At 36.7% G+C, this 105,632-nt stretch overlaps 9 protein-coding genes and 2 gene segments (V, D, J or C); all 11 read right to left on the minus strand.

Moving 5' to 3' along the window:
• Positions 1-1,184: 1,184 nt before the first annotated feature.
• Positions 1,185-13,004, minus strand: LOC147332690 (immunoglobulin lambda-1 light chain-like). Its single transcript, XM_086290810.1, has 6 exons — positions 12,965-13,004; positions 12,548-12,870; positions 5,317-5,383; positions 4,896-5,220; positions 2,399-2,433; positions 1,185-1,666 (listed from the first exon to the last, which is right to left on the minus strand). The coding sequence occupies exons 1-6, from the start codon at positions 13,002-13,004 to the stop codon at positions 1,344-1,346; spliced, it is 1,113 nt and encodes a 370-aa protein (XP_086146936.1). The 3' UTR covers positions 1,185-1,343.
• A 4,391-nt stretch (positions 13,005-17,395) lies between these two features.
• On the minus strand, positions 17,396-17,853 carry LOC147332691 (immunoglobulin lambda variable 3-21-like). The segment is given in 2 exon segments: positions 17,396-17,730; positions 17,814-17,853. Coding segments are annotated over 2 exon segments (375 nt in total).
• A 1,651-nt stretch (positions 17,854-19,504) lies between these two features.
• Positions 19,505-22,586, minus strand: LOC147332692 (immunoglobulin lambda-1 light chain-like). The gene is made up of 4 exons (XM_086290811.1): positions 22,547-22,586; positions 22,129-22,462; positions 21,010-21,131; positions 19,505-19,833 (listed from the first exon to the last, which is right to left on the minus strand). The coding sequence occupies exons 1-4, from the start codon at positions 22,584-22,586 to the stop codon at positions 19,511-19,513; spliced, it is 819 nt and encodes a 272-aa protein (XP_086146937.1). The 3' UTR covers positions 19,505-19,510.
• Positions 22,587-25,272: 2,686 nt separating this feature from the next.
• Positions 25,273-31,406, minus strand: LOC147332693 (immunoglobulin lambda-1 light chain-like). 5 transcript variants are annotated; one of them, XM_086290672.1, is made up of 5 exons: positions 31,361-31,400; positions 30,970-31,277; positions 28,466-28,476; positions 26,387-26,421; positions 25,273-25,699 (listed from the first exon to the last, which is right to left on the minus strand). In XM_086290672.1, exons 1-5 carry the CDS (start codon positions 31,398-31,400, stop codon positions 25,377-25,379), a joined length of 717 nt encoding a protein of 238 aa, XP_086146798.1. In that variant the 3' UTR covers positions 25,273-25,376. The 5 variants fall into 5 exon arrangements, with proteins under 5 accessions (XP_086146798.1, XP_086146799.1, XP_086146796.1 ...); XM_086290673.1 differs by lacking the exon at positions 28,466-28,476 and having other exon boundaries at positions 26,387-26,425; positions 30,969-31,277; positions 31,361-31,406; XM_086290670.1 differs by lacking the exon at positions 28,466-28,476 and having other exon boundaries at positions 26,387-26,427; positions 30,965-31,277.
• A 1,276-nt stretch (positions 31,407-32,682) lies between these two features.
• On the minus strand, positions 32,683-37,447 carry LOC147332694 (immunoglobulin lambda-1 light chain-like). 4 transcript variants are annotated; one of them, XM_086290678.1, is made up of 4 exons: positions 37,408-37,447; positions 37,007-37,315; positions 33,774-33,818; positions 32,683-33,073 (listed from the first exon to the last, which is right to left on the minus strand). In XM_086290678.1, exons 1-4 carry the CDS (start codon positions 37,445-37,447, stop codon positions 32,751-32,753), a joined length of 717 nt encoding a protein of 238 aa, XP_086146804.1. In that variant the 3' UTR covers positions 32,683-32,750. The 4 variants fall into 4 exon arrangements, with proteins under 4 accessions (XP_086146804.1, XP_086146802.1, XP_086146801.1 ...); XM_086290676.1 differs by having other exon boundaries at positions 33,774-33,808; positions 36,991-37,315; XM_086290675.1 differs by having other exon boundaries at positions 33,774-33,808; positions 36,979-37,315.
• Positions 37,448-43,403: 5,956 nt separating this feature from the next.
• Positions 43,404-53,452, minus strand: LOC147332695 (immunoglobulin lambda-1 light chain-like). Of its 5 annotated transcripts, XM_086290683.1 has the most exons (5): positions 51,326-51,342; positions 47,579-47,625; positions 47,167-47,482; positions 44,652-44,692; positions 43,404-43,916 (listed from the first exon to the last, which is right to left on the minus strand). In XM_086290683.1, exons 2-5 carry the CDS (start codon positions 47,616-47,618, stop codon positions 43,594-43,596), a joined length of 720 nt encoding a protein of 239 aa, XP_086146809.1. In that variant the 5' UTR covers positions 47,619-47,625; positions 51,326-51,342; the 3' UTR covers positions 43,404-43,593. The 5 variants fall into 5 exon arrangements, with proteins under 5 accessions (XP_086146809.1, XP_086146805.1, XP_086146808.1 ...); XM_086290679.1 differs by lacking the exons at positions 47,167-47,482; positions 47,579-47,625 and adding an exon at positions 53,413-53,452 and having other exon boundaries at positions 44,652-44,685; positions 51,149-51,474; XM_086290682.1 differs by lacking the exon at positions 51,326-51,342 and having other exon boundaries at positions 44,652-44,686; positions 47,579-47,618.
• Positions 53,453-61,762: 8,310 nt separating this feature from the next.
• Positions 61,763-64,846, minus strand: LOC147332696 (immunoglobulin lambda-1 light chain-like). Its single transcript, XM_086290812.1, has 4 exons — positions 64,807-64,846; positions 64,389-64,722; positions 63,270-63,391; positions 61,763-62,091 (listed from the first exon to the last, which is right to left on the minus strand). Exons 1-4 carry the CDS (start codon positions 64,844-64,846, stop codon positions 61,769-61,771), a joined length of 819 nt encoding a protein of 272 aa, XP_086146938.1. The 3' UTR covers positions 61,763-61,768.
• Positions 64,847-67,434: 2,588 nt separating this feature from the next.
• Positions 67,435-76,121, minus strand: LOC147332697 (immunoglobulin lambda-1 light chain-like). 4 transcript variants are annotated; one of them, XM_086290687.1, is made up of 4 exons: positions 76,082-76,121; positions 74,409-74,726; positions 68,619-68,657; positions 67,435-67,930 (listed from the first exon to the last, which is right to left on the minus strand). In XM_086290687.1, the coding sequence occupies exons 1-4, from the start codon at positions 76,119-76,121 to the stop codon at positions 67,608-67,610; spliced, it is 720 nt and encodes a 239-aa protein (XP_086146813.1). In that variant the 3' UTR covers positions 67,435-67,607. The 4 variants fall into 4 exon arrangements, with proteins under 4 accessions (XP_086146813.1, XP_086146814.1, XP_086146811.1 ...); XM_086290688.1 differs by having other exon boundaries at positions 68,619-68,650; positions 74,402-74,726; XM_086290685.1 differs by having other exon boundaries at positions 68,619-68,653; positions 74,396-74,726.
• A 1,643-nt stretch (positions 76,122-77,764) lies between these two features.
• Positions 77,765-83,305, minus strand: LOC147332698 (immunoglobulin lambda-1 light chain-like). 5 transcript variants are annotated; one of them, XM_086290693.1, is made up of 4 exons: positions 83,266-83,305; positions 82,863-83,171; positions 78,916-78,960; positions 77,765-78,226 (listed from the first exon to the last, which is right to left on the minus strand). In XM_086290693.1, exons 1-4 carry the CDS (start codon positions 83,303-83,305, stop codon positions 77,904-77,906), a joined length of 717 nt encoding a protein of 238 aa, XP_086146819.1. In that variant the 3' UTR covers positions 77,765-77,903. The 5 variants fall into 5 exon arrangements, with proteins under 5 accessions (XP_086146819.1, XP_086146817.1, XP_086146816.1 ...); XM_086290691.1 differs by having other exon boundaries at positions 78,916-78,950; positions 82,847-83,171; XM_086290690.1 differs by having other exon boundaries at positions 78,916-78,950; positions 82,835-83,171.
• Positions 83,306-87,482: 4,177 nt separating this feature from the next.
• Positions 87,483-87,954, minus strand: LOC147332699 (immunoglobulin kappa variable 3-15-like). The segment is given in 2 exon segments: positions 87,483-87,820; positions 87,915-87,954. Coding segments are annotated over 2 exon segments (378 nt in total).
• A 3,089-nt stretch (positions 87,955-91,043) lies between these two features.
• Positions 91,044-100,095, minus strand: LOC147332700 (immunoglobulin lambda-1 light chain-like). 6 transcript variants are annotated; one of them, XM_086290700.1, is made up of 5 exons: positions 94,601-94,640; positions 94,185-94,504; positions 92,442-92,446; positions 92,235-92,272; positions 91,044-91,505 (listed from the first exon to the last, which is right to left on the minus strand). In XM_086290700.1, the coding sequence occupies exons 1-5, from the start codon at positions 94,638-94,640 to the stop codon at positions 91,183-91,185; spliced, it is 726 nt and encodes a 241-aa protein (XP_086146826.1). In that variant the 3' UTR covers positions 91,044-91,182. The 6 variants fall into 6 exon arrangements, with proteins under 6 accessions (XP_086146826.1, XP_086146822.1, XP_086146823.1 ...); XM_086290696.1 differs by lacking the exons at positions 92,442-92,446; positions 94,185-94,504; positions 94,601-94,640 and adding exons at positions 99,638-99,959; positions 100,056-100,095; XM_086290697.1 differs by lacking the exons at positions 92,442-92,446; positions 94,185-94,504; positions 94,601-94,640 and adding exons at positions 99,634-99,959; positions 100,056-100,095 and having other exon boundaries at positions 92,235-92,268.
• Between the last annotated feature and the right edge of the window lie 5,537 nt (positions 100,096-105,632).

The following is a 105,632-nucleotide window of genomic DNA, read 5'->3' on the forward strand; positions in this document are numbered from 1 at the left end:
GGGAAGAAAGAATACCAAACGATGGGAGGGGGGGATCACTGTCCCTAAATAACATGAGTGAAATATGCATTGGGTAGCTTTTGTCTGCTGCTTCTTTCCTGTCTGTCTTTTGGATGTGTTTCTGTTTGTGCTTTAAGGCTCTACACCCCGGGGTTGCTTTGCTTTTGTTTGTGTTGATTGATATGTGTTATTTTTGCTGTAAATGCACTGTTCTGCTGTTCATATGACAATGTTTAATAAACTCTGTTTTAAGTCTGTTCTGCTCTTTTCCAGAGAATCAGCATGAGTGATTTGATTTTAATTGTATTCAAAAGCTTCAAAATTTGTGACCTGACAAAACCTTTTTCTCCAGTTTAGGTTAGGGAGACAGGTAAGAGGCCAGTATTTTCTTTTGGGTTTCTCGTTATAGGTAGGTCAGTTCTGTTTCATTTCTAGAGTGTTTTGCTTGTTGTTTTGACCATGCCCATCTTGATGCTTGCTACCTTTTGAAATTAACAAAATATCTGGTTGTTGTGAAAGCGCAACCCTGTGGCAGCATTGGTCTTTCCTTGGGAGATTAGAGCGGGGGCATTATCTTTCCTTTTTTATGTGTTTTGGGGTGTAACACATTTCATTTCATAACTGGACTCTATTTAGTGTTCCATGGCAGTAAATAAAGTTATGTTTAGGCAAAAATCAAACAGGATTCAGCTAACTGTCTCTGAATGATCGAATGGTAATAATTAAAACATTTCCAGTAAACAGCATTTTCATTTTATTTTACAGAGAGCTGATACTTCATTTACATGAGGTTATAAGACCTGCAGGTGCATCATGGACATGAAAAAACAGAAGAGCAGACAGGTTATGCTTCACTAACTGAGTGTGAAGATTCATTTGCAACATTTTAAACCAGTGACACTTGCCCTCTCTGTTACTCAGGAAGAATTATTAAATGATGCTCTCTAGTGTTCAAATATTACATAGCGTGTATGTCAGAAAATACTTATGTTTTAACTATGGGAAGAAGATATTTTAAAAAGTGGTGTGCTTATGAGTGTTTTTTTCCTCTCTGTGCCCCTCTCCAAAATTTAACAGTTCATTTTAATAACCTTAAACTTATGTTATTTATAATACAGTGATACGTTTTCCCATTTACTCACAAGAAAACACATTTTTTAATTCAATGCTTTTATTAATTTAATGCAAAACACAAATTCCTGAAAATACTTGTCAAAAACCAGCAAATGAATACATGACTTAAACCTTTTGCATTATTCTGATTTCTAACATGTAAAGACTGTAATGAGCAAACAGCACAAGCAGTAAAGAAGCAGATTTTAAATGCACATTCTGGTCCTCGACTATTCAGTGGGACATTCTGACTTCTTGATGGTTTTCTCTGAAGTCTGTGAGCCCAAAGACACTTTACATGTATAAACCTTATCCATGTTCCAGTCTGATGTCTGGATGGTCAGAGAGCTGCTGATTTGGTAAGTCTGGTCTGGTCTCTGAACAGCAGTGCTGGTAGAGATCCCACTGCTCACTGGACTCCCAGCAGCCAACCAGCTCACATCTGCAAAAGGCAAAGACTGACTGGACAGACAGACCAGAGAAGCTGTGTCGGACTGGAGCTCAGCACTGGACGGAGGGAAGACTGTCAGGACAGGAGGAGAGAGGCTGGAGCCTGAAAATACATGAAGAACATTCAGGAAATTGAAAAATCAAAGGAAATGAAATGAAATAATGAAAACAGAAGAAATCGAGACATCAATAAGAGTCAATATGGAATAAACATAATATTTGTTATGAAATTAGAAGAAAACAATACTAATGTGATTTGGAAAAATATACAGACATAACAACCCAACATATCAATTGATTTTCTTTTTAAGTTTTCCTAAAATAAAATATGAGTAGTTACTCTTTAACTTTTCATGTAAGATGTCGTGAATTTAATTCTGGAGGTTTCTGCATAACATGTCAGTTACTGTGAGAAATTTTCTTTCATTAAAAAAAAAACTGTACAGCCCGTTTCTAATCACTTAAAATTAATTTTTAACTTTAGTAACACTGTTAACTACTACTGAAGAAAAAGAAAACAATCTTATATATGTTTTTGAAATGCCAACCCCAATATTAAATAAAAACACTATGAGAATAATAAGAACAGAACATATCCTATTTCACATAATGTTTAGTGAACAACATTTATATAAAAATATACAAATTTGGTTTGACACCTTTTCAATTTTTTTAATATAAAGAATTCATGTCTCCTGCACATACAACAACCTCAAACTATTTCATGTTGTATAAAATCATAAAAATGATGCTGAACAAGAAACATATTGAACTAAGTAGTCAGCAGATTTGTGCAAAATCTCTCTTGTTTTATGATCATTTAAAAAGCACTTACTTGTCACAATCAGCTTGGTGCCTTGTCCGAATACCACAGTGATTCAGTTTGTATACATGGCTGTACAAAAACCTCCTGACTGTCACTGATGAGGGGAGAGGAACTGAAACATCCTGTAGAGACCAACTTTCACTGTCAACATCTCATTCACTTCATCTGTTTGTATTTTATAACTGCATTTCTCTGTGTGTAGTCATGTTTATTCCTTCTTGTCACTTGTTTTGTGTAAGACTTAATTAAGTACTCATTACTGATCTGAATTAAACAGAGATTCACTGTCTCTCAATGAGATTTTGTTTAGTCTGGTTCACTATGACGGAGCATTTTTGGGAGAGTCTTCCCATGTCTGACAGGAACTCACTGCAGAGTCTCCTGTCTCTGCATGATTGATAAAAGACTGCAAATCAGTGTTTGGTCAGGATTTAGATATTAATGTGTCTGAGGAGAATCCTGCTGAAAATGCAGCTGACCTGTGAGAATGATGAAATCTCAGAAATGAGGCGAAGAACCAGGAACCTGTTTGTACCAGCCGACATAAAAGCTTTCAGCTTTTTTTAATGTTGTATTTGAGCAGGTTAAAGGTTTTTTAAAAAAGGATTTTAATAAATGAGCAATCCAATGTTTAATAAAACATTATCTGGAGGTTGTATGTTACTCTGCATTTTCTTGATTGGACTATACTCAAGTGAATGAGTCTAAGAAAGCATATGTACTGCCAAGAGGTTTGTAACACATTGTGATAAGTACAGTGTCTTCTATTTCTGCGAACTTGATAGTTAAATGATAATTAACGTTTGATGAGGACGTAGAGTTGAATCTTTCTGAGGAGAATCTTGTTTCAAAGCTTTTGAGCTGTCAGAATGGAGAAATCTTAGAAACATACAGATGATCTTCTCTAGGAACTTGTTTATACAGCTAATAGAATTCCTATCATCTCTCTCAATGTTGCAGTTGAGAACAGCTTGTTGAAAACTTTGTACTTAAGTGTTAGGTTTTGTATTGTTGATTGTCATTTATGCTTAGAAATATTTAACCATATATGCTTAGAAGTATATAATCATTTGTAGATTGAAAGAATGTCTCATCCTAGGAGGTCTGTAACAACTCTGTGTAGCATGAAGAGGGGGGTGCGTTCACTCCTCTACAGAGTGTTCTGGCATAGATCACACACCTCCTAGGAGAGGTCGTATCTTCTCTTGTTGATATATGGCATAGCAAACACACGTATATCTGTTTAAGTATAAGAGCCTTTTGTTCAGATGGACCCGCTAGACTCCTGGCACCAGCTTTGGGGAGTCTTCACAGGGTCACATCTTGACCTCACACAAGCCACACACACACACACACACACACACACACACACACACACACACACACACACAAAGGCAAGGTACTCTTTGTGTGTATGTAGACGTCATATGTTAATGAACCTATGCATATTCATGTAACCTCAATAAAAGAGCAGTGTTACGGGAGAACGGACGAGAGCAACTGGGGTCAAGCGAAGGAACGGCGTTTGTCCGGTTCTCTCCCGTGCACGAGAAACATGAAGAACTTTGCCTACTTCATGTCTTGCTTGCTGTGTAATTATATTGCCTTCAACGTTCCAGCGAATAGGTTCAAGCTACAAACCTATCATTAAGTACAGTAAGTAAGTATTTGTACTTGGTTACTTCCCACCTCTGGGGACAGAAACCTGTTCCAACGCCAAGTGAGCTGCCAGAATGACAAACTGAGGAACCCCTCCAGGAACCTGTTTAGACCATCTAACATAATTGAACCATATTGCAACTGAGAACAACTTCTTGACCTGGAGAAACCTTGTGGACAGCAGGTATCTGGATAAACACTTCCGCTGCATTAACATGTGCCAACAAACACAGAAAGAACATGAGTGAAATGTCTTTCTCCAAAACGATGGGCTATGAAACAGATGAGAAGAACGTCTTACACTTTAGAGAAGTGATGAGAGAGCAGACAGACCCCAGCATGTTGTCAGTGTGAGGTGTAAACATCCTTTAATATTCAGCTGCAACTTTATCAGTATCTGTTTAGGTTGATTAATGTCATTTACTGCAGCTAGAATGTGACAGTTATCAGAGTTTTAGGAAACCGTTTGTCAAATTGCTGTTATTTAAAAACACACACACATAATAGGTTTAATTGTGTTAGATGCACATAATTTAAAATGCACATAATTGTGTACATATATATGGCAATTTGTGTTGTTGGTGGTCATTATACTCCTCGATATTTTATACTTTCAGTGATGAATGTAAAAATATATCAAAACAAGTAATTCAGTATTTATTAGCAGACTGTCTGAAGTGGATGAGTTTTCATTGATGAACATTAAAATCAAAAATAACAATAAACACACTATTTGAAGGTGGTGGGTTTACACTGAGTTTGCTGAATGGGTCTTTTGTCAGCATGTGAAAAATAGAGCATCAAAAAGCAGAAGTATCAGTGAGGAGGTTTTTGTCACAGTGTAAATCACTGTGATACAGCATTGCTGTCCCATGTCTTACAGTAATAGACTGCAGAGTCTCCCTCCTCCACATTTTTGATGATCAAACGATAATCTTTTGTTGACTGATGAGAGGATGTGAATTTTGGAGCAGAGAACCCAGAGCCATAGCCTGGAGAACTAGAGCTATGATGAAAATACAGCACAAACTGAGGAACTCCTCCTGGAATCTGTTTATACCAAAAGACAGTGTTATCAATAGTCCCCAGGTTACAGTCCATGGTGGCTGTCTCTCCTTTCCTCACTGATAAAACAGGAGGTTTCTGTGTCAGCACCGTCACACCACTCACACCTGCAAACAACATGAAGACATGGAGTCAAGAGAAACACAAGCACATATGAATCCAACAAATAACTACTAATCTAAAGTATAAATGAGGTTCCATACATGTTAGAGCAGTGATGAGAGCACAGAGAGTCACCAGCATGTTGTCACTGTGTGTTGTGCACTGCTTCTGTAGGAGGAGAGGAGGTGTGAGCCATTAAATATGTGACAGAAACTCAGAGAGACTGACAGGAGGAGGAGCTAAATCTGCGTAGTTTGCGATGTTTGGGTAATTTATGTTCAGTGGAGGGTAATTCTGTTTTTGTATTAATAAATATTGGTGATTGTGATGTCTCCCTCCTCTCCCTTAAAATTGTGCTACTGCATTTTATTATGAAAAATTGTTTGCTATATCTCCTGGGTGAGGTGTTCCAGGCATGTCTGACTGGGAGGATTCCCCGGGGCAGACCCCGCATATGCATATCTCTCGGCTGGCCTCAGAACAGCTTGATGTTCCCCCAGAGAAGCTGGAGGAGGTCTGGGATCCTCTGCTTAGGCTGCTGCCCCCGCGACCCAGCCTCGGAAAAGTGGAAGAAGATGTATGTATGGAAGGATGGTTGCTATGTCCTTCAGGTTTGTTACTGATGCTTTTACCATTACCAGTTTTTATGTTTGGACAAAAAAAAAAAAAAAGATCAGAATCCCGCTTACCCTTACAGTTACCTGTTATAATTACATAATCAACAACCTTGAAATGTATGAACTTCTCTGGAAATTCACATGAAACTGGAGTGTTTAGGATTAGGAGAACATTTGATAAAATGTTACGCCATTTATGAATATTGAACAACTGAATAAAGAGTTAAAAAAATAATAATTTTAGTACTAGAACTGTGTGGGCTCCTTTTTTGTTTCAAAGTTGAGCCACATGAGTTTTGTGGTATTTCTCACAAATGAAATCACTGTGATACAGCCGTTTTGATATAGTTCCCCTGATTCACAAAAACAAATAGCAGTGTCGCTCATCTACATCTTGAGAGTTAAACACAACAATTAGAGGACTGACTAATTTGCGTTTACCAAAACAGTTTGGTTTTAGACACTCAAATTCATTTTTGTATTATTTTATTTTGTTCTACAATTAATGGTTGGAAATGTTAACTCTTCAGAATTCATAAAAGCTGTAGTGTCACTCAGTTGTGTTTTGTTTGTTTTTTGTCACAGTATTCATGATTGTGTTATGTTCTACACAATAGAGTCTATGTTTCAGTGCAGTACAATGCTTACCCTCCTCCTTTTAACTCTAAATCCATGTCTAAGGATGATGTAGAATTTAGTCAGTCTGAGGAGAATCCTGTTACAAAGTAAAGTGAATTGTCCTCATTTAAAAACTCTCCATCAGCTCCATCAGAGACTTGAATCATTACAGGCAGTTCCTTGAATGGTTTTAGTTTAAATGCAAATGTCCTTATCGTCACACATCACACATTTTCTTCTTTTCTTACATTTAATGATGCTGAATCTATGTTTATAACTATTTAAGAGTTGAGTCTGGTGTCTAAATTTATATTACTTATACGTACATGCATACAATGTAGGACTGCTTTTTGTATATGATTTTGCATATGAGTAGTTATTGACTGACAGCTGGGATAGGCTCCAGCGCCCCCCGCAACCCTGAAAAGGATAAGCGGAAGCGGATGGATGGATGAATATGGATTTTCCCCAGTTTGCTTTGTTCATGATTTCAATGATAAATATTAAAAAAAATGAACAAACAAATAACACACTATTTGAAGGTTTGTTTGTTAGAGGTGTCTTTTACCAGGTTGTGAAAGAGTCTTAAAAAGCAGAAGTATCAGTGTGGAGGTTTTGTCACAGTGTGAATCCCTGTGATACTCCACTGTTAGCAGAGCTGTCCCATGTCTTACAGTAATAGACTGTGAGTCTCCTGTCTCTGCCTGATTAATTATGAACTAGGAATCAATGTTTGATGAGGATTTAGAGTTGAATCCGTCAGAGGAGAATCCTGTTCCAAATTCAAGTGAGCTGCCAGAATAGTCAAAACTTTCTGAGGAACCCCTCCAGGAACTTGTTTATACCAGTTAACATAATTCCCATCATATCTCTCTACGTTGCAGCTGAGAACAGCTTGTTGACCTGAAGAAACTGTGTGGACAGCAGGTGTTTGGGTCAATACAATCACTGCATCAACATCTGCCAAGAAACCGAGAAAAATATGAATGAAATATTTACCTAAAAATATACAGATTTTAAAATCAATAAGAACATCTTACACGTCAGAGCAGAGATGAGAGCACAGAGGGTCCCCAGCACTATGATAGTAGGTGGAGAAACTGATCCTGAAAGATGAGAGGGGATGTAGTGAGAAGAGAAGAGATACTGAAGCTTATAAAGACAGAGAAGCAGAACTGAAAGAGGAGGAGATTCAGAAAAACAGCTTGTTTATGAAAGACTAAATTACTGATATTAATAATTCATAATTTCATACAGTGAACATTGTCATTATATGAGCATTATTGTTTCAAACTCAATGATATCATATAATTTTCTTTGAATTTGCTCTACAAAAACTAATATAATGACTTAATCAGTGTATATGTCACAGTACTGGGTCTGCGACTCAGTATTTGTCTTTCAGGTTTTAGATTTATAATCTATATATAATATAATATATAATATATAATAAGATTATAATATATAATCTATAATGGAGTTATTTCGATCTCAACTGTATTTACACTTAGTGTAGTAAATCACACCTTCAGTGTTACTAGTTCATGGTCATATTTTAAAGACCTGACTTACATAAATAATGTTATTGAAAAAAGGTAAAAGAATGAAATCTCTAGTGTTCTTGTCTTCAATTTTCTAGATTTACTTTCTGGCTTATAAACGTCTAACATGAAGGTTCATTATATGGTACTAAATCTGTCTAAACTATTTTAAACACCCAGATAGAGATGGATATCTTTCTTAGCAGCACCTTTGTTCTTGGCACACTTCAGCTTCTAGTTGTTTCTTGTTAATGAGAGAAATGAGGGAAAACCAACTAGAAAGGTTAAAAAAAATGTTATTTCATTTTCAAAAGCAAAAAGATCAACATTTATATATGTAACCATGTCAAAATCAGAACATGTACACATTAAATATAAATGTGTGTACAATTAAGACAAACATCATAAACACATCTCTAAATAAAATGAGAATTTGCTTCTCCATTTAAAAATGTGTTTTTGATGAATCCAGTGTATATTTCTATTGATTCGTTCTTTCTGACAGATAGAATCTGGTTACTGCCACATTTACTGCAGCTGGAATATAACAATTAAACAATTATAACCATGAAAGAGCTGAGAGAAGTCTATAAGTTTTTTTTATTATTTAAAAATAACTTGCAAAAACATAAAATACCGTATGTTGGATAGTTTGGTTTATGTGTTTTTACATATTATAATTTGGGCCAATATTAGTGAATGAGATGTATTTTTCGGTACTTTTCTTTTTATACTTTTAATAATCAAGGTTAAAATGAATAAAAAAACACCAACAACATTCCAGTGTTTAAAAACACAGTCTAAAGATAGTGGGTTACACTTAGTTCACTGGATATATATATTATCTGCATATGAAAGCGTTTCTAAAAGCAGAAGTAATACTGAGGAGGTTTATGTCACAGCCTGAATCACTGTGATACGTACGCAGAAGCAGAGTCATCATATGTCTGACAGTAATACACTGCAGAGTCTCCTGTCTCTGCTCGCTTGATAATGAACTGGTAATCAATGTTTGATGAGGATTTAGAGTTGAATCTGTCTGAGGAGAATCCTGTTCCAAAGCTGAGTGAGCTGCTAGAATGAAGAAATCTTAGAACATATTGAGGAGCCTCTCCAGGAACTTGTTTATACCATCTAACAGAATTCCTATCATATCTCTCTATGTTACAGTTGAGAACAACTTCTTGACCTGGAGGAACTGTGTGGACAGCAGGTGTTTGGGTCAACACGATCACTGCATCAACATCTGCCAGGAAACACACACAAAAACATGAATGAATAGAATAGAATAGAATAGAATTCAACTTTATTGTCATTGCACATGCACAGGTACAGGGCAACGAAATGCAGAAGTGCTTTAGTGATATAGACATATTACAATATATATTAGCAATAATATAGATAAGTAAGTATTAGAGATGGACCGATCCGATATTACGTATCGGTATCGGTCCGATACTGACCTAAATTACTGGATCGGATATCGGAGAAAAATAAAAAATGTAATCCGATCCATTAAATATCACGAAAGCACCTCACAAAACTTGCAACACGCCGTAACTCGCCTCAGAACGTTAGCACGTCGGAGCAGTGTGCATCACGTGATAGAGCGGCTGTGGCATGCGGGACCTGTCGGTGGTCTGGATAGCATGTGGAGCTTCACTAGCAACCCGGCATTTCATCTCCGACAAAGTTATCCCCGAGAGAAGTAAAGCAAGTGTGTAAGTCCATCTCTGAATGTTTGTAAAGCATTCCTGCGTTAAGCTTAACAAGCGACTGCCTCTTCTTGCTGCTACTTCAATCATGAAACTGCTTAATGATCAGCTGATCGGCTTTTCTGTCGTGAGTCCATCTCTCTTGTTTGTTTTTGGCCCACTTTGCACCAGAAAGAGGAAACCAGCGGCTGAACAACAGCAGCACGTTTAAGCTTGATAAGCTGTTGTTAGAATTTATTTAATATTACTTTCTACACCAGGATCTTTTTCTACGTAGCTGACGCTGGTAACTCTGCAGGGGCGGATCTAGCAAAGTTTAGCCGGGGGGGGGGGGGGGCGATAGGGCATTAACAGGGAAAAGGGGAGCACAAAGACATACTTTTCTTTCTTATTCTCATTTAAAATGTCTAGCTTTAAATAAATAATTATCTGACACCCAAAGTTTTATTTTGATGTAAAATGAATAGAAGTCCATTACTGTATATAGTAACTATTAAGTCTAATATATATATCCTAGTAAGCTATAGTACTTTTTCCTTTGGGAAGGTACCATCTGTGCAGTCTGCAATTTTGTTGAAGAAAGATGTTGAATCTATTTAATATTTTAATATATTGAAAAATAATTGATTTCTGTGCATTTTTTTTCACACTGCATCAAATTAAGCTTGATTACGTCGATTAAGCATCATGAGGTGGCGCGTGAGGGGTTGTTCCCTATTTTTTATTTATTTATTTTTGTTGTTGCTGGGAGTTGGAACCCTATTGGTTAGGTTGCTTAATATACTCTTTAAGATACCAGAATAGGGAGGATGGTGTAGGTTTAAGTTTATTAGATTGATCAGTATTGCTGAACTATGAAATATTTTTTTTTTTGCATACAGGTATAACAGAATAGCTTTAGTGTAGTTGTTGTTTTAAACTTGAGTATGAACTTATACGAAATGCAGCAAGATATTTAAAAAAACAGTTTTGTTGATTAAAAAACACTATATCGGATTCATATCGGTATCGGCAGATATCCAAATTTATGATATAGGTATCGGTATCGGACATAAAAAAGTGGTATCGTGCCATCTCTAGTAAGTATATTACAGAAATGGGTCTATTATGGTATGTTATAATGTACACGGTATGAAGTATGTTGTGAAGGTGAGGGTGTGGATAATTTCTACAGAGGCTATATAAAGTGCTAGTGGTTGTGAGTGGTGGTTCAGTCCATGTTATTATTGTGTGTTTGAGGGTACAGTTGTCCATTGTGGGTGTGTGTATGTTCAGTCCATGTGTTAACGTGGGTCAGATGTCAGGAGGCAGAGTTCAGGAGTCTGACAGCTGTGGGGAAGAAGCTGTTCCGGTACCTGGTGGTCTTAGTAAAGAAATTTACTAAATTCACTTCTGACAACTTGAAAAGTTTACCTCCAAAAATATACACCCTAAAACAGAAGATCTTACATGTTAGAGCAGTGATGAGAGTGCACAGGATCCACAGCATGCTGTCAGTGTGAGGTGTAAATGATCTTTACTGTTCAGCTGAGATGTGAGTGGGATTGTAGTGAGAAGTGAAGCGATACTGACACTTAAAGACACAGAGGAGAGGCAAACCAAAGGAGGAGGTGTCAGGGCTCTGTGTGCGGAGAGGAGGATCCAAACGCAGGACTCAGACACTAACTTGAAACTCAAAAACCTCAGCTTTATTGCTGGTACGAAAACAAAACATGAAGTGAACATGGAATATGGAGAATCGAAACACACAGGCATAATCTGATGGTACGACGCGACACTGACACAGAGAAACACAGGGCTTAAATACACAGACGGCAGTAATCAAGGGATGAGAGACAGGAGGGGAACACACCTGGGAGAAATCACAGCTGACGAGACAGGGGAAACGTAAACTGAGCACACTCACATATGACACAGACCTTCACAATAAAACAGGAAACTCAGACACAGACATTGAACTAAACAGACAGATTCACAAACAGACGGGGTGACACCATAGACAGACAGATACAGACGCAGGCTCAGAGGCAGACCGAATATAACACGTAGAACTCAAACAATAATAATAATCATGATAATAAATTGGAAAATGATAATAATAAACTTAAAGCGCTGGGTCACCGACCCAGGACCATGACAGGAGGAGATTCAACACAATGATTTTCATTCATAGAATAAAAAATCATTTATAATGCAAATAACATCAATTAAATGTTTCTGGCTCATGTTCAACTGACACACTTATGGCTGTCATGACATATTGCTCACGAAAATATTGTTGTAAAGGGAATAAATATTATATAACTGATTATTGACAGTTTTAGGTGTTAACACCAATCTCTTTCTAGCTGAAATGTGAGCAGGACTTATGTGAAAAGAATAAACAGTAACGTTTATAAGAACATGAGGTAGAACAAGTCTCAACAAATTCAGAACAGTTGTAGTTTAAATGCAAATGCCCTTATCCTCACACATCACACGTTTTCTTCTCGTCTTATATTTATTTCTGCCTGATGTATAGTTATCACTATTTAAGAGCTGAGACTGGTGTTTACTAAATTTCTATTACTTATAGATAACTTTTAGTTATATACAGTATTAGTCCACTTCTGACATGTTTTGGCTGAATAATATCTCTATATTCCTCTGCTTGCTTTATTCATATTTTCAATGATGAATATTAAAATTAATTTAAAAAACAAAACAAATAACACAGTATTTGAAGGTGGTGGGATTTCAGTGTGTTTCTTGGATGTGTCTTTTTTTCAGCATGTGAAAGAGCATCAAAAAGCAGAAGTATCTGTGAGGAGGTTTTTGTCACAGTGTGAATCACTGTGATACCCCACTGTTAGCAGAGCCGTCCCATGTCTGACAGTAATAGACTGCAGAGTCTCCCTCCTCCACATTCTTGATGATCAAACGATAATCTGTTGTTGACTGATGAGTGGATGTGAATTTAGGAGCAGAGAACCCAGAGCCATATTCTGGAGAACCCCAGCTATGATGCATCCTCAGCACGTACTGAGGACTTCCTCCTGGAATCTGTTTATACCAGGCAGCAGCATAGTTAGTAACAGTCCCCAGGTTACAGTCCATGGTGGCTGTCTCTCCTTTCCTCACTGATAAAAAAGGTTTCTGTGTCAGCACCGTCACACCACTCACACCTGCAAACAACCAGAACACATGGAGTTAAGACAAACACACTGACATTTAACTCTAACATGAAGTCTTTTCTTCAGTATATTCAAGACACTTTACATGTTAGAGTAGTGATGAGAGCACAGAGAGTCACCAGCATGTTGTCAGTGTGGGCTAAGAACTGAGTGGAGAGATGATGGTGGAAGAGCTATTTAATACAACTAACAGGAGGAGGAGCATTTGATTTTTTTACTTTCTCTTGTCTGTGCTATTAATATTATTATTATTGGTGTTGGTAATGTCTTGTGCATTTACCCTGTGGCAACATCATCATCTTCCATTCTTTTTAATAAATTTTTTTGTTTGTTTTGTATTTTGGAATGGTGACTTTCTCCATATCCTAAATGTGGCAGGATTTTGGTTTGTTATATTTTATACTTTAACTTGTATTTTGTTTAAAAAATTACAATTAGATTTACATTTTCTGAAGCAACATGAAGTTTAGAATTTCAACTTCAACTCTGTATTTTATTCTCTGACACGCCTGGCTTTGCACAAATCATCTAATTAAGTAACTAAATGTCTGTAAATGAGAATGGCCTGTTTATAAATGTGATGTATAAAAACAGTTTATCATGATTTTTGAAACCAGTTTCCAGCTTGAAATTCCCACATTGTGATAAACCATTAAGATGCAGCAGTTAAAAGAAACTGTAGGATAAAATTAATATAATTATGTCAAAACTTTCAAAAATAACAAATAAAAAGCAGAAAACTTTCAATCCCTAATGGTGGCACATTTTCCTGCTCTTTGTTTTCCTAGTGTTGGTTTCTTTGTTCCTGGCCACTCTTTGTTTTGTATTTTGTTTGAGTGCAGCATTTTCAGTCTCCTGTGCCCTGCATTTGGGTCCAATACCTGCCTGCCACACAGCGGTTACATTACAGTATGAGAGCTGGAGGAGATGCTCTTCTTAGATTAGCTGAAACTTTATCCCTCAGATGGGTTCCTCCAGGAAATTCAATTCTTGTAAGTTACCTTGTCACGAACAATCAGTTTGATCAAAATTAAAACTTGCTAAATAAAAACTAATAGATACATTTAAAAAGAGAGAACATTTCTGATTGATCATATTTAAATTTGATTATTTTTAATTATATTCCAAAGAGCCTTTAACAAGTGCAAAATTTCAGCTTCAGCACTGTGTAGGCGCGCTCTCTGTATTTCAGAATTTTGGAGACACATTTTTTGTCTGACTTTTTTCTGTGAAAACATTTGGTGACATGCTACCACAGCCAGAAGCTCTCCATGTTTGATTTTTTTTTTTTTTTGAAAAAATAAAAAAATAAAAATAAGTACAGACTTTATTTAGACTTTCTTGACAATACATAAAGTTTTGTTTGACCAAAATAAAACAGTTTCTGAATGACCAAATGACAGCAACTGAAACATTTTCAGTAAGCAGTTCATATTGTACGATCAGTTTATTTGACAGAGAACTGATAACGTGAGGTTATGAATGAGACACTAAGACCTGCAGGTGCATGCTGGGCAGGAAGAGAGGGAGAAGTTTAAAGGTGATGAGTAATTTTCTTTCTTTTTTAAAAAAAATGTTAGGCCAGTTTCTTATTACTTTTAAAGTTTTAAAGTTTACTTTTAACTTTAGTAACACTGTTAACCAGTGGTCCCCAACCTTTTTTGCGCCACGGACCGGTTTATGCCCGACAATATTTTCACGGACCGGCCTTTAAGGTGTCGTGGATAAATACAACAAAATAAAACTAGTACCAGTACCGAAAAAAAGAAGATTTATTCATAACACACGTGAAAAGACCCAGGAAAACCGAGTAAACTATAAAAACGATAACAAAATAACGCTGAAAACCGATAAAAACCCTGAAAACCATACATTTCACACCCAAGCCTCAACTCTTGCGGCCCGGTACCAAACAACTTACGGACCAGTACCGGTCCGAGGCCCGGGGGTTGGGGACCGCTGCTGTTAACTACTATTGAAGAAATATAAAACAGGCCTACCTATCTTATTTTAATTTATGCCAACCTCAACACAAATTAAAATATTATGAAAACAATAAGAGTGATCAACAACATATTTCACATCATTTTAGTGAACAACATTTATATAAAAATATACACATTTGGTTTAACACCTTTTCGCACAATTTTAATATAACGGATTCATGTCTCCTGTACATACGACAACTTGAAACTATTTTAGATTGTGCAGATTTTCAGGTCATCAGGTCAGATGATTACCTGGGCCATTGTAGAAACTTTATCTTCCTTCTCTGAAACCAGTTGTGAGTTTCCTTGGCTGCATTTAGTATAATTGTCTTGCTGAAATGTCCACGCTCTTCATCTTCAATGTCCTGACAGATGGCAGCATATTTTTTTATCAAGATTGTCTCTGTGCATTTTCCACTCATCCTTCCTTCAGTTATATGACATATGCCAGAGCTGTATGCTGAAAAACAGCACCACACCACCTCCAATCTTCACTGTGTTGGAGGTGATTTGCAGTGGCTTTTGGCTTCCAAGCATGGTGTCTATTGTGCCATCCGAAGTATTACATTTTATGAAAATTTGTATCTCATCTGACAAGACTGTATATCTCCCAGTATGGTGATCTCTCAGGCATGTCTAAATGTTGTTCAGCAAACTTTAAATGCACTTCAACATGATTTTTCTTCAGCAGTGAATTTTTGCATACAGGCTATAGTTTGAAAAATTGAGTGCATTACTGATTGTTTTCTTTTCTTTCTGTAGCTCTCTACAGATGGTCCTTGGATTCTTTTCACTCTGTCTGAACTCTTTCAGGGACCACCTGGTTGTCACCGGTTATGGCGAAATGATTGTCTTTCCACTTCCAGATTATGACCCCAACTGTGCCAATGCTGTCAGTATGTTTCGCAACAATAAGGTTGCAAGCATTGTGAGAGAGCTCAGTGGTTTTACCATCATGAGATGTTTCTTGTTTCACAGCTTGGTAAATTAGACACCTTTTTCTAGACCGTCAGTTGGGAATGCACAAAGTGGCAGGATTACGTTCAAATTACTCATAGATATGACTTTCCATGCATTTTTTGCACCTCATTTTCTTCATATGTTCAAAACTTTCCCCCTGTTTCATTTCTCCTTGTTACACATAATTAACAGAGGGTATAAATACAAGTGACCCCCCCCCCCCTGCCACAAAATAAATAAATAAATAATAGCAATAAATAAAATTAAATCAATAAATAAAAATGAATATAAAATAACAACAACAAAACATATAACCATATGAAAACATGAATCATCAGAAAATCTTTTTCAGTTAAAAGTACTTGTTACAGTCAGCTTGGTACCGAATACCACAGTGACTCAGTTTGTATACATGGCTTTACAAAACGGCACCAATAAGGCATGAGGAATTGCAACATCCTCTTCAGGCCAAATTTCACTGCCAACATCTCATTTCCTTAATTGATATTTCAAAACACTGCTTACGTGTTTCAAACAATTTCTGTCTCTTTAGACATTTAGTTTCTCCTCTGTGTCATTAGTTGCTTTCCTGAAGATTTTATGGTTTTGCCTGATTAATACTAGGAATACATAAGCACTGCAGTGTATCTCATTCAGATTTTTGTCAGTCTGAATCACTGTGATACAACTTCACTAGAATAGGAGTAGTACAAAGAGTCGACAGTTCTGTACCGTCAGTAATGAAATAGTATTAGCTGTTCTAGGATTTAAAGCTCTGAATCTGTCTGAGCAAAATCCAGTGGCAAAGATGGTAAGATTACTGAATGGTAAGTTAATAAACTAAGTAACTGCTGCAGGAATTTTTATGTTAAAATATATGTTTTTTTCCTTTATTCTGAGTGCTTTCAAAGTGTACTGTGAAAAATACACTGAACAAAAATATAAACGCAACACTTTTGTTTTTGCTCCCATTCCCCATGGGATGGACGTAGAGACCTAAAATTCATCCCAGATACACAATATAACCATCCCTCCCAAACAGTGGTCACAAATCAGTCCAAATGTGTGGTAGTGGGCACATCTGCTATATTGAGATAATCCATCCCACCTCACAGGTGTGCCACATCAGGATGCTGATCTGACATCATGAGTAGTGCACAGGTGTACCTCAGACTGCCCACAACAAAAGGCCACCCTGGAATGTGCAGTTTATATTTTTGTTCAGTGTAGTAGGCACAAACTGAAATCCTGGATTTCATGGCAGTGATGTTCATGATATGATATTTAGAAGTTTGTTGATGTCGTCAGTATGAGTATTTGCATGCATGTAGCTCTATGAAAAGTAAATATACCCTAAGGTGAAAGAGTAAATAGGATTTACTGAGTACTATTACTTTTACTGCAGATGGAATGCAACAGTTATCGCTATAAAGCTTACTGAAATTATCGTCTATTCAAAACTTGATTAAGGACGAAAACGTGCGTGTAAAAGAGTTGTGAGTGTACAGTATGTGAAAGAGTCCCCAAAAGCAGAAGTATCAGTGAGAACGTTTTTGTCACAGTGTAAATCACTGTGATACGAACTCATCAACAGAGCTGTCCCATGTCTGACAGTGATAGACTGCAGAGTCTCCCTCCTCCACATTGTTGATGATCAAACGATAATCTGTTGTTGACTGATGAGTGGATGTAAATTTTGGAGCAGAGAACCCAGAGCCATAGCTTGGAGAACTCCAGGTATGATACATCCTCAGCACATACTGAGGAACTTCTCCTGGAATCTGTTTATACCAGCGCGCCTCACTATTAGTAACAGTCCCCAGGTTACAGTCCATGGTGGCTGTCTCTCCTTTGCTCACTGATAACACAGGTTTCTCTGTCAGCACCGTCACACCACTCACACCTGCAAATGATAAGAAGAGAAACCCACTGAAATATCAATCCAACAAATAACAACTAATCTGAAGTATAAATGAGGATCTATACATGTCAGAGCAGTGATGAGAGCACAGAGAGTCACCAGCATGTTGTCACCGTGTGCTGAGAATGGACTTGTAACTTGGAAAGAAATTTCACTGCCTCTGTGGGATGATTAGAGGAGGTGTGAACCATTAAATATGTCACTGAAACTGAGAGACTGACAGAAGGAGGAGCTTTGGGTAAAACTGCATACTTTGTGATATTGTCTTGAGTGGAGGCTAACTTATTTTTTTATTTTGAATTTGGGTGTTACTGATGTCTCCCTTCCCCTAAATATTACATTAAACTGTAGGTTTAATTGTAATATTTATCATAATTGTAAAGTGTCTGTCTATCTATCTATCAGTAACAGCAGAAATTAAACTGAATAATTACAAAAACGGGAGTTTATCCAGTACACACTGCAAACTTATACACAGTCAGCAAGTGGACCTAAGGCTGCTTAGTAAAGAGGTCTTTGACACAAAGTAAAGCGCTGTGGTACAGGTCTTTTAATATTCTTCCCCTTGTTCTTAAAAAAAAAGCAAGTAAGCCATTTTTTATTTGAGAAAAATCTGAAAAATCTGTTGGAGGGTTTTGACTGTGAAAGATATTATTGCAACCTGATGAACACCTCCTGGAAATATGAGTGACCACTAATACTAACAGTATCTCTAGTCAGACTTTAGAATTGGTGATTAATTTTTGTTTAATTCTGTCTTATTATTAAATGTAATTTAGAGCATGTTAAATGCATGTTAAAATAATAATATGATATATTGGGTCATGATTGAAAAAAAGATGGTGTGCACAGCTGAAGCTCTTCTACTCCGTTTTATATTTAACGAGAAAAAATAAAAATATTACTTGATGACTACGGCTGTGAAAACTGACTAGTTAAAACAGAAAGCTGACAGTTCTTCATTTACATATATCTATAAATAATAGATGAACTCATGCAGGTGCATCCTGGGAAAGAAGAGAAGAGAGAGAAAGGTGATGGTTCACTGACTGAGGATGCAAATTAATGCAGGGTAGAAACAACACGTCATCTTAGTGTCACTGTGACCTTTTGTATGTTTATCTAAACTTAGGAAGCGCTGCTCACTGGTGTGCAGCGATTGTACATTACGCTGTGACAAACAACACATACTTAAGCCTTTTCTGGCAAAAATAAGATGAAAACAACAAAAGCAAGAAAGAAAGAAGTATGAGTACAGTTTAAATGAACAACACTTTAATTAAGGTTTTTTATGTAAAATAAAAATAAAAATTCATGTATGAATATTTTAAACTGCATTTTATTAAAATAAGGAAAAAGACAGCAAAACATGAATTCCTAAAACTATGCAGTAATGACAAGAAAATATACTCATGGTGTAAATCTTATGCCTTATTCAGATTTCCAACATGAATATATTTTAGCAAACAGCAGTAGACAAGCCAATTTCAAATGCACATTCTGATCCTCGACTATTCAGTGAGACATCTTACTGAACAGTGACGCAATTTCTTATTTACTGAAAAGAAAACACTTTTTTAAACCAATGCTTTTATTAATTTAATGCAAGACATGATTCCTGAAAATACTTGTTAATGACCAGCAAATGAATACATGATTTAAACCTTTTGCTTTATTCAGATTTCTAACATGTAAAGACTGTAATGAGCAAACAGCACAAGCAGTAAAGAAGCAGATTTTAAAAGCACACTCTGGTCCTTGACTATTCAGTGGGACATTCTGACTTCTTGATGGTTTTCTCTGAAGTCTGTGAGCCCAAAGACACTTTACATGTATAAATCTTATCCATGTTCCAGTCTGATGTCTGGATGGTCAGAGAGCTGCTGATTTGGTAAGTCTGGTCTGGTCTCTGAACAGCAGTGCTGGTAGAGATCCCACTGCTCACTGGACTCCCAGCAGCCAACCAGCTCACATCTGCAAAAGACACAGACTGACTGGACAGACAGACCAGAGAAGCTGTGTCGGACTGGAGCTCAGCACTGGACGGAGGGAAGACTGTCAGGACAGGAAGAGAGAGGCTGGAGCCTGAAAATACATGAAAGATGTTCAGGAAAAATCAAAGGAAATGAAATGAAATAATGAAAACAAAAAAAATCAAGACATCAATAAGAGTCAATATGGAATAAACATAATATTTGTTATGAAATTAGAAGAAAACAATACTACTATACTGTTATTTGCAAAAATATACAGACATAACCCAACATAGCAATTTAATTTCTTTATAAGTTTTCCCAAAATAAAATATGATTAGCTACTCTTTAACTTTTCATGTAAGATGTCATGAATTTAATTCTGGTTTCTGCATAACATGTGAGCATTTTTCTTTCTTTAAAAAAAATGGTACGGCCAGGTTCTAATCACTTAAAATTAATTTTTAACTTCAGTAACACTGTTAACTGCTATTGAAGAAAGAGAAAACAGGCCTATGTTTTTGAAATGCCAACCCAAATATAAATTTGGGTTGGCATTCTTTCTGCCTTATAAATGTGTTTCTAATTACACACTGATGAATACTGAATCTGTGTGTAACAACGACCACCACTGAGAGTAATAGTCCTCAGGTCATATATATTTGTGTGTGTGTGTGTTTGTGTATTTGTGAACCAAAAATTGGTATTTATGTCAAAGTCTTATTCATTTCAAATAAGTTGAATGTTTATTGTGCTTTTGTTATTCAATTTGTTGGCATTCGTTTGTTGTAAAATAATTCTAAATTAGTATTGTATTCTTTGTTGTTCTTTTTATTCATTAGTCATCAATAACAAAGCATGTGATGTTAGGGGAACATACTATTGCTATCTGTTTGCTTTTGCAAATAAAAGTCTTATTTTTTATAATTTCTATTTGCACATAGCCTTTGGACCAGCTAATAGAGCAGGAAAATACAAGAAATGTATTTTTGACATGACTGTGAAGTGTAAACAGTCACTTTCAAGAACATTTACAGATCATCATTTGGTAGTTTATGGGCACTTGTACTAATTATTTAAGTGAAAATACATAAAATTCATTAAAGTTTCATGGTGCTCCTTTTGCTGCTCTTCACCTTTTCTGCCAGGTCGTCGTCTGGTTTCCTGTGTCCTCTTGGCTTCTACACCCACGTGCTACTCACCTGTTGCTCGTCACTGCTAATCGATCCAGGCAGTACTGAAGGCCTTGTTGGAGCGCCGTTCCTCCTAAGTTCCTCGTTGTACTTACCTCCTTTAGTGTAGGCCCGGCTCTCTCTAGTGTACTTCCCTGTGTTCCCTGGTATTTCTTCTAACATCTGTCTTCGTCTCCCTGTATAGATCTTCCTGGATCCTTGCTTGTTTCCCTTGGACCTGACATGGATAAGCATGAGTGAGAGTGAGTCACAGTGTGGAATTGTGTTTCCTGTTATGGACTGAAACAAAGAGTAGCGTGAGTGAGTTTTCCCCGACCTTCTCTTCAAATCCCTGGAACCTTCTTTGCATTATTCCCGTATATATGTAAATAACTCACCTGGTGTTGTAAATAAAACCCCTTTTGACTGCACAGCTCTGAGTCCTGCTTAACTAAATGTGACATTCAAGTATTCTTGACAGAATTCCAGGAAGAAGAAAAGACACTGAGTAGATACTGTTTATTTCCTTCCCATGAGTATTATGTCAGTCAGTTTGAGCTTCATCATTTGATCTAGCTCAAACTGACTAGCTCAAATATATACAATAATAATACAATAACTACAACAAATGACACCATCAGAATTACCAAAGTCATGTTTAATCACCATGTCTGACAAAAATAATGTTCTTGAAAAGTGGTTGTAAAAGTATCAAACATTTACTAGTGTTCTTTACCTCACCTTTCTAAATTTTCTTTCCGCCTTATAAATATGTTTGTGATCAATACAAACTAAATGTAAATGAAGATGTCCTAGATGTTCTAAACTATCTTCAGTATAGCTTTGTATTTTTGTTTAACTGCATGTTAACAACACTTTGTTTTAAACAATAAGTTAAACTGCAGTTGGAATGTAACAGTTAGACATGTGAGTAGAGTCTATAAAATTTATTAAAAACAGCAACATATAATACTGTATGTTGGATAGTTTGGTTTAAATGATCATTTGGGCTGATGTGAGTAAATAAGATGTACATATTTCAGTGCTTTGTTCTTTATGCTCATAATAACAAAGATTAAAAAGCATTAAAAACTGAAAAATTGAGTGTTTATCAACATGTTATGTGAAGGTGGTGAGTTTGACTGAGTTTTCTTGAGGGGTCTTTTTTCTGCATGTAAAAGTTTCTTAAAAAGCAGAAGTACTAATGAGGAGGTTTTTATCACAGCCTGAATCACTGTGATACGGGTGCAGAAGCAGAGTCATCATATGTCTGACAGTAATACACTGCAGAGTCTCCTGTCTCTGCTCGCTTGATAATGAACTGGTAATCAATGTTTGATGAGGATTTAGAGTTGAACCTGTCTGAGGAGAATTCTGTTCCAAAGCTGGGTGAGCTAACTAAATAATGAAATCTTAGAACATACTGAGGAACCGTTCCAGGAACTTGTTTATACCAGCTAACAGAATTCCCATCATATCTCTCTATGTTACAGTTGAGAACAACTTCTAGACCTGGAGAAACTGTGTGGACAGCAGGTGTTTGGGTCAACACGATCACTGCATCAACATCTGCCAGGAAACACAGAAAAAAACTGAAGATAAATTTTAGCTCTAAATATGGAATAAAAAATAGGAATGAGAAGAAGATCTTACATGTTAGAGCAGTGATGAGAGTGCAGAGGGTCCACAGCATGTTGTCAGTGTGAGGTGTAAATGATCTTTACTGTTCAGCTGAGATGTGAGTGAGATTGTGAGAAGAGATACTGGAGCTTATAAAGACAGAGGAAACCAAAGGAGGAGGTGGTTCAACAAAACTACTTTCATTCATAGATCAAATGATTTATGAGCAGTTTGTCATTGTTGTTCACATTGTTTCACAATGTTTTGGATTCATATTCATCATTCATGCTCATGTCTGTCGTAAAATAATGTTCTCGAACAGTTAATGTAAAAGAAACAAATATTTATAACTGATGTCCTTATGCCCACACGTTCCATTTTCTTTCTACCCAAGTGTGTTTATGATCGATTTTCAACTAAAATTTAAGTGCATTTTCAGTTTATATATAAAAATGTTTTCTTGACAGTTGACAGTTCTTCATTTACATGTATCTATTTTACACAACCTCATTGTGTAACAAACACTATCCTTTTAGTCTGATTATTGCCACATGTACTGCAGCTGGAATGTAACAGTTTTAACACTATAGACTAGTATACATCAAATTTATGTAATTAAAGCAAATCACATACAGCAGCATACACATTTGTGTGTTTGTTAGCATTTTGTGTATAATCATTTGTGTTATTGCAGATGAATGTGCACATATTGAAATTCCTCGCTTATTTATATGTTCAGTGATAAATGTTAAAATGAGTCACAAAAAAGTAATTCAGTGTTTATTTCAGTTTTTTTCTCGCATTGGGTCAAATCTCATCAAAGCTCTTTAAACGAGCTCTTTTGTCAGTCACAACTCTAGAGTGATTACTTTCCTGAATACTTTCCTGGATTAATGTTTTCAATCAAATTACTTCAAACTGAATATTTTGATAACTTGGTTTTCAGGGATGGTGAAAGCTTTGTATTAATAATAATAAACTTTATTTATAAAGCACACTTAAAAACCAAGGGTATGCCAAGGTGCTTAACAAGTAGCATAGAGAATAGAAGGAAGATAATAGAAATAGGACCAAAGCAAGTACTAGGTATGCAAACAGGTAGCTGTCACTGATACATAGGAAAGCAACAGGTACAGAGCAAACAAGAAGTTAAATGAGCATAAAAGTGCATAATATAAAATCATAAAAGAAATATTAACTAGAGGGAAAGGCAAGATTGAATAAGTGGGTTTTTAGTCGTGATTTGAACAGTGCAATGGAATCAGATGCGTGGAGGTCGAGAGGAAGGGTATTCCACAGTACCGGGGCAGCCAGAGCAAACGCACGGTCACCCAGGGACTTCAGCCGAGATCTGGGTTGGGTCAGAAGTAGTTGAGTGGCGGATCTAAGTGTTCTAGCAGGAGTATGTGATTTGAGAAGTTCACTAAGATAACGTTTGTGACCTCCAGGTTGGATTATTGTAATTCCTTGTACTACGGTCTTCCCTCTTCTCTTCTTCTTAGACTACAAACAGACCAAAATGAAGCAGCCCGCCTCTTGACTGGTACCAGGAAATTTTTCCCTATTACTCCTGTTCTAGCTAGCTTGCATTGGCTGCCCATAAAGTACCGTATTGAATTTAAAATATTACTCCTTACATTCACCTTAAAAGCAATGTGAGTCACAGCAGCAGGAGGCAATGTGGTCACATGAATGACACCCACTCACAAAATCTTTGGACATGAAAGTCCAAATATTTTGGGACGATACATGTTTAACTCTAAGAAAGGAAATAGGTGGCAAAATCCCTGTAGATCCCATGATGCTGTATCTTGGAGTAATTAAAGAGGATGTTGTGGTAAAAAAAAATAAGCTCATTGTTGGTTACAAAACAAATAGCTCAAAGAATGTGTATATAAAGGATATCTTTATGAGAGGATGGGTTTCTTGCAAAGGTCTAAAGGAGACGCCTTTTCACAAAAGTGGAAGGAATGGATTGCATTCATGTGTCATGGTCCTGGGTCTTCTGCACAGTGTTTTGTGTTTTTCATTCAACTTCTGTTCTTGTTAGATATTACCGACTGGTTATATGTAATGGTTTTAATGTTCAATGGAAAACAATAAATGACAGCAGAAAGATGCAGAAAGGTTTAGTTTCATAACTGGACTTCATTAATGTTCTTTAACAGTAAGTTAGGTTTAGGCAAACATCGTACCGTGCTCAGCTGTCTCTGAATGATCAAATGATATGAACTGAAACATTTCCATTAAAAACAGCAGGTCCATTTTATTTTACAGGGAGCCTATTTGCCATTTACTTGAGTTACTAAGACCTACAGGTGCATCCTGGAAATGAAGAAACAGAAGCACAGAGAGGTGATGCTTCACTAACCGAGAGTGAAGATACATTTGCAAATCTACAACCAACATTTTAAACCAGTGACACTTACCTTCTCTCTTACTCTTATGAAGAAATATTAAATGATGCTCTCTAGTGGTCAAATATTACTTAGTCTGTATGTCAGAATATACTTGTGTTTTAACTATGGGAGCAAGAAAATTGAAAATTTTGTGCTTATGAGTGTTGTTTTCCTCAGTGTGCCCCTCTCTAAAATGTAACAGTTCATTTCAATCACCTTAAATTTATGTTAGTGCAAAACAGTGGCACAATCCCATTTATTCACAAGAAAACACATTTTTAAATCAATGCTTTTATTAATTTAATGCAAAACATGAATTCCTGAAAATACTTGTTGAAAACCAGCTAATGAATACATGACTTAAACCTTTTGCATTATTCTGATTTCTAACACGTAAAGACTGTAATGAGCAAACAGCACAAGCAGTAAAGAAGCAGATTTTAAAAGCACATTCTGGTCATCGACTACTCAGTGGGACATTCTGACTTCTTGATGGTTTTCTCTGAAGTCTGTGAGCCCAAAGACACTTTACATGTATAAACCTTATCCATGTTCCAGTCTGATGTCTGGATGGTCAGAGAGCTGCTGATTTGGTAAGTCTGGTCTGATCTCTGAACAGCAGTGCTGGTAGAGATCCCACTGCTCACTGGACTCCCACCAGCCAACCAGCTCACATCTGCAAAAGGCACAGACTGACTGGACAGACAGACCACAGAAGCTGTGTCGGACTGGAGCTCAGCACTGGACGGAGGGAAGACTGTCAGGACAGGAGGAGGGAGGCTGGAGCCTGAAAATACATGAAGGACAAACAAAAAAAGAGAAATGAAAGGAAAGAAGGAAATTGGACATGAGGTCATAAAACCAGAAGAAATCAAGAAGACTCAATATGGAATAAATATAACAATTGTTATGAAGTTAGAAGAAAACAAAACTAATGTATAAAATATGAACTAAAATATATGGATCCAACATATCATTTGAATTTCTTTTTGTATTTTTACAGTATAAAATATGATTAGTCACTGTTTAATTTTCCATGTAAGATGTCTTTGATTTAATTCTACACATTTCTGCATAACATGTCAGCTAATGTGGGTAATTTTCTTTCATATCAAAGAAAAGTTCTAATCACTTCAAAGTAATTTTGAACTTTAGTAACAGTGTTAACTACTATTGAAGAAAGAGAAAATGGGCCTATGTATGTTTTTGAAATACCAACCTAAACATAAATTAAAAGCAATAAGAACAGGAAAACAACATATTTCACACCATTTTCATAGAACTGGTTTGACACCATTTCACATTTTTTAAACACGTAATTCATGTCTCCTGTATATGAGACAACCTGAAACTATTTCAGATTGTACAAAATCATAAAAAAATGATGCTGAACAAGAAACATATTGAACTAAGTAGTCATCAGCAGATTTTCGCAAAATCTCTCTTGTTTTATGATCAGTTTAAAAGCACTTACTTGTCACAATCAGCTTGGTGCCTTGTCCGAATACCACAGTGATTCAGTTTGTATACATGGCTGTACAAAAACCTCCTGACTGTCACTGATGAGGGGAGAGGAACTGAAACATCCTGTAGAGACCAACTTGTACTGTCAACATCTCATTCACTTCATCTGTTTGTATTTTATAACCGTCTTTCTCTGTGTAGTCATGTTTATTCCTTCATGTCACTTGTTTTGTGCAAGATTTAATAAAGTCGTCATTATTGGCCAGCATTAATCAGAGCTGTACTGTCTCTCAATAAGATTTTGGCCAGAGTCTGCTTCTCTATGAACCAGCTTTCTTGGGAGAGTCTTCCCATGTCTGACAGGAACTCACTGCAGAGTCTCCTGTCTCTGCATGATTGATAAAAGCCTGAAAATCAGTGTTTGGTCAGGATTTAGGTATTAATCTGTCTGAGGAGAATCCTGCTGAAAATGCAGTTGACCTGTGAGAATGATGAAATCTCAGAAATGAGGCGAAGAACCAGGAACCTGTTTGTACCAGCCGACATAAAAGCTTTCAGCTTTTTTAATGTTGTATTTGAGCAGGTTAATCCAATGTTTAATAAGACATTACCTGGAGATTGTATGTTACTCTGCATTTTCTTGATTGGACTATACTGTGAATAAGTCTAAGAAAGCATATGTACTGCCAAGAGGTTTGTAACACATTGTGATAAGTACAGTGTCTTCTATTTCTGCGAACTTGATAGTTAAATGATAATTAATGTTTGATGAGGACGTAGAGTTGAATCTTTCTGAGGAGAATCTTGTTTCAAAGCTTGTGAGCTGTCAGAATGGAGAAATCTTAGAACATACAGATGATCTTCTCTAGGAACTTGTTTATACAGCTAATAGAATTCCTATCATCTCTCTCAATGTTGCATTTGAGAACATCTTGTTGAAAACTTTGTACTTAAGTACAGTAAGTATTTGTACTTGGTTACTTCCCACCTCTGGGGACAGAGAACCTGTTCTAAAGCCAAGTGAGCTGCCAGAATGAAAACTGAGGAACCCCTCCAGGAAGTTGTTTAGACCATCTAACATAATTGAACCATATTGCAGCTGAGAACGACTTCTTGACCTGGAGAAACCTTGTGGACAGCAGGTATCTGGATAAACACTTCCGCTGCATTAACATTATTTTCATGAACACTGATGTTGGTAATGTCTTGTTTTTTTCTTCTTTTTTCCCCTTTGTTCATTTATTTATTGTTTGTTCGTTTGATTGTTGTTTTGAATTTTATAATGGTTACTTTCTCCACATCTAAAATGAGACAGGATTATAGTTGGTTATATTTTACTTAAACTTGTGTTTTATTCAAAAAATACGCCAAGATCTAAAATTTGCTAAATTTGAATTCATCACCGTCTAGAGAACACTGTTAGATATTTTTAATGATGCTGAGGTTCTTGTATATTTACCTCACTAAACTGACTACTTTCACACTGACTTGATCAGACTGCTTTTGCAGCTTTTCTCCCAGCACAGCTCTCTCCTCCAGTCCGAGTCACCTCCTGATAGAGGGAGAGCCTCATTAGCTGATCAGCCCCAGCTGCAGTTAAGTAGCAGAGGGGGTTGTTAATCAGCACAGGAGCACAGAGGCTGCAGCCAGAAAATACACAGTGTTCAGGAGCTATAAATGCCATAAAAGTCTGAAAGCCTAGAAAATGACAGTAATGATATTAGCATTATTTGTAGAAACATTAAGTTTTCAGCTTAAAAGTTCCAAACTATGAAAAACCATTAAGAACATCCAGTGAAAGGGAAGCACAGAAAATATATGGTGTTCCAAAAAAATTAAAGAAACACTTTTTAAGAGTATCGCATCAAGTATGTTAAATTTCTGGTCTGATCAGTCAAGTAGCAGAGGTTTGTTAGATTGTTAATCAATTTCAGCTGCTTTAGTCTTAATGCAATCAACAACAGGTGCACAACACGGGCAATGATGAAAGAACAATCAAAACAAATGATTTTACACGTGGGAGTCACTGGCATTTTCCCCTTTTACTTTTTCTGAGTGTTTCTTCACTAGTTTTGTATTTGGTTATGGTCAGTGTCTTAGCTGGTAGAATGAAGAAAAACATGGACTCCAGCTCCTCCAGTACGGTGGAGGAGTGTGTGTCTCTGGTCCAGTGGATTCTGAGTTCCTACTGGTGCACGACCAGTGTTGGTCAAGTTACTTGAAAAAAGTAATCAATAACTAATTACTGATTACTTATTTTCAAAAGTAATTAATTACTTAGTTACTTAGTTACTTTTTAAAAACACGATTTACAACCTGAATAGGTGATAAAGCGATAGATCTTTCAGCCCAATTCTACTTTTTCTACATAATCCATCATACAAAATGTAATCAAATGGAAAAGTCTCTTTTTTTAACTTGTTTTATTAGTTTTAATCTTTTAACTTTATGCATCAAGCAAAAATTAAATTATATGCAACATTCTCTGACTGGAAGAAATTTGTTTAACATTTAAACCTATTTTCTGCACATTCCAGCACATAAAATAAAATATTTTTTTTTCGTGTTTACACTCACTCTTTCAAATAGATGCAAGTAAAACACAGCAGAAAATAAATAAAGTCAAAGACTAGCGGTCTATTTTCACCTGTAAAGCAGGAGTGCGGTAGGCGGAGGTTTACCCTGGTGCAGGTGTGCCGCAGCGGTCAGTTGAGGAATCCGCGAGTTTCTCTGTGAGTTTCCCATTACGTCGTAGTGCACTCGGTGCTTGCTTGGAAGTTTAGGGGTTTTTTTCGCTGTAAAAAGAAGTTTTCTTCCCACGCACAACTGACGCTAATGTTTTTGTCACTTTTTATGGAATCAAACTTAAAATAACGTCAGTACTTCCACGCTTTAAACGCTGCACGCTCATACCCTCTCCCGCACTGATATATTATCCACTGTTGATCTGCACACAGCTGTTGTCATGAACGTCGCACTTGCTTACGTCACTGTCATGAGACATTCTCGCAAAAAAATCACGGTTTTAGTAACGCAGTAACGTAGCGTTCCTACGGGAAAGTAACGGTAATCTAATTACCGTTTTTGCAATAGTAATCCCTTACTTTACTCGTTACTTGAAAAAAGTAATCGCGTTACAACTAACGCGTTACTGCCCATCTCTGATCAAGACTAATGTGATATATTAGATAATTTCTATATTGGTTACAATTAAGATTATTTTTACTTTTCCAGTTCACGAGGACTGTTTTCTTGGCAATGCATAGGGCAGCCATATGGGCTATATTCTTTTCTGTAGTGACATAATCTAAGATGCCCAACAAGCACACTAAAGGGGAAGTTGAAATGTAACATTTCAGACACTTTGATAAGTATTCACGTATCTCGCGCCAAAACTTCTGAACTGGTGAACAGAACCAAAGAGCATGGATGTAATTGTCCGGTGTATTGGCTTGACAGTGTGAGCAGTTGTTGGAGAACATAAAGCCCATCTTGAACATCTGATGACCTGTATAGTGCACTGTATGTAATATTTTGTAGTATTGAAGTAATTGAAGACTGGGATTTCTAATTAAATAAAGGGTTTTTATGCATACCTGAGACCAGGTCTGGACTGGGACACCGGCCCACCAGTTATTATAAGGAAAAGCCATAAAGCCTTTGAATGAATACAAATGCTGTTGTGACAGTGATGTACACTATCTTGTTGGTATATATGTATTAATCCAATAAACTTAAACCTACACCATCCTCCATATTCTGGTATTTTAAACAGTACTTAGGGGAAATATCAAACAATCTAATCAATATTTACATATACCTAACTAGCAGTGTTGCCAACTCCCAGCAAGAAAATAGGGAACAACCCCCCACTCTGCCTCATGATGCTTAATTGACTTAATTGACTGTAATTTATTGCCAGGGTAAAAAAAAAATGCACAGAAACCAATTATTTTTCTACAGTAATTAAATACATTCAACATCTTTCTTCAACCGAATTGTAGACTGCACACATGGTACCTTCCCAAAGGAAAAAGTACCATCTGTATTAATAATAATAATAATAATAATAATTTAACTTAATTTAATTTAATTTAATAATTTAACCCATTCACTCAGTGAAGCAGTATATTCCTCTTTCATAACAACAAATTAGATACATTGATTATCTAAAAAAAAGAAAAAACAATAGGCATACACAAACACAGTTTGTCTATCTATAAATGTTTACATTCTCTTTCTACCTCACTAACATGCTTCTTCTCTCTGCAACTAGAGGCTACAGCTTGGAATCTGATTCAGAAATAACATGTTGACAATGTTTTGATCAAACGTATTTTACACCACAATGGTACTGAAAGCTGAAGATGTGAGACTTTATGAGTGAATAATGTGTGTATATTTTGGTGCTTTTTTTTTAAATTTAAAATGAAAGTGCAAATGAAAAAAAATTACAATGAATAAATTCAATAAAGCAATGTTTAAGAACTAATTGTGTGCCTTTGGTGCACTGAGTTTGTGCACAAAAAGCAGAAGTAAGGAGTGAGGAGGTTTTTGTCACAGTGTAAATCACTGTGATACGTACTCATTAACAGAGTTGTCCCATGTCTGACAGTAATAGACTGCAGAGTCTCCCTCCTCCACATTGCTGATGATCAAACGATAATCTGATGATGACTGATGAGTGGATGTGAATTTTGGAGAGGAGAACCCAGAGCCAAAGGTTGGAGAACTATAGTCATAACGAAACCACAGCACAAACTGAGGAACTCCTCCTGGAATCTGTTTATACCACCGAGCAGCATTAGTACCAGTCCCCAGGTTACAGTCCATGGTGGCTGTCTCTCCTTTCCTCACTGATAAAACAGGTTTCTGTGTGAGCACCGTCACACCACTCACACCTGCAAACAACAAGAAGATATGAAGTCACGAGAAACATATTGACATCAGTATACATGTGTGCAATATAAATCAAAGTGTTTACATGTTAGAGCAGAGATGAGAGCACAGAGAGTCACCAGCATCATGTCAGTGTGAAGTACGAACTGATTTGGAGAAAAGCTGCTGGAGAAGCCATTTAATAGAACTATCAGGAGGAGGAGCTGTGTCTCCTCCTCTCCTTTTTTTTTCTTTTGTCTTAATTTGTTTCTTTATTAGCAACATAATGTATATATTTTGATTGAAGCGTATAATCAGAATAATGAGAAAATAATACCAAGGCCTCCAGAAGAACAAAGGGATTAATACTTACATTAAAACAAAATGGGGGAAAAGAACTAGGCATACAAATAGCAAAGGAGGATTGGTCATGTGGGTGACACACAAGCTCAACAAATTGAAGAGAACTTACTTGGGGAAAATTGAATTTGTGTGTTTCTTAGACCTTAAAAGCAAGGAATGTGGGTGACAACAGCAGGAAATGAAATGAATGCCACCCACTCACAAAATCTTTGGGTAGGCAACAAAATTCAAATATACTGGGACAGTGCATGTCTAACACTAAGAAAAAAACTAGGCTGTGAAATCCCTGTAGATGCCATTGTGCTGTATCTTGGAGTAATTAAAGTATTGCTCATTGTAGGTTGCAAAAAAAATAGCACAATTGGTATATAAAGGGAAATCTTTATGAGAAGATAACTTTCTTGCAAATGTTTGAAGGAGACGCCTTTTCATAAAAGTGGAAGAAATAGATTGCCTTCATGTGTCATGGTCTAACAGTATTCAGCTGTCTCTGAATGATCAAATGATATGAACTGAAACATTTCCATTAAAAACAGCAGTTCCATTTTATTTTACAGAGAGCTGATATGTCATTTACTTGAGGTTATAAATGAGTTACTAAGACCTGCAGGTGCATCCTGAAGAAACAGAAGAGCAGAGAGGTGATGCTTCACTAACCGAGTGTGAAGATTCATTTGCAAGTTTACAACCAACATTTTAAACCAGTGACACTTGCCCTCTCTCATACTCAGGAAGTATTGTTAAATGATGCTCTCTAGTGTTCAAATATTACATAGCGTGTATTTCAGAATATACTAATGTTTTTATTATGAGAAGAAGACATTTAAAAAGTGGTGTGCTTATGAGTGCTGTTTTCCTCCGTGTGCCCCTCTCTAAAAGTTAAGAGTTCATTTTAATCGTTTTAAATTTATGTTACTAACAAAACAGTGACACAATTTATTATTTATTTTAACCAATGCTTTTATTAATTTATGGCAAAACATGAATTCCTGAAAATACTTGTTAACAATCTGCAGATGAATACATGACTTAAACCTTTTGCTTTATTCTGATTTCTAACATGTAAAGACTGTAATGAGCAAACAGCACAAGCAGTAAAGAAGCAGATTTTAAAAGCACATTCTGGTCCTCGACTATTCAGTGGGACATTCTGACTTCTTGATGGTTTTCTCTGAAGTCTGTGAGCCCAAAGACACTTTACATGTGTAAACCTTATCCATGTTCCAGTCTGACGTCTGGATGGTCAGAGAGCTGCTGATTTGGTAAGTCTGGTCTGGTCTCTGAACAGCAGTGCTGGTAGAGATCCCACTGCTCACTGGACTCCCAGCAGCCAACCAGCTCACATCTGCAAAAGACACAGACTGACTGGACAGACAGACCAGAGAAGCTGTGTTGGACTGGAGCTCAGCACTGGACGGAGAGAAGACTGTCAGGACAGGAGGAGGGAGGCTGGAGCCTGAAAATACATGAAAGATGTTTAGAAAACAAAAAAAGATAAATAAAAGAAAGAAGGAAATTGGACATGAAGTCATAAAACCAGAAGAAATCAAGAAGAGTCAATATAGAATAAACATAACGTTTGTGATGAAGTTAGAAGAAAACAAAACTAATGTACAATACCAAAATATATGGATCCAACATATTGTTTGAATTTCTTTTTATATTTTTACCAAATAAAATATGATTAGTTACTTTTTAACTTTCCATGTAAGATGTCTTTGATTAAATTCTACAGGTTTCTGCATAACATGTCAGCTAATGTGGGTAATTTTCTTTCACGTCAAAGAAAAGTGTACGGCCAGGCTCTAGTCACTTCAAAGTAATTTTGAACTTCAGTAACACTGTTAACTACTATTGAAGAAAGAGAAAATGGGCCTATGTATGTTTTTGAAATACCAACCTAAACATAAATTAAAAGCAATAAGAACAGAAAAACAACATATTTCACATCATTGTCAGAGAACTGGTTTGACCCCATTTCACATTTTTTAAACATAAGTAATTCATGTCTCCTGTATATGAGACAACCTGAAACTATTTCAGATTGTACAAAATCATAAAAAATGATGCTAAACAAGAAAAATATTGAATTAAGTAGTCATCAGCAGATTTTTGCAAAATCTCTCTTGTTTTATGATCAGTTAAAAAGCACTTACTTGTCACAATCAGCTTGGTGCCTTGTCCGAATACCACAGTGATTCAGTTTGTATACATGGCTGTACAAAAACCTCCTGACTGTCACTGATGAGGGGAGAGGAACTGAAACATCCTGTAGAGACCAACTTTCACTGTCAACATCTCATTCACTTCATCTGTTTGTATTTTATAACTGTGTCTCTCTGTGTGTAGTCGTGTTTTTTCCTTCTTGTCACTTGTTTTGTGTAAGACTTAATTAAGTACTCATTACTGATCTGAATTAAACAGAGATTCACTGTCTCTTAATGAGATTTTGTTTAGTCTGGTTCACTATGACGGAGCATTTTTGGGAGAGTCTTCCCATGTCTGACAGGAACTCACTGCAGAGTCTCCTGTCTCTGCATGATTGATAAAAGACTGCAAATCAGTGTTTGATCAGGATTTAGATATTAGTCTGTCTGAGGAGAATCCTGCTGAAAATGCAGCTGACCTGTGAGAATGATGAAATCTCAGAAATGAGGAGAAGAACCAGGAACCTGTTTGTACCAGCCGACATAAAAGCTTTCAGCTTTTTTAATGTTGTATTTGAGCAGGTTAAAGGTTAGAAAAGAATAAAAAAAAAATAAGCAATCCAATGTTTAATAAGACATTATCTGAACATTGTATGTTACACTGAATTTTCTTGATTAGACTATACTCAAGTGAATGAGTCTAAGAAAGCATATGTACTGCCAAGAGGTTTGTAACACATTGTGATAAGTACAGTGTCTTCTATTTCTGCGAACTTGATAGTTAAATGATAATTAATGTTTGATGAGGACGTAGAGTTGAATCTTTCTGAGGAGAATCTTGTTTCAAAGCTTTTGAGCTGTCAGAATGGAGAAATCTTAGAACATACAGATGATCTTCTCTAGGAACTTGTTTATACAGCTAATAGAATTCCTATCATCTCTCTCAATGTTGCATTTGAGAACATCTTGTTGAAAACTTTGTACTTAAGTACAGTAAGTAAGTATTTGTACTTGGTTACTTCCCACCTCTGGGGACAGAGAACCTGTTCCAACGCCAAGTGAGCTGCCAGAATGAAAACTGAGGAACCCCTCCAGGAACTTGTTTAGACCATCTAACATAATTGAACCATATTGCAGCTGAGAACAACTTCCTGACCTGGAGAAACCTTGTGGACAGCAGGTATCTGGATAAACACTTCCGCTGCATTAACATGTGCCAACAAACACAGAAAGAACATGTGTGAAATGTCTTTCTCCAAAACGATGGGCTATGAAACAGATGAGAAGAACGTCTTACACTTTAGAGAAGTGATGAGAGAGCAGACAATCCCCAGCATGTTGTCAGTGTGAGGTGTAAACATCCTTTAATATTCAGCTGAGATGTGAAAACGATTGTAGTGAGAAGAGAAGCAACAGATAAAATTCAATTTAGCTGCATTTTCACTTCATATGAAACATTTTTAAACCTATTATGCAACTTTATCAGTATCCATTTGGGTTGATTAATGTCATTTACTGCAGCTAGAATGTGACAGTTATCAGAGTTTTAGGAAACCGTTTGTCAAATTGCTGTTATTTAAAAACACACACATAATAGTTTTAATTGTGTTAGATGCACATAATTTAAAATGCACATAATTGTGTACATATATATGGCAATTTGTGTTGTTGGTGGTCATTATACTCCTCGATATTTTATACTTTCAGTGATGAATGTAAAAATATATCAAAACAAGTAATTCAGTATTTATTAGCAGACTGTCTGAAGTGGATGAGTTTTCAATGATGAACATTAAAATAAATCAAAAATAACAATAAACACACTATTTGAAGGTGGTGGGTTTACACTGAGTTTGCTGAATGGGTCTTTTGTCTGCATGTGAAAAATAGAGCATCAAAAAGCAGAAGTATCAGTGGGGAGGTTTTTGTCACAGCCTGAATCACTGTGATACGTACGCAGAAGCAGAGTCATCATATGTCTGACAGTAATACACTGCAGAGTCTCCTGTCTCTGCTCGCTTGATAATGAACTGGTAATCAATGTTTGATGAGGATTTAGAGTTGAATCTGTCTGAGGAGAATCCTGTTCCAAATTCAAGTGAGCTGCCAGAATAATGAAATCTTAGAACATACTGAGGAGCCTCTCCAGGAACATGTTTATACCATCTAACATAATTCCTATCATATCTCTCTATGTTGCAGTTGAGAACAACTTCTTGACCTGGAGAAACTGTGTGGACAGCAGGTGTTTGGGTCAACACGATCACTGCATCAACATCTGCCAGGAAACACAGAAAAATCTGTAGGTAAATTTTAGCTCTAAATATGGAATAAAAAATAGGAATGAGAAGAAGATCTTACATGCTAGAGCAGTGATGAGAGTGCACAGGATCCACAGCATGTTGTCAGTGTGAGGTGTAAATGATCTTTACTGTTCAGCTGAGATGTGAGTGAGATTGCAGTGAGAAGTGAAGCGATACTGACACTTAAAGACACAGAGGAGAGGCAAACCAAAGGAGGAGGAGATTCAACACAATGATTTTCATTCATAGAATAAAAAATCATTTATAATGCAAATAACATCAATTAAATGTTTCTGGCTCATGTTCAACCGACACACTTATGGCTGTCATGACATATTGCTCACGAAAATATTGTTGTAAAGGGAATAAATATTATATAACTGATTATTGACAGTTTTAGGTGTTAACACCAATCTCTTTCTAGCTGAAATGTGAGCAGGACTTATGTGAAAAGAATAAACAGTAACGTTTATAAGAACATGAGGTAGAACAAGTCTCAACAAATTCAGAACAGTTGTAGTTTAAATGCAAATGCCCTTATCCTCACACATCACACGTTTTCTTCTCGTCTTATATTTATTTCTGCCTGATGTATAGTTATCACTATTTAAGAGCTGAGACTGGTGTTTACTAAATTTCTATTACTTATAGATAACTTTTAGTTATATACAGTATTAGTCCTCTTCTGACATGTTTTGGCTGAATAATATGTCTATATTCCTCTGCTTGCTTTATTCATATTTTCAATGATGAATATTAAAATTAATTTAAAAAACAAAACAAAACAAATAACACAGTATTTGGAGGTGGTGGGATTTCAGTGTGTTTCTCGGATGGGTCTTTTTTTCAGCATGTGAAAGAGCATCAAAAAGCAGAAGTATCTGTGAGGAGGTTTTTGTCACAGTGTGAATCACTGTGATACCCCACTGGTAGCAGAGTCATCCCATGTCTTACAGTAATAGACTGCAGAGTCTCCCTCCTCCACATTGTTGATGATCAAACGATAATCTGTTGTTGACTGATGAGTGGATGTGAATTTTGGAGCAGAGAACCCAGAGCCATAGGTTGGAGAACTATAGCTATGATGAAAATACAGCACAAACTGAGGAACTCCTCCTGGAATCTGTTTATACCAATAAGCAGGATAGTTATCAACAGTCCCCAGGTTACAGTCCATGGTGGCTGTCTCTCCTTTCCTCACTGATAAAACAGGAGGTTTCTGTGTCAGCACCGTCACACCACTCACACCTGCAAACAACAAAAAGACATGGAGTCAAGAGAAACACACTGACATTTAACTGTAACATGAAGTCTATTCTTCAATATATTTTAGACTTTACATGTTAGAGCAGTGATGAGAGCACAGAGAGTCACCAGCATGTTGTCTGAGTGGGCTGAGAACTGAGTGGAGAGGCGATGGTGGAGGAACTATTTAATACAACTAACAGGAGGAGGAGCTTTGGAGTTTTCTTTTTTCCGCTTGCCTGTGTTATTAATATTAATAACAATAATAAATATGTCTTGTATATATAGTTTTTTTTATTATTATTTTGGAATGGTTAATAGCCATTCTTTTTCCATGGTTGGTTATATTTTATACTTTTAACTTGTATTGTATTTAAAAACTATAATTAGATTAGCATATTCTGAAGCAACATAAAGTTTACAATTTCAGCTTTAGCTCTGTAGAAAATCATTTTCACAGTAAGTTATTCTCTCACATGTCAAACTTTGCACAACAGTGGGATCATCTAATTAAACAACTAAATATCTGTAAGTAAGATGGGCCTGTTTAAAATGTGATGTATAAAAACAGTTTTTTAAAAACAGAAGCAGTTTGCTGCTTGAAATTCCCACCCTGTGATAAACTATTAAGATTCAGCAGCAAAATAAAAATTATATAATTATCTCAAAATTTGTCACAGCAGTTGCATCATGATAGCTGACGGAGATGCTATCTCCTTCATTGTTACGAACAAACAGTTTAATCAAAATTAAAACTTGCTAAATAAAAAGTAATAAATAAAAAAAATTCTGATTGGTTATATTTAAATTTGGCTATTTTAAATTATATTTCAAAGTGTCATGTTTAGGCTGTGTGCAGGCTGGTTCGCCGGTTCGATCCCTGGGCTCTCTGTCCTGGTCGCTGTGTCCTTGGGCAAGACACTTTACCCTACCGCCTACTGGTGTTGGCCAGAGGGGCCGATGGCGCAATATGGCAGCCTCGCTTCTGTCAGTCTGCCCCAGGGCAGCTGTGGCTACAACCGTAGCTTGCCTCCACCAGTAGGTGAATGCGAGAGTGAATGAATAGTGGCATTGTAAAGCGCTTTGGGTGCCTTGAAGAGCACTATATAAATCCAATCCATTAATATTATTATTACAAAAACTGAAGGCTAGCTAAACTGGGCTGGCCAGCGGGCAGGTGGACGGACAGCATGGGAGAATGGAGATTGCGACACAGACCAAAGAAAACACAGGGCTTAATACAGAGATGGAGCCATCAGGGAATGGGAGACAGGAGGGAAACACAGCTGGGACAAATCAGGGCTAACAAGACAAGGGAAGCAAAACCAGATACATTAACATGCGACATGGACTTTCAAAGTAAGACAGGAAACATAACACAGACAAGTGGACTTGACAAGGGGATACAGCTGACAGGGGAGACAGAGCAACTATGAAACACAGAGACATAAACCATGAGGCAGAGAACTCCAACAAAGAAACCAAAAGACTAGAAATGATAAACAAAATAAAAATCAAAGCTCAATAGTAATGCAAAACTCAAAACTCCTGGTCGATGACCCAGGTACCCTAACACAAAGTTCCTCAACAAGTGATATTAAGTGCAAAATTTCAGCTTCAGCTCTCTGTATTTCAACATTTCTCATGAGGTTATGAATGAGACCTGAGAACTAAGACCTGCAGGTGCATGCTGGGCAGGAAGAGAACAAAAGCTTGGAACAAGTGAAAAGATCTGCCAATGGAACGAGTGTAAATTCTCTAGTTTCAAGATGCGCTGTCTAAAAAGGTGTTCCTATTCCTTACAGAAATATTTAAACCTCATTTCTCATTTGTGGGATAATAAAGGTTTATTCTATTCTATCTCAAAACTAAACAAAAAACTAAACATTTTAATGAATTGGTCTTCAGGCTGGGGAAATGATCATTTATCACAGAGATGAGGTGACTGACAGTCTATTCATGTTTTGACAAATATAAAATAGTTACATTGTCTTTTGCACGGTTGAGTGTGAGTTATGAAAAATGCCCTAACTGTTTTGAGCAAAGCATGTAGACTGGTCAGAATGACCTTTCTGCTGTGAGAATTGCACCAAATTGATTGAGAGAAATTGAATTTTGATTTATCTGATAATGTGTGAATGTGTTTCATTGTTTTCCTTTTGATACTTTTAACTTAAGAAGGAAAAACTAGCAATCCAGTATTTAAAAACACATTATCTGAAGGTGGTGCGTTTTTATTTACGTGCGCTCAGAATAGTGGCACAAAAATAACACCATACGTTTTCTTTAGAATTTTCTTGATGAATCTATAATCTGTAAGGGAAAGCAGAAGCAGAAGTAATAATGAGGAGGTTTTTGTCACAGCCTGAATCACTGTGATACGGGTGCAGAAGCAGAGTCATCCCACGTCTGACAGTAATACACTGCAGAGTCTCCTGTCTCTGTTCGCTTGATAATGAACTGGTAATCAATATTTGATGAGGATTTAGAGTTGAATCTGTCTGAGGAGAATCCTGTTCCAAAGCTGAGTGAGCTGCTAGAATGACGAAATCTTAGAACATACTAAGGAACCCCTCCAGGAACTTGCTTATACCAGTTAATATAATTCCTGTCATATCTCTCTATGTTGCAGTTGAGAACAACTTCTTGACCTGGAGAAACTGTGTGGACAGCAGGTGTCTGGATCAAAACTATCACTGCATCACCATCTGCCAGGAAACACAGAAATAAATGAGTGAAAGATTTACCTCAAAATATACAAACTGTTATATAAATGAGAAGAAAATCTTACACGTTAGAGCAGTGATGAGAGCACAGAGGGTTCCCAACATGATGATATTAGGTGGTGAAACTGTCCAGCTGAAAGATGAGAGGTGCTGTAGTGAGAAGAGAAGAGATACTGAAGCTTATAAAGACACAGAGGAGCAGAAGTAAAAGAGGAGGAGATTCAGCAAAACAGCTTTTATTTATAGAAACTAAATTAAGTGATATAAATTACTGATAATTTCATACAGTGAACATAACTCTGAGTTTGATGCAGTCTTGTTTTATTTTGACTGAATTTTAGTTAAGCACGAGTTAGTGAAATTACTGAACTGTAATGCCAAATGAATTTGTGTAGTCTCATTTTTTTTCAATTTTGTCTTACTGTGGCTTGAAATCATATTCACAATTAGCATGTTTTTGATCAAATTCTAAGAAGCTTGGAAAGAAGATGACCTGGATGACTGAGAACCTTCACAGTTTTTGATCAGACATATGCTACAGTACAATAATAATAAAAGCTGATGATGTGAGGCTTTGTGTGTGAATAATGTGTGTGTATTCTGGGGCTTTCTTTATTTAAAGTGAAAATTTAAATGAAAATAAAAATACAATCAATAAAAATAACAGAACAATGTTTAAAAACTAATTGTGTGAGTCTGGACCAAAAAAAGCACAAGTTGCTAGCTTTGAGTTGCTACTAGATATTAGATATTATATTATTAGATATTAGTCATATTTCAATCACTCTGTCTTTATAGGGTGGTGAAAAATTTACATTCATTCATCCCAGAATTGAAGTGACTGACTTACTATTCATGTTTTGGCGAATGTGAAAAGGTTGTTGTTGTTTTTTTTAATTGTTGGGGTGTCCTGTGCACAGGTCTGTGTCATAAAAATGCCCTAACTGCTTGTCAGAACTGCATAATAAGTGTTATGATGATTCTGCTTTGAGAAATTTGCAAAAATTGACAGAGAAAAACTACAAAATATTATCTGCATAATGTGTTGCAGATAATGTAAACCCACCACTTTATCTTGGTGGGTTTATACTGAGTTTGCTTGATCTCTCTGTTATCAGGATGTGGAAGAGTGTCAAAAAGAAGATGAAGAGAAATAAAAAAGGAAGAAAGAATACCAAACGATGGGAGGGGGGATCACTGTCCCTAAATATTGGATGTGTTTGTGTTTGTGCTTTAAGGCTCTACACCCCGGGGTTGCTTTGCTTTTGTTTGTGTTGATTGATATGTGTTATTTTTGCTGTAAATGCACTGTTCTGCTGTTCATATGACAATGTTTAATAAACTCTGTTCTAAGTCTGTTCTGCTCTTTTCCAGAGAATCAGTATGAGTGATTTGATTTTAATTGGATTCAAAAGCTAGATGTCCACAGCGTTGGTGGGATAAGGTTATCATATTGGCTTCAAAATTTGTGACCTGACAAAACCTTTTTCTCCTGTTTAGGTTAGGGAGACAGGTAAGAGGCCAGTATTTTCTTTTGGGTTTCTCGTTATAGGTAGGTCAGTTCTGTTTCATTTCTAGAGTGTTTTGTTTGTTGTTTTGACCATGCCCATCTTGATGCTCGCTACTAGTGATGTGTCGGTCGCGAACGAAATGGCTCTTAGAGCCGGATCTTTGACGTGAACGACGCGAGCCGGCTCCTTATCGCGAGCCGTGGGTTTGTTTTTCTTTCTCTCACCCTCTCTCTCGCAATTTTTTTCCACTTCACTCCACACGCGAGCCTTGTGCTTTGCACTGGGCAGAGGGGGGAGGGGCGGTAGTTACACTCAGTAGCACAGGAACAGAGCAGGAGGGAGAGAGAGAAAGAGAGGCAGGGACAACAACGTCACATTAGAAAGGTATAGTAATCATCCACAAGTATTTTCAGTTGCAGATGATAAAGGATTCAGAAAGTTTATTCATGCAGGTCCATATGACAGAGAATATGCATCTTCTTTTTGTTTTCATATTTTAATTTATATTTAATTGTGTTGTGGTTTGCAGTGTTTTGTGTTGTTTCCCTTTAAATTTGTTTAAAAGGAAAAAGCTGAAAATTTAAATAGTTAAAAGTTGAAATGTGAATAGTTGATTTTTGTATTATATGATTTATTTATTACATTTTATGTGGAGTGAATAAATAAAAGTATATTTACGGTGGCCCCTACAGACAAAGCACATACAAACTTCAAAACACGTACAAAAGACAGTGTTGAGCTTTTGTTACCAAAGTACCAACGACCAGATTTGGTGTGTGGTAGTAACAGGTAAATTAACTTTTTTTTAAAAAATTATTTGAATATATATGAGTGTTTGTGTATAAATACACAAACCATACACATATGCTTTCAATTGTGTAATTTAAGTGATCTAGGTAGTTCTGTTTTGGAAGTTCAGTTAACGCTAGAAATGTTTTTTGGAGTTTGTACGTGTTTTGTCTCTAGGGGCCACAGCATATATAAATATATATAAATAAAACCACTTTTTTTACATTAGTAATTCCGTTTGTGCATAATTTTATATTGTTGTTAATATTAAATTAATTAAAGCAACAAAACAACCTGAAGAGCCGGTTTGGAGCCGAAAGAGCCGGCTCTTTTTAGTGAGCCGAGCCGAAAGAGCCGGTTCTCTAAAAAGAGCCGGAAATCCCATCACTACTTGCTACCTTTTGAAATTAACAAAATATCTGGTTGTTGTGAAAGCGCAACCCTGTGGCAGCATTGGTCTTTCCTTGGGAGATTAGAGCGGGGGCATTATCTTTCCTTTTTTATGTGTTTTGGGGTGTAACATTTCATTTCATAACTGGACTCTATTTAGTGTTCCATGGCAGTAAATAAAGTTATGTTTAGGCAAAAATCAAACAGGATTCAGCAAACTGTCTCTGAATGATCAAATGGTAATAACTAAAAAATTTTCAGTAAACAGCATTTTCATTTTATTTTACAGAGAGCTGATACTTCATTTACATGAGGTTATAACACCTGCAGGTGCATCATGGACATGAAAAAACAGAAGAGCAGAGGTTATGCTTCACTAACTGAGTGTGAAGATTCATTTGCAACATTTTAAACCAGTGACACTTGCTCTCTCTGTTACTGAGGAAGAATTATTAAATGATGCTCTCTAGTGTTCAAATATTACATAGCGTGTATGTCAGAAAATACTTATGTTTTAACTATGGGAAGAAGATATTTTAAAAAGTGGTGTGCTTATGAGTGTTTTTTTCCTCTCTGTGCCCCTCTCCAAAATTTAACAGTTCATTTTAATAACCTTAAACTTATGTTGTTTATAATACAGTGACACATTTTCCCATTTACTCACAAGAAAACACATTTTTTAAATCAATGCTTTTATTAATTTATTGCAAAACACGAATTCCTGAAAATACTTGTCAAAAACCAGCAAAAGAATACATGACTTAAACCTTTTGCTTTATTCTGATTTCTAACATGTAACAACTGTAATGAACAAACAGCACAAGCAGTAAAGAAGCAGATTTTAAATGCACATTCTGGTCCTCGACTATTCAGTGGGACATTCTGACTTCTTGATGGTTTTCTCTGAAGTCTGTGAGCCCAAAGACACTTTACATGTATAAACCTTATCCATGTTCCAGTCTGACGTCTGGATGGTCAGAGAGCTGCTGATTTGGTAAGTCTGGTCTGGTCTCTGAACAGCAGTGCTGGTAGAGATCCCACTGCTCACTGGACTCCCACCAGCCAACCAGCTCACATCTGCAAAAGACACAGACTGACTGGACAGACAGACCAGAGAAGCTGTGTCGGACTGGAGCTCAGCACTGGATGGAGGGAAGACTGTCAGGACAGGAGGAGAGAGGCTGGAGCCTGAAAATACATGAAGAACATTCAGGAAATTGAAAAATCAAAGGAAATGAAATGAAATAATGAAAACAGAAGAAATCGAGACATCAATAAGAGTCAATATGGAATAAACATAATATTTGTTATGAAATTAGAAGAAAACAATACTAATGTGATTTGGAAAAATATACAGACATAACAACCCAACATATCAATTGATTTTCTTTTTAAGTTTTCCTAAAATAAAATATGACTAGTTACTCTTTAACTTTTCATGTAAGATGTCGTGAATTTAATTCTGGAGGTTTCTGCATAACATGTCAGTTACTGTGAGAAATTTTCTTTCATTTAAAAAAAAACTGTACAGCCAGGTTCTAATCACTTAAAAGTAATTTTTAACTTTAGTAACACTGTTAACTACTACTGAAGAAAAAGAAAACAATCTTATATATGTTTTTGAAATGCCAACCCCAATATTAAATAAAAACACTATGAGAATAATAAGAACAGATGATATCCTATTTCACATAATGTTTAGTGAACAACATTTATATAAAAATATACAAATTTGTTTTGACACCTTTTCAATTTTTTTAATATAAAGGATTCATGTCTCCTGCACATACAACAACCTCAAACTATTTCATGTTGTATAAAATCATAAAAATGATGCTGAACAAGAAACATATTGAACTAAGTAGTCATCAGCAGAGTTTTGCAAAATCTCTGTTGTTTTATAATCAGTTTAAAAGTACTTACTTGTCACAATCAGCTTGGTGCCTTGTCCGAATACCACAGTGATTCAGTTTGTATACATGGCTGTACAAAAACCTCCTGACTGTCACTGATGAGGGGAGAGGAACTGAAACATCCTGTAGAGACTAACTTTCACTGTCAACATCTCATTCACTTCATCTGTTTGTATTTTATAACTGCATTTCTCTGTGTGTAGTCATGTTTATTCCTTCTTGTCACTTGTTTTGTGTAAGACTTAATTAAGTACTCATTACTGATCTGAATTAAACAGAGATTCACTGTCTCTCAATGAGATTTTGTTTAGTCTGGTTCACTATGACGGAGCATTTTTGGGAGAGTCTTCCCATGTCTGACAGGAACTCACTGCAGAGTCTCCTGTCTCTGCATGATTGATAAAAGACTGCAAATCAGTGTTTGGTCAGGATTTAGATATTAATGTGTCTGAGGAGAATCCTGCTGAAAATGCAGTTGACCTGTGAGAATGATGAAATCTCAGAAATGAGGAGAAGAACCAGGAACCTGTTTGTACCAGCCGACATAAAAGCTTTCAGCTTTTTTTAATGTTGTATTTGAGCAGGTTAACGGTTTTTAAAAAAAGGATTTTAATAAATGAGCAATCCAATGTTTAATAAAACATTATCTGGAGGTTGTATGTTACTCTGCATTTTCTTGATTGGACTATACTCAAGTGAATGAGTCTAAGAAAGCATATGTACTGCCAAGAGGTTTGTAACACATTGTGATAAGTACAGTGTCTTCTATTTCTGCGAACTTGATAGTTAAATGATAATTAACGTTTGATGAGGACGTAGAGTTGAATCTTTCTGAGGAGAATCTTGTTTCAAAGCTTTTGAGCTGTCAGAATGGAGAAATCTTAGAACATACAGATGATCTTCTCTAGGAACTTGTTTATACAGCTAATAGAATTCGTATCATCTCTCTCAATGTTGCAGTTGAGAACAGCTTGTTGAAAACTTTGTACTTAAGTGTTAGGTTTTGTATTGTTGATTGTCATTTATGCTTAGAAATATTTAACCATATATGCTTAGAAGTATATAATCATTTGTAGATTGAAAGAATGTCTCATCCTAGGAGGTCTGTAACAACTCTGTGTAGCATGAAGAGGGGGGTGCGTTCACTCCTCTACAGAGTGTTCTGGCATAGATCACACACCTCCTAGGAGAGGTCGTATCTTCTCTTGTTGATATATGGCATAGCAAACACACGTATATCTGTTTAAGTATAAGAGCCTTTTGTTCAGATGGACCCGCTAGACTCCTGGCACCAGCTTTGGGGAGTCTTCACAGGGTCACATCTTGACCTCACACAAGCCACACACACACACACACACACACACACACACACACACACACACACACACACACAAAGGCAAGGTACTCTTTGTGTGTATGTAGACGTCATATGTTAATGAACCTATGCATATTCATGTAACCTCAATAAAAGAGCAGTGTTACGGGAGAACGGACGAGAGCAACTGGGGTCAAGCGAAGGAACGGCGTTTGTCCGGTTCTCTCCCGTGCACGAGAAACATGAAGAACTTTGCCTACTTCGTGTCTTGCTTGCTGTGTAATTATATTGTCTTCAACGTTCCAGCGAATAGGTTCAAGCTACAAACCTATCATTAAGTACAGTAAGTAAGTATTTGTACTTGGTTACTTCCCACCTCTGGGGACAGAAACCTGTTCCAACGCCAAGTGAGCTGCCAGAATGACAAACTGAGGAACCCCTCCAGGAACCTGTTTAGACCATCTAACATAATTGAACCATATTGCAACTGAGAACAACTTCTTGACCTGGAGAAACCTTGTGGACAGCAGGTATCTGGATAAACACTTCCGCTGCATTAACATGTGCCAACAAACACAGAAAGAACATGAGTGAAATGTCTTTCTCCAAAACGATGGGCTATGAAACAGATGAGAAGAACGTCTTACACTTTAGAGAAGTGATGAGAGAGCAGACAGACCCCAGCATGTTGTCAGTGTGAGGTGTAAATATCCTTTAATATTCAGCTGCAACTTTATCAGTATCTGTTTAGGTTGATTAATGTGATTTACTGCAGCTAGAATGTGACAGTTATCAGAGTTTTAGACAACCGTTTGTCAAATTGCTGTTATTTAAAAACACACACACATAATAGGTTTAATTGTGTTAGATGCACATAATTTAAAATGCACATAATTGTGTACATATATATGGCAATTTGTGTTGTTGGTGGTCATTATACTCCTCGATATTTTATACTTTCAGTGATGAATGTAAAAATATATCAAAACAAGTAATTCAGTATTTATTAGCAGACTGTCTGAAGTTGTTGAGTTTTCATTGATGAACATTAAAATCAAAAATAACAATAAACACACTATTTGAAGGTGGTGGGTTTACACTGAGTTTGCTGAATGGGTCTTTTGTCAGCATGTGAAAAAAGAGCATCAAAAAGCAGAAGTATCAGTGAGGAGGTTTTTGTCACAGTTTAAATCACTGTGATACGTACTCTCTCACAGAGCTGTCCCATGTCTTACAGTAATAGACTGCAGAGTCTCCCTCCTCCACATTTTTGATGATCAAACGATAATCTTTTGTTGACTGATGAGTGGATGTGAATTTTGGAGCAGAGAACCCAGAGCCATAGCCTGGAGAACTAGAGCTATGATGAAAATACAGCACAAACTGAGGAACTCCTCCTGGAATCTGTTTATACCAATAGACAGTGTTAGTACCAGTCCCCAGGTTACAGTCCATGGTGGCTGTCTCTCCTTTCCTCACTGATAAAACAGGAGGTTTCTGTGTCAGCACCGTCACACCACTCACACCTGCAAACATCAAGAAGACATGGAGTCAAGAGAAACACAAGCACATATGAATCCAACAAATAACTACTAATCTGAAGTGTAAATGAGGTTCCATACATGTTAGAGCAGTGATGAGAGCACAGAGAGTCACCAGCATGTTGTCACTGTGTGTTGTGCACTGCTTCTGTAGGAGGAGAGGAGGTGTGAACCATTAAATATGTGACAGAAACTCAGAGAGACTGACAGGAGGAGGAGCTAAATCTGCGTAGTTTGCGATGTTTGGGTAATTTATGTTCAGTGGAGGGTAATTCTGTTTTTGTATTAATAAATATTGGTGATTGTGATGTCTCCCTCCTCTCCCTTAAAATTGTGCTACTGCATTTTATTATGAAAAATTGTTTGCTATGTCTCCTGGGTGAGGTGTTCCAGGCATGTCTGACTGGGAAGATTCCCCGGGGCAGACCCCGCATATGCATATCTCTCGGCTGGCCTCAGAACAGCTTGATGTTCCCCCAGAGAAGCTGGAGGAGGTCTGGGGTCCTCTGCTTAGGCTGCTGCCCCTGCGACCCAGCCTCGGAAAAGTGGAAGAAGATGTATGTATGGAAGGATGGTTGCTATGTCCTTCAGGTTTATTACTGATGCTTTTACCATTACCAGTTTTTATGTTTGGACAAGAAAAAAAAAAGATCAGAATCCCGCTAACCCTTACAGTTACCTGTTATAATTACATAATCAACAACCTTGAAATGTATGAACTTCTCTGGAAATTCACATGAAACTGGAGTGTTTAGGATTAGAAGAACATTTGATAAAATGTTACGCCATTTATGAATATTGAACAACTGAATAAAGAGTTAAAAAAAATAATAATTTTAGTACTAGAACTGTGTGGGCTCCTTTTTTGTTTCAAAGTTGAGCCACATGAGTTTTGTGGTATTTCTCACAAATGAAATCACTGTGATACAGGCGTTTTGATATAGTTCCCCTGATTCACAAAAACAAATACCAGTGTCGCTCATCTACATCTTGAGAGTTAAACACAACAATTAGAGGACTGACTAATTTGCGTTTACCAAAACATTTTGGTTTTAGACACTCAAATTCATTTTTGTATTCATTTGTTTTGTTCTACAATTAATGGTTGGAAATGTTAACTCTTCAGAATTCATAAAAGCTGTAGTGTCACTCAGTTGTGTTTTGTTTGTTTTTTGTCTCAGTATTCATGATTGTGTTATGTTCTACGCAATAGAGTCTATGTTTCAGTGCAGTACAATGCTTACCCTCCTCCTTTTAACTCTAAATCCATGTCTAAGGATGATGTGGAATTTAGTCAGTCTGATGAGAATCCTGTTACAAAGTAAAGTGAATTGTCCTCATTTAAAAACTCTCCATCAGCTCCATCAGAGATTTGAACCATTACAGGCAGTTCCTTGAACAATTTTAGTTCAAATGCAAATGGCCTTATCGTCACACATCACACATTTTCTTCTTTTCTTACATTTAATGATGCTGAATCTATGTTTATAACTATTTAAGAGTTGAGTCTGGTGTCTAAATTTATATTACTTATACGTACATGCATACAATGTAGGTCTGCTTTTTGTATATGATTTTGCATATGAGTAGTTATTGACTGACAGCTGGGATAGGCTCCAGCGCCCCCCGCAACCCTGAAAAGGATAAGCGGAAGCCAATGGATGGATGGATGAATATGGATTTTCCCCAGTTTGCTTTGTTCATGATTTCAATGATAAATATTTAAAAAAAAAAAAATGAACAAACAAATAACACACTATTTGAAGGTTTGTTAGAGGTGTCGTTTACCAGGTTGTGAAAGAGTCTTAAAAAGCAGAAGTATCAGTGTGGAGGTTTTGTCACAGTGTGAATCCCTGTGATACTCCACTGTTAGCAGAGCTGTCCCATGTCTTACAGTAATAGACTGTGAGTCTCCTGTCTCTGCCTGATTAATTATGAACTAGGAATCAATGTTTGATGAGGATTTAGAGTTGAATCCGTCAGAGGAGAATCCTGTTCCAAATTCAAGTGAGCTGCCAGAATAGTGAAAACTTTCTGAGGAACCCCTCCAGGAACTTGTTTATACCAGTTAACATAATTCCCATCATATCTCTCTACGTTGCAGCTGAGAACAGCTTGTTGACCTGGAGAAACTGTGTGGACAGCAGGTGTTTGGGTCAATACGATCACTGCATCAACATCTGCCAAGAAACCGAGAAAAAAAAATGAGTGAAAGATTTACCTAAAAATATACAGATTTTAAAATCAATAAGAACATCTTACACGTCAGAGCAGAGATGAGAGCACAGTAGTAGGTGGAGAAACTGATCCTGAAAGATGAGAGGGGATGTAGTGAGAAGAGATACTGAAGCTTATAAAGACAGAGGAGCAGAACTGAAAGAGGAGGAGATTCAGAAAAACAGCTTGTTTATGAAAGACTAAATTACTGATATTAATAATTCATAATTTCATACAGTGAACATTGTCATTATATGAGCATTATTGTTTCAAACTCAATGATATCATATAATTTTCTTTGAATTTGCTCTACAAAAACTAATATAATGACTTAATCAGTGTATATGTCACAGTACTGGGTTTGCGACTCAGTATTTGTCTTTCAGGTTTTAGATTTATAATCTATATATAATATAATATATAATATATAATATATAATAAGATTATAATATATAATCTATAATGGAGTTATTTCGATCTCAACTGTATTTACACTTAGTGTAGTAAATCACACCTTCAGTGTTATTAGTTCATGGTCATATTTTAAAGACCTGACTTACATAAATAATGTTATTGAAAAAAGGTAAAAGAATGAAATCTCTAGTGTTTTTTTCTTCAATTTTCTAGATTTACTTTCTGGCTTATAAACGTCTAACATGAAGGTTTATTATATGGTACTAAATCTGTCTGAACTATTTTAAACACCCAGATAGAGATGGATATCTTTCTTAGCAGCACCTTTGTTCTTGGCACACTTCAGCTTCTAGTTGTTTCTTGTTAATAAGGGAAATGAGGGAAAACCAACTAGAAAGGTTAAAAAAAATGTTATTTCATTTTCAAAAGCAAAAACATCAACATTTATATATGTAACCATGTCAAAATCAGAACATGTACACATTAAATATAAATGTGTGTACAATTAAGACAAACATCATAAACACATCTCTAAATAAAATGAGAATTTGCTTCTCCATTTAAAAATGTGTTTTTGATGAATCCAGTGATTCGTTCTTTCTGACAGATAGAATCTGGTTACTGTCACATTTACTGCAGCTGGAATATAACAATTAAACAATTACAACCATGAAAGAGCTGAGAGAAGTCTATAATTTTTTTATTATTTAAAAATAACTTGCAAAAACATAAAATACCGTATGTTGGATAGTTTGGTTTATGTGTTTTTACATATTATAATTTGGGCCAATATTAGTGAATGAGATGTATTTTTCGGTACTTTTCTTTTTATACTTTTAATAATCAAGGTTAAAATGAATAAAAAAACACCAACAACATTCCAGTGTTTAAAAACACAGTCTAAAGATAGTGGGTTACACTTAGTTCACTGGATATATATATTATCTGCATATGAAAGCGTTTCTAAAAGCAGAAGTAATACTGAGGAGGTTTTTGTCACAGCCTGAATCACTGTGATACGTACGCAGAAGCAGAGTCATCATATGTCTGACAGTAATACACTGCAGAGTCTCCTGTCTCTGCTCGCTTGATAATGAACTGGTAATCAATGTTTGATGAGGATTTAGAGTTGAATCTGTCAGAGGAGAATCCTGTTCCAAAGCTGAGTGAGCTGCTAGAATGACGAAATCTTAGAACATATTGAGGAGCCTCTCCAGGAACTTGTTTATAGCAGCTAACAGAATTCCCATCATATCTCTCTATGTTACAGTTGAGAACAACTTCTTGACCTGGAGAAACTGTGTGGACAGCAGGTGTTTGGGTCAACACGATCACTGCATCAACATCTGCCAGGAAACACACACAAAAACATGAATGAATAGAATAGAATAGAATAGAATTCAACTTTATTGTCATTGCACATGCACAGGTACAGGGCAACGAAATGCAGTTTGCATCCATCCAGAAGTGCTTCAGTGATATAGACATATTACAATATATATTAGCAATAATATAGATATGTAAGTATTAGAGATGGACCGATCCGATATTACGTATCGGTATCGGTCCGATACTGACCTAAATTACTGGATCGGATATCGGAGAAAAATAAAAAATGTAATCCGATCCATTAAATATCACGAAAGCACCTCACAAAACTTGCAACACGCCGTAACTCGCCTCAGAACGTTAGCACGTTGGAGCAGTGTGCATCACGTGATAGAGCGGCTGTGGCATGCGGGACCTGTCGGTGGTCTGGATAGCATGTGGAGCTTCGCTAGCAACCCGGCATTTCATCTCCGACAAAGTTATCCCCGAGAGAAGTAAAGCAAGTGTGTAAGTCCATCTCTGAATGTTTGTAAAGCATTCCTGCGTTAAGCTTAACAAACGATATATGGAGCGACTGCCTCTTCTTGCTGCTACTTCAATCATGAAACTGCTTAATGATCAGCTGATCGGCTTTTCTGTCGTGAGTCCGTCTCTCTCTTGTTTGTTTTTGGCCCACTTTGCACCAGAAAGAGGAAACCAGCGGCTGAACAACAGCAGCACGTTTAAGCTTGATAAGCTGTTGTTAGAATTTATTTAATATTACTTTCTACACCAGGATCTTTTTCTACATAGCTGACGCTGGTAACTCTGCAGGGGCGGATCTAGCAAAGTTTAGCCGGGGGGGGGGGCGATAGGGCATTAACTGGGAAAAGGGGGCACAAAGACATACTTTTCTTTCTTATTCTCATTTAAAATGTCTAGCTTTAAATAAATAATTATCTGACAGCCAAAGTTTTAATTTGATGCAAAATGAATAGAAGTCAATTACTGTATATAGTAACTATTAAGTCTAATATATATATCCTAGTAAACTATAGTACTTTTTCCTTTGGGAAGGTACCATCTGTGCAGTCTGCAATTTTGTTGAAGAAAGATGTTGAATCTATTTAATATTTCTTGAAAAATAATTGATTTCTGTGCATTTTTTTTTCACACTGCATCAAATTAAGGTTGATTACGTCGATTAAGCATCATGAGGTGGAGCGTGAGGGGTTGTTCCCTATTTTTTATTTATTTATTTTTTGTTGTTGCTGGGAGTTGGAACCCTATTGGTTAGGTTGCTTAATATACTCTTTAAGATACCAGAATAGGGAGGATGGTGTAGGTTTAAGTTTATTAGATTGATCAGTATTGCTGAACTATGAAATATTTTTTTTTTTGCATACAGGTATAACAGAATAGCTTTAGTGTAGTTGTTGTTTTAAACTTGAGTATGAACTTATACGAAATGCAGCAAGATATTTAAAAAAACAGTTTTGTTGATTAAAAAACACTATATCGGATTCATATCGGTATCGGCAGATATCCAAATTTATGATATAGGTATCGGTATCGGACATAAAAAAGTGGTATCGTGCCATCTCTAGTAAGTATATTACAGAAATGGGTCTATTATGGTATGTTATAATGTACACGGTATGAAGTATGTTGTGAAGGTGAGGGTGTGGATAATTTCTACAGAGGCTATATAAAGTGCTAGTGGTTGTGAGTGGTGGTTCAGTCCATGTTATTATTGTGTGTTTGAGGGTACAGTTGTCCATTGTGGGTGTGTGTATGTTCAGTCCATGTGTTAACGTGGGTCAGATGTCAGGAGGCAGAGTTCAGGAGTCTGACAGCTGTGGGGAAGAAGCTGTTCCGGTACCTGGTGGTCTTAGTAAAGAAATTTACTAAATTCACTTCTGACAACTTGAAAAGTTTACCTCCAAAAATATACACCCTAAAACAGAAGATCTTACATGTTAGAGCAGTGATGAGAGTGCACAGGATCCACAGCATGCTGTCAGTGTGAGGTGTAAATGATCTTTACTGTTCAGCTGAGATGTGAGTGGGATTGTAGTGAGAAGTGAAGCGATACTGACACTTAAAGACACAGAGGAGAGGCAAACCAAAGGAGGAGGTGTCAGGGCTCTGTGTGCGGAGAGGAGGATCCAAACGCAGGACTCAGACACTAACTTGAAACTCAAAAACCTCAGCTTTATTGCTGGTACGAAAACAAAACATGAAGTGAACATGGAATATGGAGAATCGAAACACACAGGCATAATCTGATGGTACGACGCGACACTGACACAGAGAAACACAGGGCTTAAATACACAGACGGCAGTAATCAAGGGATGAGAGACAGGAGGGGAACACACCTGGGAGAAATCACAGCTGACGAGACAGGGGAAACGTAAACTGAGCACACTCACATATGACACAGACCTTCACAATAAAACAGGAAACTCAGACACAGACATTGAACTAAACAGACAGATTCACAAACAGACGGGGTGACACCATAGACAGACAGATACAGACGCAGGCTCAGAGGCAGACCGAATATAACACGTAGAACTCAAACAATAATAATAATCATGATAATAAATTGGAAAATGATAATAATAAACTTAAAGCGCTGGGTCACCGACCCAGGACCATGACAGGAGGAGATTCAACACAATGATTTTCATTCATAGAATAAAAAATCATTTATAATGCAAATAACATCAATTAAATGTTTCTGGCTCATGTTCAACTGACACACTTATGGCTGTCATGACATATTGCTCACGAAAATATTGTTGTAAAGGGAATAAATATTATATAACTGATTATTGACAGTTTTAGGTGTTAACACCAATCTCTTTCTAGCTGAAATGTGAGCAGGACTTATGTGAAAAGAATAAACAGTAACGTTTATAAGAACATGAGGTAGAACAAGTCTCAACAAATTCAGAACAGTTGTAGTTTAAATGCAAATGCCCTTATCCTCACACATCACACGTTTTCTTCTCGTCTTATATTTATTTCTGCCTGATGTATAGTTATCACTATTTAAGAGCTGAGACTGGTGTTTACTAAATTTCTATTACTTATAGATAACTTTTAGTTATATACAGTATTAGTCCACTTCTGACATGTTTTGGCTGAATAATATCTCTATATTCCTCTGCTTGCTTTATTCATATTTTCAATGATGAATATTAAAATTAATTTAAAAAACAAAACAAATAACACAGTATTTGAAGGTGGTGGGATTTCAGTGTGTTTCTTGGATGTGTCTTTTTTTCAGCATGTGAAAGAGCATCAAAAAGCAGAAGTATCTGTGAGGAGGTTTTTGTCACAGTGTGAATCACTGTGATACCCCACTGTTAGCAGAGCCGTCCCATGTCTGACAGTAATAGACTGCAGAGTCTCCCTCCTCCACATTCTTGATGATCAAACGATAATCTGTTGTTGACTGATGAGTGGATGTGAATTTAGGAGCAGAGAACCCAGAGCCATATTCTGGAGAACCCCAGCTATGATGCATCCTCAGCACGTACTGAGGACTTCCTCCTGGAATCTGTTTATACCAGGCAGCAGCATAGTTAGTAACAGTCCCCAGGTTACAGTCCATGGTGGCTGTCTCTCCTTTCCTCACTGATAAAAAAGGTTTCTGTGTCAGCACCGTCACACCACTCACACCTGCAAACAACCAGAACACATGGAGTTAAGACAAACACACTGACATTTAACTCTAACATGAAGTCTTTTCTTCAGTATATTCAAGACACTTTACATGTTAGAGTAGTGATGAGAGCACAGAGAGTCACCAGCATGTTGTCAGTGTGGGCTAAGAACTGAGTGGAGAGATGATGGTGGAAGAGCTATTTAATACAACTAACAGGAGGAGGAGCATTTGATTTTTTTACTTTCTCTTGTCTGTGCTATTAATATTATTATTATTGGTGTTGGTAATGTCTTGTGCATTTACCCTGTGGCAACATCATCATCTTCCATTCTTTTTAATAAATTTTTTTGTTTGTTTTGTATTTTGGAATGGTGACTTTCTCCATATCCTAAATGTGGCAGGATTTTGGTTTGTTATATTTTATACTTTAACTTGTATTTTGTTTAAAAAATTACAATTAGATTTACATTTTCTGAAGCAACATGAAGTTTAGAATTTCAACTTCAACTCTGTATTTTATTCTCTGACACGCCTGGCTTTGCACAAATCATCTAATTAAGTAACTAAATGTCTGTAAATGAGAATGGCCTGTTTATAAATGTGATGTATAAAAACAGTTTATCATGATTTTTGAAACCAGTTTCCAGCTTGAAATTCCCACATTGTGATAAACCATTAAGATGCAGCAGTTAAAAGAAACTGTAGGATAAAATTAATATAATTATGTCAAAACTTTCAAAAATAACAAATAAAAAGCAGAAAACTTTCAATCCCTAATGGTGGCACATTTTCCTGCTCTTTGTTTTCCTAGTGTTGGTTTCTTTGTTCCTGGCCACTCTTTGTTTTGTATTTTGTTTGAGTGCAGCATTTTCAGTCTCCTGTGCCCTGCATTTGGGTCCAATACCTGCCTGCCACACAGCGGTTACATTACAGTATGAGAGCTGGAGGAGATGCTCTTCTTAGATTAGCTGAAACTTTATCCCTCAGATGGGTTCCTCCAGGAAATTCAATTCTTGTAAGTTACCTTGTCACGAACAATCAGTTTGATCAAAATTAAAACTTGCTAAATAAAAACTAATAGATACATTTAAAAAGAGAGAACATTTCTGATTGATCATATTTAAATTTGATTATTTTTAATTATATTCCAAAGAGCCTTTAACAAGTGCAAAATTTCAGCTTCAGCACTGTGTAGGCGCGCTCTCTGTATTTCAGAATTTTGGAGACACATTTTTTGTCTGACTTTTTTCTGTGAAAACATTTGGTGACATGCTACCACAGCCAGAAGCTCTCCATGTTTGATTTTTTTTTTTTTTTTGAAAAAATAAAAAAATAAAAATAAGTACAGACTTTATTTAGACTTTCTTGACAATACATAAAGTTTTGTTTGACCAAAATAAAACAGTTTCTGAATGACCAAATGACAGCAACTGAAACATTTTCAGTAAGCAGTTCATATTGTACGATCAGTTTATTTGACAGAGAACTGATAACGTGAGGTTATGAATGAGACACTAAGACCTGCAGGTGCATGCTGGGCAGGAAGAGAGGGAGAAGTTTAAAGGTGATGAGTAATTTTCTTTCTTTTTTAAAAAAAATGTTAGGCCAGTTTCTTATTACTTTTAAAGTTTTAAAGTTTACTTTTAACTTTAGTAACACTGTTAACCAGTGGTCCCCAACCTTTTTTGCGCCACGGACCGGTTTATGCCCGACAATATTTTCACGGACCGGCCTTTAAGGTGTCGTGGATAAATACAACAAAATAAAACTAGTACCAGTACCGAAAAAAAGAAGATTTATTCATAACACACGTGAAAAGACCCAGGAAAACCGAGTAAACTATAAAAACGATAACAAAATAACGCTGAAAACCGATAAAAACCCTGAAAACCATACATTTCACACCCAAGCCTCAACTCTTGCGGCCCGGTACCAAACAACTTACGGACCAGTACCGGTCCGAGGCCCGGGGGTTGGGGACCGCTGCTGTTAACTACTATTGAAGAAATATAAAACAGGCCTACCTATCTTATTTTAATTTATGCCAACCTCAACACAAATTAAAATATTATGAAAACAATAAGAGTGATCAACAACATATTTCACATCATTTTAGTGAACAACATTTATATAAAAATATACACATTTGGTTTAACACCTTTTCGCACAATTTTAATATAACGGATTCATGTCTCCTGTACATACGACAACTTGAAACTATTTTAGATTGTGCAGATTTTCAGGTCATCAGGTCAGATGATTACCTGGGCCATTGTAGAAACTTTATCTTCCTTCTCTGAAACCAGTTGTGAGTTTCCTTGGCTGCATTTAGTATAATTGTCTTGCTGAAATGTCCACGCTCTTCATCTTCAATGTCCTGACAGATGGCAGCATATTTTTTTATCAAGATTGTCTCTGTGCATTTTCCACTCATCCTTCCTTCAGTTATATGACATATGCCAGAGCTGTATGCTGAAAAACAGCACCACACCACCTCCAATCTTCACTGTGTTGGAGGTGATTTGCAGTGGCTTTTGGCTTCCAAGCATGGTGTCTATTGTGCCATCCGAAGTATTACATTTTATGAAAATTTGTATCTCATCTGACAAGACTGTATATCTCCCAGTATGGTGATCTCTCAGGCATGTCTAAATGTTGTTCAGCAAACTTTAAATGCACTTCAACATGATTTTTCTTCAGCAGTGAATTTTTGCATACAGGCTATAGTTTGAAAAATTGAGTGCATTACTGATTGTTTTCTTTTCTTTCTGTAGCTCTCTACAGATGGTCCTTGGATTCTTTTCACTCTGTCTGAACTCTTTCAGGGACCACCTGGTTGTCACCGGTTATGGCGAAATGATTGTCTTTCCACTTCCAGATTATGACCCCAACTGTGCCAATGCTGTCAGTATGTTTCGCAACAATAAGGTTGCAAGCATTGTGAGAGAGCTCAGTGGTTTTACCATCATGAGATGTTTCTTGTTTCACAGCTTGGTAAATTAGACACCTTTTTCTAGACCGTCAGTTGGGAATGCACAAAGTGGCAGGATTACGTTCAAATTACTCATAGATATGACTTTCCATGCATTTTTTGCACCTCATTTTCTTCATATGTTCAAAACTTTCCCCCTGTTTCATTTCTCCTTGTTACACATAATTAACAGAGGGTATAAATACAAGTGACCCCCCCCCCCCCGCCACAAAATAAATAAATAAATAATAGCAATAAATAAAATTAAATCAATAAATAAAAATGAATATAAAATAACAACAACAAAACATATAACCATATGAAAACATGAATCATCAGAAAATCTTTTTCAGTTAAAAGTACTTGTTACAGTCAGCTTGGTACCGAATACCACAGTGACTCAGTTTGTATACATGGCTTTACAAAACGGCACCAATAAGGCATGAGGAATTGCAACATCCTCTTCAGGCCAAATTTCACTGCCAACATCTCATTTCCTTAATTGATATTTCAAAACACTGCTTACGTGTTTCAAACAATTTCTGTCTCTTTAGACATTTAGTTTCTCCTCTGTGTCATTAGTTGCTTTCCTGAAGATTTTATGGTTTTGCCTGATTAATACTAGGAATACATAAGCACTGCAGTGTATCTCATTCAGATTTTTGTCAGTCTGAATCACTGTGATACAACTTCACTAGAATAGGAGTAGTACAAAGAGTCGACAGTTCTGTACCGTCAGTAATGAAATAGTATTAGCTGTTCTAGGATTTAAAGCTCTGAATCTGTCTGAGCAAAATCCAGTGGCAAAGATGGTAAGATTACTGAATGGTAAGTTAATAAACTAAGTAACTGCTGCAGGAATTTTTATGTTAAAATATATGTTTTTTTCCTTTATTCTGAGTGCTTTCAAAGTGTACTGTGAAAAATACACTGAACAAAAATATAAACGCAACACTTTTGTTTTTGCTCCCATTCCCCATGGGATGGACGTAGAGACCTAAAATTCATCCCAGATACACAATATAACCATCCCTCCCAAACAGTGGTCACAAATCAGTCCAAATGTGTGGTAGTGGGCACATCTGCTATATTGAGATAATCCATCCCACCTCACAGGTGTGCCACATCAGGATGCTGATCTGACATCATGAGTAGTGCACAGGTGTACCTCAGACTGCCCACAACAAAAGGCCACCCTGGAATGTGCAGTTTATATTTTTGTTCAGTGTAGTAGGCACAAACTGAAATCCTGGATTTCATGGCAGTGATGTTCATGATATGATATTTAGAAGTTTGTTGATGTCGTCAGTATGAGTATTTGCATGCATGTAGCTCTATGAAAAGTAAATATACCCTAAGGTGAAAGAGTAAATAGGATTTACTGAGTACTATTACTTTTACTGCAGATGGAATGCAACAGTTATCGCTATAAAGCTTACTGAAATTATCGTCTATTCAAAACTTGATTAAGGACGAAAACGTGCGTGTAAAAGAGTTGTGAGTGTACAGTATGTGAAAGAGTCCCCAAAAGCAGAAGTATCAGTGAGAACGTTTTTGTCACAGTGTAAATCACTGTGATACGAACTCATCAACAGAGCTGTCCCATGTCTGACAGTGATAGACTGCAGAGTCTCCCTCCTCCACATTGTTGATGATCAAACGATAATCTGTTGTTGACTGATGAGTGGATGTAAATTTTGGAGCAGAGAACCCAGAGCCATAGCTTGGAGAACTCCAGGTATGATACATCCTCAGCACATACTGAGGAACTTCTCCTGGAATCTGTTTATACCAGCGCGCCTCACTATTAGTAACAGTCCCCAGGTTACAGTCCATGGTGGCTGTCTCTCCTTTGCTCACTGATAACACAGGTTTCTCTGTCAGCACCGTCACACCACTCACACCTGCAAATGATAAGAAGAGAAACCCACTGAAATATCAATCCAACAAATAACAACTAATCTGAAGTATAAATGAGGATCTATACATGTCAGAGCAGTGATGAGAGCACAGAGAGTCACCAGCATGTTGTCACCGTGTGCTGAGAATGGACTTGTAACTTGGAAAGAAATTTCACTGCCTCTGTGGGATGATTAGAGGAGGTGTGAACCATTAAATATGTCACTGAAACTGAGAGACTGACAGAAGGAGGAGCTTTGGGTAAAACTGCATACTTTGTGATATTGTCTTGAGTGGAGGCTAACTTATTTTTTTATTTTGAATTTGGGTGTTACTGATGTCTCCCTTCCCCTAAATATTACATTAAACTGTAGGTTTAATTGTAATATTTATCATAATTGTAAAGTGTCTGTCTATCTATCTATCAGTAACAGCAGAAATTAAACTGAATAATTACAAAAACGGGAGTTTATCCAGTACACACTGCAAACTTATACACAGTCAGCAAGTGGACCTAAGGCTGCTTAGTAAAGAGGTCTTTGACACAAAGTAAAGCGCTGTGGTACAGGTCTTTTAATATTCTTCCCCTTGTTCTTAAAAAAAAAGCAAGTAAGCCATTTTTTATTTGAGAAAAATCTGAAAAATCTGTTGGAGGGTTTTGACTGTGAAAGATATTATTGCAACCTGATGAACACCTCCTGGAAATATGAGTGACCACTAATACTAACAGTATCTCTAGTCAGACTTTAGAATTGGTGATTAATTTTTGTTTAATTCTGTCTTATTATTAAATGTAATTTAGAGCATGTTAAATGCATGTTAAAATAATAATATGATATATTGGGTCATGATTGAAAAAAAGATGGTGTGCACAGCTGAAGCTCTTCTACTCCGTTTTATATTTAACGAGAAAAAATAAAAATATTACTTGATGACTACGGCTGTGAAAACTGACTAGTTAAAACAGAAAGCTGACAGTTCTTCATTTACATATATCTATAAATAATAGATGAACTCATGCAGGTGCATCCTGGGAAAGAAGAGAAGAGAGAGAAAGGTGATGGTTCACTGACTGAGGATGCAAATTAATGCAGGGTAGAAACAACACGTCATCTTAGTGTCACTGTGACCTTTTGTATGTTTATCTAAACTTAGGAAGCGCTGCTCACTGGTGTGCAGCGATTGTACATTACGCTGTGACAAACAACACATACTTAAGCCTTTTCTGGCAAAAATAAGATGAAAACAACAAAAGCAAGAAAGAAAGAAGTATGAGTACAGTTTAAATGAACAACACTTTAATTAAGGTTTTTTATGTAAAATAAAAATAAAAATTCATGTATGAATATTTTAAACTGCATTTTATTAAAATAAGGAAAAAGACAGCAAAACATGAATTCCTAAAACTATGCAGTAATGACAAGAAAATATACTCATGGTGTAAATCTTATGCCTTATTCAGATTTCCAACATGAATATATTTTAGCAAACAGCAGTAGACAAGCCAATTTCAAATGCACATTCTGATCCTCGACTATTCAGTGAGACATCTTACTGAACAGTGACGCAATTTCTTATTTACTGAAAAGAAAACACTTTTTTAAACCAATGCTTTTATTAATTTAATGCAAGACATGATTCCTGAAAATACTTGTTAATGACCAGCAAATGAATACATGATTTAAACCTTTTGCTTTATTCAGATTTCTAACATGTAAAGACTGTAATGAGCAAACAGCACAAGCAGTAAAGAAGCAGATTTTAAAAGCACACTCTGGTCCTTGACTATTCAGTGGGACATTCTGACTTCTTGATGGTTTTCTCTGAAGTCTGTGAGCCCAAAGACACTTTACATGTATAAATCTTATCCATGTTCCAGTCTGATGTCTGGATGGTCAGAGAGCTGCTGATTTGGTAAGTCTGGTCTGGTCTCTGAACAGCAGTGCTGGTAGAGATCCCACTGCTCACTGGACTCCCAGCAGCCAACCAGCTCACATCTGCAAAAGACACAGACTGACTGGACAGACAGACCAGAGAAGCTGTGTCGGACTGGAGCTCAGCACTGGACGGAGGGAAGACTGTCAGGACAGGAAGAGAGAGGCTGGAGCCTGAAAATACATGAAAGATGTTCAGGAAAAATCAAAGGAAATGAAATGAAATAATGAAAACAAAAAAAATCAAGACATCAATAAGAGTCAATATGGAATAAACATAATATTTGTTATGAAATTAGAAGAAAACAATACTACTATACTGTTATTTGCAAAAATATACAGACATAACCCAACATAGCAATTTAATTTCTTTATAAGTTTTCCCAAAATAAAATATGATTAGCTACTCTTTAACTTTTCATGTAAGATGTCATGAATTTAATTCTGGTTTCTGCATAACATGTGAGCATTTTTCTTTCTTTAAAAAAAATGGTACGGCCAGGTTCTAATCACTTAAAATTAATTTTTAACTTCAGTAACACTGTTAACTGCTATTGAAGAAAGAGAAAACAGGCCTATGTTTTTGAAATGCCAACCCAAATATAAATTTGGGTTGGCATTCTTTCTGCCTTATAAATGTGTTTCTAATTACACACTGATGAATACTGAATCTGTGTGTAACAACGACCACCACTGAGAGTAATAGTCCTCAGGTCATATATATTTGTGTGTGTGTGTGTGTTTGTGTATTTGTGAACCAAAAATTGGTATTTATGTCAAAGTCTTATTCATTTCAAATAAGTTGAATGTTTATTGTGCTTTTGTTATTCAATTTGTTGGCATTCGTTTGTTGTAAAATAATTCTAAATTAGTATTGTATTCTTTGTCGTTCTTTTTATTCATTAGTCATCAATAACAAAGCATGTGATGTTAGGGGAACATACTATTGCTATCTGTTTGCTTTTGCAAATAAAAGTCTTATTTTTTATAATTTCTATTTGCACATAGCCTTTGGACCAGCTAATAGAGCAGGAAAATACAAGAAATGTATTTTTGACATGACTGTGAAGTGTAAACAGTCACTTTCAAGAACATTTACAGATCATCATTTGGTAGTTTATGGGCACTTGTACTAATTATTTAAGTGAAAATACATAAAATTCATTAAAGTTTCATGGTGCTCCTTTTGCTGCTCTTCACCTTTTCTGCCAGGTCGTCGTCTGGTTTCCTGTGTCCTCTTGGCTTCTACACCCACGTGCTACTCACCTGTTGCTCGTCACTGCTAATCGATCCAGGCAGTACTGAAGGCCTTGTTGGAGCGCCGTTCCTCCTAAGTTCCTCGTTGTACTTACCTCCTTTAGTGTAGGCCCGGCTCTCTCTAGTGTACTTCCCTGTGTTCCCTGGTATTTCTTCTAACATCTGTCTTCGTCTCCCTGTATAGATCTTCCTGGATCCTTGCTTGTTTCCCTTGGACCTGACATGGATAAGCATGAGTGAGAGTGAGTCACAGTGTGGAATTGTGTTTCCTGTTATGGACTGAAACAAAGAGTAGCGTGAGTGAGTTTTCCCCGACCTTCTCTTCAAATCCCTGGAACCTTCTTTGCATTATTCCCGTATATATGTAAATAACTCACCTGGTGTTGTAAATAAAACCCCTTTTGACTGCACAGCTCTGAGTCCTGCTTAACTAAATGTGACATTCAAGTATTCTTGACAGAATTCCAGGAAGAAGAAAAGACACTGAGTAGATACTGTTTATTTCCTTCCCATGAGTATTATGTCAGTCAGTTTGAGCTTCATCATTTGATCTAGCTCAAACTGACTAGCTCAAATATATACAATAATAATACAATAACTACAACAAATGACACCATCAGAATTACCAAAGTCATGTTTAATCACCATGTCTGACAAAAATAATGTTCTTGAAAAGTGGTTGTAAAAGTATCAAACATTTACTAGTGTTCTTTACCTCACCTTTCTAAATTTTCTTTCCGCCTTATAAATATGTTTGTGATCAATACAAACTAAATGTAAATGAAGATGTCCTAGATGTTCTAAACTATCTTCAGTATAGCTTTGTATTTTTGTTTAACTGCATGTTAACAACACTTTGTTTTAAACAATAAGTTAAACTGCAGTTGGAATGTAACAGTTAGACATGTGAGTAGAGTCTATAAAATTTATTAAAAACAGCAACATATAATACTGTATGTTGGATAGTTTGGTTTAAATGATCATTTGGGCTGATGTGAGTAAATAAGATGTACATATTTCAGTGCTTTGTTCTTTATGCTCATAATAACAAAGATTAAAAAGCATTAAAAACTGAAAAATTGAGTGTTTATCAACATGTTATGTGAAGGTGGTGAGTTTGACTGAGTTTTCTTGAGGGGTCTTTTTTCTGCATGTAAAAGTTTCTTAAAAAGCAGAAGTACTAATGAGGAGGTTTTTATCACAGCCTGAATCACTGTGATACGGGTGCAGAAGCAGAGTCATCATATGTCTGACAGTAATAGACTGCAGAGTCTCCTGTCTCTGCTCGCTTGATAATGAACTGGTAATCAATGTTTGATGAGGATTTAGAGTTGAACCTGTCTGAGGAGAATTCTGTTCCAAAGCTGGGTGAGCTAACTAAATAATGAAATCTTAGAACATACTGAGGAACCGTTCCAGGAACTTGTTTATACCAGCTAACAGAATTCCCATCATATCTCTCTATGTTACAGTTGAGAACAACTTCTAGACCTGGAGAAACTGTGTGGACAGCAGGTGTTTGGGTCAACACGATCACTGCATCAACATCTGCCAGGAAACACAGAAAAAAACTGAAGATAAATTTTAGCTCTAAATATGGAATAAAAAATAGGAATGAGAAGAAGATCTTACATGTTAGAGCAGTGATGAGAGTGCAGAGGGTCCACAGCATGTTGTCAGTGTGAGGTGTAAATGATCTTTACTGTTCAGCTGAGATGTGAGTGAGATTGTAAGAAGAGATACTGGAGCTTATAAAGACAGAGGAAACCAAAGGAGGAGGAGATTCAACAAAACTACTTTCATTCATAGATCAAATGATTTATGAGCAGTTTGTCATTGTTGTTCACATTGTTTCACAATGTTTTGGATTCATATTCATCATTCATGCTCATGTCTGTCGTAAAATAATGTTCTCGAACAGTTAATGTAAAAGAAACAAATATTTATAACTGATGTCCTTATGCCCACACGTTCCATTTTCTTTCTACCCAAGTGTGTTTATGATCGATTTTCAACTAAAATTTAAGTGCATTTTCAGTTTATATATAAAAATGTTTTCTTGACAGTTGACAGTTCTTCATTTACATGTATCTATTTTACACAACCTCATTGTGTAACAAACACTATCCTTTTAGTCTGATTATTGCCACATGTACTGCAGCTGGAATGTAACAGTTTTAACACTATAGACTAGTATACATCAAATTTATGTAATTAAAGCAAATCACATACAGCAGCATACACATTTGTGTGTTTGTTAGCATTTTGTGTATAATCATTTGTGTTATTGCAGATGAATGTGCACATATTGAAATTCCTCGCTTATTTATATGTTCAGTGATAAATGTTAAAATGAGTCACAAAAAAGTAATTCAGTGTTTATTTCAGTTTTTTTCTCGCATTGGGTCAAATCTCATCAAAGCTCTTTAAACGAGCTCTTTTGTCAGTCACAACTCTAGAGTGATTACTTTCCTGAATACTTTCCTGGATTAATGTTTTCAATCAAATTACTTCAAACTGAATATTTTGATAACTTGGTTTTCAGGGATGGTGAAAGCATTGTATTAATAATAATAAACTTTATTTATAAAGCACACTTAAAAACCAAGGGTATGCCAAGGTGCTTAACAAGTAGCATAGAGAATAGAAGGAAGATAATAGAAATAGGACCAAAGCAAGTACTAGGTATGCAAACAGGTAGCTGTCACTGATACATAGGAAAGCAACAGGTACAGAGCAAACAAGAAGTTAAATGAGCATAAAAGTGCATAATATAAAATCATAAAAGAAATATTAACTAGAGGGAAAGGCAAGATTGAATAAGTGGGTTTTTAGTCGTGATTTGAACAGTGCAATGGAATCAGATGCGTGGAGGTCGAGAGGAAGGGTATTCCACAGTACCGGGGCAGCCAGAGCAAACGCACGGTCACCCCGGGACTTCAGCCGAAATCTGGGTTGGGTCAGAAGTAGTTGAGTGGCGGATCTAAGTGTTCTAGCAGGAGTATGTGATTTGAGAAGTTCACTAAGATAACGTTTGTGACCTCCAGGTTGGATTATTGTAATTCCTTGTACTACGGTCTTCCCTCTTCTCTTCTTCTTAGACTACAAACAGACCAAAATGAAGCAGCCCGCCTCTTGACTGGTACCAGGAAATTTTGCCTTATTACTCCTGTTCTAGCTAGCTTGCATTGGCTGCCCATAAAGTACCGTATTCAATTTAAAATATTACTACTTACATTCACCTTAAAAGCAATGTGAGTCACAGCAGCAGGAGGCAATGTGGTCACATGAATGACACCCACTCACAAAATCTTTGGACATGAAAGTCCAAATATTTTGGGACGATACATGTTTAACTCTAAGAAAGGAAATAGGTGGCAAAATCCCTGTAGATCCCATGATGCTGTATCCTGGAGTAATTAAAGAGGATGTTGTGGTAAAAAAAAATAAGCTCATTGTTGGTTACAAAACAAATAGCTCAAAGAATGTGTATATAAAGGATATCTTTATGAGAGGATGGGTTTCACAAAAGTGGAAGGAATGGATTGCCTTCATGTGTCATGGTCCTGGGTCTTCTGCACAGTGTTTTGTGTTTTTCATTCAACTTCTGTTCTTGTTAGATATTACCGACTGGTTATATGTAATGGTTTTAATGTTCAATGGAAAACAATAAATGACAGCAGAAAGATGCAGAAAGGTTTAGTTTCATAACTGGACTTCATTAATGTTCTTTAACAGTAAGTTAGGTTTAGGCAAACATCGTACCGTGCTCAGCTGTCTCTGAATGATCAAATGATATGAACTGAAACATTTCCATTAAAAACAGCAGGTCCATTTTATTTTACAGGGAGCCTATTTGCCATTTACTTGAGTTACTAAGACCTGCAGGTGCATCCTGGAAACGAAGAAACAGAAGCACGGAGAGGTGATGCTTCACTAACCGAGAGTGAAGATACATTTGCAAATCTACAACCAACATTTTAAACCAGTAACACTTGCCTTCTCTCTTACTCATGAAGAAATATTAAATGATGCTCTCTAGTGGTCAAATATTACTTAGTCTGTATGTCAGAATATACTTGTGTTTTAACTATGGGAGCAAGAAAATTGAAAATTTTGTGCTTATGAGTGTTGTTTTCCTCAGTGTGCCCCTCTCTAAAATGTAACAGTTCATTTCAATCACCTTAAATTTATGTTAGTGCAAAACAGTGGCACAATTTCCCATTTATTCACAAGAAAACACATTTTTAAATCAATGCTTTTATTAATTTAATGCAAAACATGAATTCCTGAAAATACTTGTCAAAAACCAGCTAATGAATACATGACTTAAACCTTTTGCATTATTCTGATTTCTAACACGTAAAGACTGTAATGAGCAAACAGCACAAGCAGTAAAGAAGCAGATTTTAAAAGCACATTCTGGTCATCGACTACTCAGTGGGACATTCTGACTTCTTGATGGTTTTCTCTGAAGTCTGTGAGCCCAAAGACACTTTACATGTATAAACCTTATCCATGTTCCAGTCTGATGTCTGGATGGTCAGAGAGCTGCTGATTTGGTAAGTTTGGTCTGGTCTCTGAACAGCAGTGCTGGTAGAGATCCCACTGCTCACTGGACTCCCAGCAGCCAACCAGCTCACATCTGCAAAAGACACAGACTGACTGGACAGACAGACCACAGAAGCTGTGTCGGACTGGAGCTCAGCACTGGACGGAGGGAAGACTGTCAGGACAGGAGGAGAGAGGCTGGAGCCTGAAAATACATGAAGGACAAACAAAAAAAGAGAAATGAAAGGAAAGAAGGAAATTGGACATGAAGTCATAAAACCAGAAGAAATCAAGAAGACTCAATATGGAATAAATATAACAATTGTTATGAAGTTAGAAGAAAACAAAACTAATGTATAAAATATGAACTAAAATATATGGATCCAACATATCATTTGAATTTCTTTTTGTATTTTTACAGTATAAAATATGATTAGTCACTGTTTAATTTTCCATGTAAGATATATTTGATTTAATTCTACACATTTCTGCATAACATGTCAGCTAATGTGGGTAATTTTCTTTCATATCAAAGAAAAGTTCTAATCACTTCAAAGTAATTTTGAACTTTAGTAACAGTGTTAACTACTATTCAAGAAAGAGAAAACGGGCCTATGTATGTTTTTGAAATTCCAACCTAAACATAAATTAAAAGCAATAAGAACAGAAAAACAACATATTTCACACCATTTTCATAGAACTGGTTTGACACCATTTCACATTTTTTAAACATAAGTCATTCATGTCTGCTGTATATGAGACAACCTGAAACTATTTCAGATTGTACAAAATCGTAAAAAATTATGCAGAACAAGAAACATATTGAATTAAGTAGTCATCAGCAGGTTTTTGCAAAATCTCTGTTGTTTTATGATCAGTTAAAAAGTACTTACTTGTCACAATCAGCTTGGTGCCTTGTCCGAATACCACAGTGATTCAGTTTGTATACATGGCTGTACAAAAACCTCCTGACTGTCACTGATGAGGGGAGAGGAACTGAAACATCCTGTAGAGACTAACTTTCACTGTCAACATCTCATTCACTTCATCTGTTTGTATTTTATAACTGTGTCTCTCTCTGTGTAGTCATGTTTATTCCTTCATGTCACTTGTTTTGTGCAAGATTTAATAAAGTCGTCATTATTGGCCAGCATTAATCAGAGCTGTACTGTCTCTCAATAAGATTTTGGCCACAGTCTGCTTCTCTATGAACCAGCTTTCTTGGGAGAGTCTTCCAATGTCTAACAGGAACTCACTGCAGAGTCTCCTGTCTTTGCATGATTGATAATAGACTTGAAATCAGTGTTTGGTCAGGATTTAGATATTAATCTGTCTGAGGAGAATCCTGCAGAAAATGCAGTTGACCTGTAAGAATGATGAAATCTCAGAACTGAGAACTGGTTAATTGGGTCAACACTTTTGCTGAATCCCCACCTCTCAGAAAATAAAAACAGATTAAATAATTTTATTTAATGTTTTTTGTCTTGTACAGGCTATAAAATGAAGTAGACATGTTCTAACATGTAGGATCCACCATGTTAGAGCAGATAAAAGAGAGCATCGGTCGCATAGTGTTTGACAACCATGTCTTACAAAGAAATCAAAAGTTGTCCTAACATTTCTTCATTTCCATTTTTATAAATGTGTTTCTGATTAATCCAAATTAAGCTTCTTTAAATTTTCTCAATCTAGAAGCTCTAATCAGAGTTTAGTGTAGGCTTAATTTTAATAGCTGCATCTTATTAACGTTCTTATTAAGTATTAAGTGTTAAACAAAGTGTAACAGTGATCAAATTTGAGTAATCTAAATACTATTACATTTACTCTAGCTATTTTTAATAATGAAGGTTTAAAATAATTTTTTAAAAATTTGATAGCCGTTGTTTAATAACGGGTTATTTGAAGGTTATATGTTACCTAGAGTTTTCTTGATGGGACTGTCTTCAAGTAAAAGATTCAAAGAAAGCAAAGACAATGCTGAGGAAATTTTTTCCCACAATGTAAATAACTGATATGGAATCATCAGCAGAGTCATCCCATGTCTGACATTAATGCACTGCTCCTGTTTCTGTCCGCTTGATATTTTAGTGATAATCAATAATTCATTAGGATGTAGAGTTGAATCTGTCTGCATCTTGTTTCAAAGCTGTGTGAGCTCTCAGAATAGTGAAATCTTAAAGCATACCGAGGAAGCCCTCTAGGAACTTGTTTATAGCAGCTAACAGAATTCCTATCATCTCTCTCAATGTTGCAGTTGACAACAGCTTGTTGACCTGAAGAAACTGTGTGGACAGCAGCCGTCTGGGTCAACGCTATCACTGCATCAACATCTGCCAGTCACTTTCTTAATTCCTCATCCTCTTCTGTAGAGCTAGCTAGATTCTGTAGTACCTGAAGACACCTGCACTCCTTCCAGCCTATAGCGTGAACGCTATAAATGAACCAAATGCAACAATTCTGTTTTGAAAATGTACGGAGTAGAAAGTAGATATATTTGTGTTAAAAAGTACAGCTCTGGGGATAGAGGTTCGGAAGCCAAGTAAGCTGCCATAATGACTTTGACAAATGCTGCAGCTCGTCTTCTGACCCGAACCAATAGACATGAACATATTTCCCCGGTGCTTGCCTATCTTCACCGGCTCACTGTTCACTTCAGAATTGATTTTAAAATTTTATTGTTGACTTACAAAGCCCTGAATTGGATATTTGTCTGACCTCTTACAGCCTTATGTGCCCTCTAGATCTTGTTGATCAAATAATCTTTTGCTTTTAGCCATACCAATGTCAAGGCTGGTTCACAGAGGCGATCGAGTGTTTGGGGTTGTAACGCCTAAACTGTGATATAATCTACACCAGGGATAGGCAACTGCAGGCCTCGACGGCCAGTGTCCTCCAGGTTTTAGATATCACCCTGGGTCAACACACTTGAATCTAGTGATGCACGAATCATGAACGAATCGTTCAATACTCGAGAATCACTTTACTAACTCATGAATCATGATTCACAAGCCCAACTGACTCACTGACTCATCCCTGTTGCTGTTAGCAGCAATGTATCTAGCTTATAATTAAAATTGTGGAGAAAAACACAACATCCAGTATCTTTACAAAAAAATTTCTGCTCTGAACTGGAAGAAAAAACCCTGAGTAGAAGCTCACATCAAGAAAATAGCTCCTCGGTTCACAGTAGCATCGCTCTGCTAACATGCTAACAACACATTTGAGCTACTCACCCCCTCCCTTCCTGTGCTGAATCGTAAGCTTAAGCAAATCACCCAGGACTCGCTCACCCCCTCCCAGTGGCGTGTCCAGCGGCCCCAACCAGACTGGCCACCCCAGGTGCCACCCCGAAGCTAAAACAATAAAATTTAATGAAATATCAAATGTACGATTATGGTTTCACAGTGAAGCTCAGATATCCGAGGGTAAGTGAATGCAGCACCGGCTTCTGCACTGTGAGCATCATGTTAGCAAAGGTAGGAGAGCCAAGCACGAAACACAGCACCGCAGAACACATTTTTTCGGCGAAAGATTAACAAGTTAACATAGCTGGACTAGCCATCGGACATTTGCACGGTGGGCTGATGACTTATTTATTTTTATTTTTTTTGTAACGGCATGAACAATGAGAGGTGGTGGATTGGCCAGATGCTGGCCGATTTGTAAAAATAACTCAGTTGTTTGGTGGTGGCTATGGTGGAGCTTCCACAGAGCCAACAGGTGGATGAGGGAAGGGGAGGCAGGAGGAGGAGAGCCACGAGGCAGCCGCCGGTCCGAGTATCAGGTGAACTGAACTTAAGGTAAAAAGTTATGACCTGCAGTCTATCTGGGTCAGATATAAACCAAGTTTAGGTGGAGTTTATATTCGTTGTGCTGACTTTTTACAGTCAGTTACAATAACTCGTACTGCGTGAGCTAGCATGACGAGTTTATACAGCTGTTCGGTTGCTATGATGTTACTGATAGTGAACTTTATTTTATTCATAAGGTTAGTTAGTAGAGTTGCCAACGGCTCCTTAAAAATGGAATGGTCCCTCATTCAGAGAAAATATTACGCGTTTCGTATTGAGCTGAGAAGAGACGCAGTTTGTCTCGTACTTTAGCTAGAATGGAAAAAGACACAAAGCTGGAGTTATTCTGTCGTTATGCTGCACAGCTGCCTCTTCTCTCCCCCCCCCCCGTCTTCTGTTGCTACTTCAATCATGAAACTGATCAATGATCAGCTGATCGGCTTTTCTCCCTTGTTTGTTTATTGCCCACTTTGCGCCAGAAACAGGAAACCAGCGGATGTCACGCTAAACAACAGCAGCACGTTTAAGCTTGATCAGCTGTTGTTAGAATTTATTTAATATTAATTTCTAGTATCAGCTGATGTTTGCTGGAGCCACAGCTGTAAAGCTGCTGGTCATGATATCGGTTTGGATATGTGGTGAGAGGGAAACATGAAGATGAAACCAGGAGATGTCCTTACTGAACCATCAGAGCTGAACAGGTGATGGAGAAACAGGTTTACCTTTTAGGTGACATGAATGAGTTGAAGTTATGAACTATTTCAGAGAGACAAATAACACCAGGATCCTTTTCTAAGTAGCTGACAGCTGGTAACTGTGCAGGGGCGGATCTAGCAAAGTGTTGCCAGTGGGCCAGGTAGGGCATTAATGGGGAGAGGGGGGCACAAAGAAATACTTTTCTTTCTTATTCTCATTTAAAATATCTAGCTTTTATTAAATAATTATCTGAATCTTGCGAACAAAGTTTTTATCTGACGTAAAATGTATAGAAATCATACATATACCAAAAAGACTGTACATCACTGTCACAACAGCATTTGTTTTCATTCAAAGGCTTTATGGCTTTAATACCTGGTGGGCCGGTCTGTAGTGAAAATGCCCAATTTTTTGTCCCAGTCCATCCCTGCAGGTTAATACTGGCAGTGTCACCATGCCAGCTGACTGTAATTCATCATCAGCCAGTGTTGTTCTTTATACATCAATATTACCAAAGTTTACCATAAGGCAGCATATAAAGTATTTACTTGCTTTCAGGTTTTATTCAAATGTTAGTCTTTTCATTTGTTTCCCCACTTTTTTCCTGTTTCAAAATCAAACACCAGATTGTGAGAAGATTAACTTCTTTTTTTAATAGGCATTGGTTTTGCATAGACATTGGCTAATTTGCCAATTGTATGTTAAAAATGTTCGTATTTTGATATTCAAAAATGATTTTGCCCAAAACATATGTGCACTACATGTCAGTAAAAATACTGTGCAAATATTGATGTCCTTGACTGCTGAATAAACACTGACTGATTGTATCTCTTGTACTTTATCAACGCAGTATCTAAAAACTTTGCACCGTAGTGGTTAAAATCTCATTCTAATAAGAGTTAAAAGCGCATTTGGTTATTAGGTTTATAGGGTTATTGAATTATGGTTAACGGTTGGTAGAATTGTTTTTAACATTATCTGCCAATTACATCTGCCACCCTTCTCCAAATCTGTGCCCCTACCTGGCCCCCCCAACAAAAATTTTCTAGACACGCCACTGCCCCCTCCCTCCTGTGCTGAATCATAGAGCGAACGAATCACTCAGGACTCACTAACCCCCTCCCTCCTGTGCTGAATCATAGAGCGAACGAATCACTCACTCACTCACTCACCCCCTCCCTCCTGGCTCACAGCTTCTTTTTCCTCTTGGTTGGCAACCAATGTGAGCCAGGGCGCATTACTGCACCCTGGCTCACAGCTCAGTGGACATTTAGATGAGAAAATATATATTTAATACATTTAAGGAAAATGCTAATAAAATAAAAATAAACAAAATAAATGTTTATTAAGCAATTTTGATAGGAAATTGCTTAATTTTAGAAATGTTTTTGGTCTTTTTTGCTCTATAAAATAGTTGTTTTTTTTTTTTTTAGAATCGTTCATCTTAGCAGTGGGATTTACATGAAAAGAGAAACAAATTAAGTTTGAGTGAAAATGTACATTTTTTGCACTCTCTGGTCAACTGACTCAGTGAATCAAATGACTCAAAAAATCCGATTCACTTTGGTGAGTGACTCATTAAAACTCGATTCAGTAAAAAGAATCAAATTTACCATCACTACTCGAATCAAATGATATCTAAAACCTGCAGGACACCGGCCCTCGAGGCCTGGAGTTGCCTACCCCTGATCTACCCTTACACATCAGACAGGCTCCTACTGTCAATCTTTTAAAATCTCATCTTAAAACACTTTTGTATTCATTGGCTTTTAATACAGTAAGAGAGTTATTTGATATTTATTTGGTGTTTGGTACTAGTTATTTTGTATTTTTATACAGCACTTTCGTCAATTGCTGTTGTAATTAAATGTGCTATATGAATTTAAAAAAAGAAACTAATGTTTAGACCATCTAACATAATTCAACCATTTCTCTGTGTTGCAGCTGAGAACACCTTCTTTACCTAGAGTGGACAGCAGGTATCTGAATAAACACTAACACTGCATTAGCATCTGCCAACAAACACATAAAGAACATGTGTGAAATGTCTTTCTCCAAAAAGATGGGCTATGAAACAGATGAGAAGAACACTCTCATCTGAATGGGTCTTTTGTCAGCTTGTGAAAAAAATGAGCATTAAAAAGCAGAAGTATCAGTGAGGAGGTTTTTGTCACAGTGTAAATCACTGTGATACAGCAGAGTTAGAGCTGTCAAATGTCTTACAGTAATAGACTGCAGAGTCTCCCTCCTCCACATTTTTGATAATCAAACGATAATCTGATGTTGACTGATGAGTGGATGTGAATTTTGGAGAGGAGAACCCAGAACCATAGCTTGGAGAACTATATCTATGAGAAAACTTCAGTACATACTGAGGAACTCCTCCTGGAATCTGTTTATACCAAAAGACAGTGTTATCAATAGTCCCCAGGTTACAGTCCATGGTGGCTGTCTCTCCTTTCCTCACTGATAAAACAGGAGGTTTCTGTGTCAGCACCGTCACACCACTCACACCTGCAAACAACAATAAGACATGGAGTCAAGAGAAACACAAACATTTATGAATCCAACAAATAACTACTAATCTGAAATACGTCATTAATGAATATTGAACAACTGAACAAAGAGTTCAAATACAGATCACTGTGATACAGACATTTTATTATAGTTTCTCTCGTCTACATCTTGAGAGTTAAACAATCTGATTATCACTGTGACACATATTATTGCAAACTGATGAAACTGAGCACCACTGTTACTAACACTCAGGATGTAACTCTTCTAATCCTGGTGCACAATGCTGGTGGTGAATACCTGTTTGCACACAGGTGAGTACAAAAAGGTACTCACAGACATACACCATTGATTGGCTGCTGCCTCTAAACATATTGTGATTTGTCGGTCTTGTGTGCTGCTCAGTAACATTCATTATTTATTGTTTACTGTTATTTATGCTTATGTTGATTGTTGCTGTGGGTTCCATACTATGTTGTTCTCTTTTTGCTTGTTTTTTTTTTCCCCAGCAGGTGATCAAACATATTTTTAGTGTCTTTTCTCTGTCTCTCTGTTTTTCTTTCCCTCTCCTTCTCTTGAGCCTCTTCCCAACTTCTGTTTTCTTTGTCTTTCCTATCCCCTGGTTCTGTCCATTTCATCAGTTGAGTCTGATGTCTATTAAAGTTATATTACTTATAGATAACAGCATACAGTTTTGGTCTCCTGCTTTGTATATGATTATTTAAGTAGTTTTGACTGAATAGTCCCCTCTTGGCTTTTTTTCATGATTTTCATGATTAATATTAAAATTAAAAAAACAAGACAAATAACACAGTATTTGAAGGTGGTGGGGTTTCAGTGTGTTTGTTGAAGGTGTCTTTTATCAGGATGCCAAAGAGCATAAAAAAGCAGAAGTATCTGTGAGGAGGTTTTTGTCACAGTGTAAATCACTGTGATACCCCACTATCAGCAGAGCTGTCCCATGTCTGACAGTAATAGACTGCAGAGTCTCCCTCCTCCACATTCTTGATAATCAAACGATAATCTGTTGTTGACTGATGAGTGGATGTGAATTTTGGAGAGGAGAACCCAGAGCCATAGTTTGGAGAACTCCAGCCATGATAAAAGGACACCACAAACTGAGGACTTCCTCCTGGAATCTGTTTATGCCAGGCAGCAGCATTAGTAACAGTCCCCAGGTTACAGTACATGGTGGCTGTCTCTCCTTTCCTCACTGATAAAACAGGAGGTTTCTGTGTCAGCACCGTCACAGCACTCACACCTGCAAACAACAAGAAGACATGGAGTCAAGAGAAATACACTGACATTTAAATGTAACATGAGGTCTATTCTTCAGTATATTTTAGACTCTTTACATGTTAGAGCAGTGATGAGAGCACAGAGAGTCACCAGCATGTTGTCACTGTGCTTTGGGAATGGAAAAGAGATTTGACTCCTTCTGTAGAGGAGAGGAGGTGTGAACCATTAAATATGTCACTGAAACTCAGAGAGACTGACAGGAGGAGGAGCACTGGATTCCCCCCCCCCCTTTCTCTAAACTGTATCATTAATATTATTTTCATAAACACTGATGTTGGTAATGTCTTGTTGTTTTCTTCTTATTTTTCCCTTTATTTATTTCTTTTTTGTTTGTTTGTTTATTTGATTGTTGTTTTGAATTTTATAATGGTTACTATCGCTACATCTAAAATGAGACAGGATTATAGTATATAGTATGTTTTATATTTAAACTTGTGCTTTATTCAAAAAAATAAGCCTTGATGTGAATTTTGCTAAATTTAAATTCATCACTGTCTAGAGAACACTGTTAGATATTTTTAATGATGCTGAGGTTCTTGTATATTTACCTCACTAAACGTTACGTTAGTGACTAGAAAATTCTACAAAATGACAGTAATGATATTAGCATTATTTGCAGCAACATTAAGTTTTCAGCTTAAAAGTTCCAAACTATGAAAAACCATTAAGAACATCCAGTGTGAGTATCGCATCAAGTCAGTTAAACTTCTGGTCTGATCAGTCAAGTAGCAGAGGTTTGTTAGATTGTTAATCAATTTCAGCTGCTTTAGTCTTAATGCAATCAACAACAGGTGCACAACACGGGCAATGATGAAAGAACAATCAAAACAAATGATTTTACACGTGGAAGTCACTGGCATTTTCCCCTTTTACTTTTTCTGAGTGTTTCTTTACTAGTTTTGTATTTGGCTATGGTCAGTGTCATAGCTGGTAGCATGAAGAAAAACCTGGACTCCAAATCCTCCAGTATGGCGGAGGAGTGTGTGTCTCTGGTCCAGTGGATTCCAGGTTCCTACTGATGCAAGACAATACTCATGAGAAGAGAGCATACAGGAACTTCCTGAAGACCAAGTGAATTGTAGAGGAGTAGAGTTGAGAGTAGAGCTGCAGTGAAGATTAGTTACAGAGCTGGACTCAATTTAGTTTATTTTGTTATGAGAAGTTCATAGACCAAACCAAAGAGGTAAACTGCCTTTAATTTACCAAATTATAGTGAAATGCAGCCTGAAAATATAATAATACAAATCACATTTTATAGTCCAGGGAAGTCTCATCTAATGTTACAGAGAACGGACACGACTTCATTTGCATGAAGTTATAAAAGATACCGAGACCTGCAGATGTATCCTGGACAGGAAGAGAGGGAGGAGGAGATGTGATGCTTCATTAACTGAGTGTGAAGATTCATTTGCAAGTTTACAACCAACATTTTAAACCAGTGACACTTGCCCTCTCTGTTACTCAGGAAGTATTGTTAAATGATGCTCTCTAGTGTTCAAATATTACACAGTCTGTATATCAGAATACACTAATGTTTTAACTATGGGAAGAAGACATTTAAAAAATGGTGTGCTTATGAGTGCTTTTTTTCCTATATGTACCCCTCTCCAAAATTTAAGAGTTCATTTTAATCATTTTAAATTTATGTTACCACAACACAGTGACACAATTTCTTATTTACTGACAAGAAAACACATTTCTTAATCAATGCTTTTATTATTTAATGCAACATTCCTGAAAATACTTGTTGAAAACCAGCAAATGAATACATGACTTAAACCTTTTGCTTTATTCTGATTTCTAACATGTAAAGACTGTAATGAGCAAACAGCACAAGCAGTAAAGAAGCAGATTTTAAATGCACACTCTGGTCCTCGACTATTCAGTGGGACATTCTGACTTCTTGATGGTTTTCTCTGAAGTCTGTGAGCCCAAAGACACTTTACATGTATAAACCTTATCCATGTTCCAGTCTGACGTCTGGATGGTCAGAGAGCTGCTGATTTGGAAAGTCTGGTCTGGTCTCTGAACAGCAGTGCTGGTAGAGATCCCACTGCTCACTGGACTCCCACCAGAAAACCAGCTCACATCTGCAAAAGGCACAGACTGACTGGACAGACAGACCAGAGAAGCTGTGTCGGACTGGAGCTCAGCACTGGACGGAGGGAAGACTGTCAGGACAGGAGGAGGGAGGCTGGAGCCTGAAAATACATGAAGAACATTCACAAAACAAAAAAAGATAAATAAAAGAAAGAAGGAAATTGGAAATGAAGTCATAACCAGAAGTAATCAAGAAGAGTCAATATGGAATAAACATAACATTTGTCGTGAAGTTAGAAGAAAACAAAACTAATGTACAATACCAAAATATATGGATCCAACATATTGTTTGAAGTTCTTTTTTTTACCAAATAAAATATGATTAGTTACTGTTTAACTTTCCATGTAATATGTCTTTCATTTAATTCTACAGGTTTCTGCATAACATGTCAGCTAATGTGGGTAATTTTCTTTCATGTCAAAGTAAAGTGTACAGCCAGGTTCTAATCACTTCAAATTTTGAACTTTAGTAACACTGTTAAAAGCTATTGGAGAAAGAGAAAACGGGCCTTTGTATGTTTTTGAAATGCCAACCTAAACATAAATTAAACGCAATAAGAACGGGAAAACAACATATTTCACATCCTTTTTTATAGAACTGGTTTGACCCCATTTCACATTTTTTAAACATGTAATTCATGTCTCCTGTATATGGAGACAACCTGAAACTATTTAAGATTGTACAAAATCATAAAAAATGATGCAGCACAAGAAACATATTGAACTAAGTAGTCACCAGCAGATTTTTGCAAAATCTCTGTTGTTTTATGATCAGTTAAAAAGTACTTACTTGTCACAATCAGCTTGGTGCCTTGTCCGAATACCACAGTGATTCAGTTTGTATACATGGCTGTACAAAAACCTCCTGACTGTCACTGATGAGGGGAGAGGAACTGAAACATCCTGTAGAGACCAACTTTCACTGTCAACATCTCATTCCCTTCATCAATCTGTTTGTATTTTATAACTGTGTCTCTCTGTGTAGTCATGTTTTTTCTTTTATGTCACTTGTTTTGTGCAAGATTTAATAAAGTCCTCATTATTGGCCAGCATTAATCAAAACTGTACTGTCTCTCAATAAGATTTTGGCCAGAGTCTGCTTCACTATGAACCAGCTTTATTGGAAGAGTCTTCCAATGTCTAACAGGAACTCACTGCAGAGTCTCCTGTCTCTGCGTGATTGATAATAGACTTGAAATCAGTATTTGGTCAGGATTTAGATATTAATCTGTCTGAGGAGAATCCTGCTGAAAAGGCAGGTGAGCTGTGAGAATGATGAAATCTCAGAACTGAGGAGAAGAACCAGGAACCTTTTTGTACCAGCTGAAATAAAAGCTTTTAGCCTTTTTAATGTTGTATTTGAGCAGGTTAAAGGTTAAAAAAAAAAAAGAATTTAAAAAATGAGCAATCCAATGTTTAATAAGATGATGATGAGGACGTAGAGTTGAATCTTTCTGAGGAGAATCTTGTTTCAAAGCTTTTGAACTGTCAGAATGGAGAAATCTTGGAACATACAGAACTTGTTTATACCAGCTAACAAAATTCCTATCATCTCTCTCAATGTTGCAGTTGAGAACAGCTAGTTGAAAACTTTGTACTTAAGTACAGTAAGTAAGTATTTCTATTTGGTTACTTCCCACCTCTGGGGACAGAGAACCTATTCCAACGCCAAGTGAGCTGCCAGAATGACAAAACTGAGGAACCCCTCCTTCTTTTTTAGACCATCTAACATAATTCAACCACGTTGCACCTGAGAACAACTTCTTGACCTGGAGAAACCTTGTGGACAGCAGGTATCTGGATAAACACTTCCGCTGCATTAACATGTGCCAACAAACACAGAAAGAACATGAGTGAAATGTCTTTCTCCAAAAACATGGGCTATGAAACAGATGAGAAGAACGACTTACATTTTAGAGAAGTGATGAGAGAGCAGACAGTCCCCAGCATGTTGTCAGTGTGAGGTGTAAACATCCTTTAATATTCAGCTGAGATGTGAAAACAATTGTAGTGAGAAGCAAGCACCAGATAAAATTTTATTTTGCTGCATTTTCACTTGAAACATTTTTGAACTTTAACAGTATCTATTTAGGTTGATTAATGTGATTTACTGCAGCTGGAATGTTACAGTTATCAGAATTTTAGACAATCATTTATCAAATTGCTGTTATTTAAAAACGTGCACATCATTGTGTACAATTGGTGGTCCTTGATATTTTATATACTCATTTTATATATCAGTGATGATTGCTTAAATGCATCAAAAAGAGTAATTCCGTGTTTCTTAAAAACACTCTCTAAAGTTGGTGGGTTTTCATTGATGAACATTAAAATAAAAAAATAAAAAAATAACAATAAAAACACACTATTTGAAGGTGGTGGGTTTACACTGAGTTTGCTGAATGGGTCTTTTGTCAGCATGTGGAAAAAAAGAGCATCAAAAAGCAGAAGTATCAGTGAGGAGGTTTTTGTCACAGTGTGAATCACTGTGATACAGCAGCAGAGCCGTCCCATGTCTTACAGTAATAGACTGCAGAGTCTCCCTCCTCCACATTTTTGATGATCAAACGATAATCTGTTGTTGACTGATGAGTGGATGTGAATTTTGGAGAGGAGAACCCAGAGCCATAACTTGGAAGACTATCGATATAATAAAAATACAGCACAAACTGAGGAACTCCTCCTGGAATCTGTTTGTACCAATAGACATAGCTATCACCAGTCCCCAGGTTACAGTCCATGGTGGCTGTCTCTCCTTTCCTCACTGATAAAACAGGAGGTTTCTGTGTCAGCACCGTCACACCACTCACACCTGTAAACAGCAATAAGACATGGAGTCAAGAGAAACACAAGCACATATGAATCCTACAAATAACTACTGATCTGAAGTGTAAATGAGGTTCCATACATGTTAGAGCAGTGATGAGAGCACAGAGAGTCACCAGCATGTTGTCACTGTGTGTTGAGACTTGGAACTTGGAAAGCAATAGAACTGCTTCTGTAGGAGGAGAGGAGGTGTGAACCATTAAATATGACACTGAAACTCAGAGAGACTGACAGGAGGAGGAGCTAAACCTGGATAGTTTGTGATGTTTGGGGTAACTTAACTAGAGGGTAATTCTGCTTTTGTATTAATAATTGTTGGTGATAGTGATGTCTCCCTCCTCTCCCCTAAAATTGTGGTGTTATATTTTATTATCATAAGTATCATAAATAACTATGTCCTTCAGTTTTATTATTGATGCTTTAACCATTACCAGTTTTTATATTTATATTTAGACAAAAACAGAGCAGAACCCCACTAACTGTTATAATTAGTCAACAAACAAAATGCATAACCTGCATTGTGGTTCGGGTTAGGAGAACATTTTATAAAATATTACATCATTAATGAATATTGAACAACTGAACAAAGAGTTCAAATACAGATCACATTGATACAAACATTTTGATATAGTTCAAATACCAGTTTCTCTCATCTATATTATATTTTATTATTATAAGTTATTATAAGTTGGTTTCTATGTTCTTAAGATTTATTATTGATGCTTTAACCATTACCAGTTTTTATATTTGGACAAAAACAGAGCAGAACCCCACTAACTGTTACAATTAATTGTTATAATTAGTCAACAAACAAAATGCACAACCTTTTGTGTAACATCACATGAAACCGGAGTTGTTAGGGTTAGGAGAACATTTCATAAAATGTTACGTCATTAATGAATATTGAACAGCTGAACAAAGACTTCAAATACAGATCACTGTGATACAAACGATTCACAAATACCAGTCTCTCTCATCTACATCTTGAGAGTTAAACAATCTGATTATCACTGTGACACATATTATTGCAAACTGATGAAACTGAGCACCACTGTTACTAACACTCAGGATGTAACTCTTCTAATCCTGGTGCACAATGCTGGTGGTGAATACCTGTTTGCACACAGGTGTGTACAAAAAAGTACTCACATTTCTTGGGTGACTGCTGCCTCTAAACATATCGGTCTTGTGTGCTGCTCAGTAACATTCAGTATTTATTATTTACTGTTACTTATGCTTATGTTGATTGTTGCTGTGGGTTTCCATACTGTGTTGTTCTCTTTTTGCTTGTTTTTTTTCCCCAGCAGGTGATCAAACAGATTTTTAGTGTCTTTTCTCTCTGTCTCTCTGTTTTTCTTTACCTCTCCTTCTCTTGAGCCTCTTCCCAACTTCTCTTTTCTTCGTCTTTCCTATCCCCAGGTTCTGTCCATTTAGATTGTAAGAACTTAAAATTAAAAAAAGAAATCAATACATAAATAATAAATATCGAACAAACTGTGACAATCAAGTGGACCATTATGGCAAAAGCTGTAACGATCAGCTTGCAAAAAATACATCTGTTGGACATTTTCCTTGGCCTTGAGACAATACAAAAACCCCCCCCCCCAAAAAAAACGAATTGAGTCTGATGTCTATTATATTACTTATAGATAACAGCATACAGTATTGGTCTCCTGTTTTGTATATCATTATTTGAGTAGTTTTGACTGAATAGTCCCCTCTTGGCTTTTTTCATGATTTTCCTGATTAATATTAAAATAAAAAAACAAAACAAATAACACAGTATTTGAAGGTGGTGGGGTTTCAGTGAGTTGTTGGAGGAGTCTTATTAGGATACCAAAAAGCAGAAGTATCTGTGAGGAGGTTTTTGTCACAGAGTAAATCACTGTGATACCCCACTGCTAGCAGAGTCATCCCATGTCTTACAGTAATAGACTGCAGAGTCTCCCTCCTCCACATTTTTGATGATCAAACGATAATCTGTTGTTGACTGATGAGTGGATGTGAATTTTGGAGAGGAGAACCCAGAGCCATAGTTTGGAGAACTCCAGCCATGATAAAACCTCACTACATGCTGAGGAACTCCTCCTGGAATCTGTTTATACCAATAAGCAGGATAGTTATCAACAGTCCCCAGGTTACAGTCCATAGTGGCTGTCTCTCCTTTCCTCACTGATAAAACAGGAGGTTTCTGTGTCAGCACCGTCACACCACTCACACCTGCAAATAACAAAAAGACATGGAGTCAAGAGAAACACACTGACATTTAAATGTAACATGAGGTCTATTCTTCAGTATCTTTTAGACTCTTTACATGTTAGAGCAGTGATGAGAGCACAGAGAGTCACCAGCATGTTGTCACTGTGTGTTGAGAATGGATTTGTAATTTGGAAAGAGATTTGACTCCTTCTGTAGAGGAGAGGAGGTGTCAACCATTAAATATGTCACTGAAACTCAGAGAGACTGACAGGAGGAGCAGCACTGGATCCCCCCCCTTTCTCTAAGCTGTATTATTAACATTATTTTCATGAACACTGATGTTGGTAATGTCTTGTTTTTTTTCTTCTTTTTTCCCCTTTGTTCATTTATTTATTGTTTGTTCGTTTGATTGTTGTTTTGAATTTTATAATGGTTACTTTCTCCACATCTAAAATGAGACAGGATTATAGTTGGTTATATTTTACTTAAACTTGTGTTTTATTCAAAAAATACGCCAAGATCTAAAATTTGCTAAATTTGAATTCATCACCATCTAGAGAACACTGTTAGATATTTTTTAATGATGCTGAGTGTTAGATTTGTATTGTTGATTGTCATTTATGCTTAGAAATATTTACTCATATATGCTTAGAAGTGTATATAATCATTGGTGGATTGAAAGGATGTTTCATCCTAAAGTAACAGCTCTGTGTGTTAGGGAGTGCATCTAGAGTGTCCTTGGTATAAATCACATACTCCCTAGGAGAGTTTCTCTTTTCTTGTTGATTTATGGTATAGCAAGCACACGTATATCTGTTTAAGTATAAGAGCCTTTTGTTCAGATGGACCGCTAGACTCCTGGCACCAGCTTTGGGGAGTCTTCACAGGGTCACATCTGGACACCACACACACACACACACACACACACACACAGTATTCTTTGTTCACATGTATACCTATGTAAGATGTCATATGTTAATGACCCTATGCATATTCATGTAACCACAATAAAAGGAGTGCTATGGGGAGCCTGGCTGAGAGTCTGACGGAGGTCAAGTGGTGGAACGACACTCGCCAGGTTTCCCTCATGCATGAGTAAAACCAGCCTGCTTGTGTCTTGCTTTGCAGTGTAACTATATTGTCTTCAACGTTCCAGCGGATAGGTACAAGCTACAAACCTATCACTGAGGTTCTTGTATATTTACCTCACTAAACGTTACGTTAGTGAATACTTTCACACTAACTTGATCAGACTGCTTTTGCAGCTTTTTCTCCCAGCACAGCTCTCTCCTCCAGTCCGAGTCACCTCCTGATAGAGGGAGAGCCTCATTAGCTGATCAGCCCCAGCTGCAGTTAAGTAGCAGAGGGGGTTGTTAATCAGCACAGGAGCACAGAGGCTGCAGCCAGAAAATACACAGTGTTCAACAGCTATAAATGCCATAAAAGTCTAAAAGTCTAGAAAATGACAGTAATGATATTAGCATTATTTGTAGAAACATTAAGTTTTCAGCTTAAAAGTTCCAAACTATGAAAAACCATTAAGAACATCCAGTGAAAGGGAAGCACAGGAAATATATGGTGTTCCAAAAAAATTAAAGAAACACTTTTTAAGAGTATCGCATCAAGTATGTTAGATTTCTGGTCTGATCAGTCAAGTAGCAGAGGTTTGTTAGATTGTTAATCAATTTCAGCTGCTTTAGTCTTAATGCAATCAACAACAGGTGCACAACACAGGCAATGGTGAAAGAACAATCAAAACAAATGATTTTACACGTGGGAGTCACTGGCATTTTCCCCTTTTACTTTTTCTGAGTGTTTCTTCACTGGTTTTGTATTTGGTTATGGTCAGTGTCATAGCTGGTAGAATGAAGAAAAACATGGACTCCAGCTCCTCCAGTACGGTGGAGGAGTGTGTGTCTCTGGTCCAGTGGATTCTGAGTTCCTACTGGTGCACGACCAGTGTTGGTCAAGTTACTTGAAAAAAGTAATCAATAACTAATTACTGATTACTTATTTTCAAAAGTAATTAATTACTTAGTTACTTAGTTACTTTTTAAAAACACGATTTACAACCTGAATAGGTGATAAAGCGATAGATCTTTCAGCCCAATTCTACTTTTTCTACATAATCCATCATACAAAATGTAATCAAATGGAAAAGTCTCTTTTTTTAACTTGTTTTATTAGTTTTAATCTTTTAACTTTATGCATCAAGCAAAAATTAAATTATATGCAACATTCTCTGACTGGAAGAAATTTGTTTAACATTTAAACCTATTTTCTGCACATTCCAGCACATAAAATAAAATATTTTTTTTCGTGTTTACACTCACTCTTTCAAATAGATGCAAGTAAAACACAGCAGAAAATAAATAAAGTCAAAGACTAGCGGTCTATTTTCACCTGTAAAGCAGGAGTGCGGTAGGCGGAGGTTTACCCTGGTGCAGGTGTGCCGCAGCGGTCAGTTGAGGAATCCGCGAGTTTCTCTGTGAGTTTCCCATTACGTCGTAGTGCACTCGGTGCTTGCTTGGAAGTTTAGGGGTTTTTTCGCTGTAAAAAGAAGTTTTCTTCCCACGCACAACTGACGCTAATGTTTTTGTCACTTTTTATGGAATCAAACTTAAAATAACGTCAGTACTTCCACGCTTTAAACGCTGCACGCTCATACCCTCTCCCGCACTGATATATTATCCACTGTTGATCTGCACACAGCTGTTGTCATGAACGTCGCACTTGCTTACGTCACTGTCATGAGACATTCTCGCAAAAAAATCACGGTTTTAGTAACGCAGTAACGCAGCGTTCCTACGGGAAAGTAACGGTAATCTAATTACCGTTTTTGCAATAGTAATCCCTTACTTTACTCGTTACTTGAAAAAAGTAATCGCGTTACAACTAACGCGTTACTGCCCATCTCTGATCAAGACTAATGTGATATATTAGATAATTTCTATATTGGTTACAATTAAGATTATTTTTACTTTTCCAGTTCACGAGGACTGTTTTCTTGGCAATGCATAGGGCAGCCATATGGGCTATATTCTTTTCTGTAGTGACATAATCTAAGATGCCCAACAAGCACACTAAAGGGGAAGTTGAAATGTAACATTTCAGACACTTTGATAAGTATTCACATATCTCGCGCCAAAACTTCTGAACTGGTGAACAGAACCAAAGAGCATGGATGTAATTGTCCGGTGTATTGGCTTGACAGTGTGAGCAGTTGTTGGAGAACATAAAGCCCATCTTGAACATCTGATGACCTGTATAGTGCACTGTATGTAATATTTTGTAGTATTGAAGTAATTGAAGACTGGGATTTCTAATTAAATAAAGGGTTTTTATGCATACCTGAGACCAGGTCTGGACTGGGACACCGGCCCACCAGTTATTATAAGGAAAAGCCATAAAGCCTTTGAATGAATACAAATGCTGTTGTGACAGTGATGTACACTATCTTGTTGGTATATATGTATTAATCCAATAAACTTAAACCTACACCATCCTCCCTATTCTGGTATTTTAAACAGTACTTAGGGGAAATATCAAACAATCTAATCAATATTTACATATACCTAACTAGCAGTGTTGCCAACTCCCAGCAAGAAAATAGGGAACAACCCTCCACTCTCTGCCTCATGATGCTTAATTGACTTAATTGACTGTAATTTATTGCCAGGGTAAAAAAAAATGCACAGAAACCAATTATTTTTCTACAGTAATTAAATACATTCAACATCTTTCTTCAACCGAATTGTAGACTGCACACATGGTACCTTCCCAAAGGAAAAAGTACCATCTGTATTATTAATAATAATAATAATAATAATTTAACTTAATTTAATTTAATTTAATAATTTAACCCATTCACTCAGTGAAGCAGTATATTCCTCTTTCATAACAACAAATTAGATACATTGATTATCTAAAAAAAAGAAAAAAGAAAAAACAATAGGCATACACAAACACAGTTTGTCTATCTATAAATGTTTACATTCTCTTTCTACCTCACTAACATGCTTCTTCTCTCTGCAACTAGAGGCTACAGCTTGGAATCTGATTCAGAAATAACATGTTGACAATGTTTTGATCAAACGTATTTTACACCACAATGGTACTGAAAGCTGAAGATGTGAGACTTTATGAGTGAATAATGTGTGTATATTTTGGTGCTTTTTTTTTTAATTTAAAATGAAAGTGCAAATGAAAAAAAATTACAATGAATAAATTCAATAAAGCAATGTTTAAGAACTAATTGTGTGCCTTTGGTGCACTGAGTTTGTGCACAAAAAGCAGAAGTAAGGAGTGAGGAAGTTTTTGTCACAGTGTAAATCACTGTGATACGTACTCATTAACAGAGCTGTCCCATGTCTGACAGTAATAGACTGCAGAGTCTCCCTCCTCCACACTCTTGATGATCAAACGATAATCTGTTGTTGACTGATGAGTGGATGTGAATTTTGAAGAGGAGAACCCAGAGCCATAGGTTGGAGAACTATGGCTACGATAAAAATATAGCACAAACTGAGGACTTCCTCCTGGAATCTGTTTATGCCAGGCAGCACGATTGCCAGTAACAGTCCCCAGGTTACAGTCCATAGTGGCTGTCTCTCCTTTCCTCACTGATAAAACAGGAGGTTTCTGTGTCAGCACCGTCACACCGCTCACACCTGCAAACAACAAGAAGACATGGAGTCAAGAGAAACACACTGATATTTAACTGTAACATGAGGTCTATTCTTCAATATATTTTAGACTCTTTACATGTTAGAGCAGTGATGAGAGCACAGAGAGTCACCAGCATGTTGTCTGAGTGGGCTGAGAACTGAGTGGAGAGGCGATGGTGGAGGAACTATTTAATACAACTAACAGGAGGAGGAGCTTTGGAGTTTTCTTTTTTCCGCTTGCCTGTGTTATTAATATTAATAACAATAATAATATGTCTTGTATATATAGTTTTTTTTTTAAATTATTTTGGAATGGTTAATAGCCATTCTTTTTCCATGGTTGGTTATATTTTATACTTTTAACTTGTATTGTATTTATAAACTATAATTAGATTAGCATATTCTGAAGCAACATAAAGTTTACAATTTCAGCTTTAGCTCTGTAAAAAAATCATTTTCACAGAAAGTTATTCTCTCACATGTCAAACTTTGTGGTGACTTTGCACAACAGTGGGATCATCTAATTAAATAACTAAATATCTGTAAATAAGATGGGCCTGTTTAAAATGTGATGTATAAAAACAGTTTTTTAAAAACAGAAGCAGTTTGCTGCTTGAAATTCCCACCCTGTGATAAACCATTAAGATTCAGCAACAAAATAAAAATTATATAATTATCTCAAAATTTGTCACAGCAGTTGCATCATGACAGCTGACGGCATTTTGCTGTGAGACAAAACTGCACATTCCAGGGCGGCCTTTTGTTGTGGGCAGTCTGAGGTACACCTGTGCACTACTCATGATGTCAGATCAGCATCCTGATGTGGCACACCTGTGAGGTGGGATGGATTATCTCAATATGGCAGATGTGCCCAATACCACACATTTGGACTGATTTGTGACCACTGTTTGGGAGAGATGGTTATATTGTGTATCTGGGATGAATTTTAGGTCTCTACGTCCATCCCATGGGGAATGGGAGCAGTAACAAAGGTGTTGCATTTATATTTTTGTTGAGTGTAATAATGAGGAGGTTTTTGTCACAGCCTGAATCACTGTGATACGGGTGCGGAAGCAGAGTCATCCCACGTCTGACAGTAATACACTGTAGAGTCTCCTGTCTCTGTTCGCTTGATAATGAACTGGTAATCAATATTTGATGAGGATTTAGAGTTGAATCTGTCTGAGGAGAATCCTGTTCCAAAGCTGAGTGAGCTGCCAGAATGAAGAAATCTTAGAACATACTGAGGAACCCCTCCAGGAACTTGCTTATACCAGTTAATATAATTCCTGGCTTGAAATCATATTCACAATTAGCATGTTTTTGATCAAATTCTAAGAAGCTTGGAAAGAAGATGACCTGGATGACTGAGAACCTTCACAGTTTTTGATCAGACATATGCTACAGTACAATAATAATAAAAGCTGATGATGTGAGGCTTTGTGTGTGAATAATGTGTGTGTATTCTGGGGCTTTCTTTATTTAAAGTGAAAATTTAAATGAAGATAAAAATAATATCAATAAAAATAACAGAACAATGTTTAAAAATTAATTGTGTGAGTCTGGACCAAAAAAAGCACAAGTTGCTAGCTTTGAGTTGCTACTAGATATTAGATATTATATTATTAGATATTAGTCATATTTCAATGACTCTGTCTTTATAGGGTGGTGAAAAATTTACATTCATTCATCCCAGAATTGAAGTGACTGACTTACTATTCATGTTTTGGCGAATGTGAAAAGGTTGTTGTTGTTTTTTTTAATTGTTGGGGTGTCCTGTGCACAGGTCTGTGTCATAAAAATGCCCTAACTGCTTGTCAGAACTGCATAATGAGTGTTATGATGATTCTGCTTTGAGAAATTTGCAAAAATTGACAGAGAAAAACTACAAAATATTATCTGCATAATGTGTTGCAGATAATGTAAACCCACCACTTTTTCTTGGTGGGTTTATACTGAGTTTGCTTGATCTCTCTGTTATCAGGATGTGGAAGAGTGTCAAAAAGAAGATGAAGAAAAATAAAAAAGGAAGAAAGAATACCAAACGATGGGAGGGGGATCACTGTCCCTAAATAACATGAGTGAAATATGCATTGGGTAGCTTTTGTCTGCTGCTTCTTTCCTGTCTGTCTTTTGGATGTGTTTGTGTTTGTGCTTTAAGGCTCTACATCCCGGGGTTGCTTTGCTTTTGTTTGTGTTGATTGATATGTGTTATTTTTGCTGTAAATGCACTGTTCTGCTGTTCATATGACAATGTTTAATAAACTCTGTTTTAAGTCTGTTCTGCTCTTTTCCAGAGAATCAGCATGAGTGATTTGATTTTAATTGTATTCAAAAGCTTCAAAATTTGTGACCTGACAAAACCTTTTTCTCCTGTTTAGGTTAGGGAGACAGGTAAGAGGCCAGTATTTTCTTTTGGGTTTCTCGTTATAGGTAGGTCAGTTCTGTTTCATTTCTAGAGTGTTTTGCTTGTTGTTTTGACCATGCCCATCTTGATGCTTGCTACCTTTTGAAATTAACAAAATATCTGGTTGTTGTGAAAGCGCAACCCTGTGGCAGCATTGGTCTTTCCTTGGGAGATTAGAGCGGGGGCATTATCTTTCCTTTTTTATGTGTTTTGGGGTGTAACACATTTCATTTCATAACTGGACTCTATTTAGTGTTCCATGGCAGTAAATAAAGTTATGTTTAGGCAAAAATCAAACAGGATTCAGCTAACTGTCTCTGAATGATCAAATGGTAATAATTAAAACATTTCCAGTAAACAGCATTTTCATTTTATTTTACAGAGAGCTGATACTTCATTTACATGAGGTTATAAGACCTGCAGGTGCATCATGGACACGAAAAAACAGAAGAGCAGAGGTTATGCTTCACTAACTGAGTGTGAAGATTCATTTGCAACATTTTAAACCAGTGACACTTGCTCTCTCTGTTACTCAGGAAGAATTATTAAATGATGCTCTCTAGTGTTCAAATATTACATAGCGTGTATGTCAGAAAATACTTATGTTTTAACTATGGGAAGAAGATATTTTAAAAAGTGGTGTGCTTATGAGTGTTTTTTTCCTCTCTGTGCCCCTCTCCAAAATTTAACAGTTCATTTTAATAACCTTAAACTTATGTTGTTTATAATACAGTGATACATTTTCCCATTTACTCACAAGAAAACACATTTTTTAATTCAATGCTTTTATTAATTTAATGCAAAACACAAATTCCTGAAAATACTTGTCAAAAACCAGCAAATGAATACATGACTTAAACCTTTTGCATTATTCTGATTTCTAACATGTAAAGACTGTAATGAGCAAACAGCACAAGCAGTAAAGAAGCAGATTTTAAAAGCACATTCTGGTCCTCGACTATTCAGTGGGACATTCTGACTTCTTGATGGTTTTCTCTGAAGTCTGTGAGCCCAAAGACACTTTACATGTATAAACCTTATCCATGTTCCAGTCTGATGTCTGGATGGTCAGAGAGCTGCTGATTTGGTAAGTCTGGTCTGATCTCTGAACAGCAGTGCTGGTAGAGATCCCACTGCTCACTGGACTCCCAGCAGCCAACCAGCTCACATCTGCAAAAGGCAAAGACTGACTGGACAGACAGACCAGAGAAGCTGTGTCGGACTGGAGCTCAGCACTGGACGGAGGGAAGACTGTCAGGACAGGAGGAGGGAGGCTGGAGCCTGAAAATACATGAAGGATGTTCAGGAAATTGAAAAATCAAAGGAAATGAAATAATGAAAACAGAAGAAATCGAGACATCAATAAGAGTCAATATGGAATAAACATAATATTTGTTATGAAATTAGAAGAAAACAATACTAATGTGATTTGGAAAAATATACAGACATAACAACCCAACATATCAATTGATTTTCTTTTTAAGTTTTCCTAAAATAAAATATGAGTAGTTACTCTTTAACTTTTCATGTAAGATGTCGTGAGTTTAATTCTGGAGGTTTCTGCATAACATGTCAGTTACTGTGAGCAATTTTCTTTCATTTAAAAAAAACTGTACAGCCCGTTTCTAATCACTTAAAATTAATTTTTAACTTTAGTAACACTGTTAACTACTACTGAAGAAAAAGAAAACAATCTTATATATGTTTTTGAAATGCCAACCCCAATATTAAATAAAAACACTATGAGAATAATAAGAACAGAACATATCCTATTTCACATAATGTTTAGTGAACAACATTTATATAAAAATATACAAATTTGGTTTGACACCTTTTCAATTTTTTTAATATAAAGAATTCATGTCTCCTGCACATACAACAACCTCAAACTATTTCATGTTGTATAAAATCATAAAAATTATGCAGAACAAGAAAAATATTGAACTAAGTAGTCATCAGCAGAGTTTTGCAAAATCTCTGTTGTTTTATGATCAGTTAAAAAGCACTTACTTGTCACAATCAGCTTGGTGCCTTGTCCGAATACCACAGTGATTCAGTTTGTATACATGGCTGTACAAAAACCTCCTGACTGTCACTGATGAGGGGAGAGGAACTGAAACATCCTGTAGAGACTAACTTTCACTGTCAACATCTCATTCTCTTCATCAATCTGTTTGTATTTTATAACTGCATTTCTCTGTGTGTAGTTATGTTTATTCCTTCTTGTCACTTGTTTTGTGTAAGACTTAATTAAGTACTCATTACTGATCTGAATTAAACAGAGATTCACTGTCTCTCAATGAGATTTTGTTTAGTCTGGTTCACTATGACGGAGCATTTTTGGGAGAGTCTTCCCATGTCTGACAGGAACTCACTGCAGAGTCTCCTGTCTCTGCATGATTGATAAAAGACTGCAAATCAGTGTTTGGTCAGGATTTAGATATTAGTCTGTCTGAGGAGAATCCTGCTGAAAATGCAGTTGACCTGTGAGAATGATGAAATCTCAGAAATGAGGCGAAGAACCAGGAACCTGTTTGTACCAGCCGACATAAAAGCTTTCAGCTTTTTTGATGCTGTATTTGAGCAGGTTAAAGGTTAAAAAAAAGGATTTTAAAAAATGAGCAATCCAATGTTTAATAAGATATTATCTGGAGGTTGTATGTTACTCTGAATTTTCTTGATTAGACTATACTCAAGTGAATGAGTCTAAGAAAGCATATGTACTGCCAAGAGGTTTGTAACACATTGTGATAAGTACAGTGTCTTCTATTTCTGCGAACTTGATAGTTAAATGATAATTAATGTTTGATGAGGACGTAGAGTTGAATCTTTCTGAGGAGAATCTTGTTTCAAAGCTTTTGAACTGTCAGAATGGAGAAATCTTAGAACATACAGATGATCTTCTCTAGGAACTTGTTTATACAGCTAATAGAATTCCTATCATCTCTCTCAATGTTGCAGTTGAGAACAGCTTGTTGAAAACTTTGTACTTAAGTACAGTAAGTAAGTATTTGTACTTGGTTACTTCCCACCTCTGGGGACAGAAAACCTGTTCCAACGCCAAGTGAGCTGCCAGAATGAAAACTGAGGAACCCCTCCAGGAACTTGTTTAGACCATCCAACATAATTGAACCATATTGCAGCTGAGAACAACTTCTTGACCTGGAGAAACCTTGTGGACAGCAGGTATCTGGATAAACACTTCCGCTGCATTAACATGTGCCAACAAACACAGAAAGAACATGAGTGAAATGTCTTTCTCCAAAACGATGGGCTATGAAACAGATGAGAAGAACGTCTTACACTTTAGAGAAGTGATGAGAGAGCAGACAGACCCCAGCATGTTGTCAGTGTGAGGTGTAAACATCCTTTAATATTCAGCTGAGATGTGAAAACAATTGTAGTGACAAGAGAAGCAACAGCTATAATTCAATGTAGCTGCATTTTCACTTCATATGAAACATTTTTAAACCTATTATGCAACTTTATCAGTATCCATTTGGGTTGATTAATGTGATTTACTGCAGCTAGAATGTGACAGTTATCAGAGTTTTAGGAAACCGTTTGTCAAATTGCTGTTATTTAAAAACACACACACATAATAGGTTTAATTGTGTTAGATGCACATAATTTAAAATGCACATAATTGTGTACATATATATGGCAATTTGTGTTGTTGGTGGTCATTATACTCCTCGATATTTTATACTTTCAGTGATGAATGTAAAAATATATCAAAACAAGTAATTCAGTATTTATTAGCAGACTGTCTGAAGTGGATGAGTTTTCATTGATGAACATTAAAATAAATCAAAAATAACAATAAACACACTATTTGAAGGTGGTGGGTTTACACTGAGTTTGCTGAATGGGTCTTTTGTCTGCATGTGAAAAATAGAGCATCAAAAAGCAGAAGTATCAGTGGGGAGGTTTTTGTCACAGTGTAAATCACTGTGATACAGCAGAGTTAGAGCTGTCAAATGTCTTACAGTAATAAACTGCAGAGTCTCTCTCCTCCACATTTTTGATGATCAAACGATAATCTTTTGTTGACTGATGAGTGGATGTGAATTTTGGAGAGGAGAACCCAGAACCATAGGTTGGAGAACTATAGCTATGATAAAAATACAGCACAAACTGAGGAACTCCTCCTGGAATCTGTTTATACCAATAGACAGTGTTAGTAACAGTCCCCAGGTTACAGTCCATGGCGGCTGTCTCTCCTTTCCTCACTGATAAAACAGGAGGTTTCTGTGTCAGCACCGTCACACCACTCACACCTGCAAACAACATGAAGACATGGAGTCAAGAGAAACACAAGCACATATGAATCCAACAAATAACTACTAATCTGAAGTATAAATGAGGTTCCATACATGTTAGAGCAGTGATGAGAGCACAGAGAGTCACCAGCATGTTGTCACTGTGTGTTGAGACCTGTGACTTAGAAAGAGTGCACTGCTTCTGTAGGAGGAGAGGAGGTGTGAGCCATTAAATATGTGACAGAAACTCAGAGAGACTGACAGGAGGAGGAGCTAAATCTGCGTAGTTTGCGATGTTTGGGTAATTTATGTTCAGTGGAGGGTAATTCTGTTTTTGTATTAATAAATATTGGTGATTGTTATGTCTCCCTCCTCTCCCTTAAAATTGTGCTGCTGCATTTTATTATGAAAAATTGTTTGCTATGTCTCCTGGGTGAGGTGTTCCAGGCATGTCTGACTGGGAAGATTCCCCGGGGCAGACCCCGGATATGCATATCTCTCGGCTGGCCTCAGAACACCTTGATGTTTCCCCAGAGAAGCTGGAGGAGGTCTGGGGTCCTCTGCTTAGGCTGCTGCCCCTGAGACCCGGCCCTGGATAAGTGGAAGAAGATGTATGTATGTATGGATGGTTGCTATGTTCTTCAGGTTTATTACTGATGCTTTTACCATTACCAGTTTTTATGTTTGGACAAAAAAAAAAAAAAAGATCAGAATCCCGCTAACCCTTACAGTTACCTGTTATAATTACATAATCAACAACCTTGAAATGTATGAACTTCTCTGGAAATTCACATGAAACTGGAGTGTTTAGGATTAGGAGAACATTTGATAAAATGTTACGCCATTTATGAATATTAAACAACTGAATAAAGAGTTCAAAAAAGAGAATAATTTTAGTACTAGAACTGTGTGGGCGCCTGTTTCATTGCAAACTTGAGCCACATGAGTTTTGTGGTATTTCTCACAAATGAAATCACTGTGATACAGGCATTTTGATATAGTTCCCCTGATTCACAAAAACAAATACCAGTGTCGCTCATCTACATCTTGAGAGTTAAACACAACAATTAGAGGACTGACTAATTTGCGTTTACTAAAACATTTTGGTTTTAGACACTCAAATTCATTTTTGTATTCATTTGTTTTGTTCTACAATTAATGGTTGGAAATGTTAACTCAGTCACTCAGTTGTGTTTTGTTTGTTTTTTGTCACAGTATTCATGATTGTGTTATGTTCTACTCAATAGAGTCTATGTTTCAGTGCAGTACAATGCTTACCCTCCTCCTTTTAACTCTAAATCCATGTCTAAGGATGATGTAGAATTTAGTCAGTCTGAGGAGAATCCTGTTACAAAGTAAAGTGAATTGTCCTCATTTAAAAACTCTCCATCAGCTCCATCAGAGACTTGAACCATTACAGGCAGTTCCTTGAACAATTTTAGTTCAAATGCAAATGGCCTTATTGTCACACATCACACATTTTCTTCTTTTCTTACATTTAATGATGCTGAATCTATGTTTATAACTATTTAAGAGTTGAGTCTGGTGTCTAAATTTATATTACTTATACGTACATGCATAAAATGTAGGTCTGCTTTTTGTATATGATTTTGCATATGAGTAGTTATTGGCTGACAGCTGGGATAGGCTCCAGCGCCCCCCGTGACCCTGAAAAGGATAAGCGGAAGCGAATGGATGGATGGATGGATGAATATGGATTTTCCCCAGTTTGCTTTGTTCATGATTTCAATGATAAATATTAAAAAAAAATGAACAAACAAATAATACACTATTTGAAGGTTTGTTAGAGGTGTCGTTTACCAGGTTGTGAAAGAGTCCTTGTGAAATGCACTTCACACACGCACAGTTGTTTGTCACCAGATGCCACGTTTATTTCTAGTTTTCATTTATTATGATAGTCCATAGTCGGACAGCTCCGGTCTCAGCTGATTTTCAGCCTCCCCCCCGCTCCTCTCCCGTCTCACTATAAAAGGGGAAGGAAACCATCATCAGTCCAAATGCCATCAGCTGTTCTCACCTGCGTCTCCAGCACCGCCCCGTTGAGCTCACTGCACCACTCCTCCCCTGCAGCCGTGCCTGGGACCACACCTCCGCCACAGTCTTAAAAAGCAGAAGTATCAGTGTGGAGGTTTTGTCACAGTGTGAATCCCTGTGATACTCCACTGTTAGCAGAGCTGTCCCATGTCTTACAGTAATAGACTGTGAGTCTCCTGTTTCTGCCTGATTAATTATGAACTAGGAATCAATGTTTGACGAGGATTTAGAGTTGAATCCGTCAGAGGAGAATCCTGTTCCAAATTCAAGTGAGCTGCCAGAATAGTCAAAACTTCGACCATTCTGAGGAGCCCCTCCAGGAACTTGTTTATACCAGTTAACATAATTCCATCATATCTCCCTATGTTGCAGCTGAGAACAGCTTGTTGACCTGAAGAAACTGTGTGGACAGCAGGTGTTTGGGTCAACACGATCACTGCATCAACATCTGCCAAGAAACCGAGAAAAAAAATGAGTGAAAGATTTACCTAAAAATATACAGATTTTAAAATCAATAAAAAGAATGTCTTACATGTCAGAGCAGAGATGAGAGCACAGAGGGTCCCCAGCACTATGATAGTAGGTGGAGAAACTGATCCTGAAAGATGAGAGGGGATGTAGTGAGAAGAGATACTGAAGCTTATAAAGACAGAGAAGCAGAACTGAAAGAGGAGGAGATTCAGCAAAACAGCTTTTATTTATAAAAGACTAAATTACTGATATTAATAATTCATAATTTCATACAGTGAACATTGCCATTATATGAGCATTATTGTTTCAAACTCAATGATATCACCATTTTCTTTGAATTTGCTCTACAAAAACTAATATAAATGACTTAATCAGTGTATATGTCACAGTACTGGGTCTGCGACTCAGTATTTGTCTTTCAGGTTTTAGATTTATATTCTTTGATTACTGTTGTTCATGATTTTGGTTTCCTTTCAAGTTTTCAGTGACCTTAGTTCTCCCTCCCTTAGTGTTTATCTCAGCCTGTGTTTAGTCTCTGCTGCTGTGTTTTCTCTGTGCTGTTCCTGTGTTCACCGCTTCATGTCGAGTCACCCTTGTCTCTGTGTTCGTTCATCTCCTGTGTCTCCCCAGTCAGTCATGTCTCTCTGTGAGTGTTAGTTACCCTTGTCTCTGTGACCCATGTTCGCTCTGTCTTCGCTGTCAGTTGGATCTTCGTGTCAAATCTGTGTCTTTTACTTTGATAGTCTCGCATCCTTTGTAAATATTTCCAGTTTTGCTTCCTCCATGTCCCTGTGTGATTTCTCCCAGATTTGTCTGATCCCCTCGTTACTCCCTGTGTATTTAAGCCCTGTGTTTTCCTCCGTCAACAAACAAAAAAAGCAATAGAAATAAACACAGGGAAATTACCTTATCTGTATATGTTTACATTCCCTTTCTACCTCATTAACATGCTTCTGATGAACTAAAGCTGATTCAAAATAATAAATCTCTGCAACTAGCTGATCTGATCTGAGTCTTGGTTTTTTTTTTGACTGAATTTTAGTGAAGCATGAATTAGTGAAACTATTGAACTGTAATATAAAGAGGATTTGTGTGGTCTCATTTTTCTTCGTACTGTGGCTTGAAATCAGATTAACCAGTTAATATGTTGACAATGTTTTTTCATCAAACATGTTTTACAGTACAATAATATTAAAAGCTGATGATGTGAGGTTTTATGTGTGAATAATATGTGAATATTTTGGTCCTTTATTTATTTAAAGTGAAAGTGGAAATAAATAAAGAAATACAATAAATACATTTAAAAGAGAAATGTTTAAGAACTAATTGTTTATATGGTGCACTGAGTTTGTACCCAAAAAGCAGAAGTAATAGTGAGGAAGTTTTTGTCACAGTGTAAATCACTGTGATGCGTACTCCTTAACAGAGGTGTCCCATGTCTTACAGTAATAGACTGCAGAGTCTTCCTCCTCCACATTTTTGATCATCAAACGATAATCTGTTGTTGACTGATGAGTACATGTGAATTTTGGAGAAGAGAATCCAGAGCCATAGTATTGAGAACTCCAGTCATGACGAAACCTCACTACATACTGAGGAACTCCTCCTGGAATCTGTTTATACCACCAAGCAGGTTCATTAGTAACAGTCCCCAGGTTACAGTCCATGGTGGCTGTCTCTCCTTTCCTCACTGATAAAACAGGAGGTTTCTGTGTCACCACCGTCACACCACTCACACCTGCAAACAACAAGAAGAACAACTAATTATTTTGTATTTTTATACAGCACTACAGGTCAATTGCTGTTGTAATTACATGTGCCATATGAATAATAAAAAAACGAAACTAATGTTTAGACCATCTAACATAATTCAACCATTTCTCTGTGTTACAGCTGAGAACACCTTCTTTACCTAGAGTGGACAGCAGGTATCTGAATAAACACTAACACTGCATTAGCATCTGCCAACAAACACATAAAGAACATGTGTGAAATGTCTTTCTCCAAAATGATGGGCTATGAAACAGATGAGAAGAACATCTTACATTTTAGAGAAGTGATGAGAGAGCAGACAATCCCCAGCATGTTGTCAGTGTGAGGTGTAAACATCCTTTACTATTCAGGTAAGATGTGAAAAGAATTGTAGTGAGAAGAGAAGCAACAGATAAAATTTAATTTTGCTGCATTTTCACTTCATATGAAACATTTTTGAACTTCTATTTAAGTATCTATTTAGGTTGATTAATGTGATTTACTGCAGCTAGAATTTGACAGTTATCTGAATTTTAGACAATCATTTATCACATTGCTCTTATTTAAAAACACGTACATCATTGTGTACATATATGTGAAAAATTGTGTTGTTGGTGGTCATCATATTCCTTGATATTTTATATACTTTCAGTGATGATTGCTAAAATGTATCAAAAAGAGTAATTCAGTGTTTATAAAAACACTCTCGAAAGTTGGTGGGTTTTCATTGATGAACATTAAAATAAACACAAGGTGGGTTTACACTGAGTCTGTTGAATGGGTCTTTTGTCAGCATGTGAAAAAAAGAGCATCAAAAAGCAGAAGTATCAGTGAGGAGGTTTTTGTCACAGTGTGAATCACTGTGATACGTATTCACTAACAGAGCTGTCCCATGTCTGACAGTAATAAACTGCAGAGTCTCCCTCCTCCACATTGCTGATGATCAAACAATAATCTGATGTTGACTGATGAGTGGATGTGAATTTTGGAGCAGAGAACCCAGAACCATAGCTTGGAGAACTATAGCTATGATGAAAATACAGCACAAACTGAGGAACTCCTCCTGGAATCTGTTTATACCACCGAGCAGCACTGCCAGTAACAGTCCCCAGGTTACAGTCCATGGTGGCTGTCTCTCCTTTCCTCACTGATAAAACAGGAGGTTTCTGTGTCAGCACCGTCACACCGCTCACACCTGCAAACAACAACAAGACACGGAGTCAAGAGAAACACAAGCACATATGAATCCTACAAATAACTACTGATCTGAAGTGTAAATGAGGTTCCATACATGTTAGAGCAGTGATAAGAGCACAGAGAGTCACCAGCATGTTGTCACTGTGTGTCGAGACTTGGAACTTACAAAGCGATAGAACTGTTTCTTTAGAGGAGAGGAGGTGTGAGCTATTAAATATGACACTGAAACTCAGAGAGACTGACATGAGGAGGAGCTAAACCTGCATAGTTTGTGATGTTTTGGGTAACTTGTCTTTAGTAAAGGTTAATTCAGTTTTTGTATTAATAATTATTGCTGATAGTGATGTCTCCGTCCTCTCCCTTAAAATTGTGGTGTTATATTTTATTATTATAAGTTGGTTTCTATGTTCTTAAGATTTATTATTGATGCTTTAACCATTACCAGTTTTTATATTTGGACAAAAACAGAGCAGAACCCCATTAACTGTTACAATTAATTGTTATAATTACTCAAAGGAAATGCATAACTTTTTGTGTAATGTCACATGAAACCGGAGTTGTTGGGGTTAGGAGAACATTTTATAAAATGTTACGTCATTAATGAATATTGAACAGCTGAACAAAGAGTTCAAATACAGATCACTGTGATACAAACGATTCACAAAAACAAAGTTTCTCTCATCTACATCTCGAGAGTTAAACAATCTGATTATCACTGTGACACATATTATTGCAAACTGATGAAACTGAGCACCACTGTTACTAACACTCAGGATGTAACTCTTCTAATCCTGGTGCACAATGCTGGTGGTGAATATCTGTTTGCACACAGGTGTGTACAAAAAGGTACTCACAGACATACACCATTGATTGGCTGCTGCCTCTAAACATATTGTGATTTGTCGGTCTTGTGTGCCGCTCAGTAACATTCAATATTTATTATTTACTGTTACTTATGCTTATGTTGGTTGTTGTTGTGGTTTCCATACTGTGTTGTTCTCTTCTTGCTTGTTTTTTTTTTTCCCCAGCAGGTGATCAAACAGATTTTTAGTGTCTTTTCTCTCTGTCTCTGTTTTTCTTTCCCTCTCCTTCTCTTGAGCCTCTTCCCAACTTCTCTTTTCTTCATCTTTCCTATCCCCTGGTTCTGTCCATTTCGACTGTAATAATTAAATAATAATTAAAAGTAAAAAAAGAAATCAATACATAAATAATATCGAACAAACTGTGACAATCAAGTGGACCATTATAGCAAAAGCCGTAACGATCAGCTTGCAAAAAATAAATCTGTTGGAAATTTTCCTTGGCCTTGAGACAATAAGTCTGATTGCAACAGTGTCGGACAGGACATACAAAAAAAAAAAAAAAAAAAAAAAGAGTTGAGTCTGATTTCCATTAAAGTTATATTACTTAAAGACAACAGCATACAGTATTGGTCTCCTGTTTTGTATATCATTATTTGAGTAGTTTTGACTGAATAGTCCCCTTTTGGCTTTTTTCATGATTTTCATGATTAATATTAAAATAAAAAACAAAACAAATAACACAGTATTTGAAGGTGGTGGGATTTCAGTGTGTTTGTTGGAGGAGTCTTTTAAGCTCTTTGGCATCCTGATAATAAAGCAGAAGTATCTGTTTGGAGGTTTTTGTCACAGTGTAAATCACTGTGATACCGCACTGCTAGCAGAGCCGTCCCATGTCTGACAGTAATAGACTGCAGAGTCTCCCTCCTCCATGTTCTTGATGATCAAGCAATAATTTTTTGTTGATTGATGAGTGGATGTGAATTTTGGAGCAGAGAACCCAGAGCCATAGGTTGGAGAACTCCAGCCATGATAAAAGGACACCACAAACTGAGGACTTACTCCTGGAATCTGTTTATACCACTGAGCAGCATTAGTACCAGTCCCCAGGTTACAGTCCATGGTGGCTGTCTCTCCTTTCCTCACTGATAAAACAGGAGGTTTCTGTGTCAGCACCGTCACACCACTCACACCTGCAAACAACAACAAGACACGGAGTCAAGAGAAACACACTGACATTTAAATGTAACATGAGGTCTTTTCTTCAATATATTTTAGACTCTTTACATGTTAGAGCAGTGATGAGAGCACAGAGAGTCTGACAGGAGGAGGAGCGTTGGATTCGTCCCCCTTTCTCTAACCTGTATTATTAACATTATTTTCATAAACACTGATGTTGGTAATGTTTTCTTCTTCTTTTTCCCCTTTTTTCATTTCTTTTTTTGTTTGGTTGTTTGATTGTTATTTTAATTTTATAATGGTTACTATCTCCACATCTAAAATGAGACAGGATTATAGTTGGTTATATTTTACTTAAACTTGTGCTTTATTCAAAAAATATGCCTTGATGTAACTTTTGCTAAATTTGAATTCATCACCATCTACAGAACACTGTTAGATATTTTTAGTAATGCTGAGGTTCTTGTATATTTACCTCACTAAACGTTACGTTAGTGACTACTTTCACACTAACTTGATCAGACTGCTTTTGCAGCTTTTCTCCCAGTACAGCTCTCTCCTCCAGTCCGAGTCACCTCCTGGTAGAGGGAGAGCCTCATTAGCTGATCAGCCCCAGCTGCAGTTAAGTAGCAGAGGGGGTTGTTAATCAGCACAGGAGCACAGAGGCTGCAGCCAGAAAATACACAGTGTTCAACAGCTATAAATGCCATAAAAGTCTGAAAGTCTAGAAAATGACAGTAATGATATTAGCATTATTTGCAGAAACATTAAGTTTTCAGCTTAAAATTTCCAAACTATGAAAAACCATTAAGAACATCCAGTGAAAGGGAAGCACAGAAAATATATGGTGTTCCAAAAAAATTAAAGAAACACTTTTTAAGAGTATCGCATCAAGTATGTTAAATTTCTGGTCTGATCAGTCAAGTAGCAGAGGTTTGTTAGATTGTTAATCAATTTCAGCTGCTTTAGTCTTAATGCAATCAACAACAGGTGCACAACACGGGCAATGATGAAAGAACAATCAAAACAAATGATTTTACACGTGGAAGTCACTGGCATTTTCCCCTTTTACTTTTTCTGAGTGTTTCTTCACTGGTTTTGTATTTGGTTATGGTCAGTGTCATAGCTGGTAGAATGAAGAAAAACCTGGACTCCAAATCCTCCAGTACGGCGGAGGAGTGTGTGTCTCTGGTCCAGTGGATTCCGGGCTCCTACTGGTGCACAACAATACTCATGAGGAGAGAGTATACAGGGACTTCCTGAAGAAGTGAACTGTAGAGGAGTAGAGTTGAGAGTAGAGCTGCAGTGAAGATTAGTTACAGAGCTGGACTCCATTTAGTTTATTTTGTTATGAGAAGTTCATAGACCAAACCAAAGAGGTAAACTGCCTTTAATTTACCAAATTATAGTGAAATGCAGCCTGAAAATATAATAATACAAATCACATTTTATAGTCCAGGGAAGTCTCATCTAATGTTACAGAGAACGGACACGACTTCATTTGCATGAAGTTATAAAAGATACAGAGACCTGCAGATGTATCCTGGACAGGAAGAGAGGGAGGAGGAGAGATGTGATGCTTCATTAACTGAGTGTGAAGATTTGCAAATTTACAACTGATGTTTTAAACGAGTGTCACCTTTCCCTTTGAGTTTTCAAGCAGAATTGTGTAATGATACTCTCCAGTCTACAAATATGGAAAAACAGGCATTTTCAGAGCATTTCTTTAGAGTAAAACAGTTAAATGTGGTTACACATTGATTATGTTCTCATATCTACACCTTACTAAAATGCAACAATTTCAGGTTAGTCATTCTGAATTTATGTTAGTGGCTACTTTGAAAGTGTATTCTTGCTTACTAAAAAAGTAAAACAAATGTTGCATAGCCAATGCTTTTATTGATATATGAAAAATAGCAGTTTCTCTGAATATCTGCAAATAAACACATGACTTAAACATTTTGCTTTACTGTGATTTCTAACATGTATCATATCAAATTATAGCAAATTTATGTGTATAGCACATTTAAAGACCAAAGTACACCAAAGTGCTTCCCAGTAATACCATAACACAGATAAAATCACAATATAAAAAAATATAAACTACAGATATAAAATAATTACATAATGTAAATGCAGAGCCGGATGAAAATCACTCTAATTAGCCTCGGATGCTAGGTTAAACAAGTAAGTTTTTAGACATGATTTAAAAGATTGAATAGAATCAGATGCGCAAACGTCAAGAGGAAGATTATTCCATAATTTGGGTGCGGCAACAGCAAAGGCACGGTCTCCTCTAGTCTTCAGCTGAGATCTAGGTTGCACTAAGAGCAGTTGACCCGATGATCTTCGTGCTCTCTAAGGGCTATACTGACAGAGGAGATCAGCTAAGTAATTTGGCGCCCTATTATTTCGAATTTTATAAGTAAACAACAAGATCTTAAAATCAAATCGATATTTAATAGGAAGCCAGTGTAAGTTGGCTAGAACGGGGCTAGAACTTCAACATGTTTTGAAGTTCTCCAGGGCTGGTAATGAACTAATCATTTAATTAACCCACCGGGCCTCGAGTCCTGGAGTTCGACACCCCTGGGTGTGTACCTGTACCTCAGGTGGCAGAGCAGGTCAGCCACTAACCAGAAGGTTGGTGGTTCGATCCCAGGCTGCTCCAGTCTGCATGCCAAATATCCTTGGGCACGATACTAATCCCACGTTGCTCTCCGATGCGTCCATCGCAGTGTGAATGTGTATGAATGGTAGATACTTAGCACTTAAGAGCTCAGAAGAAAGTGCTTGTGTGAATGGGTGAATGAATTAGTTGTATAAAGTGCTTTGAGTGCTCAGAAAGAGTACAAAAGCGCTATATAAGAACAATTTACCCCTGGTCTATTGTGTCAGCTGTTTCCTCACGTGTTTCCACTTCCCCTAATCTCCCTTCTTTATATTTAGTCTGTGTGTGTCCTTTCAGTCTTTGTCGGATCATCTGTGTTACCTCCCTGCAGGTATTCATAGTTACCATATCATAGTTGTCTTAGTCCATTCATAGTTCCTCTGTCTCATCTCTGTCTCAGTTATTTCAATTCTTCCAGTTTAGGTTTTCATTTAGCTCTCGGCCCTGTTTGCCTTCGTTTGAGTTCATGTTATCAGCCACAAAAAATGCTTGCCTTTTGTTTACCTCTGAGTTCCATATCCCTTTGTGTCTTCACTTGCGTCCATTCAACAAACACACTGGCATAACCGGCATAACCTGCCATGACAATTACATTTATTGGCAATAGTTTGTTGTAAAATAATCCCATTCAACACAATTCTAGAACTGTATTGTATTCTTTTTTTTCTTTTTATTTATCAGTCATCAATAATAAAGTATGTTTTGTGGGGCTCCATCAAGCTTGGTTGTCTGTTGTCTTTGTGTGTTTGGATTAAAGAATGTTAGCTACCGCTCACCGCTCGTCTGCAGGCTTTATTTAAGTGGAAAACTTCCACCTGGACTATACTGTTATGCGTTTTCTTTGTCTGTTTTCTCATGCATAGAGTTTGACGAGTATTATTTTGCTCTTCTCCATTTCATCAGTTATGTAAAGTTTCAAAGACATTCTTCACATTTCATTTTTGTTCTACATTAAGCTTACTCTCTGCAGAACTCTATCAAAGGTCAGTAATATTTTGAAGAAAAACAAAAACTAAACATT

This window comes from Aulonocara sp. 'chitande type north' Nkhata Bay, linkage group LG4, assembly GCF_057382095.1.
Source record: "Aulonocara sp. 'chitande type north' Nkhata Bay isolate Kocher_YH1m ecotype deep benthic linkage group LG4, A_spYH_male_GT1.1, whole genome shotgun sequence".
In the NCBI taxonomy this organism is placed as follows: domain Eukaryota; kingdom Metazoa; phylum Chordata; class Actinopteri; order Cichliformes; family Cichlidae; genus Aulonocara; species Aulonocara sp. 'chitande type north' Nkhata Bay.

Excerpts from the sequence above, each read along its gene's own strand:
- LOC147332692 (XM_086290811.1), bottom strand. The coding sequence starts at position 22,586 with ATGCTGTGGACCCTCTGCACTCTCATCACTGCTCTAACAT. Across the intron at positions 21,132-22,128 it reads GCTTCTGCACCCGTATCACA|GTCCAAGGGAAACAAGCAAG; the intron begins GTGATTCAGGCT and ends TATCCATGTCAG. Across the intron at positions 19,834-21,009 it reads CCGGGCCTACACTAAAGGAG|GCTCCAGCCTCTCTCTTCCT; the intron begins GTAAGTACAACG and ends ATGTATTTTCAG.
- LOC147332698 (XM_086290689.1), bottom strand. The coding sequence starts at position 81,151 with ATGGTTCACACCTCCTCTCCTCCTACAGAAGCAGTTCTATTGCTTTCC. Across the intron at positions 80,938-81,033 it reads TCTCATCACTGCTCTAACAT|GTGTGAGTGGTGTGACGGTG; the intron begins GTATGGAACCTC and ends TGCTGTTTACAG. Across the intron at positions 78,951-80,621 it reads ACATGGGACGGCTCTGCTGC|GGTATTCGGACAAGGCACCA; the intron begins TGTATCACAGTG and ends CTGAATCACTGT.
- LOC147332697 (XM_086290685.1), bottom strand. The coding sequence starts at position 76,121 with ATGCTGGTGACTCTCTGTGCTCTCATCACTGCTCTAACAT. Across the intron at positions 74,727-76,081 it reads TCTCATCACTGCTCTAACAT|GTGTGAGTGGTGTGACGGTG; the intron begins GTAAAGAGTCTA and ends TGTTGTTTGCAG. Across the intron at positions 68,654-74,395 it reads AACTCTGCTGTATCACAGTG|GGTATTCGGACAAGGCACCA; the intron begins ATTTACACTGTG and ends CTGAATCACTGT.
- LOC147332693 (XM_086290672.1), bottom strand. The coding sequence starts at position 31,400 with ATGCTGGTGACTCTCTGTGCTCTCATCTCTGCTCTAACAT. Across the intron at positions 31,278-31,360 it reads TCTCATCTCTGCTCTAACAT|GTGTGAGTGGTGTGACGGTG; the intron begins GTAAACACTTTG and ends TGTTGTTTGCAG. Across the intron at positions 25,700-26,386 it reads CACCAAGCTGATTGTGACAA|GCTCCAGCCTCCCTCCTCCT; the intron begins GTAAGTGCTTTT and ends ATGTATTTTCAG.
- LOC147332696 (XM_086290812.1), bottom strand. The coding sequence starts at position 64,846 with ATGCTGTGGACCCTCTGCACTCTCATCACTGCTCTAACAT. Across the intron at positions 64,723-64,806 it reads TCTCATCACTGCTCTAACAT|ATGTTGATGCAGTGATCGTG; the intron begins GTAAGATCTTCT and ends GTTTCCTGGCAG. Across the intron at positions 63,392-64,388 it reads GCTTCTGCACCCGTATCACA|GTCCAAGGGAAACAAGCAAG; the intron begins GTGATTCAGGCT and ends TATCCATGTCAG.
- LOC147332694 (XM_086290675.1), bottom strand. The coding sequence starts at position 37,447 with ATGCTGGTGACTCTCTGTGCTCTCATCACTGCTCTAACAT. Across the intron at positions 37,316-37,407 it reads TCTCATCACTGCTCTAACAT|GTGTGAGTGGTGTGACGGTG; the intron begins GTAAAGTCTAAA and ends TGTTGTTTGCAG. Across the intron at positions 33,809-36,978 it reads ACCAGTGGGGTATCACAGTG|GGTATTCGGACAAGGCACCA; the intron begins ATTCACACTGTG and ends CTGAATCACTGT.
- LOC147332695 (XM_086290679.1), bottom strand. The coding sequence starts at position 53,452 with ATGCTGTGGATCCTGTGCACTCTCATCACTGCTCTAACAT. Across the intron at positions 51,475-53,412 it reads TCTCATCACTGCTCTAACAT|ATGTTGATGCAGTGATCGTG; the intron begins GTAAGATCTTCT and ends GTTTCCTGGCAG. Across the intron at positions 43,917-44,651 it reads CACCAAGCTGATTGTGACAA|GCTCCAGCCTCTCTCCTCCT; the intron begins GTAAGTACTTTT and ends ATGTATTTTCAG.
- LOC147332690 (XM_086290810.1), bottom strand. The coding sequence starts at position 13,004 with ATGCTGGTGACTCTCTGTGCTCTCATCACTACTCTAACAT. Across the intron at positions 12,871-12,964 it reads TCTCATCACTACTCTAACAT|GTGTGAGTGGTGTGACGGTG; the intron begins GTAAAGTGTCTT and ends GGTTGTTTGCAG. Across the intron at positions 1,667-2,398 it reads CACCAAGCTGATTGTGACAA|GCTCCAGCCTCTCTCCTCCT; the intron begins GTAAGTGCTTTT and ends ATGTATTTTCAG.
- LOC147332700 (XM_086290695.1), bottom strand. The coding sequence starts at position 94,640 with ATGCTGGTGACTCTCTGTGCTCTCATCACTGCTCTAACAT. Across the intron at positions 92,270-94,173 it reads AACTCTGCTGTATCACAGTG|GGTATTCGGACAAGGCACCA; the intron begins ATTTACACTGTG and ends CTGAATCACTGT. Across the intron at positions 91,506-92,234 it reads CACCAAGCTGATTGTGACAA|GCTCCAGCCTCCCTCCTCCT; the intron begins GTAAGTGCTTTT and ends ATGTATTTTCAG.